At 43.2% G+C, this 131,527-nt stretch overlaps 1 protein-coding gene and 1 long non-coding RNA gene across 2 annotated transcripts; one reads left to right on the forward strand and one right to left on the reverse strand.

Moving 5' to 3' along the window:
• Positions 1-18,610: 18,610 nt before the first annotated feature.
• fat2 (FAT atypical cadherin 2) lies at positions 18,611-115,729 on the forward strand. The gene is made up of 29 exons (XM_076739506.1): positions 18,611-18,869; positions 30,082-33,348; positions 34,713-35,024; positions 44,042-44,100; positions 45,096-45,407; positions 46,309-46,519; positions 56,006-56,145; positions 56,545-56,607; positions 57,255-57,467; positions 57,616-57,826; positions 58,726-62,393; positions 63,000-63,396; positions 65,397-65,596; positions 66,848-67,001; positions 68,072-68,305; positions 70,944-71,333; positions 79,119-79,330; positions 81,560-81,697; positions 81,815-81,958; positions 84,665-84,862; positions 87,075-87,675; positions 88,095-88,295; positions 91,032-91,189; positions 96,095-96,548; positions 98,905-99,058; positions 101,336-101,435; positions 101,565-101,713; positions 102,432-102,712; positions 110,554-115,729. The coding sequence occupies exons 2-29, from the start codon at positions 30,096-30,098 to the stop codon at positions 111,048-111,050; spliced, it is 13,104 nt and encodes a 4,367-aa protein (XP_076595621.1). The 5' UTR covers positions 18,611-18,869; positions 30,082-30,095; the 3' UTR covers positions 111,051-115,729.
• LOC143326043 (uncharacterized) lies at positions 46,741-48,970 on the reverse strand. The gene is made up of 2 exons (XR_013077602.1): positions 48,439-48,970; positions 46,741-47,811 (listed from the first exon to the last, which is right to left on the reverse strand). It is a non-coding gene; the product is annotated as an uncharacterized LOC143326043 (long non-coding RNA).
• Positions 115,730-131,527: the final 15,798 nt, after the last annotated feature.

The following is a 131,527-nucleotide window of genomic DNA, read 5'->3' on the forward strand; positions in this document are numbered from 1 at the left end:
TATCATATCAATAATTTAAGCTTTGTAGCTTTGAACCAGGACCTTTGGTATTTTGATCAAGTAGCTAATGAAAAATAAGGTGTGCCAAATCTACATCCCCATTCCTTTTCTATGTGGTTAGAGCATGAACAGGGAGGAAAGAGATAAGGAAAACGGCGAGTACCTGCAGCTGCATTAACGTGGGCACATATTAAACCTTATCAGCTCAAAGATCAACAGCTGGAGTTTTAATCAAAACAGATTTTACGCATCAGTGTTATGTTGGTTGTGCTCATCAATGTTCTAATCCTGCGCAAACAAAATAATGACTTTTTATAGTTACTTCTGTCTCTGACAGCGTATCAGGCCTCTGCAGGCCCCCCAGCAATAAGCAACAAGTTATGCAAGTTTGTTCTCGCCGAGCGTATTGAGAACCGGATACCCGGCGATCATAAATGTAATTTAAGGCATTAAGGAGAACACCATCCACAGTTCTTTTACAGGAGGGACTTTCCAGATCCCTGCACCACATTTCTAGATGGTTCCAATATAACCCACTGACAGTTGTGTTGTGGATTATCCAGAGTAACAGGGATACAGTCCCTGGAAACACATATTACTGACAGGTTTTTTACTTATAAGTTTTTAATGCTGTGAGCATCAAGGCAGAACGAATGCTGGGAGAGTGAGAAAGATTAGGAAGAGCTCTCCGAGGAAAACATAAAAATAAAAGACTAAGATACGGACAGAAAGAAACACGAGGAAGAATACTCAGAGAAGATCAAGGGAGCGCTGAATCGTTTTCTTTCATCATGTCAAACAGCTCCCATAACTTAACAGGTTTGAACAAACCCGTCTCGTCTGCGAAAGCTAAGTTGCCAAAATACTTGCTGGCGATATTGTCTCTGAGCTCTGGGGATCAGAACCAACTTGTCGACATGTAAGCTTTTCTCCACAGAGCATCAACAAAGAACAATGAGGCTCATTTCACTGAGAAAAGATGATTATTCTTCTTCGGGAAAGGCTGTAATTAGGAATTGCTTGTTGCAATCCAGAAATTTAGCCCTGAAATGAAAGTTTCAATCATTCTGACTGGCAGGAATGTCAAGGTGAAAGCTTGTCACTTGATTGTCAGAGGTTGGGTTCAAACTGCCGACCTTCTGGTTACTTTTCTAAGCCTGCTTATGCTTTCCTTCCGTAATGTAATTACAAGACTTCAATGATATAAATGGAGCAGGAAAATTACAGTCTGCAACATCAGAGTCATTGCTGTTAGAAACAAGAAGATCTGAGCTGGTGCATGCAGCACCATGTGCTCTGTATTTATTATGCACTTTTGGTTGCCATGTGACTGTTGGCTAACCTGAAGTAAATGCAGAGGATATTTAAATCGAAAATGCACAGGATTAAGATATAGAAACTTGTTTGTACTTGAGTGTGAAGAGTTGACTGCACACAGAGATAACATTAAAGCTTTTTAATGATATTAAACCATTTTCTGCTACTCAGTGTCAACTTGTTATGCAAGAAATGGCCCATGACACTAACGGCATGTCCGAAGCAGGTTCTGTGCTGTTGCTTGTGCCATGACCAGTCAACAATGGTTTAATATGTGCCCCATACAATTACAACCTTATCTTGCAGTTAGAATCTGAATTAAATATTAACAGGCAGAAAGTAGAGAAGTGTGTCTACATTTGTCGCAGTCAAGTCACAGCACACTGGCTGTTAGTGTATTTTAGATAGGAACATTTAAAGGCCTACGTCCCTGTCTTGGGTCTTTGCCTCCATAACTAATAACTGTCCATAACTCACCTGATAAACCTTTGACCTGCTGGTGGTGCTAGAGACGTCACAGAGTCATCAGGATTCATCTGTGTATGTCAGTACATATTTTCATGGCAATGCAGCCAACGTTTAGTTTTCCAGCCTTTGTGCAGGAACACTGTGAACATGGTAGATCGTCTGCAGTGGATCTCTTAGACAACAGACTTGTTGAGTATGTTGGTCATGTGTGGTGACTTACCATGTGTGCAGTGGTCTAATAATCTTCCCTACCTTCTTAAATGACAGAGAAATCACACTGTTCTTGTGACTGGAGGATGAATGAAACACACATGTGAGAATATAACCAAGGCGGAATGGATTTTTTTCCTGTTCATGACCTCATGACAGGACTGAAGAAAAGACAGGATGAGGTGGGCGCAGAAGATTTCTTTGCTTCAACAAAGGACCTTATTAATACAAGAAAAATAAGAAGACAGCTTTTGATTTGAGAGCAGAGTGGGTTGCAAAGAATTTCTGAAACTGAAAGCTTCAGGCGCTCCTATTGTACCGTCTACAGTTACACACTTCACAGATTTCATTGATTTTTGATGAAGTCTAAACAGAATTTTACATTTCACTTCAGTGCTGCATGCATTGTGCTGTGTGATGCTTTTTCATGTTTTCCCTGTTGAAAAAAATAATAGGATCAATGAAGTACACAATATGTGAGCTGTAGTGATGAAGTGTACTGTATATAAACCTTTTGATCCTTTGTTTCTGTTTATGCTTTCATAACCCATCTCCAATCAATTACTCCTTTTTTCTTTCAAGTTTCAAGTTTTCAAGTATCTTCTTTTATTTATTTTTTCATATATATATATTTTGCACCTACAACCAGGGAGACAGAACAATCAGTTCAGCCAGAGTTAAAACTGAAAGCTGAACCTGAACTTAATGGAAAAAAAAATCTGTCATTGCAAAAGGAAACCACAACCCTGATTCCAAAACAGCTGGGACGCTTTGTAAAACATTAGTAAAACAGAATCTGATCATTTGTTAATCCTTTTTGACATCTCGGGGCTCTCTGACACACAGCTCCAGTAAGTTCAGGGAAGCCTGTCTTTAAACTCTAATGGATGTTTAAACAGACATTTGGTAATAATTAACCATAAACTTGTCTACTGCTGACTACTTCTCGTTTCTTACCTGTTTGCGCCTCTCCCCTGGAATGTGCTCCCACATTCCTGCAATTAATTGTGAATTCATTGTCATTATATCAATTATACAGAAATGATTTCCAAAACTATTTGTTTCTGTAAGAATTCTTCTTTTAAAATGGAAAACATGAAAAAACATCCTTGTGATTTGGCTGCACTGCAGCTGCAGCACATCATGTCACCCCAAACTGTGCAGCATGAGGACGAGTCTGAATTGGATGCTGTTGAATTGATGTCAGCGCCACACATTGTTTTACTCTTTACATGAGAGCACCCTTAGCTGCTGCTCAGTGTGAACAGATGCATGTCAGAGAGCTGCAACTTCTGAGTGGCTGCGACGCATTGAGCTCGGCTGCAAAGTGAGATATTAAATGATGTATGCCCAAAAAAAGTGACACCTCGTAACAAATGACTGATGCTGTGTTTCTTCAAAGCTGTAGCTCCTTTGGTGAGAAAATAATGTCCAGTCTTAGATTGGCACAGTAATTTAGATTAAAGATAAATCAACCCTGTGGGGAAACTGGGCTGCTGTAGCAGGAGTGAAATGTCTCCTCAGAAGCATAAAAACCAAACAGAGGAAGCAGGCTGTCGTACTTCCACTTGAATGTTCCTGCTGTTTGTCCTGATGTCTCCCTCCAAAAAAAAAAACCCTGTTCCTCTTAGGTTCTGTTTATGGCCTCCAGCATCACCGAAGTCTAGATGTAGATGATATTATCATCTCTTCTTCTTCACAACATCCCTTTCTTCTCTCCTCCACTTACTCTTGTCCTGTGCACGAGCGTGAGCGCCACCTGTCACTGATTGGCTGGAATGGTGTTGAATTGCTTTGTTTATTTTAGATTTTCAGAACCAGACTGAAAAAAAACCACACATTTTTTTAGTGCATACCCAGAACAGACTAGCTAGCAGACTGTTTGGACAATCATTCTTCAGTAATACTTACCCTTTAAACACATTTAACTCCCTTTATTCCTAATATATTGAATGATAAACTTGAGCTAAGGTCTCCCAGTTGCTCGTGTAGTTCAGTACTGTGGACGTTGTCAGTGTGCAGTGTTATAAAACAAAGAAAAGCAGCCTCACATTCCTCCTATTTACAAAGCTGGATTCAGAAAATAATATTTTTTAATCATTTAATCAACAAAACACCTGTGCAGTGCAGTTTAGTTTTTCTCTTTGTTGTGTTTGAAAGAGAAAAAAAACGTGGGAAGTAGTAATGACTTTTCACCTGCAGTGAACTGAAGAGGAGTACGTTTGTGGAGAGCAGAGTTCAGGAGTCTCATAAAAGGCTCATTTGCATGGAGGAACCTGTTTGCTCACCGACGCTCTGCCAGGTATTTAAGCTTTGATGTAATGGGGAGTTAAAAATATGAGCCAATATCCTCATTTTGGCTCAAACGACAGAGCTGCCAATAACACTGTCAAAAGATATTTTTGTGTCTGCAGCACAGGTGTGTGTGCATGCAAGAGATGTGTGTGAGAGTGTGTAGGTGGCAGTATAGTGTGTGTGTGTGTGTGTGTGTGTGTGTGTGTGTGTGTGTGTGTGTGTTTGTAGCGTACATGTGTGGTCAGGAGGGACGGTCACGCTTCACCAATATTACGTCAACGCTCAATCCCCTGATCATCCTCCGGCCAGCTGATGCCTGGTCAGCGTTCAGTGACATGCTGTGTGTGCGTATGTGTGTGCGTGTGTGTGTGTGTGCGTGTGTGTGAAAGGGAAAGGAATGATAATGATAAAGAGATTACGGAGATAGAAGTGATTTCCCTTTGGACTGTGAAGCAAATCTGAGGTAAATATTTGAAGTGTTGCCAAAAACCAAAGACGCGAACATGTTCTCTTCCATTAATGATGCAGGCAGCTTTTCAGCCAAGCACTTCAGAGACGCATCATTTCTCCAGGTATCGTTTCAATCAGACAAGTGCGTCAGAGATAATGCACAGTTTCAATGTGAAACCTAATGGTGTCAGGGCTGACGGTTCTTACTTTAATCTTTTGTGAATGGAAAAATTTGTCTCAATAAAATTGCGTCTCTCTTTAAATGGGACAATACCTGTCCGGGCCCCCGATTCGTGGCAGCAAACACGGCTACATGTCATAATACAGCAGTTTATGCGACCTTGAAATGTGCTTTTTCACACCCATTTCGAGCAGTTTGACAACCGTGATGCTAGTGGCTCTGTGAGGCTGTGCTAACATGCTCACCATGATAACGCTAACGTGTTGATGTCAGCAGATATAATGTCACAGTGGTGTGTGTATCGGTGGTGGCAGTCCATTTTAATATACTGTTCATTTACCACTTTTCTGCAGTTGAACTTGTAGAAATTTCTGGATGTGATGATACATCCTCTACTTTCAGCCAGCAGCCAATTGGAAGATCAGCAATACACCAAACGACCAACCAGCGCCAGAATCATCACTGAGACCCTTTTAAACAACATTAATGTGCTGGAGGAAGGACTTATGACCCGCACTGAAGTTTTAAAATAGAAATCAGGTTCACCTTAAGTGAAGAATAAGGGGGGTAATGTGGTTAATGATGGTCCACACAAGAACAGGAGTACAAATGTGTGTTGGGGGGCGGGGGGCGGGGCTGGTATGCTCATATATCAAGAAGGCAGATGGTGCTGAAGCAGGAGGTACAAGACCGCCCAAAAGTCCTGTATGTATGCGCGTGTGCAAGTGTGTGTGCGAGTGTATGCTTTATGTTTAAACTGTGTGTGTGTGTGTGTGTGTGGGTGTGGGTGTGTGCGTGCGCGCGCCCAGCAGGTTCCAGGAAACAGGAGCATATTCCCAGCAGATCTGCTGGTTCAGACACAGTTATGCTCCATTAATATATGCAGCACACTGTCTCAGTGTCCGTTCGTCCATCTGTCCCTCTCTCTGTCCTGTACGTCTCTGTCTGCTTGTCATCTGCCTAACTGTGTTTCTTCTGTCCCATTTTTCTTTGTCTCTCTGTCTTTGTTCTGCAGTCCCTTCTGATTTTTAATAAGTTCTCATTAATTTGTTGTTGGATATTTTTTTCTCACTGCTGCTGCTGTCACCCTCACAGCCTGCAAAGAATTAAACCTCATAATATCGAATAAGTGTTGGATGAAGCAAATGAAATACTTGTGATTTTACTATATATTTTTTTTAACAATCTGGTGCACCAGCGAGGATTAAAGCGTGGTTTATTGAAACTGTAAAAACTCATTTTGATAACCCCACTCTGTGCTGTCTACCAAACAATAAATTGCAGACAGAGTTAACGACTCGGTGACAAAGACAGAGGAACTTCACGCTGCTGCAAAGCTCAATATTTTTCTCAAGAGGTGGTGGAGAGGAAAACTGAGCTAAAAGGAGAGTTAATATCGGAGTTACATTTATCAGATGGAGGTGGAGTTCCTGCGTCTTGGGTTTAGTGCACCATGAGGCTCAAACTGTGAAAACTGGCCTCTAGCCGTTGAGATGCTGTTTCCTGCTCTAGACTTGAGTACCGGGTGGACTAACAAAACAGACTAGAGAGTTAAAACTATTCAAACTTTTCTCTTTTGGTTTTAAGCCCAGATTTGGAGGTATTGTTCCTGAGAGACAATAATGGTGAAGTTGCTGAAAGGATATGAAAGACACAAATTTGAGCGTATACATACAGCGGCAGCATGTGCTGACTGCGTCACATGCGAAGGGGAATAAGCAGCTTTGCTAAAGGGAGAATAATAGTGGTGTTTGTTGTGTTTGAACTGTTTAAACTGCGAGTGCGGTTAATTTTATCAGTGCGGAGTCTGCATTGTGACAGTAAAGCAAAAGCAGAGAAAAGATCAGAAACGTGTACTTTGTTTTATTTTGCTCCGCTGAGTTCTTATCATTCGGGGAAATGTGGAAAGCTCTGCTATCTTGTGCCACAGTGGATGTGTTGTTCTGGATCAACAATGCCTTTGTTCATATCGCAGACAGTCAGAGTTTGGCTTTAAAGCCTTGAAGCAGTCCTGCAGAGTTTCACTCCAGCATACTCTCTCCTCACTCTCAACAGCTTAAATACAAACTCCAACAAGATGTGAAGCCTTGCAAAGCCAAAGCCATCAGTATGATGCTTCTCTCACAGCAAGATTAAAATGTGTTTGTTTAACATAAAAGCTGCATGATGCCCGACATTAGGGCTTTACCTCCTGCAGGGGCCAGCCTTTTGTAAAATAAATTCATTTAAGCTTCTCCATTAGTTGCAAAACGTAATATATTCACACACCGTTAGTTAGACTTTGATGAAACTTGCAGTGATTATGCATTTGGTGTCATGTTGTCGTGTTTGAAAATGGTCTCAATCCTGTCTCAGAGGCTTCCCTTCCATGAAATATTCTGAGAACACCGAATACTTGTGGTCAGATAATTCCACAAGAAAATAAACTGGGTGTCATGCTGTTGTGCTCTGCAGTATTATCCACCTTCAAACTTTAGCCCCTAAGCAGGTGTTTTGCAGACTCTGCATACCAATAATATCAACTAAAGATTTTACATCTTTGTGCAAATTTAACAGTATGTGTCCATGTGGCTGAAGTGTGGGCTGGTGATCAGTTTAAAAGAAAAAAACATAACCAGTAATTTTTATCTTATATCCGAGCACAAGGCTGTGGCAAGGACATGATAACAAGGATTCAGGATAACAAGTGAAAGAGCGTCTTAGCGGGGAGGACAGAGATGAACCTGCAGAGACACAAGACTTCTGTCTGCTGTGGCCTTGATGCTATGACACAGACACACACACACACACACACACACACACAAAACACCTGGGAATTGAACATGAAACCATTCACATTCAGCCACAGATCTCGAATGCGTGTGCACGTTTCAAAAATGATCATCTGCTTTAACATGCTGTATGTTTTCTGTTATGCTCTGCCAAGGTGCTGCTTTTGCTCTCATTTGTTTGTTTGGTTGTTAGTTGGCAGGGTATCTCAATTTCTAACAGACTCCAACAGTCATTGCTCACGGAATAACTAATTGGCTGTTGGTCGAGATCTGAAAGCATCATCATTTATGAAGCACTTTCTGTTGTGGCTCATGCTTTCTAACCTGTGAGGTGGGTGGTCTGTACATAGCAATCATCCATGGATCCCCTGATCCAACACATCTGATTCCATGAAGACCATGCCTGCTTTTACTTTACACTATTTCAATTCAGTCAGTTTTTGATTTGCTCTTTAATGTGTTCTATTTTCCTGCTTGCTGTAATGACTAAATGTCTCCGGTGAGGGATCAATAAAGTCCTATCTTATCTTAATTATTTGTGAAATTCTTATAGACTTCCATACTTTGTGCATTTACAAACATAGAAAAAACCCCAGCATGACCTCCATTTACGTTTTCCTGACAGTGACCTCTAGTGGTAGAATGAATAATGACTCTTGTCAGGAGCAAAGGTGGCGGTAACGTGATGGTAGAGCTTTTAGGCAGATTGTTTGCAAGTTTGCATGCGAGTTTACAAATGCAAAAGCACAAATAATTCATTCACACTCATGTAAAACATAACAGAGAGGTGTCACACTGACAGTTCTTTTCAACCTGATTCATTCACAAGTTTGATTCACAGCACGTCTGCACTGATCCATACTGCCTCCAGGAAATAGCCATGTGCTCAGCTTCTTCTCCACCTGCTCGACTTTTATATGTTACCAAACAAAGTGCCAACAATCAAAATGTAAGCACTGCAGCTGTAAACAGTGCTGAGTGACAAAGTTTGTCTTCAGCAGTGCAGCTGCTGGCTGACTGATACATGATGTCCTCTCTATGTGCTGTGAATGTTAAGTTTTTTTTTTTCTGCATGAAATAACCATGAAACACAATCATGTCATGTGTCCCTGAGCAGTCAAATCTAAATCCCAGAGATGATGACGTGTAAATATTCATGACTGAGGATCTGGTTCACAGCGTTATCATCAGACAACATCTCTTCAGTCTGCAGATTATTACGGCTGCATGTCACACTGACATGTTTCACAGCCTCTGAGACACTAAATGCTGCTTTCCTGTATAATCTGAAAGAGAAACACCCACATACAGAGGCACAAAACAAACAATCAATCAGTCACTCAAATGCAATACATATAAACACTTGATAAAAGGGACATGGAAACCAGATGTATGCAAATATTATGAGAAAATCAATTTTTACGATTGCATGTGGCAGCACTGGTGCATTGTCTGTGCTGTTTGTGTTCATATCTAAACATATCTGCACAGTTTCTTCTGTTCTCACTTGGTAACCTTTCCCCCACTGAACGGTGACAGTGTTTCTGTTCGAGAAACCAGCTCGCGACCTGTCCCAGCATGCCTCTGTCTGTTCTCCATTCACATCTCCACATTTCTCTTCCTCCTGACTCATCAGTATTTTATGTTTCAAGTGGACGACAGAGTGGATTGATGGATGGATGGACAGGACTACAGCAGATGCTTGATACTGTTGATATGCTGTGAGGCAGCCTGTCCAGCGATGATCCCTGTTGTTATTAAGTTATGAACTTAGCCAATAAATGCAAGAAATTAACCAGAAGCAGAGGATATGGTGACACCTCAGGACACGTGTAAGTCAATCAAACATCAGGAAGTGGTTTCTTCTGTGTCCTTTAATGAGCTTATCATCTGCTACCTGAATACCACTTCAGCCCCGGGGACACCCTGCATACCCACACAAACATGCATGATAGCAGGAGAAGTGAATCTATGTGGAGTAATTGAAGTGAGGTGTTGGCTGATGCTGTGCCAGGTTTTGAGCCCCCTGTGGTGATAGAGGTGGTTGTTGTGAAGGTGGTGTCCAAAGCAGTCTGTGATGTCGCAGGTTTGAGGACAGAAACTTTCAGGGTCTCTTGAACAGTGGAAACGATACCCGAAGCAGTTGGTTGGTCTCAGTCTGGAGGATGTAAGGGAGTAGCTGTGTTGGTCTCAGTGGACATCTGGTCTAAAGGGCCTTTGCCAAATCAATGCTGGCTTGAGCGTGACCTGGTTTTCCAGCGACCCCCAATGGGGAGTAGCGGAAATCATTTTTAGGATTAATGTCGGCCACAAACCACCTCTCTGCTAAAGACGTATCATGATGTTTTAGCTTCTCCTGTCAAGCTAAAACGGAAGCTGAACGGCATTTATGTGAACAAGTGAGTGAACTGCTGTTCTTCAGTACAGAGCACAGGTAATGTAGCTGTGCTAATGCTAATGCTAACGATAGGTGAGCAGGAGAGAGAGAGCAATTCTATTGGAAAACTGGATTTACTGAAGAGAGTCAGTCTGTTGTGTTACAGCAGAGCGCAGTGACATGGACACTGACATATCAACTGACAGTTGAATGGGGAACATATTATCACGAGTGCTTTCTTTTTGTTTTATTTGATGCCACAGTTTGTGCAGAAGTTGACTCATTCTTGAAAGTTTTCCATGACGGGCCAGAGAGCCTCCTCTTCATGTTGGGAGAACGAGAACACTTCGACCTGCTGCTGCCTGTATGATCCTTATCAAGGAGCCGGGGCAGGCGTTAGCTGAGGTGGGGGCAAACACTGTAAATCAAAGCTACCCCAATGGGGGTTACTACTTCACGACCTGCAGGAAATGGGGGAGGTCAGGGAGATCTGAGATACTGCAGAGAGATTTCATTCACTGCATCAAGGGTGGATTTTCTAATACCGACTTTCAACTTTTTTTTTTTTGCTTAACTTGCTTTTGACATTCAGGCTGCCGACGTGTTTTTGGAGGCTCTTAAATAAACACAGTTTGTATTTGAAATGGGCTCCTCTGATGAGTCAGTCGCTGGTCCTTTTCTGTTTTCTTATACTTGCATTTTATCTTAGTTTATTTGCCCAGAGAAAAAATCTAGGAGGCGGATTGTAAAGACACTCAGCTCACATACTATGACTATCATGATATGCTTTTGTTTGGAGGAATTCAGGTTACCGTCGCTCTGATGTTTATCACTCTGTATCTCATGGGAGTTTACAGTTGAATTGTCACAGGGACGATAGTACGCTACACAAGGAGACTTCTACTTGAGCAAGACTTGGTTGGACACGATAACAAACAGACCAGATCAAGCGAAAAGTAAAGAAAAGCATTTTATTTCCCTGTAGGGATCCTCTCCGTAATGTTGTCAGACACTGTCAGTGGCAAAAACAAACACTTTTAGTGGACGCACATCGACGGTGCAAAATTGCCCAGAAGGATTCCATTGCAGCCCATTTCGCGGCTGCAGCTTGCTCGCTCGCTCAATACTGGACCAATTTCAGAAATTGTTGGCCCCATTAGTCACTTACACACAAAAATATGTGAAAATAGGGTCCTGGTTGAAAAATACCAAAGTTTCCCCCTAAGTTCTGAGGGAAAGTGGAGCAATGTGGCCTAATGATATCTTTCTGTCAGTGTAATTAAATAATGTTTAAAGAGAAAACATCCTCCAGACTTTAAACCAGAGCTTTCATCCATTCATTGTCTTTTTTTGTCAGTTCAGACTGTTTACTTATTGTCTCCCTTGGCCCTCGTCCTCATCCTGACCCCGATTCCCCCTCAGAGAGAGAGCAAAGAAGTGAATTTGTTGACAGACAAATTGACACATTTTGAAAAAAGGGCAGCCGAGGACTATTGAAGGCCCTGCAGCCTCAGTCCTCAACGACACTGGCAAACTGGATTGGTGGACAAGCGACGACAGTTTTCCTTTCACTATCCGTCGATCTGGCGGCGGCAGGGTGGAACAGGAACAGGACGTAGCTGAACCGGTGAACTCGGTGCTGACCCTGCACTCACACTGAGGACAGCTCGGATGATGGGTGGTTCTGCTCGGGTTGTGGACGAGGACAGGAGCTCCAGTTAAATTTTACGTCACTCAGTCGTTCTGAATTTGTGTATTTTTCTGCTCTTCAGTCATCTGTCATAGTATTTCAGTTTAACAGATTAGCATAGGTTGTTAAGTACTAATCACTCAACCTTCAGTTTAAACGTGCAGGATGTCATTTCTGCCACTAGGGGTCTCTCAATTAAAACAAAAGACGTGGTTTGATGACAAGGTGAAGTAATGTGGGATCATGGGAGCTGTTGTCTTCATCGTGAAACATCCAGCAATGAAAATCTAGATTACATGACGTGACTGAGGCAGGGGGGCTGTTATTTTATCGTTAGCAAACGATGAATCCGTCGTCAGTCTGGAACTAGGCCGTGCTAGCTGTATGACGTAAACCTTATTTGAACATACTAACGTGTTACGTGTTAATGTGCTTCAAGCCGGCACGCTGAGATGTTGAAAAAGGCTCTCTGTGTTCGAATATCAGACATTTTGTCCTCTGCATTGTTGAGTGTTGTCGCACTGTGGTTGTCTGTCCGCTGTTCTTAAACCATTTTCCAGCTTAGTGTCTCATCCAGAGTCACACACAATACAAATGATTTCAATACAAATTGGGATATTACTGTCATTTTGGAAAATGTAGGTCCTCCCATGCTATTTTCTCATATAATTTAACAATTTGCTTAATAATTGAAGACATTACCAGGTCAGCTAAGGACGTTTTCTTTCAGTCAGATTATGTATTCGGTCCGACAAAACAACATGAGATGACATCAAAGATCTTTTTTTGTTGTCTGAGCCTCATTTCAATCACCTCCATCCAACAAACAAAACTTATGGATTTCTGGTTAAATATACATTTTAACAACATCCAATAAACTGCCTGCAGTATGTGAGCATGCTGAAAAGAAGTCGTCACTACATGTTAAAGTTATAAATGCTTTCAGTGAAATTCCAAACAATACTTTTTTTTACAATACTTACTTTTCCCGTCATCATTGCTGTGCATGGCTCCAAATGCACTTCTGACATTACAATAATAATTGTAAGTGGCGGCTTTCCTCCCTTGCGCCTCATTCTGACATGATCCTCGTTTTCACTCGCCACCTTTTCTCTCTCACCTTGTGACTCAAAATAAACAGATGTTGGAAACAGAAAACACAAACTTGAACAGTACGTTTTTTCATATGCACGGCTACGTATGTGACTATGAGCTGGAAAGGCGATACAGAGAATCTCAGTAGATCACACACGTCAGTGGTTTCAGTCCCTCATCTGCTTCTAAATGAGGAGATTTTATCTGGAAGACCGTTGAGAAATGCACCCTGTCGGCCGCGCTCTTAAACAATGACTGACATGACGAAATTAAAACAAATTACCTTCCATTGTTTGATAGAATTACAGCACTTTCACAGGCTCGATCCCTTACATTATAAAGGTTAGGATTTTTTTCCTCAAATTAGAGCTGTGGGATGAACTGATATAAGAGTCTGACAGTCAAGCCTGGACCTGAAATGAGATTTAACCTGCAGCACTGCACCAGCAGTCTTTTGTATTTGTGTGTACAGTAAGAGTTTTGTTTTGTGAAGTGCATCATAGTTCAGTTTGCAGAGGCCTCAGGTGTCCTCTTACCTGCTCGTTAAAGTAGCGATAAAGTAACACAACACGCCTGTCGACCGTCACGTTGCCGTGCAGGGTTTCGTGGTACATAATGAGGTGACTCTTACGGCGCACATTTTACAGCACTAAGTGTTAGAAATGATAAAAATCCACACTGTCCTTTTCAAAATGTCACAGAAAGAGTCTAAAAAGCGCTGGCCTCCACCTCACAACGGTACACTTCCATGACAACAGTGTAAAAGTGACAGAAATAAAATAAAAGCATCTTTTGGGTTGAATTAACTTCCTAAGTTCCCGTCTGTCAGTTTGTTTTCAAAAAACAAATTTGCCCTCTGGAAAGCAAGAAATCAGTCGAAAAACATTCAAAATGGTGGATGGTTAGCAGTTAAAATGTCCAGAAACTTATATATAAACTTGTATTTATGTACGATAAAATGAGTTTCTTTAACCCCAGCACAGTATGAACATTTAGCAAATGATTTATATAATGCAGTTGGAAGCAGATGTAAGTGTTTATTCATGTATTTGCCAGCAGCTATAACTCCTCCTGTGGACACCATGAGGTGGAGGCTGCTGCGTTAAACAGAAAATGACTGATAATCCAGTAAAACTCAGTTGTAATGATGTATATTACTATAAAACTTATCATATCATAAGTTACAGTTGTTGACAAATACTGCATATGAATAAACACTTAATGTGTTGTAAGCTATTAGTAGTTCCTGTAAATGCTAAATCAGGGGTTAAAGTGTCATTAATGTGTTGACATTGCAGTTAAATGTACAATAAGAATGTAGACGCTGTCTTCCATCCAGACGTGCTCGATAAATGGGACCAGATATGCAGCAGTGAGACTTTCAGCCAGTTAGGTGCAAATTTCCTCTGATGTGTTTGATAACCACGAGCCTCAGTCCATTTCCTTTGCCGGTGTGTGTGCGCGTGTGTGTGTGTGTATAGAAATCGGTGTGTTTGCTCTTCGCTGATGGATTCGTCCGGATGTGACTGTCTAACGCTGAAAAAAACAAAACAATGAGTCGGAGCTCTTTGATTCTGAGGGACAAATAGCAGAATGTGACATTTCCTGGCTCATGTTTTAAATCGCTGAGACATTTTGTTCCGCCGTGGGACAGTCAGGACAGACGCGTCGGCAGAGTGACCCCCGGTGTAAAAGTAAATGTTGAGCGGTATGGATCGAGCAGCGTGAGTCGACAGCAGCGGGTTACATAAGGTGGATTTTAGCTTTCATTTCCTCCAGGCTCTCCTGCTCCTCGCTCAGGTTCACCTGCTGCTGGTGGCTTCATGCCCACCTTCTGTTGGTGTTTATTTGTAGACCAGACCTCCTCCCTCCTACCTCCTCCCTCCTTTCCTCCTCTCTCTCTGTTCATCAGGCCCCCTCTCCTTTACGCCCCTTTATCACCTCCACCTCACTGTCCGTCTCTTTGTAATGTTTTTGATTAATTTCACTGCTCCCTTTTCCATTTCGTCCATCCCCCACCTCCTCTCATCTACCCTTGCTCCTCTCTGTCTTCCTGTTTTTTCTTCACTCCCTCCATCGACCTCCTTACATTTCTCAGTCACTCTTCCTTCATTAGCATTTGTTTCACACGTTGTTTACCTTACCTTCTACCTTTTCTCGCCTCTTTTCTTTTATCGCCCTCCCACCACGTTTCTTTTTCTCTCCACGTCTTTACCTTTCTCTTCATTCCATTGATCTCCCTCTTTTTCTTTCCTTGCTTTTCTCTCCACTCACCCCTTCACCGATTTTTTTTTTTTTTTTGTCCTTCTCTCCTCTTCCACCCCTCCTCTTCTCTCCACAGGTCCATGTGTTCTCTCTCTCTCCTCTGTGTTATCAGGTCTCTCTAGCTTGGCCTGGAAATGCTGGACATGGAGCCTCGGGGCAGCTTCTGCTCTCCTTCTGTCTCAGCTTTAAAGGGATAGTGTTCAATACTCGCATTTTTAAGCCGCATTGGTGATCATCACTTATATTTCCCAGAATGCCAGAGGAGTGTAAACATGATGCTGTTACATGAAGCAGAGAGAATGTTAATTCTTATACTCTGTGTATGTGTGAAGGTCTTTTTACATTGAAGAAGCAAAGGGATGTTCAGACGTTCTTCATCATCTAGTGCTTTTTGAATGCAGATTTAATGTCAGTGCTGAGGATTCAGAGTTGCCCCAAAGACATGCCCGAGCATCCTTAGTCCCCTTTTGGGCCTCAAAGGAGAACTGGCTGCATCCGCCCGTAGACTGACATTGAGCACGACTCGGTGCAGACAGAGGTTGAGTTCTAGCTAATGAGTTCTTTTGGCACAGGGATGGTGGTGGATGTTTTCGAGGGGGTGGGTGCTGTGTTTCTGCTCAGCTGGGCTTCTTTGTACCAGCACAGTTATAGACAAATTGTTTGGGTTGTGTTGGGATGATTTGGGAGGCTATATTCCAGTAAGTGGGCCTCTGCTCTCCAACCAAATGAACAGTTATAGAACAGTTATAGAAGATTTAGTTCAGTGAGGAGCGTAAAGGACTGTAGAAACATGTGGGCTGACAAAGTCTTTGGCCGAAATTTGGATGTTTTTCATCATCAGGGGAAGTTTACTCAACTGTGGTTTCATCTGAAAATAAGTTCCCTGTTGAAGTTACCTGAATGTCCCCTCGTGACCTTCTTACAGTGGGCGTACGGTTTAGGAAACACTGCGCCTGCTTTATGGTGTCTGAGGCCTCCAGAGGATGAAGAAATCTGTTCTTCTGTCAAAGGACATCTGGTAGAAACATAAAAGTGGTATTAAACTAGATTTTCCTTGCCTCACTGCACAAACGGCTCTAATACTCAGCATCTGCAGCAGGTTTGTTTGGCTGTTGATCAGACTCCGACACAACAATCCCCCCTTTGTGAGTTTCCCTCAGCTCAGTGATGGAAGGCAGCGCCACAAACAAATGACAAATCCTGATTGTTCCAGTCTTTATCATGATGATGAATTACCTCTTTATTGCACCTTTCAGCTCGATCCGTGCTTAAATCTCACGTATTAGTTATCGGCTGACGTTTAGAGTTTGGTACTTACAGGCCACTGAAAACTGCTCCTTTAGCTCCTTATAAGACAGAAATTACTTAATGGCTCTTAATTCGGTCACATGCTATAGATTACATACCACCACCCCACATTATTCTCCCTCTCGTTTCTAACCACATTCATGGCCTCGGGCCAGGAGTTAGAGAGCTGTATGCAGTGAGTTCATCTGTGCTGTTTACACAACAGCAACACAAAGGCTGATAAGTTTCTGCTGCAACTACAGAACCATAACAGCTAATTACCTCTCTCCATTAGGCTGATATGGTTTTAAACAGGCTGCTGTTAGTTACTGGTGAGCCGCATGGTTACACCCAGGCCGTCAGCGAGGCCACAAGCAAGCTGCAAAGAGTTACTATCGCTCAAGGGTGCAGTTAATTAATCAACTAATTAAGAGCCCAAATATGTTTGGTTGAATGTCTACATACTGTAAGTGTGTTGGTGATAAACAAGCAGAAACAAACATTGTCAAATTTGCTGCTTTTTTTTCTTTATATGATTTTTAAATGAAATATCGGTGGTTTTTGGACCGTTGGCTGGACAAAGCAAGCAAACGGAGGACGTCCCCTCGAGCTGAAGTGATGGGCTTTTTTCCGCTTTGTCTTTTGTCTAATATAAATAATTGAATTGAAAAACTGGTAAAAAAAAAATACACAGTCATATTGGAGAGCACACTGCTGACAGACGATGCTTCCTGGTGAATGGATGAATGTAGAGTTTCCAGAGTAGCTGAGACATTATCTCTGGCAGTGGAGCAGCTGCAGTCGGGCCTTTAAAGCTGCCTAATTGTCATAAAAAGAAGGTCAGATTTTATTTCCATTTAGGAAAGGGTTGGTTTTGTCTGACAGTTTCAGCCTGCTTGTCATGAACTGAAATGACATTTGATCAGTTTTCACTTACTGCTCTGCAGCCTGTTGAACTGAATCACAGAAGATGAAGGAGGGACGATTTCTTAGACAGTATCTAACATTTCCTCGGGGGAAGCAGCACAAACGGTGGAAATAATGTCCCTGATTATCACAATCTGCCCTGAAACTATTTTGACTCCGTCAAATAAAAAGTAACCCAGGCGGGAAACTGTGCTTGGAGCATAAGAGAATAATAAATGCACTCGTGTACCTCTGTCAAGGACACTTTGATGCTGCCATATTTTGTGTTTTGGTATTTATGTGTTTGTATTTTATTTAAATGAGTACTTTCTGTTTATTTTTGTGTTTTGCAGTCAGTTTGCCTCACAAAGCTCCTTGAGGGACACTTCATGTGGCCAGATAGCACTCAGGGTAAGTGGGATTTTCTTCTGTGTAGTTTGGTTGAAGTGACCTGTTTGAAGTGTGTTCTGCTGCTGCAGCTCCTCACAGGTGAGGTAAGGTCCTCCAAGGTTCCTTTGTTTTGGTCAGCAAATGTGGATGTGGGCTTTTGGCTGTACTGCCAGAGGAGTTTCTCTCCACACTGCGGAGATAATTCACTGTCTAATTATTTGTTTGAATGTTAAGTTGCTAAATTGAGACCTTTGGTTAGCACTTAAGGGATTTTCTTTGCACACAAATATACTGCACAGACAACAGAACCGTTTAATTTTGCTTCCCTGACTTGCCCAACAGGAAGAATGAAGCCTCTAACTTACTTGCTGTAATCAACCAATATGTGTGGGTGCATCTGTGTGTGTGTGTGTGTGTGTGTGTGTGTGTGTGTGTGTGTGTGTGTGTGTGTGTGTGTGTGTGTGTGTGTGTGTGTTGTTGTGCAGTTATTTTCCTTAAATCCACTTGTTGCATTTATTATTTTTTTAATTATTGCTTTGAGAATAAAGAAAGTTCTGAATGGAATCCGACTGAATCCAGACATATTGCAGAGACATTTACAGTATCAACAGACAACATGCGCACACACACACACACACACACACACACACACACACACACACACACACACACACCGTAGTCCTGGCCAAGGCCCAAAGGCTTGAGCCTGCAGGCTGCAGGAGGGGGGACACAGCCCACAATCTGGGCACATGGAAGGTGTGTGTGTGTGTGTGTGTGTGTGTGTGTGTGTGTGTGTGTGTGTGTGTGTGTGTGTGTGTGTGTGTGTGTGTGTGTGTGTGTGTGTGTGTGTGTCTCAGAGAGAGGAGGGACAGTGTGAGAAGTGGGTGGAGATGGGACTCCTGAGGGAGTGTTGAGGTGTCTCAGTAGCACTTCGGCTCAGAGCCTTTGAAGGCGCTGAAGTTGAAGTTAGCGCAGTGGAAACACACTCTGACTCTGCATGTGTGTGTTTTGCTGCATCTTCTCTCCTTGTTTTCACGGACTTCTCACCACACCGCTATGGGAGTACGCCGGTCGTTGCCGGCCCGTCGAAGGATTTTTAAAGTTCCTGCAGTGTGAGGGGAGAAAACAGACCGATATTCCTGGAAGAGTCGCCTAACTGGACCTGAGGTAAGTGTTCCCTGTTGCTCTCCATGCACGCGGCTTCACTCCACTTCACACTGCTGTTTATTGTGAAGAATAACACCACTGTTTAGTATAACACCATTCATAAACACTGCCCAGGAGTATATATAAACAGAGAGGAAATGCCTCAGAAGACCTTTTCTACCAATGCATGAATCACACCAGTGCTGCTTATTATGCTTCTTGTGTCATCTTCTAGTCATAACTGTGCACACAAACTTCTCATGGTGCTTTATAATGTGTGTTTGAGTACTAACTGTCACCAAAGAGAGAACTGAAATTTAATCAATCAGTTTATTTACTTGTGTGAGTGTGAGTGTATGGCTGTGTGTGAGCTGATATTACATAAAGGACCTGTGAGCTTTCATTTCTGACAGTTTTAGCTGCGAGCTTCAGCATGTGAGTGGAGGTAGAGAGTAGCGGTGGAGGCGCATGTCAAAGCATGCAGCTGAGCTCTTGACGTTCAAAGCTTTGGCCAGAGTCCCTCCCTCCTCATTTTTTTTCTCCTGGAGCTAATTTCATCTGTGTGGAATGAAATTGCTCAATCATATTTCTTTGCAATGATGGTGCATGTATGAAAGCAATGCAGTGACAGGAAAAGAAATGATGAGTGTCTGTCTCTCTTTCAAATGCCTCACGAGTGAGGGCCTGGTTTTTCTCTGCTGCTGAAGGTGTGTCCATCCAGTCCTGTCACTTCTCAATGAGGCCGGCTTGCATGGCGTGTACTATGAAATAGAGGATGGCATTTGTGATGGATGGCCACCAAGATAACCTTAAACGACTGACCAATTCATTTCTCTGAAAGTGATTTTTCACAGTGGAAAGCAACACACAGGTAGATGTTTTGTAGACGATGTGAAAAGAAAGCTGCTCACTCATTTCTCTGAACCTCATCCGACCTAAAAGCTGCTCGAGGCTGTGTTGTGTTAAGATGTTACTTTCAGTTGATGCTTTCACTCAATGGCAGGTAGACACATAATTGGTTTTATGTCCCTGGAAAATGCCACAACTCTGATAGGGAAGTTTAATTTTTCTTGAAGTAGAATTAAGTGAGTTTACTTCTCCCATCAGGTTAAGTTTTGTGAAGCAAAGGGTTTCGACAGAAATGTGGAAATTTTAGTCAAGCACATGCAGCCATTCAGGCTAGACTGGGAACTTCTGAAATCATCTGATGGCCAATTTGGGAAAAGCTGAGCCTCATTAATTGGCAGTGTAGATAACACAGCTGTTTGGAGTAGTCGAGATAAAGTCTGGACTCAGCTGGAAGGATGGCTGAAGCGGCCCACCATAAAGCATAGATGGATATTACCCTCAAGCATTTAGGCAGTTGGCCTCTTCAGCTGTTTTATTACCTGAGTTCCTGACTGACTCAATGTGAGCTGCAGAAGAATCACAAAGGGCAGTTATGAAATTAACCAAAGAGAGATTGAAAACTAAAAGATTGTGATATGAGGGGAAAATGAGATGAAATCCACCCTAATCCACACAACATCTACCTCCTCCACCCGTCCCACCCCACAGTCGGGCCCAAACGGACCGTCGGAGCGACTGACAGGCTGAGCTAACAGGGAATGCTGCTGAGACATTTCTGACCCTCCCTGTAATTATGGTATTTGCTGTGAGGCCTGAGTGACCCTTTGGGTGTGGGAGTGGGGGGGTTGTGTGTGCAGAGGGGCAGTTTAGCTTGAAAGGACACCCCCGACCCCTCCACTCAACCTTCCACCCATGACATGACCTGAACCCTGCAGGCTGCAGCTCTGAGAGGAGAGGCTGAGCAAACACAGCAGACAGGCCGTAGTACAGCACAGTATGGTATCATAGAGAAGAGCACATACTATAAATAATACTACTACAGTGTAAGTGAGTAGTACGGTTTAATATTTTATTGCAGTTGTTCAGACAGACTATTTTTCGCTCCACTTTTATAACCTAAATATAAAGCGGTTAAACAAACTCTGTCAAGTCCAAATGCAGTTTATTCTCACAGAGTTTCACAGTGTGCTTCCACTCTTTCTTTAAGTCTCATCCCAGAACATTTCCATGACTTCACACTGAATTTTTATGACTGCCCACAGTGGAGCACCATCACAGCTTTTACAGATGCTGTGACAATAAAGTGTTCTGCTATTGTAGACCAGAGCTTGAAGAATTACCCAGAGTCTTTGTTTAACAGTCTTTGTGGTATCGGGTGTGCGACAGGAGGACGACAAGCTCCACTCTGCAAAGGCCAGTTAATATTTTTATTACTGGTGCCCTTTGACATTCACAGTCTTTCACCTGGTGAATTCGGCAGCATGCACTAATCTCCTGTCAAAGATTTGTCCTAACAGTTACACTTTTTAATATCTGTGGCTGCATGAGGACATTCTGACCAATGCTGTAATTCAGTTTTATTGTCTGGATTCAACAAAACACACGCCCTCGTCTGCTTCATTTATACACACGGAGTATATTGAACGATTTTCCAGAAAAAAATCTAAAATAATATAAAATTACATGTGCTGTGATAGAGGTTTTGTATGGATTTTGCCTTTCACCAGATATTACCCATTTACTTATGCATGCTGTGGTTTACTGTGCAGTATTGGGCCATACATCATACAAAACGTATAGCAGCAATGTGGGACATCTAAAATGAGCTGACAGGAAGAAAAAAGATAAGATAGACTTTATTTATCCCGCAATGGGGGAAATTCACATTACAGCAGCAACAATAAGTTCACTGTCAAACCTCAAACATCAGATTATTTATGATATTTTTGTAGATTTTGTCCCAAGTTCCTTCCATTGTCCTTTTTATTTGTATTTATTTAAGACAGACTCTCGCCCTGTTCTCATGGTTTCATCAGACTGCATGTAGTCCTGACAGGGTTAAGCACCTCCAGACCAGAGCAGCTCAGGGCTGTTAGCTCGTCCCAATATAACCACTCCGCTCCAGTTAAAGGCCTCCGTGTCCCGGCTTCATGGCTGTGGGTGTGAGAGAGGTTAGGTTGGAGGCCGCGCCCTTCCCAACCCCCGAACCCTTCCAGACGGAGGTTAGTATCGTAACCCCACCCTTACAAAATCCAGGAGGTCTGATCTTAAATTCCAGTCCTGCAAAGGCGTTAGCTGTGAGAGTTTCTGCTGATCGCATTTTGAAGGAATGAACAGTGAAATTTTCAGTAATTTAACTGATGCTTTAATGCTTGAACACCGTGGTTGACTGCTGCTGAGTGCTACTATATGCATTAACATTGTTTACTCATTTTTATTTAAGTCAACGAATTTCATTGCCCTCTCAGAAACAAGGAGATGCTGCTATCTGCTGATAAAATCTGATGTTCGGTGCACTAAAACTTGATTTCTTACACGTTTTTTGTGTGACTTTCAGGGTTTTGATAACCTGCAGGAAATTAGATGGGTGATGCATTTTTTAATTTACGATAAGTGCACTGCAGACAGAGTGCAGATCTACTTAAGTAAATGGAGACAGTGCAGAGAACATTAGCGAAGGTAAAGTGAGCTTTTGCAGATCACATCAAAAACTGGCTCTGTGCCATAAAAGTCAGACCTGAAATTCTGATACTAATGTCGTATGAAATGTAGGAATAATGTCCCATGAATAATGAGGCTCATCCAGCCTTACCTCTGAACCTGGTGTCTGGAAGCGGGGAGACGGGGTCAGGGAGAGGTGTGAATGTTTCCTATTCTTATTTGAATGTCAGCCCCAGCCCACAATTTTGGGAATCAGTCAGTAGGAAACAGCTATTTAGAGGAGGCTGGAAAATGTGATTGACAGCTCCCTTCATGTGTACATCAACACATCCCGCAGCGTTTTACAGTGGAGGCCTGGCCTGACATACAGAGTGACGCCTCTAACAGGAATCACTATGAAGCTTCTGGAAGCCTGTCGTTTGCTGATTGGCCCGACATGAATCCATAAGGCTCAGTGAATTCTTGGTGGATGTGGATCTCTGTGTTGTCTGGTATCATATAACGTAAAATTGACTTTAATCCCACAAGGGATGCGTATGGGGAAAACAAGGCCAGGCCTCACTTTGTGCAGAGTATGACACAAGATGTTTTACAGACCGCAAGCAAATCAAATAACTGCTGACAATTTACAGAAACCTTCCAGGTCCGGAGGCATTAGCAGGGACTGTAAGCTACTGTTCTCTACGGATGAGGTGGAGGGCGAAGCTCCTTAACTCAGTTTTTACTCAGTTTGATGGATTCATAGAAACCTCGAGGCCTGTTCATACAAACTGTATGTCCAATCAAACTTATTGAAGTTGTGGATCTTAAACTGAAGCCTCACTTTTGAATACCAGTTCTTGGCTGTAAAGAGAGTTGTGATGATTTAGATATATATAAATACAAGGTGACATTATACCTCCATAATCTTATTTATCTTCCACTTGACCAGTTTTCTATGACATGCTGTGGTTCTTTGATTATTGTTGCTCATCACTTCTACAAAACACTTTCTCAGACCCCAGAGAACTTTGTTTGGCTTGAAATACTAAAGACCTGCATGTCGCGCAGAGCGTCTTTGGAAACAACCTTTTATCTGAATGGGACCAGCTGCTGTAAGACCTTGTTGTAGCACCTGATTGTCAAATTTGACATTTTCGGGTTGTTTCACTCTGCGAATCTTGAAGGAGGAGCGAAACATTGCTTGTGCTTTGTAGTCAGCAAATTTGGAGCATTTTTTCACCAGGGTACAAGAGTGAGCACTTAATAGACTGACACTGGATAAAGCCTCCCCATCCATCACGGCTTAATGTGCAGCACAGACTCATTACCGTGTTAGATTGTACCAAAGTACAGACTATGGATGTTGTTTTTTTATAGATGGGGAGGAAATTGAACTCTGCAATTATGTAAATGAAGGGTAGTCTGGAAGTAAGTTTAGTTTCATGTGGTGGAAAACGTGTTGGCACCGTCATGGCTGGGCCAGGACAGCCATGATGATACACTGAGGTTAAAGGGCCAGACTTTATTCTGGCATGTAATGTGCTGTAAGCTGCTGTCGGGACGTTTTTCAGTGTGTTGTGGAAGATTGTTGGAGAAAACATAAATGACTAACTGAAACAGCCACTTCCAAAACACAGCCTTAGATGCCTTCTGACCCATAAGGTAAGGAAAGAAGGTTCATAGGAACGTTCCCTCCTTTCTTTTGGAGAGTGAGGGATGTAATCACTGCACAAAACCCAGGAAACAGGTTGAAGGGATGAATACAGTCGGAGGCGGAGCAGGAGGAGGAATAATGGCGTATAGTTTTCAGAGGAGAAAAAGAAAACCCTGAAATCTTTTAAGTCCCTTACAAGACCACTTTCCACCATTACCATTCACCACAATTTACTGGTGAAAAACCATTGTACACACATATGGAGATAATTACCTGTATGCCAGTGGGCCTGACAGGGCCTGCTGTTGGCTCTGTGTGCTGCTGGCTCCCTCGGATCAAACCACATTCCCGCTCTCCCATTGTAAAACACCCCGGAGCATTTACAAAGCCAGATTGGCGGCTATATGGATCCATGATTCAACTTGTCTATGTCGCAATAGTCATCACACAGGAAATGAGTGACTACTTGTACACTGAGTCAAGTGCAGCATGTGGTTAAAAGTGATTTGCACATTGGACTGATGAGTAAGTGGACAGTGACTGTAAACTAAGAGCCAAGAGCAGATAGACAAAGAGCTAAGTAAATGTGATTCTACCATCAGTGCTACCACTAATAAATCTGTTCGATCAGCTTTAAATATTGACCCCAGATTCTGTGTTTTGTGAAGAAAACCTGGCGTAGTTTTAAAAAGTAGTGGAGCATTTCACTGATATTTGACTTTTTGGGCCAATATTAATATATTAGATCTGTTTTTACAAACTGTAAATCCACCTTAACAGTAAAGATACAATGAACAGTTAATTATTAATAATGATTGTAGATAAAAACAAAGATCCAAAATATCTTGAAAATAAATTTTGCAGATCTTTGCATGTTAGAAGTGGTTTTCTGCATAGGAAGCACTATATCACACACTCAAAATGCAGATTTTTTGCGTAGTTTACGGTTGCAGAAAGTTGACCAAAACAACAATCGCTTGTTAACCGTCTGCGGTCAGAGGAGCCGACTCGGATAATGGTAGAAATGGTGTAATATGAAACAACCGATAAAAGCATGTTTGGAAGACGTGAAGAAGCAACATATAGTGATAAACCTGTGATTAACCTTTATTTGGTTGATAAAATCAGCAGATGTGCTCGTATATGGATCCACTCTGCTAGAAACACCTCTCGGAGAAGTGATGAGCAGCAATGATCATGTGGTCTGCAGCAGAGAGCCAACAAACATGAAACAGTAAACACCCCGAGTTGTGTTAAAAACTGTGCATCTGCAGTCGATTTCCACATTGTTGAGCTTCCAGCAGCGAATGACAGGCAGAGGTGGTGCAGACGAGGAATGAAAGCCGCTGCAGATACTCTTCTCTGTTGGTGCTGGGAGCCATACGGGCGTTGAAATGTGATCCAGGAAGCTGGAGCTGAACATGTGGCTGCAGGTTGCTACCTGGAACACACACCAGGAGGGAGCGGAGAGCTCGTTTGATGATGCGAGTGGAAGTGGGATGGGGTGTATCTGCATGTGTGAGCTGACCTGAGTGGCCTCGGTGACGGCCTGGGGTTTCTGCCCTGCAGCGCTGATGTTTGGATGGAAAAATGAATGTTACCTTTCAGTCTTAATTTCGGGTTCAGTGGGGTTTACGGAGAAGCTAAATTTTACAAAGCTGAAGCTGTAGGAGTGACTGACTCGGTAGAAACTTTCCAGTTTAGGAAAAGAAAGTCAACCCTGAACAGATTATTTTAGGTAGTTTTACTGTTCACTTTGTGTGTGGAGCAAATAAAGCCCAGCATGTGATACGGAGGAGCGCCTCCAGAATAAAGAACTACCTCTGTATGCAGTGTATGATCGGAGTGTGACTGCTAACGTGTGCTGATGAGGCAGGTAATGCTGATTTGTGGGATTCATTACGTCTGCTGCCACGTTCATTAGATTCAAATGAATTCATTATATTTCTGTGTTTACAATCAAAGCGTAATCCATCCTCATCTCCCTCTTAAACCACCCTCCTCTGCCTGCTCACTGAAGGCTTTAGCTGCTGATTTGCCTTTATTTCAGAAACACTACATGAGCAAATATTTGTGGAAGTATCTTCTCTTATGAGTTATGTTGTTGCCAAAATAGTGTTCGCTGTTTTCTCCCCCTAAACCGGAGCAAATTACACAGAACAACTGGCTCATCTGTAATTTCTTTCAACAAGACGAATGTTTTCAGATTTTCTTTCTCCATTTTTTGATGGCTGATCCATTTTAATACATGATTTAATGCTTTTATTACCATCATTGTTTTCTCATGGTTTATGGAAGACTGGGTGATCATATTTGGTGAAAGTCCTTTGTTATTTAATAGAAATATAAAATATAGCATCATTTTGGACCATTATTAGTATTATACAGCATCTGCATATAAAATTAGGATAAGCTAGACCGGATATTAAACAACAGCCAAATGCTTCAAGACAAAACCCTCTGGAGAAGTTCACAGGGGACCAACTATAACCATTAGATCTGGGAAAGTCGTTTAGTTCATTTTGATGCTCTACACAGTGATTTTTCACTGATTCGGCTGAAGTGATGCTGCCTAAAACGGCTTGGATGCTGCACCTCAGCCTTTATAATGGCAGAGAAAACCCTGACCATTCCTATATGGGCTACAGTAGATATTTGGATGGAAATTCATATCAAAGTCAAATCATACTGGGAACACACAAACCTACCGGCCAAATTAGAGGTCTGCTGTTCAACAGTGTCTGAGAGCAACTTGAACAGATCAATGTGCATTTCCGTCATCGTATTTATAGGAAACAAAATGATCTGTTGTCAGGCACAGTTTATGATGTGAGGCTGGCAGCTCACTTATTAGCTCTATCAACATCCTCCACCTTTGCTGTAAGTCCTATCCATTTTCTGCAAAGACAATTTTAGGTGACTGACAGTTGGAGCTCCTCAAGGCTCGGACGGACTGAGTGAATCGATAAAACAGATAAACATCTGTGTGAGGAAATATGTGATTCTCTGGTGGAAAAGTCAAAAATACAAGCGTGCGTGCATGAAAAGCAAAAGTAAAGAAGCTGACTATGACTTCCACTCTGCGTTTCAGTAAGAAACATCTGATCATAGAGCTTAAAATTCATTTACACGCTCCGCTAATGACAACCTTGAGCTTAAGATTTCACTTTTTAGAAAACCGATCAAACATTCAGCAATTGTTCACTCGCTGACTCAGTGTTTTGTTTGCAGTGGAAAAAACATGATTTGTCAGAAATCTTCTAGACTGAATGCCTTCATATAAATGTATAGTATTTGTTACATTATTTGGGAGACTCCTGTGTGTCTATGTTGAAAATATCGTGAGGTGTCCTTTCACCCAAAGCACAAACACAGATTTTCCCACTTGCACTGAGTGATGGCCTCATTATGCAGACAGCCCCGTTCTGTTTACTGATGTGCGAATCAAAGTATGTGTTTTTGCGATTTGGATGAACTGACTCTTTAAGAAGAACCTGGATTGTTTGCTAAATCCCTGCTTGAGACATTTGAATTTAGACAGATTTGTTCTGTCCACAGGGATTAGCATATTAAAGTGTTTTCAAAGACAGAATCCGTCCTAGACCTGTAATTATTACACTGAGGATTACTTTCTACCTCATTATGCCAATCCTGTAGATCCATATCTTTGAGACTGAGATCAATGTGAAATTTGATGTATGTGCACGTCTTCTAATCTAGGTACCCGACACACTGTCACACAAAATAAACAGTGCAATTCTGCATGCATTCATGCATTGAGACCTGCAGTCTATGAAGGATCTCTATTGATATTTTAGACTGAAGAGAAAAACCCTCAGGTGCCACATGTGAAGTGTCCCTGGCTTGAAATAGGACCCAGCCCCTAGACTAAAATATGCTGAAACTATTTTAATTCAGCCTCACAGATGAATAAAATACCAGCCCTGACCCTCGTAATCTGATTATTTGTCACCAAGTGCCCTGACTGGAGGTAAAACCCCACATACCTGTCACCCTCCACTGAAACCCCCAGCGCCAGTCTACCTGGAGGCACAGACCTGAACCTTCAGTACATCATATACCCGGGGAGAGCTGTTTTCATAAACCCATATGACTTGTGAGATAATGTATGACACTGGCATTCATAACTTTGTGGCGCAATATGAAGGCATCTTTTTTCTTTCCCTGTTGTATGTCCACATTTATTCAGACACCAGGGCTTCTGTGGCTTAAGGGTCAAATGATTTAGATTTTCTTTGATAGCACTACCTGAACACGCTTATTTTTGCAGAGGAGTGAAAGAGGAAAAAGCGTGATGGAGATCTTCTCATCTCTGATCTCAGGGAACGACATCTCTGCCCTCCAGATTGTTCTGTGCAGATTGCTTGTAGCTCTGGATGGACTGTCAGAGTGGCAGTGAAGGGCAAAGTGTTCTGCCCTCCAGTTCTTCTGCTGTCAGTTCTCGGTGTTGTGAAACTCGAGCTGGCATGGTGTGGCTGTGCATCAGCTCGGCTCACGTTACTTCATGTATTTCCATGTTTCTTGTGCACATTTAAGCTTTTGGTCTTCATCAAAAAACATGGAATCCACATGCAAAGGGAGCTCCCTCAAGCATGTGTCTAACTTGAATTAAGGCCTTTCAACAGTTCACACTGTTTGTATCCATTCGAATGGGCTTGACTTTCATTGCTCGTTAGTGTTTTTTAATGGAGACAGTGATGATACAGAATCACCTGTACTGTGTGAATGGTGTTAAGAGTGGTGCAAAAACATGTAAGCAAGGATCGATAAACCATATCAGCTAAAAAGTTAGCTTAGCCAGGGAAAGCTAAATCCTGATTTAAAACTTGAGTAATGACTATGGCTATGGCTATGTCATCAGTGCTACAACACTGAAGTATGAATAACACTGATTAAGATATAGATGAGGTTAAAAGGAGGCTTGTTGGAATATGAGGAGTCAGTTTTCTCATCATTGAATCTGCTCTGAGGGAAACTGAAGCAGAAAATTATTTTAGTGTCGCTTGGTAGGCATTTGCTGTGAACAGATAAATAGATTTTAATCTAATGTGTGAGTCTATAGCATGTATTAATTTCAAATCATCCAAGTTTACCCAGAGTCCATCCATTCAAAACTTATTTCATGCACCCTTATTTAACGCACGCTTGAAATAACCTATTAGAAACACTCTAAACTAATTAGGTATTTAAATGCTACATGTAATGTGTTTTATGGGCAAATGTAAAGGTTTTTAAATTGTCAAGGCTGTGGTTGTTATCTTAAGTCCACACTCAGTGAAATCTGTCTCACTATATCTGTATTTAATATTTCATGCTGCCATTTCAGCCTCCCTTGTAAAACAGATATTGTAATGTGACAGTGAGGGATCCTGATCCTTTGTTGACTATGAAAGCAACAATTTGGTGGCTCATGCCTCCAGGGACGTCTAATGCACATACAGCAATCACCAGCACAGACCTACAGTACACATGCAGCCGTTTACACTCGGATCAGGACTGAACCACCCACTGTCATCTGCATGATACCGAGTCATCACACTGCAAATCCCTCCTCATAGCTCTGTGATGACAAAGGCTTAGAAGTAATAATTTCAATGAGTACTTTTTGCTAGTATTTGGCCACCATAGTAATAATTATGAGGAAGGTTTTTTGCTGCCACCTTTCTGAAAAGGCTTGGGGGCAAATTTCTGATCCCGAAACAAAGCGTTGTTTTACTTTTTTTTTTTTTTTTTTTTTTTTGTGGTCAAGGCAAGTTGGAACAGGAGTCAGATACCTCATCACAGGCCTCCCCGCTGCTGTTGTGTCATTGTGTATTCTGTGTCCATTTTGTATTCTTTGTGGAGCTTAGGGAAATGATTGGTCTATTTACAAAATAACGGCAGTACAAGAGTTATCTATGTATTATGTGTTTTTCTGCGGATAAAAAAGGCGACACAGACAAGACTATTATTCAAAGAAACTAGGCTTTTTTTTTTTTTTTTTTTTACATAAAGGCTTCTCTTATCCCTGACTTACATCATATGTACTACCTGACATTTATTTGTCTTTTTTTCTTTCCTTTTCAGGTCTGAGGACCTTCATGGCGGTACTAAAGATGGCAGCTTTTGGAAAAACTCTCCTTACATTAGCAGCAGTCCTTCAGCATGTGCAGAGATGTCAAGGAGGTATGGGTAAAGGAAAAGACAGCTCGCCTCTGAGGTTCACGCACCATCTCTACAACGCCACCATCAACGAGAACTCTGCCCCACGGACATACATTGAGACGCCAGTGAAGATGGGCATTGAAGTGACAGATATGTTCTTGGACGTCAAATATAACATTGTGTCAGGTGATGACGATGACCTTTTCCAAGCAGAAGCAGTTGAAGTTGGGGACTTCTGCTTCTTGAGGATCAAAACACGCAGCAGTAACTCAGCACTCCTCAACAGGGAGGTCAGAGACACTTATACTCTAACTGTGGAGGCAACTGAAAACACTTTTCACTTCCAGGCAAAGACAAAGGTGTTCATCCAGGTGCTTGACATGAACGACCTAAAGCCTCTTTTCTATCCTGCCTCGTACAACGTGGCCATCAGGGAGGACACTCAACTTAAGTCAAGTGTGGTCAGGGTTAGTGCTACAGACGCCGACATTGGGAGCAACGCTGAGTTTTACTACTCTTTCACCAGCAGAGCTCATCCTTTCGTCGTCGACCCTTTTACAGGCACAGTCAGCCTCGTCAAGAATCTCAATCACACCCGCACAGAGAGATACGACCTAACTGTTTTAGCTGAGGACAGGACAAAGAAAATATCTGGCATTCAGAAATTTGGTAATGTTGCCAGAGTTACAGTAAATGTACAAAAGATGTCCATGGGGTCTCCAGTCATCACACCTAACCCCAAACCCACTTTCTCTACAGACGGTAAAATCACTATCAATGTCCACGTGGAGGCAGGAGTTAAGCCCGTGGAATCCCTTAATATTGTTGCAGGGGATCCTCACAAGTGTTTTGAGATAATCCCCTTCGGGGCACAGGGCAGTGACTTCCAAGTGATCTCTACAAAGAGGATTATCTGGTCTCAAACTCCTTTTGGACTGAATCTGTCCCTCCAGGCTAAAGACAGGAGCATCCCAAGTTTATTCTCTCCAATTACACAAATCCATGTTCCGGCATATCATTACACCCCTCTGGCATTTTTTGAAGACACCTACATTGTCACAGTGAGCGAGTTTTCACCACCTAAAACTCATGTAGTGAAGGTTTCTGTCACCTCCGTACCTTATAATGTTACCTTTAGCATCAAAAATAATGAGGACAGCAATAAATTCAAGATAAATCCAAAAACAGGAATTATCATAACAACAGAGAAATTTGACTATGAGATAAAGAATCGTTACGAGTTTGACGTAGTGGCCAATCATGGTGAAGCTGAGACTCACATCGTGGTTGAGGTAACGGATGAGAACGACAACAGCCCACAGTTCACTCGCACCGCCTATCAGGCCACACTGGATGAAAACACTCCTGTTGGCAGCAGTGTTTTGAAAGTAGTCGCCACAGACAAAGATAAAGGCAAAAACGGCTTTGTGACTTACGCCATCGCCAACCCAGGCCCCTTACCTTTCACAATAGACCCATTTACAGGTGTCATCTCCACCTCTGAACACTTGGACTACGAGCTGATGAAACGGCGTTATCACCTGAGAGTTTGGGCCTCAGACAGCGGCAGCCCCTTCAGTCAGGTCAGCGAATGCCCCGTGACTATAACCCTGAACAATGTCAATGATAATATCCCTCTGTTTGAGAGGGTGGGCTGCAACACCACTGTACCTCTAGATTTACCTGTGGGACACACAATCGCGGAGCTGTCAGCAATTGATTTAGATGAGCTGCAGCAGCTGAGGTATGTCATTGAGTCAGGAAATGAGCTCCAGGTATTTGGTATTGATCCTGTGTCAGGAGCCATCACCCTTAAGCAACCAATTCCCCTGCGAGCAGGTTCATTCACTTTGAGAGTTGTAGCCACTGATGGCAGACATCACTCTGAAGCTTCAGTTGTCAGGGTAACTGTCACTAACAGAGGTGATGATGCAACTGTCCACTGCCACGAAACGGGCATTTTCAAGCAGCTGACTGATAAACTGATAGAGTCCATTAAACCCATTTTAACCAACCAAGAAGAAGACACATTCTCTGATATTCACATCACTAACCGACATTCTCCTAAGTTTGACATGAGCCTCCCGAGTTCAGTTGACCTCACTGAGGACCATCCACTGAATTCCACCATTGTTCAGTTTAGGGCAACAGATGCTGACACCGGGTTTAATAGTAAGCTGGTGTACACGATAACAAGTGGGAATGAGGATGGCTGTTTCTCCATCGATACATTCTCTGGTGACCTTCAGTTAGTTTGCCCATTAGACAGAGAAAGTAAAGAGTTCTACATTTTGAACATCACTGTTTATGATTTGGGAACTCCGCAAACATCTGCGTGGAAGTTTGTTGCAGTCAATGTCATAGACGTCAACGACAATCCTCCTGTTTTTGATCAGCCCAGATACGTGATACATGTGCCTGAAAACGCAGAGGTGGACTCCATTATTTTTACAGCTCATGCAATAGACCTTGACATAGATACGAGTGGTAATGTCCAGTACTCCCTGCTGACGTCCACTGACCTGTTCAGAATTGATGAAGTGAGTGGTGAGGTGACAGTGACGGGTCGTTTGGATCGAGAAACCTCACCCAGGCATGACCTCTGGATTGAAGCTAGAGACCAAGCCCGACTTGGCCCTCAGTTGTTCTCCACGATTGACCTTGTGGTGGTTTTGCAAGACATAAATGACAACCCACCCAAGTTTGTACCCAAAGTCTACAAAATTAAAGTTCCAGAGGATGTACCTGTGGGTACCCTGCTCGTCTGGGTTGAAAGTGTTGACTTGGATCTGGGCAGCGGAGGACTCGTCACCTACAACCTCAAAAATACAGAGGGCGGGATCTTCCATCTGGACTCCTCCACGGGTGGCTTGACACTCGAGAGGGAGCTTGACTTTGAGAGACGACCAATTTACAACCTCACGGTCCGGGCTGTCGATCACGGCCTCCCTCGCTCCCTCTCCTCCTCCTGTTTTGTGGAGATTCAGGTTCTGGATGTCAATGAGAACCTCCACAGGCCAGTCTTCTCAGAGTTTGTGTATGAAGCCGGAGTGATGGAGGACGCAGCGGTGGGGACATCAGTGGCCACACTTACAGCTTCAGACAAGGATCTGGGAAGAGATGGAGTTGTCAGGTACCACATCCACGAAGGCTCTGGTCTGGGAGTGTTCACCATTGATGAGGAAACAGGTAAAAACCCTGAGGTTTTGCTTGTTGTAGTTTGGTGGTTGTATTATTGGTAATAAGGGATAAAGGGTTTTTTTTTTTCTTGTGCTACTCCAGGGCTCTTCAGTAACAAAAAAATCTACCATGAACACAATGATCCTAACTGTATTATAGAATTGATTAAATCTGGTTCAGTTGTGGTCCCCTCTTTGGCCCAGCAGCAGTGACTAATAGAGATAATAGAAGTAGAAATAGAAGACTCAGATTTGTTGTTCTAGCCTGTGTTGATGTTGAACTTTTAAAAACAACCTTTACTTTCTACATAATTCATTGCCCAGCAACCAGCGGAGAGTTCAGGAAGTTACTTGTTTGAACCAAGAAATAATGCTGTTTGTAAGCTGTTTCCCTGTTTCCAGTCTTTGTGCTAAACTGAGTTAGCTGCCTGCTGGCTGGAACTTCATATTTTGCATACAGATGTGTGTGCTATCAAACCTTTCATCTAACTCAAATAAGGGAATGTGCATATTTCCCAAAATGTTGAACTTTTCCTTCAAAGAGAGCAGCAGTAGCTTATTTTATTCATGATCAACACATCAGTCTGATCTTTTATTGACTGAATTTAAACAACTCATTACTGATCATATCTTTTATTGGCAAAACACTTTCACCACAAGTGCTGTTAGTGGCTGTTCTGTTCTCGTATTACACGATCTTCTTCTTCAGTTGTTCAGATTTCAGTAATGCAATTCCTCATGTAGTTTCCCTTAGCTTACGAAAAGATGAGACGTGTGCATGGTTGTACGTGATGTTTACTCTGGGCTAGTTAGGCCTTTTTCCGTCAGCATGTCCTTTGCAGAGAATACTCTGCGACCTCTCAGCATATCGTAGTACATCCCATTAGTCTGCTGTTGCTCTCAGATAAAATCAGGCCAAATAGAGTTTGCTGTCCTAATGGAGTCATGCTGGAATGCATCTCTCTTTCTGTGTTGCTGGTTTTTTAGCTCTCCCTCAGGGTATTCAAATTTAAATTGCTTGTGAAGGCAACTATGTGCAGAAACGTTGTTTTTTAGGAACCTGGCATCCCATAACCATCCTGTGGTATCCATTGTCTTTGAGAAATTTTTGAGAACGCATTTTTGAGAAATGTGTCACCAGTGCTGCTGAGCCTCTGGGCATCAATCTAGATTCATCTTGAGCTATATGAACAACATAGTGATTGATGTTTCCTCCGGGGTAGTTACAGTTATGAAATATAAAGTTGGTTACACTAATAAGTGTATAATTCACAGCAGCAGGTTTGAAACATGTACATACTGGTGAAAACCGTGTGCTGTCTGCGGTAACAGTTATTTCCTGACCCCCCCCCCCCCCCCCTTCATGTGCCTCAGGTGTGATTCGTACAACAGAGACGTTGGACCGTGAGATGAGGCCTCACTACTGGCTTTCTGTCTACGTCACTGATCTGGGCACAGAGCCTCTGATCTCCTGGACTCATGTTTTCCTGGAGGTCCTGGATGTGAACGATAACGCTCCGGAACTTTCTCAACCGGTATATTTCGCTTCCGTCCAGGAGAACATGGACAAGGTCAAGTCTGTTGTCCAGGTGTCGGCCACAGACAAGGACACTTCCTCTGTGGGGAAGCTGTCCTTCCAGATGCTGGAGTCTCACCGCATGTACTTCGATGTGGATCCCACAACAGGTATTTCAGAGTGAATGAACATAAGCAGCTTTGTTTGCCATAAAGGAATGCATCTCCATTTAACATGCAAATCAATTACCAGTAATAATTAAACTTTTTCCATTAGTGTTGGAGCTCTCCTCATTTAAACGGTCTTTGTAATTTATGAAAAAATATTCTGCTGAGAATCAGCATTATTTGGCATGTTGTTGTTACAGCAATTAGCTCTTAGTCATTAAAATTAGCCTATTGTTGCGTGGAGAACCCAACCGACTTTGTGTCTCTAAAGGGGAAAACTCTCCCTGTTATGATCAAAATAGCTCAAAAGATTGAGGCAACGGGCCTCACCATGTCTTTGCTGTTGGACATCATGAAGGCAGGTGGGGTCCAACAGGTTTAAATGACCTAAAAATCCTATGTTCATAAGTCATTTCATATTTCTCTCACTTTATTCTCAAGATGGTTAGAGATAGTACATGAGGGAATGGTACATAATGCAAACATTCCTCCAGTTTTCTACCTTTGACATAAAACAACATAATTTAGATCACGTTTTGAAAATGATCCTCTAAACGGCGTCACCTTCCAGCTGTGCGACAGTAAGTATAGACATTTGAATATTCAACAGGGCCCTGAAACATGAAATGAAGCTTTCAGTCATCTAACATATGGGTAGGTGCTCATAGAGTAACTCTAGATGGGATGTTGGATGTAAATGGATCAGCTTGTGTCAGCCAGTGTCATCCTCCCATTTTACAAGCAGTTTGGACAGATAGACAGGCTACTTGCGTCTTGTGATTGATCTGCTTTTTGATTCAGACCTCCCTTGTGAATATAAGACATCTGGAAGACCGCTTTTCTTTCTCTTTCACAAATTGTTTCGATTTATCCGTATATGTTGCCGTGTTCCCACAGCAGCTCTGCATTTCGATTCTGGCCGTTACTGCAGCTGTAAAACCTAACAGCGAGTTATTTCCCACAAGGGAGGGTTGAAAAATTGTTGATATCTGCTAATGCACTGTTGCAAGTCTGAGCAGAGCAAGTCATGCAGAACCTGGGTGTGTCACGGAGAGGGTAGAGCTGAAAATTAAACTTCATAATGAGAGAGTCCGTCACAGGTCACTCACAAACTCATTCATGCATGTCCTAAAAGGTTGTGCAGTTGTGGAGAAAAAACTCAAATATTAGGGGGAAAAGGCCTGTAAACCCAGTCAACTGTGTGAGTGTTCATGTTTGACAGTTGCAACTGAGTCACCTGGTGCAGGCTTTGATGTTCAGGGAAATTAGCGTAGCATTAGCTCTTGCGCTGCAAGCTGCTACAGGCCCAGTCCTCTTCACATAATCTCCAGGTAGCTCTGGTGTTTGTCCACACCCGAAGGCCAGTATACCAAAGGATTACAGACAGGGAGGGTGAGTTGTGTTAGTAGAGGGACGTCACACAAAGGCAGGGAGCACAGGAGGTGTTGAAACAGCCGCAGAGTGTCACAGTGAAACCAGGAGCAGGTGTATTTGATATTCATTTATCACGCATACAAGCACGGGGTCGAATATGTTTTGGTTGAAAAGGGTTATTGATGTCTTTGTGGGCTTTTTACACTGAGGATTAAGACTGAGGTGTTCTGAATGTAGATGTCTTATTCATGTAGAACGTCTCCTGAACTTAATTCTTTATTCTCATATTGGATCTCCATAAGATTTTAAAAGTCTTCCAAGAGTCCACATATAATAATAACACTATTGAAAGAAACAATAAATTAATGCAGAATCAGTGTTAAAAGACATCAGAAAGATCAGAAAATAGGCGAACAGATTCTGCAACTACTTAAAATATTAAGTATTGATAGAATTTATACAATAAAGAAATATCCCCTAAAATGATTACGAGGCTGTTCAAAATCACATGATTTGCTCCTTTAACCTAAGTTTGTGGACAACCCTGTACACATTCCTGTGTCCTTTTCTTCTCAGGCTTGGCTCTAAATGGGATTTGGCCATTTAGAAACAGTGAAGTCAAGTCTTAATGTTTCTGCAAACAATGTCATTTTAAACACAAGTGTTCTTCCATCTTTGTGTCAGTAGTTTGTGTCTCTCCTGTCTCAACATGACGGTGTCCCCATGCACAAAGCCACCTCCATAAAGAAATGGTTTTCTCAGGTTGATGTTGAGTGATAAGGTCTGGTTTGTTCCACTTCATCCCAGAAGTGTTGGGTGGGGTTCAGGTCAGGGCTCTGTGCAGACCGCTCAAGTACATTGGGCATCACTAGTGCTTTTGTGGTTGAATGGGAGCAAATCGCTGCAGCCAGGTAGAGTGGAGGCTGTTGTAGCAGCAGATTAACAAAGTGAGATGTAATCAAGTGAGTGTAATGTCAAGTGTCCGCATACTTTAGGTCATGCAGTTTAAATCAAAGAGGAAATTGCATCCGAGGTACACACATTATTGAGAGGACATGTTGACATTCACGCAGATAATCTGACCTTTTACACGAAGGCAGCGATGTTCCAGCTGAAGTAAATGTCGTGAAAAATCGTCAGCCAACGACGACTACGAGAAAAACCTGATATTGGCATTCACTGATCAGGCAAATCCATGAAAACGAGGGAGACTGTGTTGTGTTTAATGACATAAACAACTGCTGAAAGCTGATCTTTAGAACATGATCCACCTTGTTTTATTTTCACAAATGAACCCGCTGTTACTAATGCACAGGCTGGCTGGTGTAGAAACCTCTCATGCCTGGACAGGATGGAAGTGACTCATGGCTCTACGCAGGTTTCAGACTGAGCTTTTATTCTCCTGAAGCGTGTATATACTTAAAACTGCAGCACAGCCTGTCTGATTCAACCTTGAAGAATTAGCTGATAAAGTTTCAGCAGAGAAAGATCTGGACTGAAATCTAGTCTGACCTTTTTGTCGAGCTGTTGAAGTCCCTCTAGGGAATGAGGGAGTGCCAAATATACCAAACTGACCGAAAATCAGCATCTCTCTGTTTTAAGAAAGTTCAGTGTAGGTTTAATTATGTGTTTCACAAAAGAAGTTGTTTGTTTGCGAGGCAGGGCATGTCAGGAATGTGTTTGGTTCATCAGCATTTCCAACAGCAAACTCCTCAAATTATTGCTGAGCCTCTGAGATCCTTAAACTGATGTGAAGGATTCATAAGCCACAAAATGAGATCTGGTTATCTTTAAATCATAAGTCTGGAGGTATTCTATATTCTCATTTCCAGCAAATCCTCTCAAAATGCCCAAACCAGCAATAAATTGATCTGCTAGTGCTGTGAGCGTATCCCCGCCTGATTCACCAGAATCGAAACAGAAACTGTTAAACAGTGAGCCTCTCTCTGCTCTGGCTGACATGTTCTATAACCCCAGCCTCAACCTTCACTCCTTTTGCTCCACAAAGAGCAAATCTGTTTGTTCCACAGTCGCACAGCTTTAAGTTTCACGTTTTGCATCTGAGCTCAAATTGAGAGAGATTGTCCACAAATAACAGTTGCAGTGATCAGATATCATTGCTGGTAAATCGGGCAAATGAGGCAGAGAGTTTTCCATCTCAGATCAGACAGTGATCCGATAATGGGGAGCGCTTTAAGGCCCAGGGGTGCCAGCTTGGTGGATTTGCTCTCGCAGTCTGGGATGAATTGAGCTGTTTGCTGCTCTTTCTAGGGTTTGTTTATGCAAACAACTTAATTTGCATACATTTGTTATTGGAGAGGTAAGTTCTTGAAAGAAATTCCCTTCTAAAGCAGCCCGGGTGAATCTGGACTCCTGCCTTTCACTCTTGATATGTTTGACTGACTCTCGTACTTTCATGTGAGCCTGAGACTCTTCCTCCCTCTCACTCATTGATATTGCTGAAGTGTTGCTCAGAAGCTCCACTTATTAGGAGACGTCTCCCTTGAAACATGATTTTGACAGGGCTCAGTGAGTGAAATAAAGGCTACATTAAAAAACAAAAAGCAGGTGGAGGAGTAGTGAATCAAGCGAGAAGGAGGTGGAGAGAAACACTCTGGGCCCGGACAGACCCGACAACACTGTTTATCTTCACGTGGCTCTGACAGCACGGCTGAGTGAAAACAGGTGACAAAGAGGGACGAGGCTTTACCCCTCATTCCCACGTCTGCACTAATGACGAAAACACACTTTCTAATGTGTCCCACCTGTCCTAATGATGTCCTCCCAGCGGGGCTTGTTTGCACTGTCGTAAAAGGACTGAACGACCCTCATCAGGGTCTTTCGCTTTGCTTAGGTCCCCCAGCTCCCACACCTCCCCATGTCTGCCTCTCTTACTCAGCCCTCACAGATAAACACTGGCAGATTTTCTACCTAAACAACACAAACATGAGGTGACGCCAGCGGGGAACATAGATGCACACCTGTGGTTGAGCACTGACTAACTCTTCCTTCCATGCTTTGAATGATGCTTGGTTTACCACTGATACCGATACTGCTACTCAGACCATTTGTGTAAAAACTTGTTAAACAAACAAGCGAAAGCAATGTGAAACTGTAATCATGCTTTCCACGTCTGCATATCCACCAGGGTCCATGTTATGTAAACACTGAGTGTAATATGAATTAGACCACTTTCATTTGCAAGAGCATAAGAATATAACAATTTAAATATTTAAATTGTTATATTCTTATGCTCTTACTTTGATAGATGTGTCATGCACCAATTTCACCAGAAAAAATTCCTAGTATGTGTAAAAGCGTACATGGCAATAAAGCTTTTTCTGATTCTGATTCTGATTCTGATCAGTTTTAGCGAATATCAGGCCCTAAATCTGCTGCTGGTTTCCTGCTCTTCACTGCAGGTGTGCATGAAAGCGATAATATAAAAACCACAAAGCAATGCAAAGGTGTAGTGGAGGAAGAGATACTTAATCCCATAATTAAGTACAATTAATGATTCAACAGCAGAGGAATACTCTGTTACAAGTGAATGTCCAGAGTACAGAAGTACTATCAGCAGAATTTTCTCAGTGTCAAAAGTAAAAGTACTCACTATGCAGAGGCCCCAAACTGTTGTTTTTAGTGAATTTTATCACGATTAGATTATCTTAACTGATGCATTAAAGTATTAGCAGAATTTTATATTGTGGATGGTTTAACTAACATTAAATACTTTATGTATCTGTTACCTTTTAAAGGTCTGAAGCTTTTATTTAACATTTTCTTTTTGTCTCTTTAACCAAATAATTTAGCAACTTTCATCTTTACAAGCTGATCATATGTTTATATACTTTAGAAACCAAATATTAAACAGCAAAGTAACAAGTGATAATAACTATGAATGCAGTTTCCCTCTGAAATGGAGGCACACCGGAAGGTGCCTTTCCCGGTGTGCTGAATGGCGTCTGTGAAAGTTAAAATGAAAGCGTGCAGTGGAGGCTGTCGGCTCGAATCTGCCCTCGCTGTTAGTCAGACTTTTATCCAAACCTTTGTCCTTTTGTGTCTTTGAAGCTCAGCACCTCCTTCACTGCTGACACAGAGGAGATCTGTGTACTGAAGCAGTGAGAATGAACAGTGGAGCACAGAATTTGCATCGTACTTTGAGCTTTTCACACCTGTGCACACCTGGCCTTCAGCCCAACAGACCTCAGCCTGCTGAAACAATGACACATGTGCCGCTTTTAAAATGAAACATGGGTCAGCTGAATGTCTTTGAGCAGGTTGCTGTTTGTCAGCGTGGCATTTTGATGCTCCTCTTGACAGATTTATTTCCTTCGTAATTGAATTTTCTTAAGTTCTTCCCAGATCTCTCTCAATAAACCCATCTCGCCCAGATGTTCTCACATAGTCCCTTCTTAATACACCCCCACCTCCAGTCACAGCTTCTAGAAACCTGCAATCCTTCGAACTAAGTGTCGGGTTATGCTTGAACAGAAGTAGTTCTGATAGCTCCAACATGGGACTAGCACAGCAAATTTTCATTCATCGTGTTACACTCAGCTGTTCATATCAAACTGGCAGAAATATTTGTGTCAAGAGTGAAAAAATAAAGTTGAGAGAGAAATTCAGAGAACCTGTTTGGGAAAGTTACAGAAATTCCTAGAAGCAGCCCACATTGTGATCAGAAAGGTGTCGGGGGAGGTGCTTTCTGAAGCTGATCGACCATCTGACAAGCTCTTCTATTGAAGCATGCCGGCATCCAAAGACCCTCAGTATCAGAACACCCCTCCCCCACACCTTTCCACTGCTGTTGAATTGTTTTTACCTCTCCTAAACCAAGAAATAGACGGTCACGCCCATTTTACGCAGTGATTGCCCAGATTTTCTGTCCGGCTGCTCCTGTCAGTTTCCACATGCAACAGCACGAATGCCTTTGATGAGAGACTGTGTGAAAATATGCACCTTCTCTCCGAGGGCGAGCTTTTCACACCGTGTTCAAGAGCCGCCTTTCAGAACAGCTATTAGCACTTTTGTCTTCAGACGTGGTCAGACGGCACTTCATACAGATGATTCTTTTTCAAGCTTGTATCAGCCTTAAATCAGTCTGAGCCTCCAAAATTCATCCACTGACCTTGACTGTCTGGGCTGATTGATGCACTGCAACACAATCAAATGGTTTCACAAAGCGATAATTGAACAGTACAAATAACAAGCAATAAAGCAGCTGGAGACTAATGCACACAGACAGCAGAAGTGATAGAAGTGTAATATTTTCAGTAAATAAATGAAATACAGTAAAAAGCAAACTAAAGAGGTGTTTTTACACCGATGACCTGGTCTTCTACAATTTTTAATCAACCCTTTAAAAATACTTAATCTCCTTATGAGGCAGATTTGAGTTGTGATCCTGCTTTTACTCTAAAACCTGACGTTCATCTGCAGCTGCAGAGCTGAGGAGCATCACATTCAGCATCCATTACAATAAACGTGGGGTTTTCCTTGGTCTTTGGTGTGAAAGGGAATGAAAACACACACACACACACACACACACACACACACACACACACACACACACACACAGTCATCTCTCTTATCCACACACTCCTCCACCTGACCCCTGTTATTATGCTGCCAGCAGCATTAGCAGCCTTCCCCTGCCAGTGTGCCTCTGATGTCCCTATTAGAGCTAATAGCTGCCCTAAAACACTTAATTTATTTGGATTAGATGAGGCGAGGTCAAAAGCCCAACTGGGAAACTGACTCTCAGTTGTAGAAAACAGTGATAGGACGGAGCAAAGTTAAACAAAATGCATAAAAAAAAACTGTCTTAATTAGAGAAAATGATGAATGATGATATATTTATGAGGCATAAAAATAACACAAATTCATAGTAGATGTCCTTGATGGAAACACTTCTTTGACAAATGAATGAGAAACATGTGAGATTGTTCCTCTAGTTGTATTTCTTCAGTAGATTTGGTACAAAACTTATTTGTGAGTATTATGATGACAGATGTGACAATTTTGCAGTAAATACCAGATGATGATATACTGTACACTAACAGCTCAACCTCCATCAAAAGAGCTGAATGAGTGCATACATAAGTAAGGTTCTTTGACTTTGATTGGTGCTGATTGTACCCAGCAGGTCTTGATTATGCAAAAAGTTGAGGTTTCACAACAGCCTCAGACAAACAGACTCCCAGCAAACAGCTGTGCAGCAGCCACATGTGTCTGAAGAACCTGTTGAGCCACACGCTTTAAAAGTCTTATCAGAAACAAACACATTTAGATTCAGACATAACGGCTGATTCACCAAACTGTCTGACGATGGGTGTCTGTCTCCGATTGGCTGCTCAGCCTGATGAATAATGTAACCCAGTTTTTATCCTCAGACTTGTCCCCTCAAGCTCACGACAGTTTCCCACATCCAAGCTACCACTCTGGTTATTTAATTAGCTTCAGATGAGGTTTAACGTTCACACAGTTTCTCTTGACTGTCACTGTCAAATGCTCAGCGTTGCTCCGGCCTGTAGGTCTGCAGTAGATGCTACTAGCCATATTAGCTGCACAACATGCTAATGCCAAATTCAACAGGCTAACTATAAAAACTTAACAGGTTCTAAGTGTGATGATGGAATTGATCCATCTTTGAGCTTCAGTTTTGGAGTGAGTGCTGCATCCTATTGGCCCTCACAGCTGAATGAGTTAATCCACTGGCTCTCCACTTCCTCCGATGGAAAGAGTTTGTGTTGGTTCTTGCAGCCAACAGCAGAGAAACTGGTGTGTGTTGCCCCTAATGTCACCTTCACATCTTCATATTACGGGAATCAGCATTATAGTATTGAAAATAGTAGTCACTGTATGTAACTCCAGTTCTATGAGTAGCGGCCCAACCCTCTACCTGCATCTTATCAAAGCCACAGCGAAGCGCATTATTTTTAATAAGCTAAAACTTTTGTCACGGTGATGACAGTCTTCCAAAATCCATGTTGTTGACACCAGTGATGGTGACGAAGCCTGACTAATTTACAAACAAACTGTTTTTACCAACAAAGGTCTTACGAAGTGTTCCCGAGCCGTTCAGCGCTTCTGTGAAGCAAAACTTGACAATGACAGTTTGAGATAAAATATCCTGAAAAGATAAATCTGGATGAAATTAATCGCAAAGTTTTAGTGTTTGGCAGCAGAAAACTGGTGCACTTTTCTTAACAACATGGACACACACACTCGTACTGTGACCACAGGAGGTTGTACTTTAGCAAACACACACAGATATACTGCAGCAACAACAACAACAGCCAAAACAACATCCATAAACCAGAATGTGTTTGCTTAGGTGCAATCAGCACTGTTACTGCTCTGAGTGAGACACACACACGCACACACACGCACACACACACGCACACACACACACTCACACGCACACACACACTCACACGCACACACACACAGCTACAATAACAGAAGTAGTAGTAGCACTCCTAACAGTTTGTGTTGTGTTTGTTTAGGTGTAATTAGCTTTCTCACTTCCCAAGACTGAGACACACTAACGGCATTGATTGTTTCTGTGTGTGTGTGTGTGTGTGTGTGTGTGTGTGTGTGTGTGTGTGTGTGTGTGTGTGTGTGTGTGCGTGTGCGCGCAGGTGTTATCAGCACTCTCTCAGCCTTGGATCGGGAGGATAAACCAGAACACAGTGTCGAGGTGAGACTCTTAAAAACAACACTTTCACTTCCCTTCGGGTTGATGCAGAAACAGGGAAAAACAAATCTGTTTTGTAGTGCATCCGAGGTTCAGAGTATCAATAAATCTATAACAATATATGTTCTACAGGCTGTTCGTGTTATACACGCTGTTTTTATAGCACATGTATTTCAACAGCATCAGCACCAGAGTTAAAACCGATCTCTTACAGGCACTTAAAGGCAGCACACACTGATGTCTTCAGTTTGCTTGTTTTATCCAACAGCAGCATTTCAATTCACTGTCACATATGACAAAGAAAACAGCAAGTCATCACACTTCAACAGCTGAAACCAGAGAACATTTAGCTTTTTTTACATGAAACTGACTGAAGTGTTTATGAAAATTGTTACTGATACTCAACACTTGCACTGTTGTGGGATGCAGAAGGAATCTTAACATATCTCCAAACATCAGTAAGTTAAACTTCTTTCTGTCTTTTCCATTTGGTTGAATGAACCCTTTCACTTGTAAACTGTAGTTTTCCAATCGCGGAGTATTTTTCCTCCACACGCGCAATTTCTGCATAAATCACGTCTCTCGATGGAAAAAACAGAGCAAAGAGAGAAGAGCCAGTGGATGTAAAGAGTTATATCTTCCCTTTTAATATTTTTATGTGGTGGTTAACATTTCATAATTCAGCCTCGACGATAAGCAGTCATTCAAATGCAAAATACGTTTTTCACTCCATCATTCAGGGAGTCGCGCCAGATTTTAGTGCAGCCTTCTGCAGGTTGAACTCGTGGCAGCAGACTCAGCGCAGAGTCTGATTTGTCAACGATTTGTCATCCTGCCACAAACTTTTTCAGGCGCAAGTTAATGAGGCAGGTTTGAGAAAGTCTGAAAGAGTCTCTGATGAGAGTTGATTACAGTTGGCAGAGGAGGATCAGAAGTGTTTTTTGCTGCACACAGTGTTTCATGGATGGATATTAAGCCTCTTTCTTCTTAATTCTCAGGTAATCGTCTCAGATAACGGATCTCCCACTTTGCGTTCCACCGCCACCGTCGTGATCCGAGTTCTAGATGCCAACGACAACCGACCGAAGTTCACCGATAAACTTTTCCACGTCAAGCTGCCTGAACAGCGGCACCAGGCAGGTAAACAGGAAGTCTGCCGGATGGTCGCCCGTGATGACGATGAAGGCCCAAACGCCGTGGTGACCTACAAGCTCCAAGACAACAAGGATGAGCGTTTTGAGATCGACTCGGTGACGGGTGTGGTGACATCGCTCGGTGATTTCTGGCCTGGAAACTACAGCATTCTCACGGTAGGCGTCCAGACGTCGGTGTTGTTGATATGAAATGCTCACATGGAGTTCTGTGAAGCAAAACTCGCCTCCTGTCTTTCAGCAAAGGCGATAATGAGTTTGTGTTTCATCTGGCTTGAAGTAAAGACTTTTTCTACCGAGTTATGCTTCATTTGCGTCTCTCTGTAGAAGGTGTGGAGACTTTAAAGTCTCGGCTGAACCAGCTCTGCTGAAGAGGCTAAATTACCCGTGCTTAACACTCTGAAAGGCACTTGACTCACACCTGCTCTGAAACCAATGAGCGTTTTCAGTCCTTGTCATCACTCTGTGCTGTGGAAGCCAGAGACGTTAATCAGCAGCAGAAAAGCTCTGCAGGATTCCAGAAGCATCAAAAAGCTTTTACTGTGGCCAAAAAGAGTTTGTTTCTGTTGACATTAAGCAGCTTTACAGATAATTAAATGATTTATCGGGCTCTATTCTGATTTTCTTATTGCCAATCTATACTGTATGGATATATATATTTATGGAAAAATTGTAAAAAAAAGAAAAAAAAAACCTTAAAGCTGGATTTAAAGCCACTTTCTGTCAGATTTTTAAAGTTTCAACTTGTGAACATTCAAAAAATAAAAAAACCTGAGGTAGAACGTGCACCACGAAAATGTGACATTTTGGTCCTGGAATAAAAACAACACCACAAAAATCTGGGTAGAAAATGAATTTTGCAGATATTTGCAATAACAATCTGCTTTTATTTGCTTTTTTTTTAATCACTGTTTTGTCACCCCAAACAACAAACATTTTTTCGACTGTGAGGTAGGCAGAGCGTGATCACTCCCTGAAGATCTCCGGCGTTGTCTTACTGTTCTATTTTTAGTAAAACCTCATTATAAAATGTTAATTTCATTTCTATGTTAATTTCCAGATTAAAGCTACAGACCAGGGCAGCCCGTCACGCTCGTCCACGGCGAGACTAGACATCGAGTGGATCGCCCGCCCGCCGCCCTCTGCCGAGCCAATCACGTTTGACGAACCCCACTTCACCTTTGCTGTCATGGAAACGGAGCCCGTCACTCACATGGTGGGCATCATCATGACGGAGACGCATCTGAGGCTGAGGTGGTTTGATATCACAGGTGAGGGGGAAATGACCACACGCGCCGCCCAGACACACACACACACACACACACACACACGCTCTGACGTCCACAGTCTGGTATTGAGCGGAGTATTGATCGCAGGCTGTTTGCTGGGCAGGTGAGGTCAGGAAAACAGAACGAACTTCCAGCTCTGATGAAAAACAAGCATCGCACAAATGAGGGTAACGACCTCTAAAGAAAAGACTAAACGAGAGATATTAACTATTAATATTTATTTCCACAATATGCTCGATTTTAACAAGAAAGGATCAGACCTCAGTGACTGCGCAGCGGCTGCTCGTAGATCGGAGGGTCTCTGCCTCCATCTGACGTTAAGCTCCCGCGGCCGAGGGAAAAGAACAACATATTAGGAAATGATATCTGACATTCGCCATATTGCCACTTAAACCAAAGTGCTGACTTGTAGAGCGCCGGCTCGCACAGAGAAAACAAACAGGTTACGACCATCATCAATCCATATGAGGCTCCATATAAACAGGAGACAGTTATTTTCTAAAGGTCAGCAAAGTCCTGCAGCGGCGAATGATACTGGAGCGGCGCTCGGTGGGGACAAACAAAATGAGTGTGAAATAAAGGAAGGAAATGAACACTCTGCACCGTGAGTTTCACCCGTTTCAGGACTTTGAGATGAAGTGCTGTGATTTATTTCTCTGATCAACCCCACTTTTCCTAAATCAGTCTCTTAAACTTCAGTCAGAGCTCGTTGGACTTTCAGCTGCTGGGCTGTGATTGGGCTGGTATGAGGAGGTGCAGAGAGTGAGGAGGTCTGCAGAGCAGCAGCCCGTTTTGCTCCTGTGGGTGTACGCAGAAGGTCTCTATGCATGCCTCCCACTGGATCGTCCCCTGAAAGCCCTCACTCACATGTTTGGCATTGATTGAACGCGGTGGTGTATCTGGGTGTGACACAAGTGAAAGTCATTTGAAAGGACCGCTTCACGATGTTTTGGTCCAAGTCGAATGAGCTATTCAACATGACGTGCATTCAGCTGACGTGACGGGCGCCATGTTGATGTTTGTGTTTGTAATCCTGCCTTTTCTGCTTAAATCTGCTGTTTCCTGAAAAAAAAAACATAAAAACAAGGCCACTCCTCCAGGCTGTGTGCTGTGTCAGCTGCCTTGCAATTTAATCATTTTCCCTTCGAAACAGGAACAACTTCGTATCTAAAACAAAGACAGTCAGAACATCCCGGTGGTTCGGTAGTTAAAACACGTGTCTCTCGCCCAGCATTGGTTTCTGTCTGGGCAGCTCTCATATCCTGTTGCTGAAGCTGAAAACAAACCAAAAAAAATAAAAGGCATTAAAGAACAAACAAGCAGTGGCAGGAAATAAAAGTGCTGTGGAAAGTCCTGAAGGTGGACAAAAGGCTTTGAAGTGACGGTGGAGCTGTGTGACGGAGGCGGCCGTTCACTCCATAGAAAAGACACAGACAAAAAAATCACAGGCATGTCAGTTTTGACTTTCCTCTGAATGAGGACGTAGGACTTGACTGACGTCGTTCACCTTGGATTTACAAGTGTTCCTTCACTTTCAACTGATGCAGTTCACACACACACACACACACACACACACACACACACACACACATACACACACACACACAAACACACACAAAACTAAAGGCAGCAAACAGTCATACAATGAGCATCCTGAAGATTATTTCATCCAATCTTTCCAATTTACTGTAGATTTTAATAAAACAGGATTAGCAAATGATGACAGTGTGTTTGGAATCAGGGTTTTATTATGTTTTATACTTACGGCCTCAGTTCACAAATATGCATCATATGTAACAACCAGCCCATTCTTTGACATTTGCTAGTAGTAATTCTGCAATATTAGCAGGAATTTTACATTTTAGAGATCAGATAAACAGACTGAAGATAAATAATACAACCTTGCCACCGCAGAAGTGTTGAGGAGTGATGGATGAATGGAGAGAGAATGGGGACGAGGAGAGGAAGAAAAGGTCTCGGTGTCAGCGGTATCTGCAGGACGTTTTCTCTCTGTGAGGATAAATCAGCAGCGTTCCTCCTCTCATCACCTGCCAGATCCCCACAGGAGGGACGGCTGGCCGTGCCTCCTCTTCCTGCTCTCCGCTTCTCATCCTCCTTTCTCCTTTTCCCTCCTGCTCTTGAACATTATGGGAAGGACCATCAGAGAGCTGCTTAATGGAAAATAAAAAGCATCACGGCATTTTCACTCGAAGGGGAAATCAGCCCTTTGAGTCCGGAGGTGACGGTGTCTCGTTCCCTTTGAGAGCCTCCCAGGAAAACACATCGGGGTTTGCCAGGCCGTTTCCTGCCAGGCGGGGCGGCGTGTGCAGAGAAAGGCCGAGGTTCCTCCTGTTCAGTTCGCCGTGCCAAGTTCGATCTGTGCCAGAGCTCGACAGAACACAGCAGACACTCTGCGTCCCCGAGGGGACGTTCAGTTGTCTCATAGCTGCTGACGCCGAATGTTTCGTCTTCTGCGAGCGTTGTGTTTTGTCACGAAGCAGAGGAGTCCTGACCGTCCTGGAGTCTGGCTGCATGCTTTCACATAAAGGCACAGTCACTGCACGCCACTCACGTAAAAATATAGTCTGATTGTACTTATCACATCATGCATCTGTTTCTTTAATTTATCCACATTTAACTTCTCCAAACACCAAATGACTTCTCATGCTTTTACTCCGTATCTTCTAATTTAAGTATAATTTTGTTTCTCCAGACAGGAGTAGCAATTTTGGACATATGTTTCTCACCTTAACCGAACACTGAAAACAGGTATTAATTTAATAACAGAGGAGAAACTGCTCGAGGGCGTAAATATTTCCACCTCATTCTCTCATGAATTTGTAGCTTTTGAATGTGATCAACAATGAGCATGGACTTGACATAGTCAGCTCTGATTGGCCAACGTACCAAAGTGATTTGTCCCCCAGTTTCACTGGTACAGAAATACCTTGCAGTATATGCAGTATAAGTACAATGTTTCCCGCTGAGTGTAAGTGAGCGTAAAATTCCAAGTTAAAAATGTGTACTTGTGTGCAGTACTTGAGTAAATGTATTAGGTGTGCCGTAGCTTCGACAGCTCTGCGTTTCATCAGGCAGAGTGAAGTGTTTTCTGTTGTGTTGAGTAATTGTGCGGCGTTTTTCTCCCCGTGTGGTCTGTGAGCACAACTCAATAATTATCACCGATCGTCTGTCGACTGTCACATCAATCTTCTTCTCTAATCGTATTTTTAATTCTGTGAGACGTGAGGCTTCACCCCTGTCTTGACTCTCATTTTACTTTGATCGCTGCATGACTGGAGACTGTATTTCAATTCTCCACCGTTCCTCCTCCGTCTGCTCCGCCGTCGTGTATCGCTGACCCTCATCTCGGTGTTGGCAGAGGACGGAATGTTGTTGTGTCACAAGAATCCTCTCCCATGCAGATATGATCAGGAATTTATCGCCCCGCTTTACCTTCCACCTCTCCAGCAGCGGAGCCCAGATGCCTATCGAGCCTCGCGGGCTGTGAGATAACTCAGAGAGACAAATGAAGACTTCCCTGGCTGTCAAAATAACTCAAATGGCTCCTGTGAATCTACACAAAAACAACACGCTGCGTTTAGAGCAAAGAGGAAACGCAAAATCAGGGACAGGATATCAAAGGGCAGGCGAGGGCTGCGTCTCTGCTGCGTTCAGAAGGATGGATGCAGCGTCCCTCCGCCTTCGCTGGACTGTGATCATTGTGCTGGACCGGGTCCCAGCTGGATGTGACGTGGTCGGGATGAGGGTCAGTACCTGCAGGTCGGAGGTCTGGCTCTCTGCTCGTGGACGAGGTTCGTCTCCTGCAGGGGAGGATTGAGGTCAGGCTTCTCTGGGTCTGAATCCAGCCGTGTTTCCTGATTCTGATTGGAACACAACAAGACTGAATAACTCAACGCATCACTTCCCATCATTAAAAGATTGGATTGCATTTTAATGGGATAGTCGATTTTGGGAAATTTGCATATTTGCTTTCTTGTGGAGGATCAGATGATAATGGTAAATAATCAATGGCCAGCAGATGCTCAGCGAAAAGAATGGAAGCAGGGACAAACAGTTGGCCTGGTTTTATCCAAAGGTGTCAGAGATGTTTATGTCTTCTCTGGTCACGGGACATTGATCACATGCAACTGTGTTGATGTGAAACTGTCAAGCGGAAGTTTGGCCTAACTTTGTGAGTTTGTGTCCAGGGTTCTAAATTAACTTTTTTGATCACCAGCCAATGTGGCTGGTGACCTTCTAAAGTTACCAGCCAATCAGAATTTCCACTAGCCAAATTTTTTCCTGGTGAAAATAAGAGAGATTATGAGTGCCACTGAATGCATTTGATCATTTTATTTACATTGTTGGCATGAACAGAAAGTACAACACATGAAACAAAATATACACAGAAAGTGCAAACATTTAATTTCTACAAACAAAAAATGTTGTCAGATTTATTTTTTTCTAAAAAAAAAATAAATAAATAAATTAAAATATCTATTTTTTTTTCTAAAAGACATTTTTCCAGTAAGTATTTAGTATCATTATTACATTCCTAGTTCACGGTGGCAACGCTGTCGCTTCACAGCAAGAAGGTCCCGGGTTCGATTCTCGCTGCCTGCTGCTCAAGGAAAAAAAGGGCCTTTCTGTGTGGAGTTTGCATGTTCACCTGGGGTATCCTCCTTAAAATATACCCCCACTAAAAACATGCAAGAAGATCACCACCTGACCAATGGTGACAAAAAGGAATTGGGTCCCCGGGCGCTTGGATGGCCTGCCGTGGAGGAAGGACGACCAGGATGGGAGAAATGCGGAAGACAAATTTCACCTTCGTGTGCAGTGTCCTGCATGTGCATGATGTGTGACAATAAAGGGGAATGTCTCCCCCTGATTCTTCTTCTAATAAAATGTATTTTTCCTTTCAACTTAAAAGTGTTTCTGCTTTCCTTCTTTAATAAGAAATATATATAAGTAACAGCCATGACTTAAATACTTGCAAAAAATTGCATTGGTAATAAATTGAATTATGTATGTACAACTAGAAAACACAAATAGTGCAGCAGTCAGTACTGCAGACTCCTTAGGCTCTCCTGATGACTTCGGGCACTCTCATGGTCCTTTACTGCCTCGACTTTAAAATTATTAGTCCCCACCACAAAATTATTCGTCTTGTTTTTTCCTTTCGTGTACATGCGGCAGTCCTTACAAAACATGACGGCATTTCCGTGATCAAACACAAGCCATTCACGACCTGTCAGCCATTTAGCGTTAAACTTTCTTTTCTTCGTTTCGCACGCTTTGTCGACATTCTCATCCCCTGCCTCCTTCCTCTTCTCGCCCCCAGACGTCTGTCCCAACCACCGCAGCATTTAGTTTAACTTTCCCTTTTACTTTTAGCTAGCTCAGTCTCCTTTTTTACAGTTTATACGCCGCCGTTCATTCTTCTTCTTCTTTGTGTTTGCGTTTCCGTGGTTTCTCGCGCCGGTTGCACTACAGACTGTAGTGTGCCTGCGCACAGCCAATGGGCGTCTTGTACGTCAACACGCAGCATTACGACAGTGTTCATGGGAAATGTAGGACGGACTGTCAGGGGGACAAATGACCAAGAACTGTAGAGCGGCTCTGACTGACATGATTGCCTAATGCATTACCGGCCAAATTGGCTAGTAAGTTTTTATTTACACCCGCCAATATGAATTTTAACCCGCATTTGGCGGGTTGGCGGGTGTTAATTTAGAACCCTGTTTGTGTCCACTGATGGTAGAAATTCTTGCGAATGTGCAGCACAGCAGCGGTGATGAGAGAGTGTCAAAGGAAAGAATCATTCGATCTTAATTTCTGACCCTGAGCTGTTGTCACAACCTCTGAGCAGTGACTCAAAGATTACAGCTGCAGATCAAATCAGAGAAAATGATGCTCTCTGCAGGAATGTTGACCCAGTGCTCCTGCTCAGGGTGAGGACGACATGCCGTCCTATCTTGAGCAGAGCTGTCGAGGCAGGTGAGGTACCTGGAGGAGACCCCGAGGCAGGACATGATGAGAAATTAAACCACCTTGTGTTAAACCTCGGAGCAGTTACTGGAGGAAATTGCGGTAGAAAAGGACATCTGTTTGGTGGTCATTTCAACTTCACCTCCTCAACTTGCCCTGAAGGGAATGTCTGCCGTCTGCAAAGTTTGACTCTTTGTGGATCAAAACAGTGACTCAGCAGTGATAATCAGCTGAGGAGAATGTCTTATTCAGAATCCGCTGTATTTCAATCATTTCATCTCCTGATCTTCTGTGGAGGGAAGAGGACTGAGGATGTTTGATACAAGTCAAGTTTATTTGTATCATCCAGTATAGTATAGGATGCCTCAGTGGGTTTCACAAAACCGTCACCACCCAGCCTGAGCTCTCTAAGGAAATGGCAAAATTCCTCAACAAAAGCAATAAAGCAGTACCTGCATTCCCAAAGGCTGTCGTGCTTATTATAGCCTGCAATAGAAAAGTGACAGATAAAACAAATAACACGCTCTTTGTTCTTCCAGGAGCCCCAAAACATTAAATCTGTCCTGAGGGCAGCATGTGGCATATCATTATTCAAACCTAGAGAAAGAAAATAAACTGATAATTTGATGACCTGTAATTTTTTGTAGGCAGGTTGGCTGGATGGTGTGTTTTATAATCAGCACGCCTCGTCCTGATGAATAAAGGTCTTATATTTGATTTTGATATATATATTTTTATATTTTCAGCACCGAGCAGGTCGCATACAGCAGGTTTATCACAGCTACCTGCTGCTGAAGCAGAAGAAAGAATGAGTGATGTTAGCTCAAGAGCTGAATTCTTTTAGTCCACCTTAACATTGTTTCCTCCTGCTCTGCATGTGATGTGCACTTATCTGATGTGTTAAGTTACACATAAGTGAAGAATGGCCTCTGAAATGACTGATGGGCTCCAAGTCTCTCAGCTTGCCTCGTTGCCACCATGACCCTGACCCACATAAACATCCAGGAGATGGATGGAAGGAAGGACGGATGGATCCTTTTCCCAGTGTAACATGACATCAGCCATACACTTTTTTTCCTCCAGTGCCATGAGTAAAAGGTCTTTTGCATGGCTGGCTCCAGAGGGAATGGAACCTCCAACCTTGGCAGGGACATCATGTCTTCCTGGAGATGATCAGTAAAGTGAAAAATTGCTTTTGCGGCGCATCCTCTTCACTCTGTGCTGAGATGACAGCCAGCGATGTGCTGCATGTGTTTCAGCTGTTTCCTTTTCATCAAAGGCTTCCTGGGTGCTCGTGTGTGGCGCACAGGAAGTCAATCCAGGAATTTGGGAGTCTAAATAAGTTACAGACCTGTCAATGTGACTGGTTAGCCTGCAGCTTGTCAGTTCAGTCATTAGGCCGTAACTGACAGAAGCAGACCTTTGGATGACCCAATTATCTATCGATCAAGAACAAACAGACTGATTGGGCTGAGTGAGACTGTTTGTGTTCGTGTAGCATGAGATGAGAGGTAGAAAATGTATTGGTGCTTTATTCCACTTCTCTTTCCACATAAATGCAATAGTGATTGAAATGATTTAGGTGAAAATGAAGTGGCAGCAGAGCACAGCCTCAACCATCACTTACAGTAACAGAAACATATGTAGAGGTGTGTGTGTGTGTGTGTGTGTGTGTGTGTGTGTGTGTGTGTGTGCGTGTTTAGCCCTTTGCAAGGTGGATATCTTAATAATAAACACCATCTGGCTGAGCAGGCATGAGGTTTACCTTTCTCACATACATGCACACAACCTGCTGAGAGAGAGAGAAGAAAGCCATGAGGCAAGAAATATCAAGGGGGTGCAGCAGGAAGAGGGACGAGTGGAGAAAAAGAGGGAAGGAAAGACAGATAAGGAAGAGAGGATGAAGAGAAACAGATGGACGGAGTGCGTCAGAGTTACTGCAGGTTTAAAACACAGGATGTCCTTTGGTCAGAAAGGATAGAAGAAAAACAGTCGCGCTTGCAGTCAGTAAATAATCAGGAAAAACAGGATAAAAAAACCCAATGTGCAGTTTTCATTTAAGCTTTTCACTCAGATGTCAGTTTCCAATTCAACGATTTCATTGTGAGCAAACCATTTTGTTGCCGGATGTATTGTATAAAGACAATTTTAGCTTGTCTGGATATATCAGTGTCGGCCAATAACAAGCAGGAAAGTGTAGTGGAGGTAGGTCGACTAGAGGTGGATTATAAACCGTGTGTCTTCCATAGTTTGTCCACTAGAGAGCACTGATGAGGTTATTGTTCAGCTGTAAAGTTCCTCCTCAAAAATTAATTGAAGATCTCTTCATCGTGCCTCAAACGTCTCGCGTCAGTTGCCGCCATTTTGGATCCAAGTTTTTTTTCATGCTTTAAAAGTGCAGCGTTTATTCTGACAATATGAAGACCAGCTCGTCAAAACATTGCACCACAGGTGTTCCTTTAACTCCACACCGGAACGTCTGGATGACTCACACTGTGCTTGATGTGTCAGACCAATCAGCTGAGAGCCCTGAGATGACAGTTGAAGTCAGTTTAAGATCTTTCTTCAGACAGCCTGCAGTCCTGACGTCAGTCCCATCTAAATACCCATTGAGCCTCGCCACAGCGTGTAATAGTCATATTTACCTTTATTCATAAACTCATTTATTTATTCCTACAGCAGCGACTGTCATGCCAGCAGGACGAGAAGGGAAACCAGTCAAGGTTAAACATAAACTCAGAATGTTCTTTTAAATTCAGGTAGTGAGACAGACAGGTGTGCAGACAGACAGGATTGCTGTTGTTGGTGTGGGTGTCTCAGTTGGTTTCTCAGCTCTGTCTGTAAATAAGAGGCCATCAAAATGTCCTGCTGTGATGGATGGATTCATATGAAGGAAAGAAAAATCTATTTTTCTCTCTGCTTTTTCTTTTTTTGGTCTGATTTTAATTCAATAATTCCAGGATGAGTTTATCAGAAACACCCAACAAACTTTCCTTTAAAAGTCACATTTTCAAAAGTCAGTTTGGACGTTAAAGCCAGGATGACACGCTGCGTCGTTTGGAGTACCCGTCCTGCACACTGGTCCATAATGTATGACCACACAATTAACTGAGTCTAAAATAGTTAAATTTACAGCAAATAGTCATGTCAATAATTCCTCAGACTTTCTTCAGAATGGGACTGGTACCAAAGGAGCTTGTGCCTTTCAAAGTTATAAAGTGGTTAATTTATCGCAGCGCCCCCCACAGGGAAATCACTGCAATTCTTCAGGTGCTGGAGGTCGATGCCAAGATGCATCATTCCTGCAAGCAGTCAAAATCAGACCTGCAGAGTCTGACACATCATCTAAGATATTACACCTGACAGCTGGACACGGCCTGATTCATAACCCCACATACTGTAGCATCAACACCCGATGCAATAAACTTTCTCCTCGTTTGTCTGTCCATGTCTGTCCCTCATCTGTCTCTCTCTCAGGTGGTGATGAGGAAAAGGACTTTGACATCCAGAGAAATACAGGAACCATCTCGATCGCCCGCCGGCTCGATGCGGCTCGGCGCTCCAACTACAACATGACGGTGCGGGTCACCGATGGCCACCACAGCGCCACCACTCAGGTTAGAAATGTGAACCAAACCATGGACAAAAACATGCCTCATGTCTGGAAAAAGGAAGCAAGAAGGACTTGTGTGGGCATTAAACGAGCTAAGTTACTTTGAAATCCGTCAGCCAAAGTTGTCTTTTAATTAACCATAGTTCAAAAATGCTATAAAATAAGCTTTTCCACCACAGTTTGATGAAGTCATCGTGAAAATCAACCCACTGACCTGCACAAGCGTCTTTAAACCAACACTTCCAGCAACTTTATGCTTGTCCTCATTTGAGTTTCTCTGGTTTAGAATCTAATCGTAAATCTGCATGTGAAGCAGCTTTGACGTGCCGACTTCTGTATTTGATGTCGTTCGTGCTGAGCATCCATTTTCTCAAACCCTGTGTGTCCAATCTCCAAACTGCAGGCCTACATCCGTGTGCTGGACATGAATGAGCATCGTCCAGTCTTCCTGAAGCAGCTGTACAAGGTGAGAGTGAAGGAAGATCCAGAGGATTGTCATTTGAGTGCAGGACTCAGAGTGGTAGAGCTCACAGATGAGTTCTTTGCAGACGACTATGGGTTTGTCAGACGTACCACCAGGTGTGAAAGCAGCGCTGCTGTTGGGCCTCTATGGTCACAATAATGGCTTTTATACAGCAGAACTGTCTAAGCTAAGAACAAAGACTATGCCACTAATTGTATTGATTTCTGTTCTGGGTTTTGTGAGTCTTTGTAATCAGGATGCTAATTAGAGATGTGTCCGATGTACCACTTTAAACAACATACCACTTTTAGATTTCAGTGCATGTTGAGATTTATTCTAAACCTCTGCAGGCGTCCTCTTACTGTGATTATCAGGACAGCCAAGAGACATCTGCTGCTGCATCACTTGTGTTTTCTGAATCACAGTAATCAACACCTCTCTGGTCCCGTCACTTGAATTATTGCACTTACAGAACAATTTTTTGTCCTCAAAATATTTTCTGTCCTGAGCCTGACCACCTTTATTAATAGAAATTGTGTTTAAATTGAAACATCAAAACCCAGAAATTCAGTTTCCGATTCATTTTTTTTGTTTGTTTTCACTCCCTCGGAAACTTCACCCACATCATCCTCTGGTGCTGTGGGACTAAGGTGAGGGTTCCTGAAGATACCTCCCCTTGGAAGGACATCCTGCAGATCAGCGCGCAGGACATCGACACCAACAGTAAACTGGTGTACTCCATCCACAGCAGCCTGCATCCAGACAGCACCAAGTTCTTCCATCTGGACCCAAAGAGTGGAGTCCTGGTGATGACGGAGGAGCTCGACTATGAGATGATCTCTGTTCATACGCTCATTGTTATGGTAATGACACACTTATCTCAGTAGAACACGGTAGAATAGAATCTTATGAAGGTATCTGTAATGTATATTGAGACAGGATATGAAAGAATAGACCCAAAAAGTCTGCAGGCATCAATAAACACTTCAACACTTCTGTGGTCCTCCTCAGGTGCGTGACCAGGAGATCCCAGTGAAGAGGAACTTTGCGAAGGTGGTGGTTCATGTGGAGGACTGTAACGACCACTCGCCGGCTTTCCTCAGCCCCCGCTACGAGGCCAGCATCTCCAACCAGGCCCCCACAGGCTCAGAGGTCATCCAGGTCAAGGCCCTGGACAAGGACATGGGCAGCAATGCTGATATCAGCTACTCTCTTCACTCAGGTGAGCAGCAGACCTTTTATTTATGCTTGACCCCTTTTAGCTTCACTCTGATTTACATTCATTCAGTTACAAATATTCACACACGGGAGCTGCCACCATGGCTGGAAGTCGACTTCTTTGCTCGACTGAGGCAGGGTTCAAGGACACGGTGATGATACCTGAGGGCTGAAAGTGTTGTTGTCTCCATGTTTGCTTCTCACATCACACTGAAACATCTTCATCCTCTGACAGATGAACAGCTGAGCCCTACAACTTCTTTTTATTCAGGGGGTGTTGCTGATCATGTATGATCAAAGCAGCGGAATCTCCTCGGTGTATATTACATGATTGAAGAACATCAATCTTTACAACTAACACTGTCTCTGATTCAGCCTTTAAGACTGTTCTGTTTTAAACTAGAGAAAAAACAGTTGTCTAGTCAAGTGAGCTGACTTCAGACCAGTTTCTCTCATTTCAGATAAATACTTTCAAACCAGAAAGATGCAACTTTAAAGCTCACTGTTAACACGTTATGTCCTGTTTCTTGAATCATTACCAGCACTGATGTGTAAAAAGGACAAATTGCAGTTTTTTCAGGTATTTCTTGGCCAGGAGTGGTGACTTGAAAATCTCAGAAAGAAACCAAATTAGCATTTTCCTCAAATTTATTCCTTTTAATAAAATGTAATTTTTCAACTAAATAATACATAAATTACCTGTAAAATGTTTAAAAACAATAACAAATATATTGTTATTAAAAACTGTATGTGATCCAATGCAGACCTGACCAAAGGTTCGTAGGAGATGAAATCAATAAAGTGGTGGACTCAGAAATGCATTAAAGAAGCACAACACTTCAGCTATAGACCTTTAAAAAGGAGTTCCAGGGTCTGTGTAACACATTATTTCCTGTCTTGCAGGGAATATCGACAACATCTTTTCCATTGATCCGGAGCTGGGCTCCATCAGTGTGTCCAAACCTTTGGACCTTCAGCCTCAGGACCAGTTCCACTTGACAGTAAAGGCCACTGACCAGGGCTTCCCTCAGCGTACTGACCTCTGCTCCGTCCACGTCCACATCCGTATCTCCGACCAAACCCCACCTGCCTTCGCGTTGGATGAATACCTAACAGAGATCAGTGAAATAAGCGCCCTTGGAACAGCAGTGGTCACCATCTCAGCCTCCAGCCCTGCTGCAGTGCTTTATGGGATAGAAAGTGGCAATCCAGATGGGATATTTCATATCAACCCCTACAGTGGGTTGATTTCAATCCAAAAGCACCTTGATTTTGAGAACTGTGCCTCTTACAAGCTCAAAGTTACAGCTTCCACCACGGCTGGAGCTTCGTCCAAGACTCTGGTTTACATCTACGTAATTGACGAGAATGACAACGCTCCTGTTTTTCAGCAGAGGGAGTACATGGGACAAATAAGTGAGTCAGCTCACATCAACAGCATGATTATGGGAGAAAGAAACGCCCCTTTGGTCATCCAGGCTTCAGATGCAGACCGAGATGCAAATTCTCTGCTGGTGTATCAGATCCTCGAACCAGAGGCTCTGAACATCTTCAAGATAGACTCAAGTATGGGCACCATCTCTTTAATTTCACCAGTTGACTTTGAAGCCAAGGCAGAATATCACTTTAGTGTGCAGGTAAAGGACTCGGGGGAGCCATCACTGTATGCAGCAGAGCCTGCCAAGGTCACTGTTCGCGTCCTGGACCTGAATGACTGCCCGCCACAATTCACCTCCACAGTGTATGAGTCATCCGTCATCTTCCCAGCTGTCAGAGATACAGAGGTCGTGCGCATCATGGCCCATGACGCCGACTCGGCAGTCTCATACAGCATCACTGAGGGGAATCTTCACAATGTCTTTTCAATTCACCCCAATACTGGAGTCATCACCGTGAGCAATGCGTCTGAATTTAGGCCATTTTACCAACTGGTTGTCAAAGCCTCTGACGGCCTCTACAAAGACTTGGCTACCGTCAAGGTAAACGTAACAAACCTGACAGCCAGTGATCTTGACTTTGAGCAGAAAGTGTATTCAGCTAGCGTAACAGAAAACCTGAAGACAGTCAAAACTTTGGCAGCACTCAAAGCCACAGGCTGTTATTTAAATGAGCCTGTTTCATATTCTGTGGTAAACCCAATGGGAAGGTTTGCAATTTCTCAGACATCAGGTGTACTCGAGACAACAGGTATCCCCTTTGACAGAGAGGAACAAGATGTTTATGATGTAGTGGTGAAGGTAGAAGACATGAGAACACCGCCAAGGACAGCTACAACCCAGGTCAAGGTTTTTATAGATGATGTCAATGATAACTCTCCGCAGTTTCTAAACTTGCCTTTTTCAATGATGATATCGGAAACCTCTGAACCAGGAGATGTTTTGTATCAAGCGACCGCCATCGACAGAGATGTGGGAGAGAATGGATCCATTATGTACTCGCTGGAGGAGCACTTTGACCTCTTCAGGATAGATCCTGACGTAGGCGATGTATCGCTTCAAAGGCCGCTTGACTTTGAAGCTCTGAATAAGTATGTGTTGACAGTCTTGGCTATTGATGAGGGTGAGCCCAGTCGCAGCACATTGGCACAGCTCAGTATTCAAGTGAGGAATCAAACCAACCCAGTTTTCCAGACTCTTCTGTATCCACTGAAAGTCCCTGAAAATGTGCCCCCATTCACCACCATTTTACACGTCCAGGCCAGAAATCCAGAGGGCTATCGGCTTATCTACAACCTTGAGGAGGAAAATGCCTCAAAACACTTCCACATTGATTTCAAAACTGGTGTACTGACGGTCACCAACCCCCTTGACTATGAGAGCCAAACCATGCATGTGTTGACAGTTAGAGCTTCTGACTCTGTGACTGGAGCTTTCTCAGAGGCTTCCATTGAAATAGAAGTAGAAGATGTGAACGATAATGCGCCAGTTTTCTCAAAGCTGACGTACTCTGCGGTCATTGCTGAGGGGCTCCCGATCGGCACCTCTGTGATACAACTTTCTGCCTCTGATAAAGACTCTGGCAGAAATAAAGATCTGACCTTCCAGATTGTGAAAACAGAGAGGAACGACACTGATTTCTTTGAGATAGACGCTCATAGCGGGTTGATTGTCACAAAACAAGTGCTGGACCATGAAAAAATGAAACACTTTAATTTGAAAATCAAGGCCACTGACAATGGAACTGCTCCTCTTAGTGGTGAAGCCTATGTCTTCATAAATGTCACTGATGTCAATGACAATCCACCAGACTTTGTCACCTCCCAGTATGAAGCCAAACTGGATGAAATGGCGAAGTGCGGCCACGTAGTTATCAAAATCCAAGCTTCAGATCCGGACTCCGAGGACCTGAATAACCTCAAGTACAAAATCCTCTCAGGGAACGAAGGCCGGTACTTCAACATCAATGAATCCTCAGGAATCATCTCCTTTTCTAATGTCTGTAAGAGGAATCTGGATCCGTACTATAACCTGACAGTGGCGGTTTCTGACGGAGTGTTTCAAAAAACGGCACCAGTTAATATTGACATGATGAGCAGCAACAGGCACAGTCCGTACTTCAAGCAGAGCATCTACGAAGCAGAACTGGCAGAAAACGCGGAGGCGGGAACTCGTGTGATCCGATTAGCAGCCATTGACCCTGATGATGGGCCATACGGCAGCGTTGACTACACAATCATAAATAAACTTGCTGATGATAAATTTGCCATCGACGATGATGGGCAGATTATTACGACACAACCACTGGACAGAGAGAACCCCGCCCAGAGAGTCATAGCTATCAAAGTGATGGCAAAAGACGGCGGTGGAAAAGTGGCCTTCTGCACCGTCAAGATTATTCTCACAGATGAGAATGACAATATTCCTCAGTTCAAAGCATCAGAATACCAGGTTTCAATTCAGTCAACTGTAAATAAAGGCTCTCCTGTCATTCAGATCATGGCTTATGATGCAGATGATGGCAAAAACGCAGATGTCACCTACACAGTAGATGAAGCCGAAGAGGTGACCGAAGACATCATTGAGATCAACCCTTTCACTGGAGTTGTGAGCGTCAAAGAGAGTCTTGTTGGCATGGAGAACAAGATCTTCAACTTCAAAGTCAAAGCTCGTGACGGCAGCCTTCCTTTCTATAACTCCACAGTCCCTGTTCAGATCAAAGTGGTTCCCCCTGAGGTCCCTCTTCCAAAGTTCTCAGAGCCTCTCTACACCTTCTCAGCTGCAGAGGACATCCCCATAGGGACAGAGATAGGTTCTGTGAAGGCAGACTCTGATATGCCCCTTATTTATAGCCTGGTGGATGGGAACACTGTGGAAAGCAACAAAGACAAAGTGTTCACTTTGGACAAAGAAAGTGGAACCTTGCTTTTGCAGAAAACCATCGATCATGAAAAGACAAAATGGTATCAGATAGATGTGATCGCTCAGGGGAGCCACAACGGGACTGATGTAGCATCCCTGGTGTCCGTCAGCATCCAGGTCCAAGATGTGAATGATAACCAGCCCATGTTTGATGCAAACCCATACAGGGCCGTCCTGGCTGAGAACATGCCCGTTGGAACCACTGTTATTCAGGTAAGATCAAGAAAATCTGGAGTCTTTATCTTGGGAACGAGCTGATACTCAGTGTGGACAGAAGGAGTGTGAGGTCTGCTCTTTTTGGTTCTTGTTAAAGGCATTTGAAATTTGCTCTCTTGTACACTAACTTTAAACTGCTTTTATAATAATAATCAATTCAAATCTTTCTTATGGTAAATGTTAGCAAAAAACTGCAGAGTGTTGATAAACCAGGGGCAGACTGGCTGCAAATCCACCATTGTTAATACAATCCAATGGATTTGCTGATTTACCAAATTCAAAAGGAGCTATAAGTTGTTTAGTTTTTATTTTTTTTTACTTGTTAATAACTGCCACTGCAGATATGTAGCGCAATGAAAGTTAGCTGTTTATAGGGTTAACAATAGGGTTCTACATTTTGGAATAATGCGTGAAACAAAGTGGCAGAATGGGAGTTTGTCACATGGTGCTGATGTTGTATGAAGCCTACCTTTGACAAGAGGCTTAAAACAGACCAATGTTTCTCTTGAAAGCACAGAGATGAAAGTGATATAAATCTGCTCTAACTCCCAGCAAGACAGCAGCAAATAATTATTTCCACCACATGCTCATCATGACCAACAGGTGACGGCCAACGACCCGGACACGGACACCAATGGTCTTGTGACCTACAGCTTGGAGTCTCTACCTGAAGACACCATGGCGGACATCACCGAGGTTTTCTCCATTGATGGAGAGAGCGGCTGGATCACCACCGTGCGTCAGACGGACTGTGAGGCGACCAGGATCTACAGGTTCAACGTGGTCGCCACAGACCACGGCGGAGACATGAAGCTGTCGTCCAGCGTCCTGGTTGAGGTGACGGTGATGGACGAGAACGACAACCCGCCAAAGTTCTCCGAGGACGTTTACCGCGGCTCGGTGGTGGAGAACAGCAGTCCCGGTGAAGTCATTGTCTCCATGACGACCACAGATGCTGATGTGTCACTGGAGAACCGCCTTGTGACGTGTTATATCACAGGTGAGCGCGTCTAAATATGTATTTACGAGTGTGTGCTCATGGATTTGAGCCTTGGAAGTGACTGTGTGTTGTTTCCTGTCCGTATTTTTAAGTTTGCATGTGTGTGTGTGCACAAAAATGTGATTTCGTGTGGCTCATATACTCACTCGTGATAAAGTATTCGTATCTTTCTTTGTGTGAGTGTGTGTGTGGTTATCAGCCAAATCACTGTCCCAGTGAAGATTTGCAGCTTTGTGGGCTTTATCAAGACATTAATGAGGTGAAATGAAATTTCTGTTATTGCCCTCAGCTGAGTCATGATATTATGTTATTCAACCACAGATTAATCACAAAGAAAAGCAGTTTGACAAGCCGATGGAGCAGGAATACCAATGAGATGCCCTGCAGCTAGCAGCAAAAACAAAACCTCATATTAATGCAAATCTTCCATTTTCCTCCAGACAGTTAGAGCCGGACCGTTCTGAAGGAGCTCGCTGTCACAATGTGGTTGTTGTTGGAAAGTGTGACAGAGGAATATTTGCACTGGGATTATTTGTAAATGGTTGGGTTTGGCTGAATGTTGTCATTAGCTTGTCAAAAGTAAACAAAAACAGAAGCAAACACTGGACATGAAAGTTGCCCACCACCAGTATGATCAATGTGAGGATTTTACTTATTCAGTCTTTCACTGCTTCCACAACAAATTCATTGCTGTGACATTCAGTAGCTCTTCATCAGGGCCGCTGAGGTGTGGAGGAACCCTTCAGAGATTTGTTTCCCAAGTTCTTTTCGTTTTTTGTGGTTATCTTTTTTTTTTTTTTTTTAGCAAATGACGTGCCTTCATATATCTGAAAAAACAGCAGACTTTAATGCGGCGGCATACTGCAGCATGCAGATGCTATTTTCATTTTAGTGATCTAAATGTGGTTTCAGAGGCTTTTTTTTCAATGCTGAGTAAAAATCTTGGGCAATTCATGTCTATATCTGTGCTTTTTTGAGATTTTGAAAATCATATCAACATAAATATCACGTATGAACAGCCCTCAGTTAAATCCTACTGTACATGCCATCCTCCTGCACTGTGGTAGCCTTTAAAAACATTTGCCTGTGTGCATTTCAGTCATATCACCTATCCCTCATCACGCTGCGGGCTGTTTGTGTACAGTAGCACTCAATTAGTACTTAATCACTTCCAAAGCAAACCACACAAGACCTGTATGGCAACTTTTGACAGCTGTGAAGGATTGAAACTGTTCCCTTGTTGGGGCTGAAGTGTTCAGTGAGCAGGCCAGACTACCTCAACGGCTCCACCAGCGTATGACACCTGTCAAACAGGTGGTTGACTGACTGCGAGGCGGTCTGCTGTAACATACAGACTAATGGCCACACTCAGCAGCCAGTGTCAGAGAAAAAAAAACTGTTTTCATCTCAAAGATAAAAGTGTGAGAGAGACACATGAAAACAGTAAAATGCAAAGTACCCAGGTGAGTCAGACTAATGTTAAAACATTTCCCTATATTATAAAAAATGAGGAAAAACAAGGTGGCAAACAGAAGTGATTGAATTATTCATTAGGAACAACATGCCATCAGAACTCAATATCAAAGACGCTGCTGTTTAGAATAAGAAAACTATGAATTTAAAAAACTTCATGCTACTTAGAAGGTAATAGAAAGTTAGAAAGACACTATAATGAAAGAAAAAGCAGACAACAAACAAACAATAAGAAACTCAGACACGACCTTGTTCTCTCTGATGTGAACAGACATTACAGCAAACGAGAAAACATCATTTACATAAACTGTGAACGGCAGGAAATAATTTATAAAGGTGATGCTTGATATTTTATGGACCATTAATCAGTTTATGCAGATTAATCAATAATGGAAAGATCATTTGTTGCAGCCCTGGCTCCCTCTAAAACTGTTTCATGGCCCCGCTGTCTCCCACTTGTCCCCTGAAAGCCATTTCTCACATCTCAATGGTGTCTCTAGTAATTCAGTTCTTCATCACGCCTGCAGATGGGGACCCTTTGGGCCAGTTTGCCATCATCCAGGAGGATGAGGGCGAGTGGGGTTTGATCGTGAAGGAACGCCTGGACAGAGAGACCAAAGACAGATACACGCTCAGAGTCACGGCCACCGATGGGAAGTTTGAGGCTCCGGTCGTGGTGGATGTCCACGTGCTGGACATCAATGACAACAGTCCACTGTGTGAACAGGTGAGGAGGGACGTGAGGAAGCATCGCATCGTCCTTATTTATCCATCAGAAGTTAACAGCAGCTTGCCAGACACAGTCCCATCTGGGAGATGCTTCATACAAGACAATAGTCTTCTCGCCTGCTGGGAGCCGTTAACGGGAATTACATTTTATTTTCGATGCACAATTTCTTTATACCAGTGATAACAATGTTTTGCAGTAAATTAAGTCTTCATTTACAAGTAATAAAACATGCTGCCTGCCTCGCAGTGCCTCCTAAAACCTCCACCAATAATCAGTCTCATTAGTCTGTCTTTCGCTGGAGTGTTTTGGTGAAGAACAAATTAATATTTGTGGTTTTTGCACGAAAATGGTTTAATTTTAAGACTGTTAAAAGTACGGGTCAACCTCCACCAACATGTCCTGTGAAAACTTTACTGTCTTCATGAGATAATTTGCTATCAGAAGAGAATTCCCTCCAAACTATAGACCCCCTCACACATCGAGCATCGCAGCTGCAGCAACAGAACTGAACACGGTCCATCCCAACCGTTCATATTTTATTCTGCTGCCCACACACAACCCAAAACATGTCAGTGTCAGCTCTGAAGGGAAAGTCTCTGTAGTCCAAATAAGAAGTGGAGCAAGTACAAACAGAATATTTGGAGCTCTGAGCTGTGGTTGGAGGAAGACACCTGAGTATTGTTACTTCATTGATCTCTGATTTCTTGCATACGCTGCAACCTTAAGGAAGTGTTCAAGTAATTTTCACTTTCAGCTGTTTGTTCAAAGTTCACCCAAACTGCTGTCCATCATTTTAAGACTTGGTCGAGTCATTATTCGGTTTGAGTATTGATTAGAATTTAATTTGATTGGTGGAATAACCAGTAAACATTCTACTTTATACTTAAAGTTATTCAGAGATATTCGGGCCTCATTGTCCTGATCAGGGACACTTTGTCCCACTCTGCTTGCTGTGCTCCTCCTGATGTAGAAGACCTCGGGGGAGCAGTTTTTCAGATGGTGGCTCTATAAAAACCATCTGACACTAAAGATTTTCCATTTTTCAAAGTAACTCTTGATGTGAAGATCGATTGCTTCTGGTTTAGCTGGAATAATGAGTTCTGACCAGTGCTAAAATGTTTGAATCACCCTTCTTCTTGTCAATGCTGGAGCCCAGTCACTGTGTCAGTTTGTTTATCCAGCTCTCAGTAGCTTGACTGAGAAAAGAGCTATGCAAATGCAGGCCTGATTATTGTTATTATCCTCCAGCTGGTGTACACGGAGGCGGTGATGGAAAACTCGCCCTCCAGCATGTTTGTGCTGAAGGTTTCAGCTTCAGATCCAGACGTGGGAGCTAATGGCCAGATCTCGTACACCCTCCACGGTCCTGACGCAGACAAGTTCCATCTCGACCACAGGACAGGTATGACGGCGTCTGTTTGGGGTCAAAACACGAGAGCTCCCTCTAAGTGAGCTGTGCTGAGTGTTTGAGTTGGCGATACCATCAACACTGCAGCTGCTCAGAGAGGCTCTGCGCTGAAAAGAGCCAAAACCAATTCTGTCTTTTTTTTTTCCCCCCATTTTCATTGAGTGCCCCACTGACATCCATCATACTTCATTTCTGTCATAACATTTCTCTCATGTCTTCAGTGCCACCTGATTTCCTGTAAGATATCACACAGCTTTTAGCCATGATAGCAGAGAGATTCTGCAGCACAGGTCAATTGGTGCAATTTAAAATATGTTGACATTCATACTTACAAAATGCTAAATTTAGCTTTTAGCCTACTTTGAAAGTAATGCTAAGATAGCAAGAGAGCATGCTAAATATAATAAACAATAGCAGTTTACCGCTGATTAAGTGTGTTTACACCAGAAAGTGGCAGCGCACAGTTCAACTGCATGGGCTCTGCATGATTCACAAGGCTAGCTGGCAAACTGCTGTTGCTAATGAGCTAACCGCTAACACGTGAGCCAGCTGGGAATATGCTAGCACTAGTCAGTCATAATAGCTGTGGTGCAGGGGTGCAAAGCAGACAGTAAGCTACCACAGAGTTTATTTAAGATGTTTTTGTACCACCTGCTCTTGTCTGCACTCGTCTCTGCAAACAATGCCTTTTTTTGGAGTTATTCTCTGGAAGAACAGGTTACATATTTGTGAGACTAATCGCCTGCTTCACAAACTGTAGTGCATATGACTAGTCCTTTTCTTTCATCTGTAGAATAATATTTAAAGTTTTTCACTGGCTTCCCCCTCATTCCTAACATGGAAAACATGTTGACTTGTAATATGTTAACAAGCTAATATATGAAGCATTTCATGGTAAAGATAAGATGTCATGCAAACGTCATCATTTTAAGATCCAGTAGTTAACATGCCAAATCTGCATGTAAGGATGCTAGCATGTTAGCATTAGCACATTAGAGGGAAAGAAAAGTCTCTCGTGGCCATTTTGAAATCTGGCTTCACTGATCGTTTCCATCCTTCCTCAGGGGAGCTGTTTACTCTGGCTGTGCTGGACCGGGAGCGGGAGGTTGAGTACAACCTGGTGGCAAAGGCGACAGATGGCGGGGGGCGGTCATGCCAGGCCGACATCCTGCTGATGATCCAGGACATGAACGACAACCCACCTCGCTTCTCCTCCAGCCACTATGAGGTCACCGTGTTCGACAACACGACGGTCCGAACTCCCATCGCAGTCTTATACGCCAAGGACCCTGACACCGGTAGGCTGAGTTTTTACCGCACGATACAATGTGATATTACAGGAAGTACTTTGTGGGTGCCACCATACGCACAGGGCAGACAACAGGAAAAGCAATACATGTCCCAAGGTAGTTCAAAATAAGAGCACCATAATAAATGGTGTAAACATTAGTGTGACTACTAGCATGACTACAGTCCTCTGTGCAGCCACCATCCTCGTCATCAACATCAGATCACCATCTTCATCGTCAGCATGTTCCCAATGTCATAATGGGTGCTGTGAACGTGCAACTTAGAGTTTCAACACAATAAGACCACAGAGAACTTCGTATTGTTTCTCGCAGGTCAGGACGTGTTGTGACAACCCCGCAGTCCTGATGTCAGCGATGCTTAATGCTCTCAAAGCCTAATGCACCGGCTGGCCTTTGTGTGCGTGCAGTACGTGTGTGTATAAATGTGGTACGACTAATTCTAGACATAATAAGGGACTAAGCCATTCCCAACAGAGTTCTGCTCTCTGAAACGCCCACCTGATACTTCTCGACTGTCATTCCCGCTGAGCTGGTAATAATTTGCTGCTCAGGGATTTTAACCCTTAACCCCGGCAGCATCAGCAGTTTGTTCTACTCATTAGGTCACGGTAATTTCACATTTTAGCTAGCTGACGGTCGTTGTGTACACAAGCAGTGTTAGCATGCTAACATGGTGAGCTAAGATGGTGAGCATGGTAAAATATTGTGTCATTTTATCTGTCGGCATGTTGCTGTCGTCATTGTTAGCACGCTGATAAGCTGCGGCTTCACGGAGCTGCTGTGGCTGTAAACTCTGAGTCTTGTTTCAAACTTGCAAGTAAAGTGCAATATTTGTTTGAATTGTCGTCCAAGACGAGAGGCTGTGTGGTTGATAAATCAACAGCGTTCATCCACAATCATCTTCATCTCTGTGTTTTATCACTGCCACAAACGATATGTTTATATTACTGCCGTCTGCCCTCATGCGTGAGCCTAGAGCGCCATTATGGACTGAAAAAAAGTCTGTAAATTTGAGCATTAAATGACTGTTGACTGTAATCAAATGTAGAGATTATTGCTGTTAATTAAGCATTCACGTGTGGGATCCTGGGACACTAAATCCCAACTGTTGGTGCCAAGATGGCAAAGTTTAAGCACACAGAAAAAACTCAGTCATTAGTGAAAATGATCATTGTCAGTCTGGAAGTCTCTCTGCAAGACGTAATGGAAATTTAGAGTTACGTTTCAAGAGACTTAAAGTGCACCAAAGAAATGCGGAGTGATTCTGAACCGATGTCCTCTGGTTTGATGCAGTTCGGTACAAATTTCCACTGTGCTGGTTGAATGTTTTAGTCATTTGTTTCCTTTGATGGTTGGTTGGTTTTTAGGTGTTGGACCAGTGAAGTCAGATAACAGTTAAACAGACTGTTTCCTCGTCTGAAACCAGCTGTAGAGCTCAGTCAGTGTGGTGTTTCATGTTTCTCTCTCTCTCTCTCACACACACACACACACACACACACACACACACACACACACAGAAATATCCTCATTTACACACAAATTCACGCTTGAATTGTCACAGTTCACACGAGGATCGATAAAAATGCACAAAGACACCGACAAATACAGATTTTCTGCCTGTACAAAGACTTCTATACAAACACACACACGCTTTTTTACACACACACACACACACACACACACACACACACAGAGCTGGGTAGGGAAACAGGAGCCACTCCTTCAGATGTGCAGCAGCTTGTTTTCTTTCCCCACACTGGCAACTTTCTCACAGACAGCAGTGACTAATTGATGCTGTTTTTATTGGATGTTTCATCTGCCAAAGAAATGTCAAAGAAAAGCATCAAAAACATTTCAAAGACACATTAAGACAAAAGACAGAAGACAAACTGCAGGTACCACAGAGGGCAAAGGCAGAAATGAAGACGCTGTTGGTTCAGTGGATCCTGTGAACAGTTTAGAAATATAGACACAGATATAGAACATTTTGTGCATTTCACAGAGAGCATCAGGAAACACGAGGAACGAGAGAAAACAGTCAAACCACTCGTCTCTACGCGGGGTTTGAAATCATTGTTATTAACTGCAGCTCCATCTTTAGTTGGCTGAAACCTTCATCTTCTCCCATCCAGGACTTGTCAAACCACCTGTTTGCTGAAGCTTTGCTAGAGTTAAACGTGTTGACCTTTAATCACGGCGCTCCCATAATAGTCTGTGTAATTATCCCAGACAACAGTTCTGAAGCCTTTTAGCTTGTGACCTCTTCAAACAAAAACTTTCTGCTTACAGTTCAGCCTCACAGGTTTCATGTTTAAATGAGCTGCAGGATTACTTTTAATGAGGCAGAAGACTGAGTGACCTGTGTGCTTTGGTATCATGTCCCTCCTCACTGATCCTTCAGGATGCAGGGAGAGTCTGTTCTACCTCAACAATCATTTTCCTTTTGGTGAAACTATCCAGCTTTCAGGTTTCTTCTCAGACAGGTGATTCTCATGAACAACTGTGATCCCTAAAAGTCGGGACGAGTCATGAAGCAGCACGTCTGAAACTAAAGAAATGTCGTATCAGAGGTGTTTCAGTGGTCGAGACACTGCTGGTGACGTCTGTCCCCCTGCGTCTCCTCCAGGTATAAACTCCGAGGTGAAGTACTCCCTCCTGGCAGGCGACAGCGGCTACTTCTCTCTGGACGAGTTTTCAGGGATCCTGCGGCTGGAGCGACCCCTGACCTCTGACACCCCGCCCACCTTTGAGCTGAAGGTGAAGGCCACCGATCGCGGCCTGCCTCGCCACCTCTACTCCATCGCCACCGTGACGGTGGACGTGGTCTCCCTGGACGACTACCAGCCCGTCTTCCTGAGCTCAGAGTACACCGCTCAGCTCCCAGAATCCCTGGCGGTGGGATCCGAGGTGGTGAGCGTCTCGGCCCTGACTAGAGACGGCGGCGGACCGGATCCCGTCTCTTACCGCATCGTGTCCGGCAATGAGGATGGACGCTTCCTGCTGGACTCACGGACAGGTTAGAAAAGTTTTTGTCCATCTTGCTCACACACAGTTTCCACAGCCATGTTTAAGGTGGAGACTTGAGAAGTTTCCCAAGATTCATCACTGCCCTGACTCTATACACACAGCGAAAGTCAGTTTATTCATCATGAGCAATGCTCCGTACTCTTCCTCTGAAAACAGTTGACATAATGTCTTCTGAACTCCACCAGGAGTCCGAAACTAGTGTCCAACCTCCATGTTTAAATTAGGTTGAAGTAGTGGAAAATCGATGCCTTCTGAGGGCTCAAACGAGGGGACAGCAGTGGATTAGCTGCCCCCCTCCTCTGCCACGAGGTCCACAATTAGCCAGTCGCTAACTGTCCGTCTTCCGTTTGGTGCTGAACGGGTAGTGAACAGTCAGTTTACTGCTGCTGTGTTTTGGCCTTTTCAGCTGTTTTTTAGTGCATGAAACTCTGAAAACGCGTCAGTCATTCTTTACTGACTTTGCTTTGTGCCGTAAAGCAACAAAAATCCAGTTTGATTTCTTGTCAATTGAGAGGACAGTTCTTCTTCTTCTCTTCAACAGTAAACACAACCGCAGCTTTGATGCTGTCATTTAATTTCCGTCCAATGGCAGGAGGCTGGCGGTCCACCCAGCGTTTGTGTCACAGCTTTACAGTAATTAAAACGTCTTTAAATGGATAATAATGGTGACATGTTGTGCTTGTTAACATGCAACACCTTTAACAGAGGAAGGCCAGTTATAATCAGTCACAGAATGATGATTTTAACAGATTAGAGGACAAGCACCCACCTGTCTGTTTACCTCTTCAGAGATTATCATAATTCAGGATTAGGATTTGTGTCTTGTGCCTGAGCGAATCATCCATCCCTCCTTTTGTTTTGAAAAATAAAAGTTTTAGCATTGTTGCTAAAAGTTAGAGAGCTGGACTTGAAGTGAAGTACCCCGAGTTTTCACGAGCTCCATCCCCTGCTGGATTGAAAAACTTGCAGAGTTTGGGAGTGAACTGCAGTCTGCCCTTTGGATTACGAGGGACCGTCTCACGGCTCGCTGCCAATAAATCGTTAAAGGGCAGCTGGTCAGAAGAACCGCACTCATTGATCACTGTCCACTGCATTAGGTTTCATTATTTGTGGAGAGCAGGGATTGTAAAAGTTTAAAAAGCCGAGGCGTGGCGATGAAAATCTGGAACTGCATCGTGCAGTAAAGAAAAACTATGTTGAGCCAATAAACAGGCGTTGACAGGAATACATCAGACGTGGCAAGGCTGTTGAGATTATTCGAACATAGAAAATTCATATTTATTCATGTGTTGTTGAACGCGAACAAGAATAAAGTGTTATCTGAAGGGTCTGTCTGATGGCATGAAGAGCCAGACCTCAGGCAGAGGTCTGAAATTCAAGGTCTGCTCAGAAACTAACCCAAACCAGAAGTAACCACAGCAGGCTCAGTCTGCTGTTAACGGGGTTGAATCAGGAGGATGTTTGAAAAGTGAGAGACTTCATTTGCTTTGGAAAGCTGCACTGAACCCTTTAAATGTGTTGTCAAGTGATCGTAAGCTGAGGAGGACGGCGTCTTTACAATGTCCTCCTCCTGTGTGGTCTCTCTCTGTGTGGATCAATAAATGCCCCAGTCAGCCCCGCACACATCACACACAGTTTGAATGGGTCCTGAACTGCATTTATACAGCACTTTTCTATTCTACACACCCGCAAAGCACTTTCCAGCACATGCCACACACACACACACACACACACACACACACACACACACACACAGAACGCTCTGACTGCAGGAGCCGAGATTCGAACATCTGGAGGCACTGAGACAGAGTTCACTCTCTCAGTACGTAGTCACACAACAACCTCGACCACCGAGCGACGTGTGCAGGGCTTTAAATGCATTCCACTAGCTTAGCATAAAGACCAGGCACAGAGGCAAACAGCTAACGCCTGGTGCTAATCTGGGCTCCTGCAAATAGCTGCAAAGCAAATAAGCAAATTTCCCAAACTGTTGAACTTTTGCTGTAAGTGAATTGTTCGAGACAGTTTTTGATTTGAATTTAGAAAGTTTTGAGAACGTTATGAGAAGAAAGTTTTTAGGAATGCTTCATAAATTAAATGTAGAAATTATGAATTACAAACTCTCACAAACTTGTTTTAAGTTCATCTTTAATAGTTTTTTCTGTCCACTGCATGAGAATGACTCTCTGGCTTATTGAGAATTTATGAGTTTTGTTTTATGATTTCCACAGAATGATTCAAAATCACATAAATAAATGACGGATGCTCTGAGTCAAGGATGGTGTGAAGGACACAGTTGTAAACAGTAAATCCCACACTGGCCCTGGATCAGAAGGTGTTTTAGTCAAACACTTGGCATACTGCAGTTTGTCATATCTTACTGCAGGAGCCAGATGGACAGCGGTTTACCCAACGTGACGGCGTAATGTGTCCGTGAATCACAGGAAGTGTTTGGCGGTCCTCATATTTCTGTGGTTTAAAGTTAAGTGTCATCAGGAAGGGTCAGCCACTAAAACATCTGACACTCAGAATGACTTCTGCAAAGTGCTGCAGCCACATGCAATCGCACACAGGTTCCTCGTATGGTATTTTGTAACATGTTATTTACCTGAGATCACTGTGATGGAGGGATTAGGTTATGAATATCAATCGAATATGAAGTCTTTAAAATGTATGACCACTACAAGAGCACGTTCGCATCATGGACACGCAGTGCATCCGTCATACCAGGGACTTCATGAGAAGAACTTTTGTCCTTTTAGTTTTAAATTAGTGTCAAATTAATTCACCTGCGGCATTTAAAAGGTATTAAATCTTCAGTATGACTTTGTTTGTGTGTGCACGTGCGTGTGTGTACACAATGAGACATGTGGGAAGCAGAGTCATTCAGGCTGACAATGACAGATGACCTTCACCCAGTTTCCTCTTTCTGAGAAGTCGTATCACGCTGTGCAGAACGAGCTCAGTCGGCTTTGAGCAAAACACAAAACACAGATACGAACCCTTATTGACGGAAAGCTGGCAGCAGCCGTGCAGGAGCTGCTGCACATAAACCATATCGTCATTTATATTTAAGACACAACGTGCAGGATTTCAACAGCAATAAGTCACTGCCACAATAAATCTCAGACATTAGCATAATAACCCGACTGTTTCAAAGAGGAATGTCTGCCTCTGGTGCTTTCTGCATGAAATCTGATGGATTGTGGGAATTATTTACACTTAATAGTCAGATTTTGTGTTTTATAGAACAAAAGGAGCTTTTTGAGGTGGCAGGTGGTGGAAGGAGTTAAAGCTTGATGGAAAGACTTTGATTCAGGGAGGAAAACGAGGAGGCTTCACCTCATTTCTGCTGGAAGTTAACTTCACGCTCGAGCTCAGCAGCTTCCGTGGGCATTTTGCACTTTTGTGAGGTTGATGTTAACAGGAAGGACCTTTATTTAAACTCAGTGTTAATTGTTTTCAAAGCAAAGATGACATGATCATAAGTCAAAGTACCATGAAGCTAAGTGCTTTAAAAAGGCAGCTGGACTGAATGAGAGGCGAAACTTAAACCCAAACAAGGCGTCTTCAGTTCTGGCTGACTGGGACTTCCAGGCGTTGATCCTCCTGCAGGATCGTTGACCCGCCCAGCCGTCGTGTGAGTCGTGGAGTCTGGATATCGCTCCACTCGTTCCTGCTGCCTCCGCCGCCTCGCTTGGGTGCAGTTAGCAGGTGAATCCTCAGATGTGTTGTGGTTGTCGAGTGTTGTGGTCTTACGATGTAAAACCCAGAACGCTTCCACTTCCCTTCAGTGTCGCTCATCCCAATCAGCATGGCTTTGCTCGCTCCATTGGTTTACTTACAGGGCTGAGTTTGCTGGACCACAAAGCAAACTGCTTCAAGTGGTCTGAAGTTAGAATATTATTTCACTCGTCTGAACAAAAGTTTGAGTGTGGACTGAAAAGCCGCAGCCGTCGTGTAAATGCTGCTCGTCTCTCCAAGACACGCACAGCAGCTCCAGTCCTCTTGTGTAACTGAGACGTTCGTGAGCAGTCTGTCCCCTGTGATAATGCCAGCTCAAGTCACGCTGTAATTATCTGCTGCTCTTCCTGCATCGTTAAAGCGACAGAGGGGAGGCGGCTCCACTGATTTCAACACATACGACCTCACAGAGGGAACACTGAGGTGTGTAATCCAGGAAAGCCAAAACAGACTGCAATCAGATGACACATGACACAAAACCTGGAAATGGGGCCATTGATAGATGATAAATCACAAATATGACTCAGATTGGATTAGAAATGTAGAAACCGGCTGTTCTCTTCCTCTCAGCCACCAACTAAAATCCCCTGAGCAAGGCACTTGATCCCTGATTAGAGCCTGAATGAGCAGAAATGAGCAGCAGAGCTTCTCCGTGATGGGGAGAAACGAGTGTGGATGCACAGACGAGCATGAAGGAGGTGTGCAGCATTGATGGGAAGAGAAAAGCTGGAGCTCAGCCAGTTCTCTCCCTGTAGAAGAAGGTACAGGAAAACAGTTAAATAAATAACAGCGCGTGGATCATTCTGACCGAGGCCGCCTGTGCGAATCTCCTTGATCTTCGAGAAATCAATAAAGTGAGATCTGTGTAAGAGGTACAAATAATTTACCTGCTGAAACCTGGAGGTGTTTAGTTTGAGGGGAGTGCTACATGTTTATTTTTGTTGGATCCCGTTTTGTTTTTTTCTTAATAAAGTGTAGTTCAGCAGACTGGCTGGCAGCCAGTACAGTGTGTGTGTGTGTGTGTGTGTGTGTGTGTGTGTGTGTGTGTGTGTGTGTGCGCGTGTGTGCGTGTGTGTGTGCGTGTGTGTGCGCCACACACTCTGCTGGATGAGACACGCTGCAGTCCACCGAGGTGTCCCGTCTCCTCAGACCTGCTCAGCTTAATAAACAGAAAGTTGGAACAATTTAGAGTCTCTTGTTTCCAAACAAGCATGTCTGTTAAAACTGGCAGTGGCTGATCAGAACACAGATTACATGTTTAGATTTGGTTTGTTGGCCACTGAGAGAAATGTGATTTGGACGGAGCTGACGCACGAATCGGGACTTTAACGGAAACTAACAGAAGAAGACGAGCACAGGAGAACAGAGTATGACCAGACTTTCTCTTAAAGACGAGGAACGTCGCTCATTTGTCCAAATTCTTCAGGCAGATCCATCTGGGATTTAAAGGACCACCGTTAAAGTGTCAGTGGCATCTAGTGGTGAGGTTGCAGATTGCAGCCAACTGAATACCAGATTCAGAAAACTTTATGGATGCCTGCAGGGAAAGTTTCTCAACACACAGTTAGAAAGAAGGAAGAAATACGACCAACTGCTGTAAAGATGACAGAAACATAAGTCACTAATTGACTCATAGTTTCTAAAAGAAACAAACCGTATCTTACATTTTGGCAGAACAGTTTGTAGTCAGGCTAAAACAAAATGTTTTTAATCAGTTCGGTCAGAAAATAGTCAAAAATATCCTCCAAAATTTCTTAAAGCTGAAGGTGACGTCTTCAGATTCCTTGTTTTGTCCAAACTTCAAACATTTTCATCAACAGTCACCAGAAACAAAGAAAAGCATCAAATTCGCTCAATTAAGTTGCTGTAACTGATTTTATAACATTTGTGCTTCAAACTTTAATGAAACAGTTCAAAATATTAAACAGTGAACTATTTACTGTGTAATTTCTCAGTCGACTGGTTGATTAACTCGTCTTTTCAGCTCCAGTAACTCGCAGATTGGTCCACTGCTGCCGATCTTTTCTTCTCACATGTCTTCGTCAGTCCTTCAGCTCGGCAGCAAATCATTCACATCCACTTAAAAACCGCACGCCAACATTCAATAACAATGTTCTGCTGATGGAATGACCAGAGGAGGAGAGAGCAGGAGGTGAAAAGGTCCATCAGTTAAAGCTGAGCAGGTCATGGCAGGTCAGATAAATGAGGAAATCAACCCAAACCCAAAGGAGCGACTCAATAACAGACAGGAAAGTGGACAGGACGCCATACATCCCCTGAAGGGGTCTGACACCTCTTTTATCGCCGCCATAAATTGAGGTTAAACTTCACATGTGCATGATAGCTAACACATGAAGACAGCAGCCAGCTGTGGAGAGATTTATAGTTCCTGAAAGGTTAAACTCACAGCTTCACTGAGCTGACAAGAGCGAGAGTTGACTAGATATGTCACATGATACCACACACACACACACACACACACACACACACACACACACACACACACACACACACGGAGCGTTTGACTTATGGTGGGTATTATCATCCAAAGCACTCTGCTCGTACCATACAAACATCCATTTTAAATGTATATTATGTCTGTCACTCCACATAATAAACACTCTGCATTTCAATATGAGGCGCAGTCAAGCAGAGCAGCGTCCCTGTAGTTTACACAGACGGGATGAGGACAGTTGAGACGTGCAGCAGAGGAGGAGAGGATGGACGTGCATGAATAAGATCTGAATAAGAACTGAGAGTCACTGACCCAGACCTGATTTTTTTAAAACCTGGTCCTGCACAGACTCCGAAGAGGCTTTTTATGAGGATCAGTGTGTTCCTCTTTTTGTCTGCCATTGATTTTTCCTGCTGCTCAGATGAAAATAATGAACACATTCCTTTCAGTCTGGAGCGTAATGCTAACGCAGCATTAGCACATCATCCATTTTAACACTGTGCCCTCATAACGCTCCAGCAATCACTCCGTATTTCACTATATTATTACACTGCTGTGCTAAACACTAGCATGTTAGCACACCTTATACACATTAAAAGGCTAATACTAGCATGTTCACAGCATAACATGCTCAGTGACTCATGCTAAATGTTCGCATGCTAACTAGTGCTGAAAGTAATTGGCAGCTCCTGAGATGCTTTTTTTACACGAGGAAGCAATTTGAAACCAACTTTACCAATGAGTCAAAAATAATAATTAACAGGTCGCTCAATAACGAGCCGGTGCTGCATGTGTTACACATTACCGTGTTCACACGCTTCCAATTAGCATGAGCCACGAACCACGGTGTAGACTGTAACAACGCAGCGCCTCCTTCAGGCCAAACGTGACATTGCTTGCTGCACTGATTGATCTCAGGATGGTGACGTTCCCAGTTGTTGTTAATCATTTTTCATCCCTCCAGCTCTTTGCTCCTCTGGTGCATAATGAACATCACAGTCAAACCCAGCAGGCCACGTTTTCTACGGCTCCACCGAGACTCTGGATGTGCTTTGAATCTGTTTATTGCATCCATATTTCCCCACGCTTCAGGATGATGTATGTGGTAGTCTTGAAAAACATTGAAGTCTTGACTTGAATTTAAAACCAAGTTCTTTGACTTTGAAGAGTGTTCAGCAGTGCGACATGTATTTGTAATGACCGACCCACCGGTGAGTCGAACAGAAGCTGCACTGAACAAAGTCAAGACGGGTATTTTGCTCATCGGGTGAACTGGGCAGCTCTGTCCACTTAGTGAACTTTGTTCTTGTGTATCAGAGGAAACTCGTCACCCCCAACAATCCTGTAACTTTACATCAGAACGCTGCACGCTGGTGTTCAGCAGCCTGCTCTGATGTTTCACACTACAGTAAACCAAAGAGAGGTGGGAAAGATCTGAAGTGCAGTCCGGCCAGTCTGGTTCTTTATTCTTGTGCAGGATCGATCCTTTTTCTGTTTGTGTTTTTGAGTCAAATCTATACTGCATCGTCTCACTGATCAACGAGAATAATTCAGGCCTGGCTCTGTGCTTTGCAGGCCTTCTGACCCTGACTGCTCCGCTGGACTTTGAAGTTTCCCGGGAGTACTACCTCTCCGTGGAGGGAAGCCGCGGCAAGTCGTCCCTCAGCGACATCACCACAGTGATCGTCAACGTGACGGACGTGAACGACAACGCGCCAGTGTTCGGACGAGGCGACTACACCGCAGAGATATCGGAGGATCTGACGCCTGGACGGCCGGTCATGAAGGTAAGCTGTGGTCTTCAAAGCGCCGTGCTCCTGCAAGCGAAGCCGAAAAGAAACAGTGAAGTGAAGGTTTTATTACATACGGTACGTTATGATGCTTCACGCACAGAATACGGGACACAGTCATACATCATAGACACAAAACATCACCAATCTTTAATTGAATCACTGAATTGAATTGGACTTTGCATTATTTCAGAGGTTCAATTTAATTGAAGGACGTTTCTCTGATATCTGTAACTTCAGAACAATTATCTGTGCTGTGCTGTTCACACACACACACGCACACACTCACACACATGCACACACGCGTAAAATGACATCATCTGATACCTGGCAGCGAGCTGATGGTACAGGTAATGAAAAAAACGACATTACATAGAAACGCAGAGATTTCAACTCATGAATCATCACACATATTTAGTATCGTCGTGAACAGTGATTCCAGGTTTGAGGCCTTCTGCGCTCAGCAGAGCGAGGCAGCTCGACGGCCCAGAATCACAGCGGCGAGAAGCTTTCAGGCTTCACAGAGGTGAACAAAGTCACCTCAGATATTTTAATCAGTCACGAGGAGCGAGACCATTGACACGCTTGTTTCACCATCACAGACCCTGCAGCATTTCAGTGGTCACGCACTCGGGGTTGTGATGCGACGAGTTATGGCCATTTTCCTGCTAAGCCCCGCCCCTTGTAAAACTCTTTTGGTTGATGGCAGCCATGTTTTTCCACCAATCTCACTCATTTTTAACACATATGTGTATCTCAGTGCCCCAATGTTGTTTATCAGTTTTGGTGTTGATCTATTCAAATTTTCCAGAAAATGAAACATAGCAGAAAATCCATCATGGCGGACTTTAATGGACCAAGAGGTGTATCTGTAGAGCACACTGAGCTGGACGTGTGTGTCCACTCAAGTCAATTGGACGTATTGTGTGAGGACCACGGCCTTTCCATTACAGTGGTGCCGTCTGGCTGACTGGGTTTATATTTCTTAGGAGACGCATGGAAACCGTTTCCGGTTATCCAGTTACAGTTTCATGTTTCCAGCTCATTTAAGCCCTGATAATAATCCCATACACACAATAACAGCACGGCAGTATGAGATTATCTGGCAGCTTGTTGTTGATGTACATGTGTAAAAAACAGAAGAAATGCGCGCGTGCGTGCACACACAGACAGACACACACACACACACACACACACACACACACACACACACACACAGAGTTATATGACATGTCAACCATCATCTGTCAGGCCAGCAGCAGAGATAACGCAGCAATAACACAGCTCAGCGGTTCGCTGATGGTTGGACCGCGGCTGGGTGATGAGTCTGTAATCATACAGTTTCATATTTGACATTTTTCTTCTCTCGCCCCCTGTTCCCATCGCTCAGTTTTCAGCATTTAGCTGCAACGTGCCGCTGTTTAAAAATGTTTTAACTGTTATCACTTATCACATAATTGGGGGAGAGTGTCCTCCGTCAGCAGAGAAAATAATAGGATTCATTGTTACGATGAGCTAAAGCTGTGGCAATAAAGAGGAAGACAAAGACGGGTGAGCTCATGATTTTATTGCAAGACATCTCCGTCTTAATGAGTCATCTTCGTCTATTATTGAGCCCAAAAGTCACTTCTTAAAACAGATTGAACAGTGTGCCATTAAAGATTATTGTGGTACATTCTGTCTCAATTGTCTCATTAATTTTTACTGCTTTTTATTCATCTATAATAATATGAAAGTTAATTCTACCCACTTCTTAAAACAATGTGAATCTTACCAAGGTAAAGCGAAGGCTGAAACAAGCTAATGTATGATGCTAATTTAGCTTGTTTCCGTGTTAAGTTAAGCTCACAGTCCAGATAAAAGCTAAGCTAAATCATGCTAATTTTGTTGTAAAGTTAAAACCAAACTAAGGCTAAAAGAAGATAATATTGCGGTCGGGTTGAAAACAAGGTTGTTCAGGCTAAAACCGGAGCTAAAATAGCTAATTAAAAAATCTGTAAACGTCGTCAGCAAAGAGAAAATCCAAAGAATCGACATTCAAGCCCCTGAATGAGCAAAGATCAGCTGACACGTCTTTGTTCTGGCACATTTGGTGAATGCTGTCAGTTTAATGTTTGGATCTTTCATCTGACTTCTGCCTGAACGTTAACATCCCTCATAAGAGGATGTCTTTACATGGACTGAAGCGTTACTCCTCTCCTTCCTTACCTCCGTCCTTACCTCCAGGTAACAGCCACGGACCAGGACGGTCCAATCAACAACCTGCTGCGTTACTCCATAGTGAGCGGAGACCCTCTGCAGCAGTTCTCCATCGACTCTCGCAGTGGAGAAATCACAGTTCGCACTGCGCTGGACAGAGAAGAGGTCAGTGTGTTTCTGTGTGTTCAGTCAGTAAAAATGATGAGGAAAAACTTTATGTTTGTACAGAAAGAGTCAAACAAAAAGACTTGAAACCAAATACCGACTTTCATCTTCTTCCAGGTCCCTCATTACTCTCTGACGGTGCAAGCAGCAGACGAAGGCGACCCTCCGCTGTCCTCAGCCGTTCTCATCACCATCACGGTCACCGACGTCAACGACAACCCGCCCGTCTTCTCGCAGGTCAACCACAATCTGCTGCTGCAGGTACGACCACCAGAACATCTCGCACGGCTTGTCCACAGCCAAGCAGCTCATACCTGCACGGTCACATGGTGTTGAGAAAAAAAAAGACTGAGTAAGTGATGCAGACAGCTGAATTATGTCTGCTCGGCAGGAAGGATGCGTTGGCGTGGTGCTCCAGTGATTATAAAATCTGAACATATATCTTTTCTCTCATCAGAATCCCTCATTTACAAAAACAAATGGGCCCTCCAATAATGAGGAGTGCTCTTTTTGCCTTTAACCCTGTATTTTTAATTGATTTGACCCCCGGGGGACACCGTACACAGTCTGAGAGCTTCTCTGTTCTAGTTTGGAAACACAGCTTTGGTTTTGTGTTCAGAAACCAAACACGTCTGCAGCCCGAAGCAGCTGAAGACATGTTGGCACGGCGCCGCCTGCAGAAGAAGACGCATCGACAAAAAGTCAACAAGCAGGATATAAAACGCACCCGGAACGCTCTGGAAAGACCCATCTGCTCTTCAGCTTCCACACATAACCTCTGGTGTCCTGTGGGGGGGGGCTGCAGTCGCATTCATGTGTGAAATTTGACAACTCAATGAAAAAAATATGAACGGGGGACTCGCTTTCACGTAAATATGAGCAGAACATGCAGCTCCTTATCTGTTAATCTGTTTATGATGCGTTAAAAACCTGAAAACGCTTGTTAGTTTTTGAAGATCTTCACCAAAAAACAGCCATTAGTGGAGCCAAATGTTCCTCAGGCAACGCTGCAAACCTGCTCTGCTCCTGACCGTCTAACACGCTCATAATGAAGACAGATGAACTAATGACTGAAGGTAATTAAAGAGAAATCACTAAAGGTCCTTCATCCTCTATCAATCAGCCCTTCTGTATCATTACAACTCTCTTTCTCAAACACTCTCCAGTGAAAATGTGCTGACCCGTAAGTGCTGTTCCATCATAACTGCGGCACCCAGAGCTCATTAAAACTGTGTGCTGAGAGTTCAAGAGTGAAACTCTTCAGAGAGCCCAAAGCAGAGCGAGGTTTCTCAACTCTGAGGGATCAAAGAGGCGGGAACATCAGCTGTCATGATTTGTTGGAGTTGGTGCACGAGCAGGACATCAGCGCCACCCTTTCACCTACAACCTCTAATTACAGGACGAAGTCTGCCGCTTTGGAAAAACTTTTAACAGCCGCTTTTACCGTATCGCCGTGTGCTTCAGTGCTGCCAGCATGCCTGTGGACACACACGTCTCTGCAGGTGTGTGTTCATGCCTCTAGCAGTGCTGTCACACACTGTTTCAGCCACGCTGGCTGTTGCTCACTGACGCTCTCAGCTCTCTCTGCCAGCTCTCCATCACTCTACCTGCTGCAGCTCTGCCAGCTCACAAGCTCCCATCCAGTCACAGAATAGCTGCTTCATGAGCCAAAACCTCTGCACTGATGAATCCAAACTCTGCGATATCATCCCATCTGCTGATGTCTCCACAGCCAGCTCATGAAGGAAGCCCTGATTGCATTAAGCAGATGGATGCTGAAAGCGGAGAAAGGAGTTGTCATTGTTTTCAGACCGGTGCGGCGGCGGCGTCCTCTCTGCTGTTTCACTGTTTCCCACTTTTACGACCGGCACATCTGTCGTTGAGAAGTGTCAACGTGCTGTTAGGCTGCAGATGAACAGGCAGCTCTGTGTCTTTGTGGAACTCCTCAAAGGATGCAGAAGCACTACAGCACATTGCATCTGTGTTGATTTACTGGAGAGCTGACTGAAGTTTGTCTTCACTCCATCATGATAAACAGACACGTGAACACCGCGACCGGGATCTGTAACACGTATCTGCGGAGGAAAGTGACTCACAAAGCAGAGGTTTTAGCGCTGATTAGGTGACGTCTGTCGGCGGCTTTAAATGCTGTTGAACCAGCGACCTTTTATGAACCAACATTTACAGTAAAACCGCTTTACAGGCTTTATTCTCAGGCCATCACTGGTGTCAGTGTCGAGCCTGGTCAGTTTCCACCTGTGCCCCTTTATGTTTCTGTGGTTCCTGTTTTGCTGTGATAGACTTTCACATCACTCGACTCATGTTGTTCTGTGCTCGTGTGAAGTGGATTTCCTGGACATTCCCTCGCACTCACACTCTGATGAAGCCAAAACAGGATCGTGATTTGGCTCTAATTGAAATTTGAAAGATCACACTGGAGCTGTTACATGTTTTAGCCCATTAACTCCAAATTGTTTTTATTTCACTGCTGCCCTCCTCCTAAAGTATGCCTTTAGATTGATAACCCACCTTCCAGGGAACCACTGGTTTCTATTAATTTCACTACGCTACGAAAACCATCAGACAGTCTTTCAAGATGCTTTGAAGAGGTGATCAGTCACAGTGAACAATTGAAGGATTTTATTATTTTGTAGTCACTGTCCTGTGCTGCTAAAGTTTTCCTGGTTGCTCAGTACAGTAAAGTACTGAACATGTATATTTTATCAATGGCTGCCTGGAAGTTGATCTAAGAAGTTGCCATAAATGCGAAAGAGGTAATATGGCTGAATTACTACTAAAGGCTAAACTAAAGGCTCCAAAATGAGCATAAAGTTCAATGAACACCACCTGAACACCCTCATTTCAGAAAAGTAGGATTTATTGATGAGCTGCTGCATTAAACTGGAAGTGAACAGAAATGATTCAAGTTGAAGTACAGGATAAATTAATAAACCTCGTCTTCCGCAGGAGGGCGAGTCCATCGGCAGCAGCGTCCTCCAGCTCGTCGTGACGGACAAAGACACGCCCAGGAACGGACCACCTTTCTCCTTCCACATCGTCAGCGGCAATGAGGCTCGTCGCTTCCACGTCGACCAGGGCGGCCTGCTGTCGCTCTCCGCTCCGCTCAGAAAGAAGGTCAAACCCCATCACCAGCTCAAGATTCAGGTACAAATACAGGGTATGATGGGAGGCAGCTGGTGGTTTGTTCATTTTTAAACTGGTCCAGTGGGAGTGGAGTACACACAGTAGGATACCATGTAGTACAGAAGTGTTCATAGTATGTAGTTTAGAGAATGTTTCAGATCCAGGGCGACGCTGACAGAAGGGCGACACTCAGAGAAAAAAGTGCAATTACAAATCCGCCTGCTGCTTCAGCACCACGGACAGCAGCATGGATTTATCAATACAATGCTCAGTCAGACTGCTGATGTTTCAGTCATGGTCGGGGACGTAGACTGGAACCTGCACAAACCTCAGTCAGATAAAGGATCGATAAGTCAGGCCGACGAGACTAACAGACCCTCTGCTGCCAGGTGGAGGCGGTTGATGGCGGGTTAACGAGGAGGACGTGTCCTCCGTCATCCCCCATCATATCGCCTCCTGATCGCCTCAGAGGTGGATTCACATACGAGCTCCAGGTTTCCCCTGCTGAGTCCCTGCTCACTCACACGTCTTCCACTCATTTTAACTCTCATTTAAAGCTTTTGTTTTCCTTCTTCCTCCGCTGTTTTCATCCAGTAGGAGGATAAAAAATCTATCATCATGTCCGTCAAATGTCACATTTCGACATTTTCGACTTTGTGCAGCAATCACAGGACCATAAAATGAAAATCTGACAAATTGTCACACGAGGAAAGACGCTCCGAAGTGTTTCTTGTAGTCCTGGCTCGGTGCCGAAATGCTGATGTGCTGCAGCGTCCCTCACGGCCTCGGCTGCAGCGTTGCTGACAGCGCTGTCAGGAGAGGTGGAAGTGGTAACGGAGTAACTGTCATCGTCTGCTGAGCTTCAGGAGTGACCTCAAGCTGAGAGTTCGGTGATGCTTTAGGGAGCTAAAAAAGTGCCGATTTGACTTGAAATGAGGCAAGGCATTAACTAGAGTGCAGACAAATAACAGTTCATCTGGAATCCATGAGTTTAGTTTGAACAAAGTTTACCCTGTTATGTCTTTCCAACAGAAATAAAAGGTCATTATGAGGTTACAGCTTTCAAAGCAGCTCAGGATTATGAGCAGAAAGCATTTTGTGTACAGCTGAATATGCATATCAGTGGATCGCAGTGCATGGGTTTTTGTTGGCTGGCACAAATGTTTTTTGTGTGTTTAGAACCGCTGATAGATAATATTTTCATCCAATAACTGCTTTTTTTTAAAATTAAAGATGTTTTTACCCAGTTTCTCTGGTCGGTGTAAAAAATCCACACAGCATTCAGAGTGTCGTGGGACAGAAATGTTCATTAAGGACAGAAATATTAATAATTCAGCAAGAACAGCAGAACGAGCGCATTCATTCTTTATGTCGTTCTCAACATGTTGGGAGCATAACTGTGAGCTCAGAGCTGATCAATCAAACTGATTTTTCTTTGTCTGATGTTCGATTTTAATCATTTTCATGTGGTAAAAACTACACAGCATAGCACAACAGAAAAGCAAAGACGGCTGTAATGTTTGAAAGGCAGACAGAATTTTCATATGAATAAATACTCGATGCTGGAAACGGCTGACGTGTCTGAACGTTAAAGACTCCCTCCAGTGAAAATCAGAAGGATCATGTTTACATGAACAGATCGATGATGTTCAAGGACGTCGTTCTGAGCTGAAGCAGATCACGTTCCAGAGAGTCTCATTGTGACAGTGGGACGGTTTTATTTGCTGCAGAACGAATCAGGAGCGAAAGAAGCAGTCAGTGCATTAGCTGAGCATGTCCTCCTGAGAACGCCAGTGGACCAGTGACGGTCTCAGAAACATGAAGGAACCAGTTCCGTCAGCTGGCAGGGCGAAGCTTTCATACCGTAACGTACAAGTTCAAGCACTGAAGCCTAAAAACAACTCTTCGTGCTTTTATGGAGATTGTGTGCAGGACTGTTTCTTGGCAGAGACCAGTGAGTTCAGCTAGCTGTCCCTGTTTCCAGTCTTCATGCTAAGCTAAGCTGCTGCAGCATCGTATTCACTGTACAGGCATGAGAGTGACACCAATCTTCTCGTCTGATTCTCAATATGAAAGCCAACAAGCAGATTTTCCAAAGAATCAAATTTTTCCTTTAAATTGATTTTATGAGTCCTGCTGTTGTACAGGTACAAAATGTATTGTGTTTTTCAAAAAAGAAAAAGTGTGATACCAGTCTGTTCTATGTGTCATGTGCTATTGATGTACCAATCAGGTGACGGACAGCGGCCACCCTCCCCTCTCCTCCATCTGTGTGGTCAACATCAATGTCACCGAGCAGAGCAAGCACCCTCCCTCTGTAGTGCCTCTGGAGGTCTTCATCACGACCTCCGGCGGGCTCTTCGCCAACCGGGTCATCGGCAGGCTGCATGCCTCAGACCAGGACCTGCAGGACGTCCTGTCCTACAAGCTGGTGTCAGAAAAGCCAGACAACGGGAGGTTCTCCGTCGACCTGACTGATGGCAAAATCTGGGCAGATGAAAACCTGGAGGAGGGATCCTACGCCCTCAACGTGAGTGTGACCGACGGTAAGTTCAGCGTCTGGACTGGGGTCAGAGTTCACGTGTGGGCGGCCAACCAGAGGGCGCTGGACTCCGGCCTCACGTTGCAGCTGGTGGGGTTGTCACCGGAGGAGTTTCTGGGCGACCACTGGAGAGGACTCCAGCGCAGCTTAGGACAGGCTCTGGGTTTACCCAGACAAGAGCTTCACCTGGCCAGCCTCCAGCAGCTACCTGACAACAAGGTCCTGGAGGCCCTGCTGGTCTGGAGGCCTCAGAATGGACTCGTCCAGCCTCTGCCAACCAGCAGACTCGCAGGTGATCAATCAAGATTCACATTGAGCCATTTAATGTAGCTGTCACAGTGAGGGCCTCGATTCTATTCCATAAGATAAAATACCACCATGTGATATGTAGGATCTGTGATATATGAGGCAATTTCAAGACAAAAACATCCCAAAAGGTACAAATCCAGATTCATAATCTTCATATTCATGTTCTGAGATTTGGAAATTACACAGTAAAATTCAGGATTTAAAACGACGACTCTGCAGTTTAAAGCATTTATTAGCTTTTAATGAAAAACAATTGAAGAAATGAATATCAGGCAGCATTTCTTCAATAGCTCTTTAAGTCTTTTTAAAAAAAGTTGGCAGCCACTAATTCAGACAAAAAGTCAGTCAGGTGACGTGAGACGAAGAGTCTGTTGGAGTGTGAAAGCTGAGCTCTTTCTGTAGGTGTCATTTCGGACATGGAGGACTCTCTGGGCCTCAGCATCCTCAGGGTGAGCCACAACGGGTGTCTGGGCACCGGCTGCCCGCCGCGAGGCTGCAGGAACGCCGTCCAGCTGACAGGAGAAAGGATGAGCCATTTCACCACCGCCAGAGCCGGTTACATCACCCCTCAGCACACCTGGGAGAGCGTCTGCCCCTGTAACGGTACGTCTGTCCGTCCATCTGCATGTACCTGCGCTGTGCAGAGCCGCTAATGAGTGAGCGTGTATGCGGGTATTGATGTGAGCTTGTGTGAACCGGGGGAGGTGGCTGCCTTTTATCAGCGGGAACAACGATTTGGAGTTAGACAGTCGACAGCCCAACACTCAGCTCATCACCCTCGTCTCCTCTAACGAGCAGAACGTGTCTGCAGCGGCGGCGTCCTGCTGCTTTGACAATTGATCCGACACAAAACCACAGCGGTAAATGGTGGAGGTGCGCTCCAGCAGAGTCATTTCAGTCAACATCCACAGAGCGGAGAGTGGACGACTGACACGTCGTCCAGCTGTGGACGTAGCTGTGCGGCTGAAAGCCACAGGAAGGCGTAACTGATGAAAAACGGAGGCGCAGACACATTTACCTCCACCTACATGTCTTCTTTCTTCTGTTGTAATGGAAAAACAGGCATTTTCATCTTTTAGGTTTTTTATTTAGTCTTTATTTCCACATAAAAGTACAAGAATTATAAAAGACATTCAGCAAATGAAAAGAAAAAGCTCACGCAGGAGGAGCGGAGGCCCGCTGAAAGGCTCAAAGCAAGATAAACTAATTATTTAAATTATTTTTAAAAAAAGGACAGAAAAGCAATTAGGGCACAAAATATTAACCAAAATGGAGAAAAAGACAACTGTTCCTCTTTCATGCTGTAAAGTAACTGCACACAAAGCACGGACGCTGCTGTAGTAACACCGATGATCGTGTCAATCAACCCAAAACCCTGAGATCTCAGCTGTGGCTTTGAGGACGAGCTGAGTCTCATAGTGATGAAGACGTCTCTGGTCTGTGGTTTCCCCTCAGTTCTGCTGGACTTTCCCAGCACACAGATCCACCTCAGCTGGTTCAGGTTCGTTTTTTAGGAGAGGACAGAGACTCGACGAAGGTTCTTCGCCTCACTTGTTAAATCCACAGTAAACCCCCTTCATGTCCTATAAATCACTCCGAGCGTGAACGTGGGCCCTCACTTAGCTTCTGTTATAGCTGACAGAACATCTATATCATGGAGCAGCGGCACCTCCTCGTCCCGCCGTCCTCAGTGATTTGTGTCGGCATTCCTGTGAGGATTAGTGGTGTGAGGACAGAATAAAAGTCAGCTAGGGGCTCTCCAGGATATATCCTCATTATCAGCTTGTTTAGAGTCTTCTTCCCTCGGGAACATCTTCTGAATGTGTTATCGCCACCGTATTTTGACTATATCGGATACCTCTGTGCTCTTAAGAGACTCTGGGGCTCGGTGATAAGGAGGAGTCGTGTGAGGACGGAGAACAGGCAGGAAAACAGAAGTGTCTTAAGAGCAGGTGGACTCGTGGCGTTAAACTAAAGTTTGTGCTCTTATGCTGGAGATCAGAGAAGCTTCATCATACACGAAAAGATGAAGGAAGTTGGGCTTTGACGCAGCTCACACGACACATCAGAGAGTCCACGGACAGATTTTATCACCCTCAGTTTTCTGATTTTGCAGGTTTTCTGGCACTTGCTGTCTTTCTCTGTTGGACGTCACTGTAGTGTGAATGTTGTTGGATCAGTTGAGACGTCTGAAGGCGCCATTTCAGCTCTGGAATACCAAATGACATTTTATGGACTAAAACTTTATTCACTTAATTTTAAAAACAATAATCTGTTAACAAATGTTGTAGTTACAGATTAATCTGTAACAACAGTAACTGTTAGCTGCGGCACCGGAAAACTCACAATGATGAGTCAGCGTGAAGAAATAATGATACACACAAACACACACTGAAAGGGTTTTATTGGTCGGAGATGAACAAAGTCATCGTACAGGTGTGTTTTACCTTTGTAATGACTTGACTCTAAACTTTCTGTGTTTGTCATTAAACTGAAATGTTTATTGTTTATTGGCTGTTTTTAAGGTCTTTTCTGAACTTTCGTTCTCTGAGAGTTTAAACGTTGGCTTTCAAACCAGCGACACAAACAAACTGTTTTAGATTTCCTTCAAGGTCAGAATACGAAGAAAAGTTTCTGGCTTCAAATCCCACTTCAGGAAAAGTTTTTTTTGGGAACGTGTTGTTTCTGAACTTCCCCACAGGCGTCATTAAAGTTTCATCTGAAAACGAGTGAAAAGCTGGAGTTTTGTCTGCAGACTGACGCGCTCGTCACAGATCCTGCATCCTTCATGAATCCGCTCCTCCTTCATTCGCTCCGGCCTCCTCCTTTTGGCTTTGGGCCGTTCTGGTTTTTCAGCTTTTGGCGATTTTGCAGAAGATCAAACAAATGTTAGAAAAACGTGCTTTTTTCTCTCTTTCTTTGCGGTCTGATCTGTCAGATCAGAGATCACACATTACATTCAGTTTACACCATGTTTCAGACTCGCTGCCGCACTGAGAGCAAAGCGAATGTAGAAGAACAGCGCTGCCCGAGGACTGATGGAGATCAGCTGAAGGCGCTTTTTTGCTGTTTTTCTCTGTTTGACTTGAGTTGGACTGTGAAAAAGGATCATTTGGTTATATAAATAAATATTCTGCAGGAGTCTGGTGCCTGCAGACGCTTCGGAAACGAGAAGATTTGAAGAGGACGCTAAAGAGTGTGAAGAGACTTAAATGGAAAATACTGTATTAAGTTTTTCCCAGAAGACCGTAATCCAGAGCTTTCCAAACATGTAAAAACATCAAACTTATAACGTTCTGCTCCAAATGAAACTCACTGTGGGCTGTTTTCGTGTTTCAGAGTCGGCGGTGAGGTTCGACGGTAACTCCTACCTGAAGTACCTTCACCTGATGGACGAGGACAACCAGGATTTCAAACTGTCGCTGAGGTTCAAGACCTCCCAGCAGCAGGGCCTGCTCATGTCCACCAACGGCACCCAGGACTGGGGAACTTTACAGGTATTTGCCTTCAAACGTCTCCTCTCTGAATCGAAGCTGAAGTTCAGCCTGCTGCTGGATGTCGTTTCTGCTCTCCAGCTCTCGTTTCAGACACATGTTGTTTATGTGGCGTGTCGCTGCCGCAGCTGAAACTAAGTACATTTACTCAACTTCTGTACTTCCGTACTGTCTTGAGGTACTTCAGCTTTACATACAGTAAATGAGTGTTTCCATTTTCTTTAACTTTCTTCTTCTACTGCGCTACATCTGTCTGACAGACTACAAACTGCTTAAAGCTCAATTTTTACATACAAAATTAAGACCAACTCACAACATGATGCTTTGTTGTTCTGTAAATCAGAGCTTTTTGAGTCATTGAGTCATGACTCAAATCTGACAAACAAGCATGTTTCACATTCTTTACATTTTTAATGGAGCCGAATTCAGATCAGCCGGTGATGCAGACTGAATTTATACATTTAAACCCTGAAGTTTTGCTCTTTCTGTTGGTGTATTTGCATCAGTTTGTGCTGGCGGTGCCGGTCCAAGGACGAACCAGGAACCACATGTATGTCAGCGTTTGTTGTCGTTGTCTTTTGGTTGGAAATGTCACAACAGCACAGGATGATAAAACACACGAGGCAATTCAATTACAAGAAAATCATTGTGTTCATTCATTTGAAGGGAGAGTAAATATTTGTGGATTCTCCCCTGAGCTGGCAGGTAATTTATTTTGTATTGCTGCAGTGGAGAGATTAAATCTCCTCCTAATTTTCAGGTGCTGTTAGTGTAATGTTGTTGTTTGACACTAATTTACTATCAGAATGATCAAATCTGAGAGGCTGATTTCATCTCGCTGGAGAACGTTGAAGTGTTTCCAGCTCAGACGCTGCCGGACGCTCTGCTCCGACTGCACCGACTGATCTTAAATGTCACCGTTTTCTGTGCTTCTTTGTGCCAGCAGTCATGTTATCAGCACACGTGTCACGTCGAATGTTTGATAACTGCTGAGCGTTTAGTGTCTAATCTGTTTGTCCTTTTCTGTGTTAACCGCGAACACAGAGCCCACCGCAGCAGAACTCTGCCGTATGTGGGTCAGCGGCGTCAGCGTCACTCAGACCGGCTGACACCCTCAAACTCTGCGATTTAAACTTGTTCTATTGTGGCAACGCTGACATTTCAGACAGCGTGCCCTTCTTCACCGTGAAATACCAGCTGGGCCTTTCCACGTGCTGGTCGTCGAGTTACTGTCCAAACCCTGCTGGTTCTCTCTCGCCAAATCCTGCAGCTGATCACATGTTAGAGAGTTTTATCTCCGTGTGGCAGATTTTTCGCTAAATGCCTGATTGAATATCAGAGGCGGCGGCGGTGAACTCCCGCCCGGCCCACGTTTACAGTTCCACGTCGGATCACGGAGCCGGGGACACGCGTCTGCGTCATTATTCCATGTTTTTCCTGTGTAATCAGCTCATCGGTGGCCTTTTAACTCGAGTTGTGACGAACGTTGCGTGTGAGACATACGTTGCCCTTTTCCCTCAAAACGCTTCTGCAGGAGTCCTGATGAAAAGCCACCGTCAGGATTGGACCTGTCGAGGGAAAGGAAGCTTCATCTCTGCGCTACAATACAAGGTCTACTGTACCGTATTAAAGGGCCGCGTTGAAAGAGAATAATGAATTGTTGTATTCTTTGAAGGACATGAATAATTCTCTAAACAGATAACCAAAAAAAAAGAAAAAGAAAGGGTCTTTCTATGGGCTTGAAATGCAGCGTGATGCTTCCCCTCGTGGGCTCGTCTCATTTGTGTGACATCCGTGTGCACCCGGGCGGAATATTCAATCATTTTGATTCTCTGAAAACTTCAAAAGCAGCATTCAGTCTTTCCCAAGGTTCCACCTCCTGGGTTTTGGTTCTCGCCTCGCACATGAAGAATGGGTCCCTGCCTGATTCATTGTGAGCACAAATGGCTTCAAAAGGAATTTGTGAACATGGTCATCTGAGAAGTCCCTCGCCTGGTTTTTGTGATGACTTCAGAGATACTTCCTGGAGACACAAGGCGCCATTTGTGCGCTTCGTTCCCCCTCGGGACGTGAGCTGCTGCAGCTTCTTATAAAACACAGAATCTCATCAGCATGCTCTGTCGAGAGAGAAAAAACAAATTAAAGTTCAGACTTATTTGCTGCTGCTAATTCTCTTTTATGCTCGCACACATCTTCCTCTCAGTCGTCACCTTTGAAATGGAAATCGCAGCGGCTTGAATGAAAAGCCGCTGTGGGAAGCTGAAGACGTAAAGGTGACTCGGAGCGACGGCGCGGAGCTGACAGCAGAGCACTTTACAGACTCCACGCTGAACCAAGATTTGCATGCACACTGATGTGGGATCAGCGGACCGGCGCTCCCTCATGCAGTCATACTGACTGTCTTTGGTGCCACTTCAGTCCTGTTACCTTCCCTCATCTTTCTCAAGGACACAGTAATAAAACATGTGACCTTTCACTTCCTGGACAAAACTGTTCCTATGTTACCAAATTATTATGCACCACGACAAACAAGTGAGCTTGTCAGAGAAGCTTTCATCGCTGTAGCACTTCCTCCTGTATACTGTCAGTGTAATTTGTGTGTCTGTGTGTACAAATACATGACATGCAAGCAGAGTACACGAGTGCAGCAGCCTTGTTCTGCCCAGCGGTGTTAAAGCTCCCTGCAGGAAGCTCGCAGCGTTGGCGCTCAGGGTCGTTGATTTATGGCGTCACAATACACTGAGCGCAGTCGAGCGTCTGCCCCGGTGGAGGCAGACCTGACGCTGCGCCCGCACTACGTCGGCTGTGCTGATACTGTAAAATCCTGAGTGCGTCAAACTGAGCGATCTCTCCTCAGACATCCACCATAAACCACGCCAGAAGTCACACCAAGTCATGTAAAATAGATTAAAAGACAAGCAACAGGCGCCTCGGATGTCTCCAGGTTTTTACTTGTTCCTCTGCCAGAGCTTCAGCATCTGTCCATGATAAGCCAAAGCAAGACCCCCCCCCCACCCCCCCCCCTTCAGTGTGTGCTGTCATTGATCCATGTGAGGATTTTCACAGGTCCATCCCTCCAAAATCAATCATTCCTGTTCATATTTTTCATCATTCCAGCCACAGGGAATCACACAGAAGCCCGAATGCTGAGCAATGCAGCCGTGCTGTACTGAGTTACATAGAAAGAAGAAAAATAAAAGCACCAAGACAGAAAACAGATCTGCTAAGTAGAGAGAAACGCGCATCCTGCTGCAGCAGTTTAACAAATAGGAGCAAAGCAGATTGGTATCAATAATGCATCGCGGCTTTCAGCCTCCAGTGGGGTGATACTTGGCAATTTGCAAAATACACACTTCATCTGTATATTTAATAGGGAAGATATGAGGAGCTTTCCGTAACATAAAGAAAACATGAATAAAAAAGTGCTGGCTTGTTGGTTTGTGGGAACGCTGAGCGTGCAGAAGCGTTTAGAGGCTCCCGCTGATGTTGATGAAATGCTGAATAAATGTGTGACTGCCCTGTGAGCTGTTGTACAGGGAGATCACGGGAAGCTCATTTTATTTGTGCCACAGAAGACTGGTCAGCACACACAGCCGTGTTTATCTTCTTCTTCCAGTCTCCATTGGCCGAATGTGAAAAAAACGCAGCTGCTGAAGTTCATCCTGGGTGCTTGTGCTGTTTCTTGCTTCAAGCCGTTGCTTAAACCAAGACCTTCGATCAGCCCTGCTGGTGGCCACAGCCCTCTTTTAATTAATGGGGAGGGAGTTGAGCTGGTGATAACACACAAGTACTTTGGTATTCATCATGTAGTTTGTTTCTGAATTAGTCAGCGTCTGTTATTTGTGTGAAGGCTCAGGGTCCGTGTGTTCTGCAGGGCATCGTGCACTGTTCTCGTTGTTTATAGATGTGTAGTTTGAGTGTACATGTGTGATGCTACGTCAACTGTGTCTCAGGAAAGCCCAAGAAAATGTCTACTCTGGTCTAAAACTTGAGTCGTATTTACAGTACACACAAGATTTTGTTGTCTCTTCTGTCTAATTAATCACTGTCAATAAGTGATTGTTAACGTCTGCACCAGTCCAAACACAAAGCCAGAAGCACGGAATCGACAGTTTACGGCTTTAAAACATGGCTACATCTAAACGTTGGCAGCATTTAAAGATTTCAACAGAAAGAAGGTCCTGACTAAACGCTGGAATTCAGCCATTCAAACAGTGATTATATGGAACCTAAACATCTGAGTGTCTTCCACTGTCAGTCCAGTTTTTACCAAGACGCCTAGACATCTTCTGACCTTCAAAGCACCAAATCGATGTTTCCGGGGGACTAATAACACCAGCAGAAACTGTTATAATTGAACAAAGAAATCAATGTAACCATAAAACAACGAAGTCTAAAATGCACGTTAAATGCCAACTGAATATAAATATATGATGACAGGTGAGAGTATGTTCAACACACCCAGGTGTACGTTGGTGTTAACATTTGTACGGTTTTCCACTCAAAGGCGTCGCCTCCGTTTAACTCAATGAATTGTGGAGAAAAGTTCATTAGTGTCTTAGAACTACCTGAAGGTAGAACACAGGTTAGATAAGACAGAATTCCTCTGAGTGTATTAACGCTGAATATAAAGTGTAATAAAGCAACATTTTGGTTTTCTAATAAGACAAATAACCTAAAATTCAAACTCAACAGTTCTTTGTCCTTATCTTCCCCCCGACCGCCCTCCTCCTCCTCCTCCTCCTCCTCCTCCCATCCTCTAATCTGCAGACGAAGATGAGACGAAGCTGTTACATAATCTGTGTTTTATCTAGATTTAGATTAAGTCCTACCTTGGATGAGTGTTGGTTTCTCAGAGTAAATTAAGGGCTTTGGTTTCATCTTGTTTCTTGTTTTTTCGTTCCTCAGCTGACGGATGGCGAGCTGCGGTTCAGCTACAGCTGTGGAAACACCTCCCCCGGCTCCTTACTGATCACATCTGATCGGGTGTCAGACGGCCAGTGGCACAGCGTCCTGCTGGAGGTCAACTCCACCGCCCTGAGACTGACCCTGGACCAGCAGCATCCAGCCTTCGCCACCCTGACCGAGCCGTGCCGGATGATGCGCTCCCATGGTGCTTTGCTCTTCGCTTCTTTTGCTCAGGGCGCTGCTCCCGAGGTTCACCCGCGTCCTCACCATTTCATCGGCTGCCTGGAGGGCCTGGAGCTCGACGGGGAGCCAATCAGAGCGGGTGACACGGCGGAGTGGGCCGGGCCCGGGAGCAGGAGGGTGTTTGGGGTGTACCAGTGCTGCAGCAGGGCAGGAGCCTGCGACAGTAACCCCTGTCAGAACGGAGGGGTCTGCGAGGAGGACGCCGGCGGAGGTGAGTGCACTGAGGAGGTCACCTGACTCAAGTTTAAAGCCTGAAAACTTTGCTCATGTGGGAGCTCACTGATCATAGAAAGAAGCTGATGGTGCCGTTAAACTGGAAGTGAACAAGTTCTTATCGTTATGAAGTAAGTGTTTATTGCACAGTGCAATGGCCATAGAATAATGACACCATCAGCGTTTAGATGGTTCCTATAAGCTTCACTCTCACTCTGCAGTTCTGCTAATGGCTACGATCTCTCAGGAGAATGAAGGTTTGATTTACGGCACACAGCCGGGCTTGACTGGACCCACTTGTTCACACGAAAATCAACGGACAGAAAATGTGTTTTCACCGTCTCTGTTGTGCCGTTTCTGTCGTTTTGTAGAAACATAAAATAACATGATACCGAGCCAGTTTGCTTTTCTCAGCACATACAGAAGAATTACTCTGCTTTCACACCTCCATTAACGACTTCTGCTCCTCCTCCACCAGCCCTGCTGTAGGCAAACTGTTATCACTCCAAATAGAATCACGACACTTTCACTTTACCTCTTCAGTGACCGTGCTTCCTTCTTCTCTGGTTGCTTTTTGGAAATGTGAAAACAAATGCAGTTTGTCTGTTGGTGAAAGGTTCCATTGAGGTGTGAACCTACCAGAAAACAGCATAAATAAACCTGCAGAAATGAAGAAGGATGGTAACTCAGACTTGAAAACACATTCGGTTGCAATCATTTACTGTAGTTTTAAAAAAAACATCCGCTGCACACCAGAGACAAAAACCAAGAAAACAGACTGAAAATCGATGGATTTTAATTACAGCACAGCCAGCCTTGCATTATGTATCACAAAAGAGGACATGTGGCTGCTTTCCTTATTCTTTACTGACAATAGCAGCTGAAAAAAACCCTGCGATATTACAGATAAAAGCCAGGAGCTTTAAAGTAATATTCCTCTGGTGAGTCCGCGGCTCAGGGTTCAGGCGGCATGTTCTTTTTCCAGGAGGATGGATGTGAAACCAACGTAAAGCTGTGAGGACGATACAGATCTGTGTGCCTTGGCTGTAAACAAATAAACCCTTAAGCTGTTATCAAAAACCTGCCACCTGCTGGTTTTTCTTTACCTGTTCGGTCACCCAGCTGCAGAATTTTGTGCTATGATAAAATGTCCACTGTGGACCCTGTGGACACCGGACAGCAGGTTACAGCCAGGTATTACTTTTCTCAGGACGTTATTCATCATCGTGTCAAATCACATTTCAGTTACGCTTCGGGCTAAAGGTCTGGAGTGCGATGCTGGAGTACTAAATATTATTTCCCAAAAGAACCTTCCAGGTCAGGAAAACGTAATGAGACAGGCAGGAAAAACAAAGAAGGCTGTGGATGTTTGTTTGTTTTTCCTCAGAACGTGAAGTCGTTCCCCTGCGGTTCAACCGAGGCTTCGCTTTGGTTTACGTCCTGCCTCACAAACGGTCACGACGTAAAAAACAGGGCAGAAAGAAAGAAACAAAAGAAACACGTCCTTCTTAAACCAGATTAAACCAAACCTGGTCACAGCATCGACCTCGAGGAGGTCAAAGGTCAGCAGAGAGGAGAAAAGATCAAGCGGGACATCCTCATCCCAACACCAGAGCTTATTTGGGGTCACATGATCACAATCGAGCCGATCCATTTGCCAAAAGCGTATGCAAATGACAAAGGAAGCAAAGGATCCCACAGGCAGGCGCAACACCAGTGATGGAACTGTTAATAACTGGTTTCTTTCCGAAGCTCATCCAAAATGTCTCCTTTTGGGGACGTTTCTGCTGCGTTTACCTACATGGACAATTATTTTACAGGCAGAACCGAAACTAAAGAGTGTCTCTGTAAAAGCGCCTCAAACCTGCAATAAAACGATGGTGTTCTTCTTAATTTGACAGGTGCTGTCAGCTGGAGGACGTGTCATTTCAAAAACTCTCTGTGCTTCACTTGATCTTTTAAACTTTGAATAAAAATTGCAGCTCCGTCACTCGACAAGCTGTGAGTTTTTAAAGTTTTCTCCTCGTCTGATTGTCCAGAAGCTCTGACTCTTTCAGACGTTTACCGTTGATGTTCAGACCAGTGAGAGTTTCTGTGCCGCTGCTGGACGTGAAGTCACGTTGTCTGTTTTTGACCAGTTATCCACAGCAAGAACAAAAACAGCAACAACAGTACTAAAGTTTTTTGGCTGATTTTTTTTTTTTTTTTCCTTTTAAATGTCAAACACACACGTGCTCTCTGGCTCGACCATGTTGACCTTTGCTTTGATTATTTGCTGCCTGTGGGGGAAACTGGCCGCGGCTTTGATCAGCAGCTCTTGTCTCAGACGTCGGTGTGTTTTATTTACTCTGCAGAGCCGCGCTGCAGGTGTGCAGGACTCTTCCACGGCGCCCGCTGCGAGCGGCCTGACAACCCGTGCGCCTCCCAGCCATGTGCCCACGGCAGGGTGTGTATACCCAAGGCTCAAGGCTACATGTGCAACTGCTCGCTGGACGACGCCGAAGCACGGTAAACACACACACACGCTTTATTTCTTAAAATCACTTCGTTATTTATTAAGGTACGATGTGTAAGATGTGGGCAGATGTTTAGTTTCAAATGTTGGAAAAAATAAATAAACATCATCAACAAATGTTTTTGTGTACTGCGTTGCAGAGATATCTACTGAAGGTGGCACGCTAACCAGCTAGCTACAGCCCATCCTGTCTCTGATCCTTTGTGAATTCATGTTTCTCTCTTTGACTGAACTAAGACCAGCTTAATCGTTGTGAAACAGACTTTATTCTAACTCGACAGGTACAAAATAAAACTCATTAAAACCATCTCGTCACACTCGTGCTATGGTTGCATGGATGTTGAAACTTGTTCAGGTTAATCTCGATCACCATTAGCCCATTTATAGACTGTCCTCATAATGGGTAATTGCTGGTTTTGGCTGCATGTTCCAATAAATTTGTATTTATCAAAGGCCAAAGTGGTCTTGTCTAAAAATGACTTAACTCCACGCCTGTGTGCCTCCAGAGGACTCAGTGAAATTCAGGTTGTAATTAACTGGATTCTCCTTTAATATTTCAACACTAAATGATTTATTAAATAATCCAAAACAAAAGATTATCAAGTGAGGGAGATAAATTACTTGCAGCTGCAACTCAGAATCAGATGCACAGAGGTGTAATCATGATTCCTGCAAGGCCAACCAGCCCAGCCCTCGTTAATTTCAAACATCATTTTTAATATGCAGTACATGTTTGCATTTCAGAATCTGTGCACGGCCTCGAATTTGCATGTGTATGTGATTGGACACGTACTCTTAACTGCAACACACGCACTCGAGCACACTGTCAGGTCATCACACACTGTTCATCCAGCCAGCAGCTAGCTGCATCCTGCTCAGACCACCAGCGGCTCACAAACAGTCACGTTCAAATGAAATTACTGCAGTATTTGCATATTCCTCCTTTCATTAATGCTGCCAGTGGAATCGCATCTCTCCTTGCGGGTATTAACAGCAGCCCGTGGTCCAGGTAGGGTTTTGATTAACTCAGTGAATGAAAAATGACCACGGCTGGATCGCAATTGCAGGAAGTGGGAGATTGACATGTAAAACGCAGATGTGTGTTTTATCATGCTGTGAGGTTTACTGATGCGGTCTGATAATTATCCACCTTGTGCATCACTTGGTGTTCAGTCTGCGCAGTGAACACATCATCCATTTAAAGTGTCCAATGCTCGACGAGTCAGTTCATCAAAAAACTTTTCTCTCTTTCCGTCCAAGGAAAAATACTTTATTCTGTAACTGCTGGAGTTCACTTTCAGTGCTGTACAGTACGGGGATTCAACACCAGGGAGAGTGAGCGGCTAAAGCTGAACAACAGGCAGTTTTATGTAAAACAAAATGATAGGTTTTGTCAGTGTGGCAGCGGCAGCACTCAGCAATCAGAGCTCTGCCAGCAGGTCCTCAGGGTCGTGTTTTGTGCCTGGGCCTGGAAGATGGAGGGCCACAGCGAGCCCTTAGTATCATCAGCCAAATTTAACCTTCACTCCGGCGCCAAGGTGGCAGCCTTTGTGCTCTTCACTGTAGCACTCTTGTTCACACTCCATATTCACAGTCCACAGCAGTTTGGTCATGAACGCTAACTGTTTGGACAGATTTCTGGCTGCAATTCCACAAGCTGCAAAGTCCAAGAGATGGAAAAACTCACATGCACGTTGCCTCTGTCACGGAAAAAGTTTGAAAGTTAGCGCGGATAACAAGTTTTACATGCTAACTGTATTTTAACCCTAAATGTCATTATGCAATCTGTACACAGGTTACCATGCTAACAGGCTAACATGTTGACTGTTAGTATGTTAAAATGCTAAAGCTTTCATGCCAACATGACACGTGTTGCTTTCTAAATGTGAGCATTTTAAGGTACATAACATGCACATTAACAAGTGTAGGGATGAGCATATTAGCACTAGCGCATTAGCATACTAACATTATCCTTCATCTCAAAGCCAAATCTGACGATTTAGAGCTGAGCCTGACAAGCTGAGTGTGAAATGCCTCATCCCTGAAACGATCGCAGCACAGAGGATGAACCCTTTTGTCTGAGATGATAACATTTCCTTTGATGCCACACTCGGGTTGGATGTTCTCCTTAACTGCTGGCTACAGACTTTTAGTCTCTGAACATTTAGAGCAGAGCGCCAACACTGCCAGGTCATCCAACAAATAACTGTACAAACATGCGAAAATTAATCCTGTCATCACTAAATGTCCTGAATCCTTTGCTCTTCCAGGTGCCACAATCAGGTAGAAGTCTGTTCGCCCAATCCGTGTCCGGGAGGCTTTGATTGTAAAGTGACTGACGGCTCCATCCACTGCGACCCGCTGCCTCAGGTGAGTCAAGAATACTGAAAAGCAGCAGCAAATGAATTCATGCTGATCTGACAGTATCACAAACATTTAAGTTTGAGCGGAATGATGTTTAAAATCTACAGGTGGTTATTTGTCTTCTCTGTCCATCAGGTATCTCCGCTGATTGGTTACATGGAAATCATGGAGATCAGTGCCAGTGTGCTGGGATTACTCTTCCTGGTTGGCATCTTTGTTTGCGTCAGGAAACGTTATGTTCAGCAGAAGAAGAAAAAGCCCGTCTGTGTCCAGGACTCCAATGGGTAACAGCTCTTTTTTTTTTTAATCTTAAATGAAGTTCACATCTCCCCGACTACTACCAGTTTGCGTGTTTGAGGAGAAAAAGCTAAACACCTCAGTGCTCACATTCTGTTTCATAGTTAAAGTTTTCAGTTTTAAAACTTATCAGGAGATTCTGAACTACAACTCTTATCCAACAGCACAAATAGCAGAACTTGCAGCCCTCTTGACTTTCTGCTCTGTGTATTGTTATAAGTCTTTGTGTATTCAGTGGACATCCGAGGGGGAGGTGTTTGACTCAGAAGAGGAAGAAACTTGAGCAGAATTTCTTCAGTTAACAACCGTGAAGCTGTGCAGGGACATCAGAGGAAACTCTCTCGGAAACATGTTTTACTTGCAACACAGCAGGCGAAGAATTGATCTGCTCCCCAATGTTTAAAACAGTATTTCTCCTTTCTCCTCCAACATCCCAAACACCGAGAGCAGGGCTAATCAACTGTTAATGACCAGAGGGCAAAGGATGTACAAACCTGGCAGGCAAGCACATGCTGACAAACCGGATTAGTGTTAACAAACAACTGTCATCCGACAGTCACTGAGCAGCGTGATCCTTCATTTGGACTCGTCTTTCTGTCCAGCGCCTACGAAGGCGGCAGGAATGTGGGCATCTGTAATTAGTCCACAGAGATTCAGATTTAACTGAATCAAACACTCAGCTTTCATGTTCTTTCACACCCACAGCTACTTCCAGCCCAGTCTGGCCAAGAGCCTCAAAGCCGACAACCAGGAAGTCAACCCCATCGAGATGAGCTCATTGGTCAGTCCCATCAACGACCTCGACAACACACCGTTCAGGTCGCTTCGCCCACGAAGCCAGATCATTTCGTCAGGAGGCGGGGTTTCCTCACAGAAGACACAGGGGCCGGTTGTTTGCAGCGTGGCCCCCAACCTCCCTGCCAGGCCTCCGTCCAGCTCCGACAACGACTCCATCAGGAAGAACCACTGGGACATGGACTACGAAGGTGAGTCTGTGTGCGTTTGTATTGTTTTAAGATGATGATGAGCGTGAGCACATTACATTAACATCTGGTTTCTTTATTTACTTTTTCCATAAATATAACCCTGATTCCAGAACAGCTGGGACACCATGCGATACATGAATAAAACAGAATGTGAGAACTTGCCAGTCCTTTTCTACTCACCTGAAAACAGCGCAAAGACCAATATATGTCCAAAAACACCTGTTTGGAACATTCCACAGGTAAACAGGCTCATTGGTGACAGGTGATAATATCATGATTGGGTCTGAAAGGTTCATCCTGGAAAGGATCAGTCGTTCACAAGTGAGGATGGAGCGAGGTTCACCCACTTTGTGAACACATGATCGGATGAAGGAGATGAACACATGGACTCAGGAACAGTTCAGAAAACTGCTGTCAGTAAACACAGTTTGTTGTAAACAGCTGATTCTGTTTTTATTCATGTTTTAAACAGTGTCACAACTGTTTCTGAATCAGGGTTGTAAAAATCTGCCACAACATTTCAGCACGAGTCAGGTCACAGTTGATATTTCACTGTTATTCAAATACAAACAGGAAAACACTTGATTTAACTGATCATTACGACAGCGATCAAACGGAGACGCTGGTGTCAGATTTGGAAAAATGTTAGAAAATGTAGTAAATTATTGTCTTACGTTTGGAGTCTGGAGTGTGGACATAGGATGTGCTGAAAACACAGACTCTCCTTTCACAGACGACTGTGCTGTCACATGACACGAGCATGGCTTCATCCAGGGCATCTTTGTCAGCAGTTAATGTGTTAATGTCAAGTTAATGGTAAAATTAATGTAATGCCACACACTTTACAAAATCACTGGAGGAAACGTCAACTGCACTGAAGAAGAAAAACTGTTCACGACCTTCAAACTGACTCCCCGACATTGTGCCACACGGCAACACAAAGGTCACCACACGCTGAATTGCTCAGTCATTCAAGGTCATCGTGAACGAGCATTTCATTTTCATGCGGAGCGGCGCACCACGACAAACATCGGACCGCCCGCAGAGGAGTCTGTCAACACGCGATGCTGATTAAACTCTGGAAGATGAAACATTCGCAGACGAGGCCGATTGGACGCGATAACATCAGGAAATAACAAAGTGATTTCTGTTTCACCTCTCAGCATCTCTTTATTTTCCACTTTGTCTTTCTGCAATTGATTCTTTCCCTCCATCTCTCTTCTTTCCTCTGTGACGTCGTCCATGTTCCTGACTTCTCTCATCCTGCCTTCTCTAATTCCCTCCCTCATCTGCTGTCACTCTTTGCTCTCTCCTCCGTTATCTCCCTCCTCTGTTTCTACTTTCTCTTTTGTATTTCTTGCTCTCAGTCCATCTTTTCTTTTGCAGTCCTTCCTCTCACCCCTTTTCTAAATCTCTCTCAATGGGCCTTAAGTCTCGTACGAAGAAATGTTTTAAGTGAGATCTGCTGGAATTGAAATTTATGCATCCAGTACAAAAGTAATCCATCAAATGTTTCTTAACTTGCCTTTAACTGACATTTTCTAAATCACTTCAAAACAATAATGTTTTGATTTCGTCAGACCTTCAGTGTTTCATCATAATTTGATCTCCACCATGTTTGTTTGGGGCGCACCTGTTCATAAACACCAGTGTATTAATAAAAGAAACCCCATCTTTTTCACCACAGAGCAACACAGAGAGCTTTGAATATTAATTTGTAGGCACCAGTTTTGCTAATGACCCAATCTCTTGAACGTACACCTGTGAAAAGGTGGCATTCATCACGCTTTGCTCATCACGTTTAATTAGGAGGCTTTGCTGAATCTGCTGTGGATCACTTGTATGAGCAAACCTCAAAGGGAGAAGACGTCCAGTTGTCCTCCCACCCCGTCTCATTCCTACAGATCTCAGATCTGCTATCATGCTCTGTTGCACCCTCTGTCCCTTCTTCTCCACCTTTCTCTCCTCATTCAGTCCTCCCTCCATCTCCCTCTGGTCTATTTGTCTCCTTCTCCTTCCTTCTGACACACTCACTCCATGTCTGTCTCCTCTTTTGTCCCTCCGTCATGCTCTTGTCCGTCCTCCTTGCCTTCTCACATTCCTCCTCCCTCCTTTTGTGTGCTTTTTTTTTCTCATGTAAGAAATCAATAGAGCCGAGCCGGGACTCGTGCATCCACTGCTATGTTGTGGAGACAGATGAAGAGAGGCAGATCAGGCGTTCGTCATGCCATCGCTCCCCAGGCAACGCCCGCCTGGCAGGTCATTCATCTGCTTGACCTTATCACAGAGAATAAAGGACGCGTTCCCGTCGTTCTTCACTTGTTATCTGGGCTCGTTGTTTCGTGGGGACAGCGGCTGAATCCTCTCCACTTTGCTTCTGGTTTGCGCTGTGACCCTGGTGCTAGATCAAAATATTTTATGGCTCTTGACAGCAGATCATGTGATTCCCCTCGGACGCACAAAACGGGTAAAAAAAATTTGTCTATTAAAGAGTTGCAGGCTGAAAAACATAAATTGGACCTTCGTCTTCTATCACCATCACTATTATTGGATTGGTGTTCAAGCACAAAGCCCCATCAAACTGTCTGCCATCACGAAATGATTTATGGCGACCAAATGCCAAGAAGGTAAAATTATATGGTGTCGCACAGAGAAAGAGAAAAGCAAAAACAGAACATACGAGCGCAAACTAAGATTCGCTTTTGTTCCACAGAAGAATATATTTATAGAAAGTATTACTTTTTATATCAAGACTGTCAAAAATAAAATAGGAACCGTTTTGTTGTCACTGCGTGCAGCAATGCTAAATGTTGGCTCTGTGCTTTGTTCAAAACCGAAGCGTTACCATGTTATTCTGACACTGCTGCATTTAGAAAGTACTGACGATAAATGTGACAGAGGAATAAGGCTGGTGTTTGTGTGTTTTTATTCATCTGTAATCTGTCAAAAACACATCATGAACATAGCTTCCTGTTTTTAAATACTCAAAATGTCCTAATTTGATATGCAAACAATACCTGTTCCTCACTTTCAGCATTGTGGATTAGGGACGGTGGACCTGGCTTGTGACCTGTCCAAGACCCCAGATATGTCCTAAATTCATTTTTGATACAGACTAAAAGCCGCACTGATCTGTAGTTAATACAGAAAATTACAGCAGCCTCAGCGTCAAATGCATCTTCTTCCCTGCTCTCAAATCAGATTTCTGCCCTTTGTAAGCCTCTTGAACTTTTCAGCTTTTGCACAGCCCAGCAGCAAGCCTTCATGCTTCATGAAAAAGGAAGTTTCATCAAGAAATCCTGACTTAACGTCCTTTTCACGGCTGTTTAAAGACCAGATGTTTGAAAAGGACTACAGGTGTACGTTCTGGGTGAATTTAAATGCACATTAGCTAAATCGCATGTCCCAGTTCTCAAATCTTTAAAGCTCTGCAGGCATCAAAACTGAAGTGAACCCCCTGCTGCCGGCATAAATACCTACTGTGGTGAAGTTTGACACTAATTATGATTTTGATTTTCCTTTTTACGCACCGTTTCACTGATTAATTGAAGGGAGAGGCCCAGAGAGTGCAAACATTAATCACTGCACAGGTGCAATGCAAAGACCTTAACAAATACAAATAATGCATTTGCATAGTTGACTGTTTTAGTCACATTTCTGAGGCCTTGGATTCCTTTTCAGGGCTTTATATTCCCACCTGGAAAAAAGGAGCTTCAGGAAAAAGTTAGCTCTAGGTAAAGCTGAGTTTGGTGTAAAAAGTCTTCAAGTGAACAAAGTAATTCTGCCATTTATTATCAGTCCTGCAGCCTGCGGCACTGATCCAAGACTTAGTCCTGTGTTCTGTGCAGCTTCAGAAAAAGAGCAGCTCTTCTTAACTATTTACTGAAGTGTGGAAAAAAGGCTGAGCTGAACGCCCCCTTTGATGTCTACTGTTAAGTCTACAGTGGGATGTAGATTTCTGAAGGCTAGGTCTGGATTTTAGTACGAGACCGGTCACTGTAATGATTCCTTCTGTCCACGCTGGCCCTGACACGATGCTGTCCAATGAGGCTCCGGAGCATGTGATGCAGGACAAAGCTAATATCTACCATTAAATATATAAAACACAGAGACAGACTTTCACACTACAAAGACTAAGAGTCTTACTCAGGCTGAGAGAGGGCGGCAGGTTTTGTCCCTCGTCTTTTACAGTGGGGCCGTTCAAGGAAGGGACACCAGTGTCAAACCCTGTCCCATAATTACATTGATGTCATGCTGGTTTTTCCAGTCCAGGAAGTCTGAGGTTGTTTAGTGCACAGCAGTTGCAGGGAGGTGGTCAGGTAGGACTCTAACACCGGAGATTTAAGGGTTAGGCAAAGATTTCTGTCTTTTTTTATGCTGAAATATGGAAAAGTTAACAAATTCTGAATTATGTCACTGAGCGACACTAACTGATGTCTGTGAAGACACAGAGGGAGATTTAAAGATGCTGTCAGTTTTTCATCTCTTCAGCCTGGAAACATCTTCATCACCATGCCAATACTTTCACTCAGTCTCTGTCTGTTTCATCTCTTTGTCCCTCCTGTTCTCCACCTGTGTCTCCCTCTGACCCCTCTCTCTCTTTTCCTCCATCCATCTTTTAGCTTGGCCTCCCTCTCACTCGCTCTCGTAGCTCTGCCACTCGGTCTCGTCTTCTCTCTCTCTCACCACACAAGCAGCTGGGAGTCTGTTTAGTATTCTCAGTCACTCGAGTGACAGCAGGAGACTGTTTTAATGTCGTTTTGTTTGAACAAACTGTATAATGTGTCTGCCTTGTTGGTTTCAGATTTGGGGGATAAAGGGCAGGAATTTGAAGAGGTAATCCTCAAGAATCCTCAATTTGTTTTCAGATTTTGCCTCCCGTCTTTTCTGCTCAGCGCTCAGCGCTGTGGGGGGGCTCCCTGTCAGTCAAACAGTCTGAGCCTCCTTTGGATTTTTGTCGTTGAGAATTATTGATTTGTTACTCATTCATGTTTCCATCAGTAAATGAGTTTCTGTCGAGACACTAAAGGATACTTTATTTAATACAAGAACTTTAGCTGATTAAAATGAGTTTAAAACGGGCAAAAATGTGGTTTAAGTCAGTAAATAGTGAAGTAAAGAGATGCTATGGGCACACACCAAAATGGGTTTAACACTCGTCATGGCTGAAATACACTGAATCACATCAGTTCATTTATTGATAAATGTGGATTATTTCTCAAGACTCCACTCAGTGTTAAACACTGAGGTTTAAGATATAAACTCTAAAATTAGTCACTGTTGTAGAAATAACAGTATCAACCACAATTCAGCTACAATATTTACAATAATTGTTCATCATAAAAACAGAAAAAACAAGTGTTTTTTATACGGATAGCTTAAATGTAGTCATGACACGGATCTGTAAATCTGTGGCATTTATTCACTTCCACTGTGCAAGTGGGTCAAAATAGTTCATTTATGCAGATTTGACTAAATGTCTTTTGTGTAAACTGTGTGCGTCCTGGGACTGATGTTCTCAAGCGTCTTCAGAGCAGGGACTCCTTCCAGCTGAGACATTAGGCGTGATTACACATAAGCTCACTGCCAATTATGATTTTTGATGCCACTGGAACTACTGAGTAATCAGTTCATTGTTTGGTTTGCGAAATGGTGAAAAGTATAATTTTTCCACTGCCAAAGGTTGCATCATCAGATTGGTCATTTTGACGACTGACAGTCCAAAACCTTAAAGGTGCAGTTAATGAACTTTATCAACAGAATGTGAAGAACTAACAGTTCTGACATTATGTATAGTGTTGCAAATGCTAACCAGCTAGCGAGTCCAATAGCATAGGCGCCAGTAGTTTCAGCTGGAAGATGTATGCAAGTGCCGAGTTTGCTACGTTTCATGTTTAACTTTTTTTAGTTTAATAAATAAATAGATTCACAAAATGTCAAGAAAGGAAATATTCTTACTATTTTCCTTATTGCACTGAAAAAAAAAAGTTTCTCTCTTACTGAACTGCCAAGTTAACTCAAACTTCATTCAGACTCACCAAAGCTGTCTCGTTTTTCCACCGTTTTCCACAACAATCACCAACTGCTTTGGTTGTGGAGTCAGACATGAAGATATTTTAGCTCTTGATGCTGCTGCTGATGATCGACCTTCCTGTCGCTGCTCCTCCGCTTCAGGCCTCTCCTGTCCTGTCCTGCTGTGTCTTTGTCGTCCCTGGAGTCAAAGTTGTGGTTAGAGCTGCTATAAATCACCTCGACACTGTTTTCCCTGTCGTCAAACTGGCCTCCTTCAGCCTCGGAGGCTTGTGTTCTGTCCTGATCTGGTTGTGTTCACAGGGAGGCTGCTGAGCCCAGTTCTGTTGCCCGCAGTGCAAACACAAACAATCCCTGAGTGCTCTGAGCGCTGCATCAGACTCAAATCAGCTAACAGGGCCGCTAGCTGCACGGCTAACTAAGCTAATTAGCTAATGGCAGCTAATAGCTATAGCCAAGAGTACAGTGAGCGGCAGTTACTCTGGTGATTCAATGCCCCTGAATGTTTGGAGCAACCTTCAGCAGGTGGCCAATTCTTCCACATTGTACCTTTTAAAATCATCAGTTCGTAGCTCACCTGGTAAAACATCAGGCCCCGTCCTGAACAGTGGCCCGGATTCGATGCATGTCGTCCTCCACCCCCTCCTGTCCTTCTTCGGCTGCACTCTAATAATAACAACAAAAGATGCAAAAAAAACAACAACAAAAAAAAGCTTAAGAAAGCAGTGTGAAATGGGGACAACAGTGAATAATGATTAAAAAAAATAACAATTTCTCAAGTCAGTGTCTTCATGTTGTTTGTTTTGTTCGAACAAAAGCTCAAACCTCAAACAAATTTCATTTACAATGATATGAAATGAATCCTCACACTGGAGAAGCTGCAATCATCGAGCTTCTGGCATTTTTGCTTGAACATTGGCCACTCTTACTATTAATCAATTATTAAAAAAGCTTCAAATGAGGTTTCTGTCTGTCGGTGTGGTTCAACAAGTTCAAGTGTTCACTGCTTCCTCACTGTGTATTGAACGTATTGATGTTGTTATTATGTACGAATGAACAACAGTCACTGCGAGGTGATTGAAAAGGCCGATTGAGTGTATCTTCTTATTCAGGGTTAGCACATTTATCATGACATAAGTGTTTCATGGTTGGGGAAAATATATAAGTGATTAGTGATAAGTGTTAAGAGCACACACAGGGACATACAAAAAGCTAGAGGAGCTTATCGTTACGCTGTCCTTGAATCTTCACTGTTAGCTGATTGTAATTCTGTTGATCCAAGAAGAGATTATTCTGCCTTTGCAGTCAACAGAAGTCTGGATCAGTCATTTGTCTGACACATTAAAGTAAATGTGGTGACTTTAGGACTTTGAGTTTTCTTTAGACATCTCCCCTCCTCCTGTTCCAGTAATCACACCCACACCACTTCAAATCCACAGTAAAGGATTTAATATGCTAATAGTCAAATCTTTGTTAAACCCCCCGACCTGCTCAAATCCATCCTGCACTGCGACAACTGTCCCAGTGTTTATTAGTATTAATCTATCAGTGACAGTAAGTGTTGGAGTTGTTGGGCTTCTAACTCAGATGGGAAGGGGCGCAGCACAAAATTCTGGACCCTGCACACAGACAGCAGATGTTAGTTTTTTGCAGATATCGGAACTGACAAAAGTTCAGTACAGATGTTAGTTTGAGATAATTTAATGTTGCATCGATTGCCCTCCAGAGATTCACAGCATTTAATGACAACAGACAGACGAGTAGATCTAAATGACGGATCTCTCTCTTTCTTATCTGTCCTCTCTCCTCAGTCTATCCGGCAGACCCTGATTACTATGGCCGCCCAGCAGTCCAAGAGTTCCCCCAGTTTGATATCGTAGAGGACACCTACTCCACCTCCACCATGGATTCCCGGCGGAACTCTCGATTCGGTGGCTTTCCGTTCCCGCTGGATCGCTGCGACCGCCGCGCTCCCCTACCACCCTGCTACAGCAACCAGAACCTGGACGACTTCTTGGGTCCCGACGGGCTTCCTCTTCCCAGCTCCCAGTGCCCCAACGAGTACACTGCCATCAGCTACTACCCAACCCAGCACACCCGCAGCCTCGACAACGTCTCAGGAGGCTACAAGAGACTCAGCATGCGTCTGAGCGTGGCTATGCCATCATATGCGGAGCAGGCCAGCCCACCGCCAGCGCCAAACCCCGCCCAGCCTCAAACGAGACCGGCGGGGCAGAACCCACGCAGCTACGACGGGTCGAGCATGGTGGAGAGCGATTACGGGAGCTGCGAGGAGGTGATGTTTTAAGACCAAGTTCTGGTTCGAAGCCTACATCCTTTTGTGGTAATTTGCGTCCTTTCCAGTGATAATTCACCTCTAGTTTCACATGGAACCCAAACAGTGTGAGTACTGTCCACTATGATCTACTACTTCATTCTAAGGCAGCTCTGTGTATAAGTAACTTCTCAGAGGAGACTCTTTGAAACTAATGGACAGCAGCTCAGCAGTGTCTCACTGTGAGAACGAGTCTTTTTCCGCTCTGATGGAGATGAAAGCACCATGTGAAACAACGGTTCAGATGTCTTTCATTTGTTTGACTTTTTAAAGTGGTGTAGTCTCGCTGTGCCAGACTAGACGGGGTAACTGAGGACTCCCTGGTTACCTCTGCGGAAGAAGTTCAGCAGAAGTTCATCCCTTTGTCAAAGAGACGCTGCAGAGAGTGTTTGTTAGCTTGTTAGGGTTGTGAATCATGAACAGTATTACCGACTTCAAAGTCAAAATGAGGCAAAACTCAAGACTTTCTTTCCAACGTGGGAGAATCTGACTCTTCTGACTTCCCAACATGCCCAGACAACTGTGAAGCAAAATGTCTCACGGATCAAACACTCGTCTGACAAGCCAAACACTCTAAAAACATCAGTTTCAGCTCTGCCTCACAACGGCATGTTTACTATGCACCGTATGATGTGACTGAACACGTGACAGCAGACACGAGGAGGGCACAGTTGCCATGACAGTGGACAGTGTGACATTCAGACAACACCGCTCATTCAGAAATGCCTTTCTGATGAAGCCCTGATAAACAGCTTTGAGGAGGACTGTTGCATTGTATGAAAGGTAAATCACAGACGGGGTTTATCATGTCCACAATCTGCTGTGTGTTTGTGTTCATGTGGAATTTATTCTGTCGTAAAAGAACTGCAGGAATGTCAGAAAACACAGGTTTAACGTGTCCAACGCTGGCCCACTATTTCAAATCTGAAACGTATTTAAAATGACACACTTCACGCAGAATGAACATTTCATTGAACTCTTTAATCTCCTTACTGTCTCTGTTGTTTATGGTTGCTGTCTGTTACAAAGAAGGAGGCTGGATCCTCGTTAATTAAAAAAAAAAGAAAAAAAAGAAATCCATAAACAAGAAGGGCAAAGTGACGTTATTGCTGACATAAATGTATTTTAACTTTCAGTGTTGTTAGTATCAATACGACTGTAAATTCTGTAGATTCTGAATCTGAATGCTTCTCCTCGTGGATTAGAGTAAGCGTGAACTAGATTTCACTGTTTTCTTTGGAGGAGACACTCGTGTTTGTGATCGAGTGCAGCTCTGCAGTGTTGCTGCCCTCGATGATAAAGGGAACACTTGATGTGGAGTAGTTTTTGCAGCACTGAAGAAATGTCTATGCAGCCATTTTAAATGGTGTAAATATGCAAGCCTTAGATAAAAGAAATGCTTGTTTTAGTCAAGAACTTGTACAGAATGCAGAATATTAGGAAGTGAATGTGTTATACTGAGTAGAGTCAATGAACAGCATTTTCTAAAACCAACTGTTCGACAGTGAAGAGCCACGATATTCAGCTAAATAATGACAAATTCAAATATATATAATTTCATCAGAAGTTCTTTTATAAAGAATTTAGAGCAGCAGCTAATGATTGTCATTATCTGCCAATTAAGATGCAACCAGCAATTATTTTTGCTTCAAAAGTGGGATCTTACACAATAATTGTCAAGTTAAACTATTCATTTCAGCTTCCATCCCTGAATAAATTCCAGTCTATAAAAGTGAAAACTGATGAAAAATGGTAACAACAACAATGCGCTCCCTAATTCCTTATTGTCAGACTAAAATGTATATATGATTTAAATGGAGAAAAACAAGCAAATGGTCAAATTTCAGGAGCCATGATCGGCATGTTGGGTAATTTTGGACGTTGGACTGTTACATGACTTTTCAATTTTACTGTTGATCCACAGTTAATTCAATCTACGATCAACTATTAATATTTCAAGTGTAAAAGCCTTCAGGGAGTGTTTTCTGATTGGCTAAACTCAGGGAAGCAGTGAACTGTCCCTTTTAATAAACTGAGTAAACATACAGTATGAGCGTCTACACCTTTTGTTTAGCTACAGCACGTTAGCATACCAGCCGATGTCAGCATGTGATTATACAGTCCAAACAACACAAAGCCTTGATCAGGTGGTTTGTGAATTCCAGGGCAGATAGACGGCCTCAAAGATCAGATCTAAAAGACAAATCGGATTTTCCGGCTGTTTGGACAGTTTGTGTTTTGGCAAACGATGGAGTGCAGGCTGAATGTGTGCACAGTGTTTACTGCTGCTGCCTCCATGTAAACGTGTCGAGGATGCAGATGATGCTTGTGGTATCAAAGCTTGCATCAACTGAGTTTTACACAGCTCCTGAGGCCGGGGAGATAAACGAGTCATGAGGGCATTGCTTGTACTAGAAAAGGGCATTTTGTTGTAACGCATGCGTTAATGGACATCAGTGTGTCAGATGGGGGTGGAAAGGTTGTTGCAGGAAAAAAAGGTTTCAGTGTAAGTCTGTGGTTCATTTGTAATGTCCTAAGTGCCAAATCTCTCCCATCTGGCACCATAATGGACTAAATCAAAGCACACATACTGCAAATACTAACAAATAATTAGTCACTGGTGTTTTTACTGCGATCTTGCTGAGCTGCTGCTCAGTTTTGGCACCATTTCTAAAAAAACGAAGGCTGAAAGAAATTGGTGTTTGGACACAAAACTCCAGATGCATTATGAAAGACGTGCATGGCCTCCACTGCACGTGTAGTACCATGAAATTTAACAGATTTCAGCTGTTTATCTAATGCACGCCGGCCAAATCTTTCTCGTCCGAAATGGGAAACTGTCCTGTAGCAAAGCATAAAGTATATTTTACAATCACAACAAACAGGACTAAAGAATCATGCAACATACAGTGAATGCACAATCATCCAACGGGAGAATCCAGAAATGTTATCAAAGGAATACTAATTGTGCACCGGGAGTTGGAGGAGAAGATCAATATAATTTTCATCTCTTCAAGCTCAATGAAGAAGAACTGCAGCTTTCTGTTCATTAAATTGCGAGTATCCATCAGGATAAAAAGAAAATGCCTTCCAGCAACATGTTTATATGGTCTGAGTTTGAGCAAGAAAGCTTTTCACAAATCTGTTGAGCCTCTCGCTGAGGACAGAACTTTTGATGTGCTGCTTCAGCCTCTGGATCCATCTGTTCTGGGTCAGCTCCAATTCATGAGTGAATTACTTTTTAAACTACAACATCTCACTTTCTATTTCCACACATACAGCACGCAACATGCAGTGCTGGGATGATACGCTGATACCTCCCAGTTGGGTATTACCACAGTACTTGGACAGTGAATCAAAATGTACTGTGATTCTACCATAGAGTGTTCTCACTTTATGTTAGCATCGAGCTAATGGACTATGCTTCCATCCTTTGTGTTAAGTTAATCAGACGACAGAGCTACTTCTGTTTTGACCTGAAGAGACAAATTCGATCCTGATCTTCTCATCCATCTCTTGCTCAGTGCAAATAAGCAAATTCCCCAAAAATGTCACGAGCATTCCTTTAAATAACCACCTCTTAAATGTCAATGCAAATAAAAAAAGTATGAGGAATGTTTTCTTGCTATTAAAGGGTTCCATGAGTCTCATCTTACTTAGCCAGAGACAACCTTGAAGAAGAAGATGAAGATTCCTTTATTTGTTGTCTGCAGCCCCACAGCCCCTGAGGGAAACCAATGCAAGCATGAGGTGAACATACAAACTCCACACAGAGCTCCACTGAGCCACCACGCTGCCCCAAACCTGAATAATGGGGAAAAAAGCCCAAATCAACAAACTTCAGAAACTCTCAATCACTCTCACAGTGTTAAGCTCACGACACACAGATGGCAAATTACTGTCAACAAATACTAATAGGAAAAAATTGCCTTTCCCAGATGAACAATAGCGGCCTTAATGAAAGCCGAATCAAACTTCTGTGCAGTTCCATCATAAATTTAATTTAGTGCATTTCTGCTGCCTTTGTTGTTCCCGTCAAAGAATTGGAAGGCAGTTTTGTTTTGAGGATCATGGAAAGTGAGTTGTGTCACAACCAAAAGCAGACAGTTTTAATTGCCTACACATACCCGCCAAACGTTTTCACTTGAGTAACTCCTGCTGTTCTCAATCAGTCTTTTTTGGTAGGTCAGTGTCATGTCCACTTCAGGTTTTGAAAGTATTTTATGAAATCAGAGAATGTGTAACTAAACTGTTTAACTGCCATTGTTGTTGTATGCTGTGGGTTAACGTTCAACGCCCGTCCATCACAGATGGTTTCATTGTGACTGCTGTGGAAACAACATGTTTTCAGTCGTTTCTAGAGACTTTAGAATCTACACGTGTTGTGTTGTACATACAGTGTGTGTCTGTGTGTTGCTGTTGTAGGTTGTTGTTTGTGCAGAATATGACTTCACTTGAATGTAAGTTACACTTGTTTTCCTTTATTTCATTCATAAAGTTTATTTTTGTATCAATGTGGGCCTCCCCATGTTTTGCTCTGTTGTTTCTCTGTGAGAGATTTTATTAAGATGCCGTCTTTCTGTTTTGTTTTTCAATATTGTAAAGAGAATATGAATAAAGATATTATCTTCTATGAACACCGATCGAAGATATCAGACTTGTTGCTGCTTTGTGCTCTAAGGATCCGTTGGAATAGACAAGGTTTAAAAAACACCCATCTGTGGGTTTCGTCACTGTCTGGAAAGACGGGAAAAAACTTTAAGCCTTCTCCAGACAGGATTAGTGTTATCAGAGGAAATCACAGGTAATTTGAATTTGCCCATGCACATCGGTGACGCAAGTCACCCAGACAGTAAAATCATTTTTTGGGTTGGTCTGAAACACATCAACTGAGAAATTTACTGGGACAAACAGCTGGAAGCCCAATCAATCGGAATCGTAAACAGCAAGCAGCAAAAAGACAAAAGCAGTGTGGTTAGATACGCTCCGATTACTCAAAAAGGAGCGAACCACAGACATCTTAAAGCTTTTTCAGACTACTGCCTGATTCTGACAAATATCGCTTTACTTAAGGCACTGTCCATTTAAATTAGGGAGGATTAAGCAACTGTGTGAACCAACCAAGACTGAACAAACTCACGCCATCAGAATAAACTGAAAGATGATGATGAAAGATTTCACACTCACTCATTATGCAGCTCATTTACAGAAAGGATAATTATAGTTTAGCTAACTGGTCGAGGTTTATTGTATGTTCTTAGAATGATGACTAACATAATCTCAGAGCTCATTTTGTTCAGCTGAAGCATTAATGGCCAGTTCATGTAAGTGCAGTTTCCAGTTTTAGTGACTCCATTTGAAAGATTTCTCTCTGGCTAGACGTTGGTGGGACTCAGTTGGAAAAAGGTGATATCTAATTTGGGTTTAGCAACATTTAAATTCAATGTGACGACACTGTCATCAGTGTCAATCCAATCTAATCAAACATCACCCAACAGTCCTGATATTGCATTTTGTTGATTAATAAAATCATGCCTAAGGGTGTTTTAATCAAAAATGTAAATCACGCTGATTATCTTGTGTCATCGCTGTAGCAGTGACAGTGAAAACATCATGACAGAGTTGAGATGCTACATGTGCACACAGGACACAGACAGACCTGTGTCTTCTCAATGTTACTATATGTACAATATTAAAAGGCCAAAGGTTGGCTGTAACATTGGCAGGAAGCAAAACCACAGGGCCAATTTACTCCCCTCTGATAACACAGGTAACACTTGTCGGTAGTTATAAGAAGTCATTGACTCAAACAGCACGCAGCAATGAAAGACGAAGAAGAAGATGGATGAAGAAGAGAGGGATGGTGGACTCGGCAAAATCGCTGAAAAAGTGTCTCATCAAATGGGAGGAGGCTTAACTGTATTTAATGAAAAGCACTTATAGTCAAAGTCACATGGATTTTAGCGTATCACACTGGTCTAAATGTAAGGAGCATGTGGACAGCAGTAAGGGTGGGGCACTGAAAAATTTCTATAATTTCAAATTCCTGTGTCGACATGTACGTGCAGGAGTTGCTTGCTGATTATTTCATTTTCTAATTTTCTTTTACCACGTATCCCATAATGCCCTAAAATGATTACAACGATGTAAAACAGCGAGCGGACGCAGAAATGAGCAGAAGCTGCAATAATCATCTCATTCCTCCAACACATTTATGAAATAACGAGTGCAGATAAGGCCACATATTAACAGATGTATGTGAATGTGTGTGTGTGTGTGTGTGCATGTTTGTGTGTGAGCGAGCAGGATAAAGGGAGGATGACACAGCGAATGCTGGTGTCTGGCTGTCTGAGATTTTGTGAATACTTAAGCGTGACAAGATGAAAGAATGTGTGTTTGTGTGAAACAGAGAAACAGAAAGTGAGCGATGGAGGCCGGCGATAGCGGTGAGACGGTTAGTTGTCTGTGTGTTTCAGACTCTCATTACAACAGAAGCAGCTCTTATCTGACCCAGTCAGCAACTTTCTGCCAGATCCTGACGCTACCTGATAAGCTGTATGAGTGTGTGTTTGCAGGAAGCTATAGCACACTGCATATCAAAGACTACACAAACTTTCCACTGCTCTAATTTCTGCTGCTTCGAGGTCTGAAATACATCATCAGACTGCTACGATATATTTTTCTTCATTTTTCTGGGTGAACCTACTTCCCCTCAAACTGCTTCTTCCTCGCCCAAACTTCTGCTTCAAGTGTTTCTCATGTTTTTTCAAATTCCTCTGAACGACCCAACGCTTCCTGCACTCAAACTCCTTGATAGCTGCTGCAAATATCTGGATGCGACATCGTCTACATTTGCGCTGATCTTTTTCAAGAAAACCTCCAACTACCGAGGTATCACAGGTATCATCAGAAGCAGTTTTTTGGGTCACAAGTGTCTGTTTGACATATTTCAGAGGATCAACGCAATCACAGCCCCCCTGCTAAGGCACAAGAAAAACATCAAATCTCTGCGCACTTAATTCCATGCAGGTATTTACTCAAAGGCTACTTTCAGTCTAAGATCTGATATCAAACACCTTTTAACATGATCACATGTGGGAATGCCATAATAAGTACATATCTGAAGTAATCACAGAGGATGAAATGTTAGACAAATATTACAGCTACAACCCTCAAACACATTGGTAAACTCTGTCTACGATACAATTCTCTTATCAAACTCTGATGTGAGTAGCCAAGTGTAGCTTTCTTTGACTGGACAGCACAAACTTTAAGGTGACTTCACCTACATGCAGACTCTTCGGTAAATTTGTGGGTCCACCTGTTGACTATCTCAGTAACCTCAGCCTGTGTTTGTCCTGCAGGGCAGCAGTGACTCATTGGCCCGTCTGCCTTTCTACTTTTCTTGTAAAAACATGATTCGTTGCAGCTAACATAGGATGTGATTCATCAGTTCATCACCTGCTGAGGTGACATTTCATGCTGTTATCAGTGCAGTTACATGACAGCTTAAACATCTCTTCGCTCATTAAATGCCTGGTCTTTGCATGGTGATGTAGCTCCACAGCTTCTTCAGCATAAATATGTTATATTTCACAAAAATATGACGCTCTCCTGCTGATGTTAGCTGAGGGCTGTTTATTTCTGGTGAGGCGGGGTGCCTTCAACATACATAAAGCAGCATGAAACCGTGTCATCTGATTTGCCAACAAATTTTCACGATCAATTAATCGGGGTGTAACGGTACACAGAGGTCACAGTTGGGTTCGTACCACAGTTTAATGGTCATGGTTCGGTGGTCAGTACAGCGGGGGGGCGGGCAAACGCATAAGGATACATTTCTTTTGCATTAGGATGAATGTTTCGTTTGATCTCCCTTGGCTATATTTAATTATTCAAAGCAACCAGACAATTATTTATGCTGGAACGTCAACACACCGTCCTATCCATCACTCTCTCTGCGTTGCTGCTGCGGCTGACCGGGAACCGAACTGTTCCCAAACAAGTGATTTAAATGACGCAGGTGTCCAGCCTCAGTGTTTCACCTGCGCTCGCCACAGTGTGACTGACTCACACGGTTATCGGCTCGTTGTGCTGCCGGACTCTGACCTCCTCTACTGTGACGGCTCAGCATGAACACACAAATCCGTACAGCCACGGTCAAAGCGTGTTTTTTACCTGCCAAAATAATAAACCGTATTATGTCCAACACAAACAAAGAAGAGGCCAGAGCAAAATCTGAAGCACAGTTGTTTTCACCTGTTCCAGGTGCTGGACAAGGCCCTGGTAAGTGGTCTGGGGCACGCATTAGGTGCCCCACCCAGCGGGTCCCGCTGATTCTGATGGGCACTGGTGGTGTTTACAAGGTTTGCTCTGTTCAGTGCACTGGTGCGGTAGAAGGTGCAGAGCCCAACAATGAGGTCATCTACTTTCTGGAACATCATGTTGGACTGCGTGGCACCAGAAAAGGTCAATTCAAGGTGGTGTACCAATCAGCGGATGCTGATGTTGGCCCTGTCCCCCTGCAGCCAGCTGACCACACCATTCTTGGCTCTGGTCATCGCAGCAGCTCCATCTGTTCCTACAGCCACCAACTTCCTCCCCACCTATCACACACTTGGCCCGGCTTCTCATTTCTATATGTTGAGGCCACAGCGACGTTCGCTTCCGTTTCATCAAAACTGCATAAATCACGTCACTTATCTAATTTTCAGTACACAGCATTACTGTACAACGTCTATCAGGCCCGGCGCCCCTCAGTCACTTCATCCTTGTGCATTAGTATAAAAGGTGGTCGATGTTTATGAAATTCTAATTTTATCATTAAGTTATGGGTACATGAGCGGAAAATTAAAACGTAACTCTGGGACTGCATTTTCAATTAAATGCTTCCTAATAGGTTACATATGATGACAATGACATTAAGTCAGAAGGTGGTTTCACCTTCTCACCAATGGCAGGTTCAGTCCTAAACAGTCTTCATCTTGATGCTGGTCTGCTCTGACACTGACGCCGTCACAGAGGTCGTTGAGAGGAGAGTCTCTGATTGAGACAGGCAGAAAATGTGACACTTGGTGTGTTCAAGGTCACGAATGTTTTCAGATTCACCATTTCACTGACCAGGACAGTCGCTTTGGTGACCACTGCTCTTTATCCTCTACAACTGTTATCAAAAGAAATCTAAAAAGACCTAATGAACAGGCTTTTCTCAGCGACCTTGCTGACAGTGATATACATCATCTCTGAAATATCAGATGTGGAACTGGCATCGGAATATCTTACAAACTCATCACTTGGGATTATTGCTAGACACGCAGCCTTTAAAAAGCTCAGGGTTAAAGGAAGACCAAGCCTGGACTCTGACGAGGCGTCCTGGTGAGGAAGCCCACTGGCTGAAGAAAAGCAAAGGCTAATTATCCGATAGAATTAATCTCTAGGTCTGTTACAAACCTGTCAAAATTTGAAGTAATAATGAATCATCTACAGCTTCTTCTCTTACAGGTAATGACTGCTTCACAGTCCAGACTTGCCATGTGTTCAACACACATTTTGCCGCTTCTGGAAATCAGAGTAATATAATAAAGAAATAAATGAATAAAGTTTGATTGATTGATATGGTACACTCAGGATCTGCCCTCCTTAAACCAGACCAGTTCAGCCTACAGGCCAACAGACTGGGGAGAATAAACTACACATTTTTTAAAGCTCTGTGTCCAAATCAAAACAAATAACAAACCTTTTTAATCTCTATATATTCCTGCTGGAGCGATGCCTCAGGCCTGGAAATCTGCACACGTGGTCCCACAGCATAAGGGCGGTGAATGATTTTAACTATGTCTTGCTAAAGGCCATGAGTCATCAGTTAATAATAGGATCAAATCATTCGTCTCAATAAATCTGCAGTAAGTCCAGTCTGGCTGCAGAGCTAAGCAGAGCACTGTTACTGCGATTACTTCGATTACAAATACTGTTTCTGCTGTTGACAAAGGGAAATACTGTGCTGCTAACAAAGGCATTTAATACTGCTGATCTTTTTGTTTCTTCCTGCACACATTGGAACATTTTACTTTAACACTTAACACAGCTGCACCTATAGCTCAGTTTTAAATCATGATTACAAACTGTGCTGTTTTGTCGTTCATTATTTCCCATGTGCCTTTATTCAGTTTTAACTAGAAACGACGGTACGCGCCCAATGTTTTTTTTTAGAGATTTTAAATTAATGTTGAACGAATAAATGAGTGAATGAATCCTTTTATTTCTGATGACAGATGAGTTGTTCCTGTTGTTGTCTTCGGCATACTGGTGACACACAGAGCAATTCTTCACCACGGCCTCAGCATCACACTGCTGCCAGCCTCCCACAACTCATTCATCTCCAAACCTCCATTCCTCACTGAACTTTCTTTGTGCTTCGTCTCCTCTTCGTCTGTGGGCTCTCGTTTTAAAGGTTGGACGACTAATTAAACTAACAGCAGCTAGCAGCAGACCAGGTTACAGCTCTATCAACTGATCTCTTGATTATTTCCACAATTACTCATTCACTTCTTTCTTAAATACAGTATCAGAAAACAGTGAATGATGTCCGTTATAAATATGACACGACTCCAAATGTCTTGTTCTGTCTGACAGGGCAAAATCCAAACAAATTCAGTTTAAAGTGAGTGATACAAAACAGAGAAAAGAGTAAACTCCTGACATTCAAGAAGCAGGAACCAGCTATTCTGAGGGTATTTGGATGGATTATCAAAATAGTAACAGATTCACTTTCTGTTGACCAGCTAATCGATTAATGCACTAAGCGTTGCAGCTGTGGTTTGATATGATGGAAACGGTGAAGAGCAGAACTTACAATGTGCACAGAACACAAGATTTTCCCCACTTTGTCCTGTCACAGATAAGCATGATATATTGCTCATTCACACCATTTTTTTCCCCCTTTTACTCACACACACACACACACACACACACACACACACACACACCAAGTGTGTAATGCCAGTTCCTGTCTTTAGACCCCAGCTGTGGAACTGCCTGTCCTCTCCAACCAGCTGTCAATCACTCTTTCCATCTCTGTCATTCATACAGGCACGCACACACACACACACACACACACACACACACACACACACACACACACACACGCACATACACATACACACACACACACACACACACACACACACACACACACACACACACAGAAAACACAGGAAATCAGTGGTGTCTGACAGCAAGGGTGTTAGTACGTTAGGTGATAAGACCACAGAGGAGGATGGAGAGCAGAACCAAGGCTCAAGGCTGGACCCATGACATCCTAGATACCATACTGCAATAGTGTGGTTTTGTACTACAGTCTGGGAATTATACATACACACACACAAACACACACATTTAACCAGCTTGAGTATTGTTATGTCTATCAATTCAAAAGAGCACAACAGGCCATAGTACACTGGAGGTATGCCTACAAATGCGACCTAGCACAGCATAAAAATGAGGCTGTGAAGAGATTTATAGTGTTGGTATTGTTACATGTGCTCTTCATCCCTCTGAATAAATCAGGGCACATTCAGAAGTGCCATTTTTTAATCCCCAAAAAATGGATTAGTCTTGACAGGTTGAAATAAGGATTAGGAAAAGGAAATATGTGTCACATCTGTCATAATACCAAGGCACCTCCATCTGTTTTACTAAAATACTTTCACCAATCTTGAGTATTTTCAGCTTTCTTTTCAACACACGTTTTTCACAAGTGATGTAACTTTTCTAGGGACCTCAACAGTCATGATATATGGACTGAAATGAATTTTTACAACCCTGTACAACCTCGATCCCATCAAATTCTGAAAGAGTGCATATTTCCAAAAAACAATATTTGTCATTTTTAACATTAAATATATTGTCTGTGCTGCATTCAATTGGATATAGATCGAGAAGGACGTGAAAATCATTGCATTATGTCTTTATTTACGCTTTACACACTGTCCCGACTTTTCTGAAATCAGGGATGTTCCTCTGGAAAACAACAGAACTGCTACCCAGCTTTTTTAAAAAACACATAGGTTTGAACCATCAAAATACCGATATTTGAAGCGAGACACATACTATTTATATATAATTCCAACATAAAACTGTCTTTCAAAAGATCTTCATGCCTACACATTACAAACTAAACAAATAAAATAATGGTCTATACCGTGTTGCTGAATTATTGGTATGTTTCAGTCACATATTATCTGATTATAGAGCCTGTTTGTTTTTGTGTCCATGTGACTTGTAGACAAAAATCTTTAAAGCCAGCAGACATGAAACAAGCTGCAATATAATCCCTCCAGGGGTTTTCGCATCGTCAAAGCACGTCAATTAAAAGTGTTTGTTTTTCCCACTGACAGCCTCGGATTGTTATTCTAAGTGTCTGGTAACATTATGGACCGGAACGCAAATGTTCTCTAGAGTAAGATCCGTTCTGTTTAACCAGAAAAAGCCACAATATCGCTCTCACCAAAGCCACCAAACTTCATCTACAGAAACATCATTTTATCACCGCAAAACAGGCTCCATTCAAACTCAACAGAAACAAAAAACCTCACCAAAACCTTCTTGGTTCATCTTTCCAGTGTTCTTACAATCACCACCAGCTTTACAGCACACGAATGTCCAACAAAAACACAAACCATCAACAAGCTTTTTTCCAAAAACCAACCATTTGAGCAACAGTTTGTTGGTATCCGAAATAAAAGTTCAACAGCTTTAAAAGACATCTAGACTTCAGTGGCTTCTTACATTCATGTCCAACATATTCCCAAACAGGAGGATTCATTTAAAGGGAGAGGGATTAATGTCCTGTCTCTTCTTGTCTCTCGACATGTTTACCGTAATCAAAACAACAAGAAGCTGAAAACGTGCTCCTCTCGTAACGAAGAAGGCAAAGCAGCGGCTCTGCAGATGTGTCGTACTTCTACTCACGCCTGACATCCTTTACAGCTAGACCAATCTTTGCTGCTGGCAGAGTGATTTACTGTATTTTATTCATTCAGTTTTATATTTACATGGTCACAGTAGAGTCTGAGGATGGAAGCTAAGAGTCTCTTTGGAAACATGCTGTTGTTTTGGGAAGACTCCACCATTGGCTCTGACCTCATTGTGTAAGGAAGTGATAAGAGGATGGCCGGCGGCTGATGCCCTGAAGGCGGAGGCGAACACCTGCGCCATGATACCCTCATGAAGATTATGATGTCTTTAGGCACTATGTTCTCACCAGCTTTTGGAAAAGAAATAGAAAAAATGCTTCATGTTTGGGTATGTAAGATATGATATGTTTACTACACCTGTATCGACATCAGAAATCAAATGTGATTCAGAAGATTTGACCAGATTCTTTGAAAATTTAGGGGTGGAGGTCCATATAAAACATCCTAATTATTCAATTTAATGTGCCAGCTGTTCCTGCTGTTCATCATCTATGTTTACCATTAAAGAAACTCTACCATAATTATCTGTTAGATATTTTTGTAAAAATGAATAAATCCAACCTTTAAGTTAAAACGTTCAGCCTGCGGTGCTGAATTAGCTCAACTTTATGGTCATTTTGGAGCGTTTGATACTGAACTGTATTATACTTTAACACACATATTGAATTAAAAAAGAGTTGAGGAGAATAAATAGCAGAAACATGGCAAATGTTTATGAGGCTAAAGCAAAAGCTGAAAATTGAACATTATAACCTACATTAAGATTTACTGAGCGCGGCCGTATTAGGCTCCATTCGTTTACGCTAACGTTAGGTGGAATAATCCATCCTGCACGTCAAAATAAGATCTGATTTGAAGAAACTACGCGTTTCATTTCATTCATAAAGTTGTTCCCAGACGGACCTTATCTTACGAGGATGAACGTAGCGGTTAACTTGTGATCTCTTACCTTACCGAAGACAGCCGTCGTGGTTCACCTGTTAGCTTGTTCAACGGTTGGCAAACATTTCCTTCTCTGTCGTTAGCTCGGCTGGCTACGAGCTAACGAGCGGCTTGGCGGCGACGACGCGCCCGGATATGAAAAAACGAAGTTTCTAGACTTTTAGTTTTAGTTCACTGAAACTACTGTTTGTAAAACAAAGCAACTATCGCTTTTTTATCGGTACTTTAAATCCACATCTCAACTTTTCTTGCTCTTCTTGGTTCCATCTTCCACCGACTCAAACTTTTTATATCCCGGAAGTGGTCAACAGAGGGCGCATGCTCAAACTAGGAAAAGGCAGCTGATTGGCTGACTTCTGAACTTTAAAAAAAAAAAACAGCAAGCCTAAATGTTTTGAATCCATTAAAGCAGAGTACAAAATAAAAGTTTATATTTACTGGTCATACATTTCCCTCTGTTACACTCAAATAAATAAAATGAATGTAGAAAGATGAATGATTATATTTTATTTCAAAACACAAATTTAAACAATATACATTTATTGTAAACCAAGAATGAACATTTTAATTTTTATATATAATCTATTTAGCATGGCATTGATTGTAATGTAAAACACTGATTAATCATTTATCAATTTGTTATTTTGCAGCACTGTTTGAATGTTTGGTGAGAATAATTAAATCCTATTTTGTGGACTCAAAGTACTCAAAAGTTGTGTATAACTAATAACCACTGAAAGCTGCCACCATGCATTGCATGGACGGTAAAAAAAGTGACTAAATTTAGACAAGGTGGATGAAAAGAATGACCAGGGTGATGTCTGAAATTGTTTTTTACTTCTGACCATCTTACAATATACAGTCTTCTACTCAGAAGTCCTTTGGTAGTGAATTGTGAATCAGCATGTTTTCCTAAGATCAAGTCTGGCTGTTAGTTCAAACATCTTAAAACAACCTATGTTTAAATGACAAAGCACGACGTACTGTGATAAGTTAATGGTGCAGTGAAAAGTTACAGGGATGAGGTGGAGGAAGACAGGATGTCTGCACATACAAAGCATTTGATGTACGTGTTTGTGTATTGCCTACATACTGAGTGGAGACACAAACACTCGTACAGGTGAGTCATTTCTTTTGTTAGTCACTGTTCCTCCCACTGTGTTTTGTGCATGTACCCTGTTAACTTCAAGTACCCATCAAATACAGGGTACACAGCAGACTACAAATGGCAGCTTCTTTCCATCATGCACGCAGCCTCAAAAACATCCAGTACCATCAGCTGTACTTTGCATTTAGTGCTCATTAGAAAGCGCTAGCATGCTAACATGCTAAATTAAGATCGTGATCGTGATGAGCATTACATCTGCTGTAAGCACTGTCACTGTGAGCATGACAGCATGCTGATGTTAGGCTTGTGCTCAAAGCACCGCTGCACCTCAGTGCAGAGCCGCCAGCGTGACTGTAGACTCTTTGTCTTGTTTTTTCACAGACAACAGCATGTTTAAGGTGTGTGTGAGTCTACATTTGCATCCTGCTGGTATGTGTGTATTTTACTGTTCGTCATACTAATGAAGAGAGGTTAACACGTGTGTGTGTGAGAGAGCGAGAGAGAGGGAATGTGTGTCAAAGGTGTGTGCATGTGTGGGAATACTATTTGACGAGACATCAAACAGCTTCAATTATTTCGTCACCCCGGGTGTTGTCCTCATTATCCACTTAGAACAAGCAGTGTGTGTGTGTGTGTGTGTGTGTGTGTGTTTGTGTGTGTTTGTGTGTGTGTGTGTGCGTGTGTGTGTGTGTGTGTTTTGTGAGTGGCAAGTTCACAATCCCACTGCTGTTACACAACCAGCACTGACAGTCCATTTTTGAATTGATATCAATGATCAATCAAGTAATGACTTGAGCACAAACCTACAATGAAGAATTACCTAAGAAGAAGATTCCTTCACTGTCACATACGATCATACTTGGTACACACATACATACATGTTCTCCGTGTTCGAAGCCGTCCCTGAGGAGCAGTGGGCAGCCAGCGTGCAGCGCCTGGGGACCGACTCCAGCTCTAAGCCAGTGCCTCCATCAAGGGCACTGAGAGGAGAACTGACATGTTTTGATGGAGGGAGAAAATGGAGCCCCAGAAAGATACAGAAGCTCGACCCCAGCCGGGATTTGAACCCACAACCTAATGCTGTGAGGCAGCAGTGCTAACCAATGAACCACTGTTAATAATCTTTTTTTTTTTTTTTTTTTAAATTTTACAGCTGTGGGAACATTTAGTGGACGTTCAAACACAGCGTTCCCAAGATGTTAAAACTGTTGCATTTCCAGAACATTCTGCGAAGGTTAGTTGAACAGTCCAGGAAGGTTACTTTAATGTTTCCCCTTAACAGTCAGACATTTTACACTATATACAAAACATAATGAGGTTTTCAACATAGGGATGAGAAATATATCAGGAGCAAAACCATAAAAACGAAAATTTACACCATGAAGACAGAACAGCTGACAAAGGAAACGGCCATCATGAGCGTCTAAAACAGCTTCAGTGCTTTTTCTCTGGATGCTAATGAAGGAACAGAAGCCATTCTTCTGAAACACGTTCCCTCAGTTGATGTTCCTGATGATGTGGTGCAGAGCGCTCTCCGATACGCCGCTCCACATCCTCCCACAGGTGCAGATCTGGTGACCGTGAAGCCATTACATATTACATACGTATGATTCCCATCATTTTTGTAGCCATTAAACCTTTCAGGGACCTGTGTAGAAGCGTCTGCATGTATTATATTTCGTAACTCATTCATTCAGGGTTTTACATTAATTTGTCACTGATAATTACATCCATGTGTCTGGTGTGTAGATGTGAGATTTAAAAAACTGCTCACAACTTATTAGGTATATTCAGCTCATACATTATATGTGGGTCATAGGCTAAGGAATGTTCATAAATATGCAGAGTTGGACATGTGCATTAATATCTACTTAAATTAATCAAAAGGTGTGAGTGTGTGATCCTTTTTGTGTGAATAGCATATACGCTTTGGCATTAGAACCTCCTTTTCTGACTCTCGCACATACCTGCATTGCGCCGAGTCCTCAAAATCAACAGAATCAAACCACCGTGATGTGAGAGAGTGCTGTGTTTGTGTCTGTGTTTCCATGTGCCGGTCGTCACATGACACTGAGCACCGCTGTGGTACTTTAATAGATGTGTTTTGTGGAAATAGCAGAGCAATTCACACATAATTCTGCAGTGACTATGGGCAGTAATGAGCCCAGAGGACAGAGGAAGGGATCAAAGGTCAGAAAAAACCTATTTCACATTGCCACACCAGGCTGCAGATATTTATAAAATTGCACATCATTGTTCTGCACCTATGGAACTGCATAGGATGGAAACAACAGGTGATTTACTGCAGCAAAATGGTACTGAATTACAAAAATAAATGGAATCAGTAAGAGAAGAGGCTCAGTGTCACAGTATATTGAATATTTATTCATTAGAAACTGAATTGTTTACGTCTTCTATGTAAAATAAAGGCTATTTATGTATTCATTTATTGTGTAAATCATTTTGCTTTATCTATATCAAACATCTAATCCATGAAATATTATGTTACCACAACATTGTTTACTATTATATTGTGTCTGTTGCCCACACTATGAGCCAACCTGCCAATAAGTTGCAGAATTGGCCAGTTCCTCATGGTGGTAGTGATTTTTCTGACTGAAGTGCTCAACTCCATTATCATATTTAACAAAATGTCAAACTAATGTGTTTTGTTTTTTAACCATTTTAACCATCAACTTTTAATAACCTTCACCGCTCCGCAGCCTGACATTAACCCAACCTTAACACAGAGGTGTCAGATCAGAAAATGCTCATATGAATCACTTCTGTAACAGTCCTTTGTGACGGTTTCAGAAGGCGCTGTAAGGTCGTCCTGCCGACGGATCAGAAAATGCTCATATGTGTCATTTTCGGAAGGCAGTGACAAACAACTTGTTTTGTTGTTTAGTCTGGAGGACTTTTGGGAAACCTCTAAGCTGAGAGCGAGGCGGCTGCTACATTATAAAAAGAAAAAGATGACTCTGATCTGAAAGTGAAATTTGAATCAGTCCTGACTTTTTGTGCTTGATTTGGTTTGGTTTGGATCATCAGACATCCATTCACCATTTTCAGGTGTGTTTTTTTCTCGGGGAGTAAATGCCTCCAGGTCTAAATCAACCTCACAGAACATTCTGAGTGTGAACGTGCCCTGAAATCACTGATCGAGTTATTTGTGCGTGATGCACAGGAGATGGAATGTGTTAATGAAAAAAACAGCCAGTGTGTGTTTTTGTCTGTTTGTGTGTGTTTTTCTTTACACATGAGGTTTTCTCTGCACATGAGTGTGTTTGCACATGTCTCGATTTGAGTGTTTGCATATTCACGCCGCATCAATGCTCATACAACATGCTTCTCTGCATTTAGTCAAACATCCCAATGAAGCCTAGGTGTGTTTGCACATACTGTGTGTGTGTGTGTCAAGTGTGTGTGCATGCTTACATGCAACCAACACACACTGAGTCGCATTATTCACAGAGGACACTCAGATGTATTAAGCACCAACAAAGTGCATGTCAGATGAAGGAGAGGAGTATTTGCCCTGTTTGGATGAAAATCCAAAGACTTGGCGAACGCTGTGTTTGATGTGGAAATGAATGATTCAAAGTCTCTGGGCACCATCTTGTCTTTTTATACCCCAGCTCCTGCGTTTTCCTTCGACTTCTTCTCTTGTTTTGGACCGGATCCAGTGGTCTAGATCCATCTCTTAGTTCACTCCATCATGTACCATGTGTTGAATGGTTTTAATCTGAGCTGCTGTGAGGTTATCTATAGGTCTACCATATTCCTGTGCTGCTTTTTTTTTTTTTTGCTCGGCTGACATTCGCATCCTGCTTCAGTGATGTCACAGTGTGCAGAGAACGTGTTCAGTGCAGCTAGAAATCACTGTCGGGTGTGGTTACAGGTGCAAAGGTTGTGAAGACTTTGACAAGAAATGAGCTGTGACGGCTAACATGGCACCTTCAGACACTTAAATCCAGGGCCGGCCTGTCTTATACGCTGAATACGCAAACCTCTTTAGTCTGTTGTGAAAAAAGAAAGCTGCTGGGAGGCATAAAGCCAATCATTGATTCCCCCCTCCTCAATGTGCTGATCATTCAGTGGATCAGTGGATGGATTTGATGGCACAGATGCACCAACAACGGTCCAATCAATCCTTATGCTGCGTAAGTGCAACATGACGGAGCCTCCAAATGCAAGTTTTCCTCCACTGCTGCCAAAAGAAAAACAAAGAAAATGAAGGCAGAGAGCAGAAGTTGGAATTCAGAAGTTTGCCGAATTTACAAAAGAAGACAGATAATTAAGAATTTGTCATAGACAGCATTTAACAAAAATAAATATTCCCCTAACTCAAAAACTCATAAAACTGCACAATTTTTCAAGGGAATCTGGGGACTATTACTTCATTCAGAAAATTGTATAAATGTTGAAAGCAGTGGAAACAAATATCTGCCTCTGATCTTGGCAAGAAATGTTACTTACGACACAAAGGAGGCGACGCGTTAAACACTTTTACGTACTAAAAAATAGATTAATGCCTTTGCTGATTTCACTAGAGGGGACAATCATGAAGAAATTGATGCAGCTTGTTAGTACTTAACAAAGTTTGCAACTCACAAAACTACTCAAGTGACAAAGGAGCTTCCCCTTTAGCGTGATTCATAACACACTATGGACAATGCTCCTCTGTGTGTGTGTGTCTCTCACACATGTTCATGTTTTTGTGCTTTCATTATGAATTGCTTATGAGCCAATGTGTGATTATTGTGTGTGTGCCTGGAGCATGCTGCCGAGACCTCTGAGTTAAGGTCTGAGGGCATCATTTTTTAATGAGCGTCGACTGAAGGAAGGTTTACTACAAATGTGTGTTTAGTACATTAATGACATGCAAACATTATGTCCGCTTTATGAATTGCAGGAATGATTAATGTTGTTATGATGTTCTCATGAAACACATTATAGTTTTATTAGTTAAACTATATAGAATTCAGAGCTCGAGCCAAAATCAGGAGGGCACCTAAAGACGGCACATTCTCACCCACACTGATTGAGTGACAGGGAAATTTTAGGAAGTGATGATGATGTTTCATTGGCAAATGTGATGGCAGAATCAAATTAAACAGTAATTTAAAATGATTTAAAAAGTTAGCTTTTCAGGTATCTGAACCCACAGTGCTGAGAACTGAGCTTTCTCACCCTTTGACTGCTCATAAAGTAATATTAAAAAGGCAGTAACTGTGAAGGGGATTTTCAAATTATAGCTTTACCATTTTTATCTGCCATTAATTGACTGGCTGGCATCCAAGAGGCAAATATCTTCTCTGAGATTCCTACCTTATACAGCATGCATAATGTGTCCGAGGCACTCAACACGGAGTCTGCTGTTACCTTTTGGTAATTTATGATATTTAAAATGTGATATGATATCA

The sequence above is a fragment of the Chaetodon auriga genome, chromosome 9, assembly GCF_051107435.1.
Source record: "Chaetodon auriga isolate fChaAug3 chromosome 9, fChaAug3.hap1, whole genome shotgun sequence".
NCBI lineage: Eukaryota > Metazoa > Chordata > Actinopteri > Chaetodontiformes > Chaetodontidae > Chaetodon > Chaetodon auriga.

Coding starts and splice junctions, on each gene's coding strand:
- fat2 (XM_076739506.1), top strand. CDS start 30,096: ATGGCGGTACTAAAGATGGCAGCTTTTGGAAAAACTCTCCTTACATTA. Junction 46,520..56,005: donor GAGGTGGTTTGATATCACAG/GTGAGGGGGAAA, acceptor TCTCTCTCTCAG/GTGGTGATGAGGAAAAGGAC. Junction 102,713..110,553: donor CTGGGACATGGACTACGAAG/GTGAGTCTGTGT, acceptor CTCTCTCCTCAG/TCTATCCGGCAGACCCTGAT.